This window comes from Psittacula echo (genome assembly GCF_963264785.1).
Source record: "Psittacula echo genome assembly, chromosome: 1".
Taxonomy (NCBI): domain Eukaryota; kingdom Metazoa; phylum Chordata; class Aves; order Psittaciformes; family Psittacidae; genus Psittacula; species Psittacula echo.
In genome coordinates, this window is record NC_137735.1 from 90487410 (window position 1) to 90609305 (window position 121896).

Here is a 121896-nt window from a genome sequence, read left to right on the forward strand (position 1 = left end):
GATAAAATGATGGAAATCAGTATCATCAGGTCCTCAATGCCTGTTTCTTTTATATGCACACACTGTCTCTCCTATGATGAACTTTGGAAGGACAAATCTCCCTCCTTCCTTTGGTTTCTTTGTTCCAGCTTATTTTTTGTGTGTTGTTTCAAATTAAGAATGTCAAGAAAAGGTGAAGTTTTCTAGCAAGCTCTGGCTAGGGAATTGTCAGAGTGCTTCTGAGGTCCAAGCGGGAATTTTCCCACCCTGCCACTCTGTCACTTGGCAGGGAATCAAAACCTTGCAGTGTACAGATGGAAGCCCTGGGTAGAAGAAGTGAAGGTGGCCGCCTGGAGCAAACTGTGGTGCTGCAGCTGCAGACAAACAAGCAAGGGTGTGCAGGGAAAGCACAAGAAATGGACAGCCTGAGAGACAGCCAGCCAGATGCACAACAGATTTAACCTTGGTCATCTGACAGTGATTTTGCCACTGCTGGGACAAGGCTAGCTTTGCTCAGGATGGCTTGACATCTTTCAAAGACCTCCACTTTGCCTCCTTCAAAGGATGCCTGCAGGGGCTCTAGTGAAAAATACCTACTTCTACTGAGGACCAAGAGTCCTCCAAAGGTCTCAAAGAGCTCACTTGGGAGGGAAGTCTAAAGCACAGAACAGCTCAGCTTTGGCCTGAGAAATAGGTAGCTATGAAAGGGAAGGGAGAAGGGTTTCTGCTCTTCCCAGAATAGTTCTCTCATTTCAGGCAACACTTTAAGAGAAAATCAGGTTGAACAAAAGAAAAGGGTTTCCATATGAAGCATAAAAGAGTAACTCAAAAGTAGGGAAACTCCACTCCCTGCTGGACAAAAAACACTTTAAGAAAGGACAGGAGTCTGGATGGACACAAAGTTTGGAGTGCTTTGGCATATTTCAAATCTCTTTCAGATGGTACAGAACTTGTATTTCACAGTTTGCTCCCTGCTTATCCACCTCATCTGTCTCCATTACTCAGTTGTTCAAATAAAACTTTCAAGGTTTTGCTCTGCAAAATGAAGAATTGGTTTGCAAGATCCCAAAAGACAAGAAATGTGCATTAATAGCATTTCTTTTAAATGGTATTATCACTCTTTTAGCAAAGTTTAAGGCAATTAACTCCCTAAGAGCCTCAGGTGGCTGATTTCCTGATTACTCAGCCAGAGGGAATGTCATTGCAACTGCAGCAATTAATTAATTAACTCACACCAATTGATTGGACTCGTCACTCCATTATAAAGCCCTTGTTTCAGTCTCTTATCACTTTTCTGGTACTGCTGGGAGTATTTTTTAAGGATTTCCTGAGGTTTTGTTTCAGCCCAAAGGCACACTCCTTTTAACAGTTATAGTTGAAGCAATATATCAGCTTTTTCCTTGCCCAAGGATGAAAAAGGCCTGGGCATATCGCTAAGTATGCTCAGATAATGTTACTAAGCACTTAGAAATCAGGAAAAGCCAACTGTAGGGCCGCAAGTCCACCCGGGATTGATCATACATGTGATTTCTCAACATCACATAGCAGCACAGGGAGCAAAGTGATGGCATTACTGTCAAAATCAGTCCTGCTCCTGGAGTCATTGCTTCCTGCAGCCACTGATTTTGTCTTAGACAGCAGGGTGGAGAGACAGAGCTCCCCATCCGCTGCTGGGGAAGTTTGGAAGGCATGGGGAGGCAAGCTAGTCAGACGTGCCAGTCTGGGTGATGAAGACATCAGTTTTCCCTCAGGGATCAGTAGGAGGATGGGGCCCTTTGTCTCCAACCTCCTTGCTCCTCTCCACTGAGTTCTGATAGTGCTTACTTTCTCTGGGAAGTTGTCTGAGACACACAGGCGCTCATCTCCTGCCAAGAAATAGCTGTGTCAGGACTGCATGCCATAATTTCTCTCTTTGTTCCTTTCCCACGCTGATGACGGATTTAAACTTTTTGGGCTCTTCTCCAGCTTCTTTGTTTTTTAAACAGATTTCTGTTTAAATTAATCTGTTTTAAACAGATTTCTGTTTAAAAGGACAAGGACAGCACAGGGAATATGGGCAGCAAGGGTCTCCAGTCCCAACAAAAGCGTGGTCCCAGGGAGATTACCAAGATGGAATATGTCCAGGTTGGAGAAGAACTATGGGAGACACAAATACCGCGCACTATCACTGGCTTTGGTTTTGAGTTATTTCTTTTATTATTTTTAATGTTTCCCTCTAAATTTTCCACAGATAGGTGTATTTATACATGGGTGGCATGACTGGAGAACCCATGCAGTCCTGCAGCACCTTCCTCCTCATCTGGCAGCTGGAACCTGTCCCAGGGTCAGGCAGCACCGCAGGCAACCTGCACATCACTGCTCACTACCTCCACTCCTCCTGTCATAGCCTCAGACTTTGCTTAAACCCCCACACCCTCCTGCTGACAGTGAAAGACACGAGCAGGGTTGATCACGCTCTGGTCGAGGCTATATTCTCCTGCAGTCACCAAGTCCTCTGCAGTGACCTCAGCGATGAGAAGATCCCACAAGCTGCCCCAATGTTGTGCCTGGGGCTGAGGCAGAGCGGGATGCAGTTGCAATGCTGACAGTAGCGGTGATGCTGAGGACTGCTCGCTCTCCTTCACAGACCATGTAGCCCAAACCAGGCAGCCCTAACGGTGCTTGTTACTGACCTCTGCGCCTGCTCTCTTCTTTCATTTCTCTAGCCATGAAATGCTGATGGTGGGTAGCAGATTATTGCAAGGCTGGCCAAGGGGGTTTGGCTGTCTATCAAACAAGCACCAAGGAATTTCCTTCAGGTCTCTCTACAGCTTACAGGCCAGAGGTGATAGCATTCAGACTGGAAAAGGCTTGTCCAGTGCTTCATGAGGTCCTGTCTGGTTAGTGTTTCTCCTCACAACCTCAGCTGCTCATCTCCGTCCCTTCACTACCATCCCTGGTGATTTTGGCAGGAGGCCCATTCTCCAGGGTGTTAATCTTCCTTAAACACTCTGGAAGGTCACACTGAGAAGGGTCCCTAAAACTCCTGGAAATCACGGTGCTGCTGTTTCAGGAAAATGACAAAACCTGTCCTCCTTAAGGCAAGGGAGGGTGACAAAGTTGGCCCAGACACCAGAGTAGCAGCTCTGTGTGAGTTCTCTTGGCACAGCTGTGTGTTCCTAGTATGTCTTTGGGGAATCCTCCAAGGTCACATTCAGATATGGGGGTGAGTGCCCTTCCTTAGAGCTATGGCCCTGCAGGAATCCAGTCTGGAGACCTACGGCTTCTTTCCTGTTCAGGGCTCCCCACCACTGGGAACCAGCTGCAGTGGGGAGGCTGTGTGTGTATTTAGGGTCTCACCCCAAACTACAGGCAGGAGCTGGGAACCACTTCTACACCTCAAAGCACAGGCAGAGCCACAACCTACTTCTGCTGCAGTTTTCTGTCCATAAACTATGCACCTTTCTTCTTCCCTCTCTGCTGGACCAAAAAGACGTGCATGAATATGAAAGACTAAGCCAGTCACAAGGGGGATGCCTCAAGTAGATGCCTAATGATGTCAGCCCCAGACTGCATGCGGAGTATTTGTGATCAGTCCTATATGATGATGCAGCTGTGGCAGTAATTATTCACAGCAGGGCTCAATCCAGGCTGCTTCATTGCCATCCTGTGAATCTGCATTAAGCTACTTGCAGCTTAAGTTTCTTCTTGTAGGCAATACCAGAGACTAATTAGTCTTTTAAAATGTAAGATGTCAGTGAGTGCTGAGCTCCTTACTCATAACTGAATAGGTCCTGAGAGATGCATGGAAGTCTCTCCCACAAAAGCATCATCAGGGTTGCACCCAAGGTTGCACTGACTATTGCTGGTGATGGCCCCCGCTCCACAAGCCAGTTCAAGCTTCCCCAACTCCCTCCTTTCTCAGTTGCCTGCATAATGACCTAGTCTCCAGATTGCCCAGTCTGAATTTTCATGCCTGCTCCTAATGAAAACACCAAGCCTGTATGAATGAAGGTGACCTGCAGTACAAGAACAGCACATGAGCAATTGTCATGCGAAGGCAGTGACATGAATGACTTGAAATAACATCAGCCTGGGAATCCCCATCTCTGGCAGCAACCTGTTGTATGTCCTTTGATAGATGTGTCTCCGGTTCCCTTGACAGCAAGTTCTTCAGAGGTCCATCTCCAGCTTTAGGCTTGTAAAGCTTTTAATGCAACTTGATCTTGTCCAAAGCCTCCAAGCACTCTAATCTAAGTAATAATCCATTCACAGAGCTGAATAAATATTAATCTTTTTTGTCTGTCTTTTACAGAAGAGGAGGGTTACACTGCCCACTTCGGAGCAGGGTTATATCTCAGGATGTTATCACTATACTTAATTGGTCCTTTTTTCAGCACCCCAATAGATGATGTCCCTGCTCTTTTAATCTAACCCACTGTATTTGCCATACTTGCAAACCCTGTTTCCTGCACTGTCAAAGGCTACATTTAATTTTTATCTTTCTGTATCATAACAGCACTTCAGAACATTCATTACAGAGCAGAACTTCTGTGCTGTTGCACGAGCACAGAAAAAAAAGGCAGTCTTTGCCCCAGAGAGAGATATAAATGGTTATAAAACCAGCGATAATTCATTCTTCTAACACTTTTGTGAAGTAAGCAAATATGATTATCAAACTCATTTTACAGATGGGGAAGTATGTCACAGAAAGGTTAAGTGATTTATCTAGTACCATGTAGCATGTCAGTGACAAGGAAAGACTAGAACTCTTGATCCCGGAATCAGACGCAGTTCTCTAAGGCAGGGCTTTGGCAGCAAAAACAGAAATAGGGACTGGATTTTCTGAAGCAACTATTAAAATAATGCCCACCTATTTTTTACAGAAAACTGTAAATTCATTTCCCAAGATTATTTTAATCTTTTGTCAACTATTCAAGTCCTTGAGTTGAGAAATCTTGGATTTCCAAAAGCTGTTCTCAGACAAATAAACCACTGTCCCTCAGTGTGCCGCTTCTCTTTCTTTTCTCAGTTTCCCTCATTTCAAACATCATGTCTAAAAATATTTACCTAAAGTAGCAAACACCGACACACACACACACACACCCCCCATATATTTGCTTCTTATTTTTCCTGGTAAAATCCAAGGAGCCACATTTCTGAGATGTGTTCCTAGATGCATGCCCCGGGGCAAGCCAGCCCCATTCACATGTGTGGTGGGGTGTCCTATATGAAGGGAGAAGACCCTTTCTCACTGTGACCACAGGTAGCCTGGGAGAGGGGCTTAGCTCTGCACCACCACCACTTTGGTGGGACATCCTGAGGGTGCTGTTTGAGGTTTAGGACCTGTGTGCAGTCAGCTCCAGAGCAGCATTCCACATGTGTGCAGGCATCCATGTCTTCTGCAGCATGGTGCTGCCCTGCCCCTGCAGACAGGTTGTGCATCCTCAGCCCTAGGTGTGCCACCAGCACCCAGGAGGCTTATTTGTGCCTCCTTTGTCTTTGCAGCTGGCAGCATGGCTGCAGACCCTCTCCTACAGCTTCAGGCCACAGAGAAAAGTTTGTCTGTTTTCTGAAACAGGATTAATATTTAACTTGCCCAAACTAACATTCCACTTCAGCTGGCAGATGTGAACCCTCAGAGTGTCTGTGGCAAGGCACCCCATCCAGCCTTCCTGAAGTGCCAGCGTGTCTTCCCTGCACGTTCACAACTCCAATTCCAGCTGGAAAAGTTTCTCTGGGAAACGGAGTCCAGAAAGGTCTCCTCTGCCACGTCCCCCAAAGGGCATCATCATTTATTCCCTCTTTACCTTTTCACCTCTGCTTGCCCTGTTGGTAATGTGGAGTTTATGATGTAATTATATCTCACACAGCTGAAATTGTCCCCTTATCACCAGACTGATTACACTTAACAAGGCATAAACTCCCTCTCTCGTTCTCTGCCAGGAGTCCAATTTTAAGCTCTAATTGTTTTATAGGCGTTTTGCACTCAGGAGAAGAAAAAAACCCAAGAAAAATTGGTTGCCATTTACATATGTTGTGTAAGGCACATTTCTCACCCTCCCATCCACACAAATGCCTCTTGGGGACTGCCCAAATGACCAACAACCCAACAGCTTATATGCCTCAGTGCTTTCCTAATGATTGCCAGAAGCCTCCGCTTTTCTCCATCTCAAGTACAAACTATTTGTTCGAGGTGAGCAGCAAAGGCCCCTTCCCAGGGCAAGAGTGTGCCTGCTCAGGGTCACCAGCAGCTGCCTGACGGCACACGGGACTGGCAGCAAGCCACAGAGCACCAAGCAATGCTCAGACCTCTGTGTGCAAGGGCTCAGCAAGGGCACTTTGGAGCTGAGGGAAGACATGCAGGGAGTTACTCTGGCTCAGCTAGGACTACATGAATGATTGACACATCTCTAGGAGAGCGGGCGTGGGATTTCACAAACAGCAGCTAGGTTTATGCACCAGGCAGCCCTGACATCTCCATGTTTTCCGTTTGCTTTGCTTTTCTGATTCCCACTTTCCTCCCCAGAATAGGAGGACACAAAGAGATAGTCATAGACACAAGTCGTGCTTATTACCATCTTCCTCTGTGCTAGCTAAACTTAAAAGAATAAACGAAGTCTGGCCAGCCCTTTGGAAACACCTTGATTAAGGGTGATGACAAATCATGGAAGAGTGCCATTGCTGTGCAGCCTTGCCTTCCAGAAGTGTTAAAATACCCTGACTGTTTTCCACTTGCTTATTCAGTTTGGGGTTTGCTTAATTATGGCTTACATGTATTCTGGCTGCACGTATGAGCCAGTTGAAAAGTGAGTTGTTCTCTTGGTAGCTGCTATGCAAACCCAAAGTAGCAGATAATTCATGCTGCACATGGTTCACACCAAGCCTCCGAAGGTACTGCTTCTGCCTACAGATCCCATCAGAGCAGGCAGGTGAGGGACAGGGCTAATCAGGAGGAACACACACACATAGGCGGGAAGCAAGCTAGTTGCAGCAGATTCCAGGTTGGCATTATAGTAGTATCTTTACTGTACCATTCTGAGCAATAAATCCCAGCCAATTTGCTGTTTTCAGGAGGACATTCATTAAAAGAAAAAGGGCAACATGAAAAGGTGGGACCTGAGGAAGGGAGAGAAACAGGTAGAGGAAAGAGTCCAGAGAGGCAATCTTCCCAGCATTTAAGGGCTATTATAGCGGCTTATCAAGCTGCCCATGCTCTGTTTTGTTAGTAGTGTTCTGCTTTCAGCCTGCATCCAGCTGTGGCAGGTGGTGTGCAGGTTTCTATGAAGTTTCAGGTCTTTGTGCATGTAGAGGACCATGCACAGCAAGAGTCTTACTACCTGAGCAGAGATACTTTGGTAATACAAGCCAACTGATACTAAGGAAAAGACCTTGTGTAAGGACTAGGTGGGCCATCACCATAAGGAGCAGATCGACATCTGCAGAGAGGACACTAGTTGGCATTGTCAAAGTACTGAAGTCCATGCTGATGGTTTTCTGTCTTATCTGGCCCTCTTCCAGGTCCTTTGGCTGCTAGAGCTGGCTTCTTCTGCAGTTTCTGGTTTTTTTCTCCTTCATTCCCAAGCTCATTGGCCCTAGGGATGTTTAGTGCCCTATTTGTAGTCCAGGCAAATGGCCTTTCATAAAATCCAAGCCATATGCCCAGCTGGTGAACAAATCACATAGCTCAATTGATTTCTGTGGCACTACGACAATTTATAGCAGCTGAGGCTCTGGTCCTGTAAACTGCAGTGAGCTTGGAGGGGAACCTGGAAGGGCTGCATACACCACAGGTTAAGGATGCATATTGGTGCATGTGGAATTGATAAACATTTTGGAGATAAATGCTGTGAAGCAAAGCTGAGGAGCACAAGCAAAGCAGGTGGGCTGCCAAGTGAGGAGTATGAAGGAGCACCTCGCATTCACACACACAAAGGAGTGATGGGAAATGATTAAGCACATCATGGCACACTGGCTTGCTTTTCTGACACACTCACTGGAATTATGATGATGAAGAAATGCACCAGAAGCAGTTCTTTGCCCCTGGTAAAGAGGGCATTTTGTAGAGCAACTTGTGGCTTCTTACAGTGGCAAAACAAATTCATAAGGGCACACAGATGTGGACATGATAGAGTGTGAATGTGGCAGCAGGCCATCACTGGTAGTATGTGCACAGTAAGGAGAGTGTCAGGAAGGGTGTTGCAGTGAGCCTCTTATTGCTCCACTATTTATTCTGTTTCATTAATGTCTTCATTAAAGATCTGGAACACTTTGGAGGAATGAGCAGAGAGGATGTGAGAACCTTCTTTCAAAGGCAGCTAAGGAGGAGAAATAAAATCTGGGAGCAATTGAAGCAACAGAAAGAAATTACCCAAAGCAAAACATTAAGCTTGGAAAACAAAAATGTATCTGAGGCGATCAAGGAGGGAGAAGGAAAATAACCCAAACCACAGGTGTTTAATGGGAAAGACAGAGCTAAAACACCAGAAGAATAAGGTTTCTAATAAAGGGCAAACTGCACGTCTTCAGCAAGGCAATGAAACACCCTTGTCTGGGCACAGAAGTCCTATATATATTATGCAGCAGCAAGCCCTGCTCTTCTTTCTCTATAGATTACCAGAATAGAGACATCTAGTTACAAGGAAAGGTGGAAAAAGCAAAGTTGGTATCTGCTCACTAAGCAATGGCTAAAAATAAATAGGGTAATTGCTGACAAGTAGGCAGATATAAAAGAGGGATGGCGAAATTACTGGAAGGAAGAGAAGCATAACAAGTGATAGAGAAATAAATTAATTTGTGAAGTCTCAGGAAACTTTACCAGGCAATGATAGTGTGTTATTCTGTGTAACAGGTTTCCCCAAGGGAAGGCGGTGCATCTTTGTGACCTGTGATATTGAAAGGTGCCACAAATCACTGAAAGTGTTTTGTGGGGACCAGGAAATAGGGAAATTGACAGTTGCTTTTCCTAAGTTTTCCTTATGTTTTACAGACATTTCACTAGGCTTGCGGGTTTTTTACTTGATGTAGACCATCCACACTTCAAATGCTTCTCAGAAGGAGGAATGAGCTTATTCGTGTCAGCCATGCTCCATGCTGCAAAGTGGCCTCTTCCAAACCTGCCAGGCCTGCCTCTTCACCATCAGCCTTGTACCTGCTGAGCTGCTCTTTTTTTCAGCAGCATTACAGTTTCTCAGCCCATGAATTAGAGTGGAAGGACATCCCATTTTACTCTCAGTTACACAAGACAGCAGAGGGTTAATCTGAAAGTGGAGCTAATGAGAGCAGAAGCTGGCTTTATTCTTCATACTTCCTGCTCTCCTCATCATTTTGCCATTACAGAAGGCCAGAAGGACAGAAAATCCTATATATTTCTTCCACTTCAGTTGATATGATCTGCCCCCAAGGGATTCCTCCCTTTTGTATTGTAATTCCCAGGCCCTTCTTCCTCTGAGCTCTCCTTTTCCATTATTCCTCAATTATTGTGTCTGACAAAAAAAAAATCAATTATTCCATTCAGTCTTCCCCAGACAGCTCCGGTTCTGAAAGGATAGGACATGACTAACCTGCTACCAACCTGTGCTAAGCACTGCTGCTAAAGAGAAATCTCTTAAACCTACTCAGGAACCTGAAGCCACACGGCTTCCCTGCCATTTCACAGGAGGCTGCACATTTTCATAGTGGGTAGATTTATTTTTCCATATACAGTGATTTGAGCTGTCCTGCAGTAAACATGAGCTATGTTTCCTTTTCTCTTGATCTTTTCTTTTTTCCCTCTCCCTTTTATTTTTCATCTTTGTCTGGAAATTCAGTGGCAACAGGGTGCTCTATCACAGGCAGAGGGGGATTTCAGCATTTACTTAGCATTAAATCCGGCACTCTTAAGGTAGCCCTGATTTGCTGCAAAGAGAAACAAATTCAGACCTGTTCTGCTAATAGGACTATGGGCACAACACATGATCTAATACACAAAAGCATTATCAGATAAATGGGAGGACCACCTCAACAATGTGCCTGTGCTTTGGTGGCTGGGTCCCATCTTTGATGCTGTCTTTGAAGAATACCTGGGACAATAGCAAACATCCACTGCCAGCATTGCAAATAAGTAGCAAATAATTAGTGTAGGCCTGCAAAATACAAAATGTACCCCCATCTTGACTCTTTACGTATTGCTTTGATTAAATCTAAAAGGCTCATTTCACCTTTTAAAAAATGCACAGAAAAGTTGGGGCACCAGAAGCTGTAACATATGCCATCGTGCACAGGCTTTGCAGCCCAGATCTATCTTCCCACAAAGCCTACCCTGTACTCCATCGCTCACCAAGGCAAGCAACTTACATGACACAAATCCTTAAGATCACAGAAGAGTATCAGGTCATCCAAGTTTTCCAGACACCTCTTTGCTGTATCATGAAATAGAGGGACAGAGACCTCTACTTTCCAAGAACAAACTGATAGGTCAGCCTGCCTCACATGTGAGCATGCATCATCATTTTGCGCATGTGTAATTTTGCATGAGCATTTACATTGTCAGTGAAGGCCTGTCAAGGGACTGGGAGTCCTGTAAAAGGACACTAGTTAAAAGATAAACAACCTCACTGTACTTCACAGTCATACTTCACCGTTCTCTGGTCTATGCAGCTCAGTCCTGTGTATGACACATGACAGCTGCTGTGACAGCCAATAAGCGCTCTTCCTGCTTTCCCCACTATACCACTGTATTTAGGCACTGTTCATCTTTTATTTCAATGCCCTGCTGACCGTGGCACTGTTTGCAGAGGTGGCTGTATCGTCCCCTCTCCTCAGGACAGCCACTCTCTGCGTCTCAGGCATGGTGTCACCTGCCTAGCAGTGCAATCGAAACCCTGTCAGGCAGCAGGCATGGTGTTTCTCAGGTTGGGAGACCTCGGGACCAGGAGGCACTGGAGTGGTTGCTGGTGTCAGCAGGAATGCAGCTGGAATGCAGCATTAGAAGCTTAGCAGATGGCTCAGGGACAAACATTTGGAGTACAAAATGAATAGCTTCAAGTTGCCAGGGAGAAAGATTTGAAAGAGCCCCACCACTTTTTATCAGGGGCGTGAGTTTCACAAACCAGCAGTCATTTGCAGCCATAACCTGCAGGGAATATTTCCTTGAGATACAGCCATCCATAAAGCTTTTGGATTAAGAGACAGGGATATTAGCAAATCCCACCTTGTTTTGAAAGCTGTCAAAACATTAGTGGCAGACGCATTTAGTCAGAAAATTTTCTAAGCTTTCAAACAACTGCCCAGCATCTCCATCTTCTGCAGCTTGATTTTTCTATAGATATGGTTCGAACTGTGCAGCTGTAGGCCTGACCTTGTAGAATGCTGTAGGCCTGTAGAAAGGCTCGCAACAGCCTTTAACTAGAAACATTTATTTTATGAAGAAAAACATTTCACAGAGCTTAAACAGACAAGCTACAGCTGAGCAGCCCCACAGAAAGAGACATCATTACAATTACATCATCAACAGACCGTGACGGTACCTCAGGAGCGAAGGCTGTGCACTGTACTAATGCTGCCTGTTGTACAACAAAGCCAACCTTTAAGTTTCATTACTTTGTCTGTGTCTTACTGCTGTCCTGGGTATTCTCCCTTGCTTATTTATGCCTCTGCCCTTTAGGCCCTTTAGGCTGCTGAAAGTAGCAGACACACAGGAGAAAGAAGAAAGTCCAGCAGACCTGGAGAGACTGTGATGTGGAATGAAAAAGAAATCAGTTCCCTCTTAGATGAAAATAGAAGGGAAATGGGGGGGGTTAGGCTAAGCAAGCTGGCCATGAAACATGACATGACAAAAAGCTGGGGATGCTGTGCCCCTGCAGACAGGTCACTGCTGTTGCAAAGGCAACAAGTGGCTGCTAGCAAATGTGGGCTCATCCTCTCCTCCTCCTGCCTCCGTCACTAGCGCAGGCAGTGAGACGGGGCTGAGCACTGGACAAGTGTGGTGAAACCCTTGTGCAGCAGCAGTGGGCAAGGAAGCTTTGCTCTGTCCGTGGCAGCCTGCCTCAGCTGGTTAAAGGAGACCTCTTAGGATGAAGGCTCTGGCTAGCCCAGGAGGAAGAAGGCTACTGCCTGGTTTGCAGCAGCCGGAGCTGAGAAGCAGCAGTTTGCAGCTCCAGCAGCACTTTCTTCCTGTCCCCGAGGTGCTGCAGGAGGTAAATAGCCCTTTCCAGCTGGGCAACACCCAGAGCTGAAGGGTTATATTCTACTTTCAGCATCTAACAGTCAGAAACATGTGCCTGAAGTGAGCAGAGTTCAGAGGAGAGCAGTAAAACATGATGAAAGGGGCAGAGGATTTGATTTACAAGGGAAAAATAAAACAGCACATGTTTAGCTTGGCTCAGGAGTGACTCTGAGGAGATTAGCAGATAACTGAAAAAGGTTGGATGGATGTAGTCAACAAAGAGGGATCTGGCGGGTGGAGAAGAAGGTTTGTGGGGAGGAGAAGGGGCACCACTGCTTGACAAAAAGGCTTTCATTAGTAGTAGCAAGCTGAGAATCACCCCGACTGAGGATCTCAGTCAGAGATGTCTACAGAGCCAGAGAATGCAACCACTGGTCCTGTCTGACATAGATGTGCTGCTATCATTCCCATCAGATGTGGGCAGGCTGCCATGCTTCCCTGCCCGCACAGCCTCTAAACAAGGGTGCAACTTCCCAGCAGAGGAAAAGGGTCATTACTCCTCTGAATTGACATTATGGGAATTGCAATGAAGCCACTGGCTTCACCAGAACAGGGATTCAGCCTGCATGACAAAGGCAGCGACATAAAGTAGCAGCAGTAAAATGCATCCCTCCTCTGACTGTGCCAGTACTAGTAACCTTCCAGTTTTCATCCCACTGCAGAAATGGCTTGTTGAGACACCTGGACTCCAGCGAAAATTGCCCGGAACATGTTTCAGGAGGAGCTTGTGGCATCCTGGGTTAGAGAGCCCCAGTGCAAGGTGCTACAGCTGATGCTGTGTGTCTATGAACCTGCCCTTAGCATATGATAGTTTGCCAAGGTGTAAGAACAACGATGCAAAAGCTGTTCCATGGATTTACATACCCTGCTGCATATCCAACTGTTGTATATGCCAGAGGACATGGAGATGTATTGCATTTTTTCCTCAATTGCTGGGCCTGCTTACTAGCAATGAGCTGCTCATTCCAGCTTGCTGCTAGTTGGCAAGAGGAGGCAGGCAAATGCATGCTGGATGCCACTTCCCACAGGTGCTTCTCTATGAGCTGAGGCACAGTGGGGTGTGGAAACCACTTCTGTGACATCTCTACCCTTCTCTGCTTGATAATTCTCCCAGGTTTCGGTCCAACTGAACAGCAAACAAGAACCTAACAGCAGGAGAGGGCTGTGATATTCACTTCCTACATGCTTTCCAGTCACATCACAGCTCTCACGGAACAACAGTGACATTTGTGATTTTGCCCATTGAGTTTTATATATCCTCTCTCCTTTTGAAAGAGCGCATGGTTGGTTGAGAACACTGAGATGGAAACAGAGGATTATGGATACTAGGGCCAATATATAGCAGATAGAGCCTGACTTATCCCTCACCCGCAGCGGGCACCCAGCACACTGCTCTTGTTTCTGCTGCTGCGGACACCTAGCTCTGAATGAGGAAGGACCTTTTGGCCTATCCCTCCTGTTGCACACAGAGCTGTCTCTAGGCTGCTGTAGCTGCCTTTCCCAGCCCAAGCACTGTGGCACAATTCACAGCCACGGGAAGCAGAGAAGTTAACCAGAGCAATGTCTGTGAATAGACATGACTTTGGAAGCCATCCAGGAGGCCATAAGAGGCAAGAGCTGATGTTTCACTGAAATTATTGGATCTATCTGTCTATCCAAAGGGCTATAAGAAGCAAGAACACCTTCACAGGAAATACAGCATATGTACAGTACAAAGCGTGTAATGTATAAGACACTAGCAGCTAGTCCTATACTCAGGAAAAGTATTAGTGCTTATTCATTGAACAGAGGGCACACAGGGAGAAAGAATGAGCATCAAAAGATCAGACAAGTTTTTTTCACATATCGCCCAAACACCATACATCAAAACACTTGGCAGACTATCTCGTTTCTGAATATGACTGACTCATTCCTCCAGAGCACAACACAAGATCGAGAGGATGTGTACTTCCGTGAAAGACAAGAGCATCTCTTCACAAAACCTATAGTATGTATCCAGCTCAAGTACAATCCAAAAGTATTAATTAAGCATATCACTTCATATGCCCTACATGACAGGCCATGGTACATATCCAGAAGATATACGGGACTGGTCAGAAGTCCTTCAACACCCTGAGACCAAGTGTTCCTCAGGGTCTGAGAAATACCTCGTTCTTTATCCATGTCTGTATTCCTGGAGCGAATCCGTTGTTCTGTCTATCTCTGGACACATCCCCTATCTTAGTGTACCCTGTATTGATGACAGCAGGCAAAGTTACATCGCACTTCCTACTCTTTCTCTCACCTGTGGGATCCCAACATAAAAACTTGTTCTTGCACCTCCGTTTAGAAGGGTGGATGGGCCAGGGGGAAGCCGGATCCAAATGGGCTTGGTGCAATGGTGCTGTAAAACAGACCCATAACCAGATCAGATCACAGCGGCCAGCAAAAGCCACTCACAGCTCCAAACCCAGCTCACACAGCTCCCTACCACCCAGCAGCACTGAGCAAATAGGGTTATGTTTTAGTCTGGTTTGGGGGTAAGGAAGAGTGATGGAGAGGAAACCCTCAGCCGGTGCCTCACTGGTGATTTGAGAGGTCTGTGTTGCACTGCTGGGAGCAGCTCTGTGTGGAGCAGTAAGGAGGGGCAAAGGTTGCCAGTAGAGCACCATGAGGAGCAGTGCTTTCCCTATTGCACAACAGGGATCTCGCAGTACCCGAGGCAAAGCCACCAAGGGGCCCCACAGTCTTCGCCCTTCAGTGTCTGCATCAAGTTACACATCCCCAAGTATGAGAAATCTCAGCAGCATCTGAGTCCCAGGGGAATCAAAAGGTGAGCAAGCCTTCGTGAGCTCCCCTTCTCCACCAGCCCAGGATCTCCCCAGGGAAGAGCTAAGCCATGTTTCCAGTGAGCTTGTATTTCCTTTCTGTACTGCACCTACTCACTGGGAACATGAAAAGGTCAAAAAAAGGAAAAAGAAGAATCTCTCCCAGGAAGAGAGACAGGAGGGGGAGAGCTGCTCCCTAAAGCCAGGCAGAAGCAAGGGGATTTGCTCTTTCATTCTTAGCAGAAGAGGAGCAGCTGTCTTCCCACCTGTTCCTCTGAAGCATAACTCCTGATTTCAGTTTCTGAGGCTGTGAGCCTGCATTCCCATTGCAACTGCACAAAACACCATAAGTCAGCACTGGTGTAAGGGAGTCATCTTTGCTGGATTAATTTATACCTGGAAGGAAAGCAGTCGGCTTCTAAAACACACATTTATTTGGAAGCAAGGCTTTGATAACAGGGGAAATTAAACTGATGCAAACACCTGGAGATTGCTGCACTGAGGGGTCAGATCAGTTGTCACCACTTGTGAATCTGGCACATCAGGTTCTTTTTTCATCAATTTTTTCCATAATTATTCCTGTATTTGCCAATTACCGGTAAAACAGCATCATGTGTTCAAACAAACTCACGTCTTCCCAGCCTGTCTTTGCATCTTATTAGATCCAGCAGTGAAGTCACTGTGCTAAATTTGTGCCTTCCTGTTTATTTCCACTACACCAGATTGCAAGGAGCTGTAGACTGTGTGTTCCTTATAAATAATGATAGCGCTTTGCATTTATATAACCTTCCATCTGTGGATCAAAGAACTCTGCAAAACAAGGCTTGATGTTCACATTTTATTATCATCTTCACTTCTAGCACGGGGAGAGAGGAAGCACAGAGTGAAAGGCTCCTATTTACAAGCTAGCTTCACTGCCTAGGGAAGCCTCGATTTTAAGTCCTCTACAGCCACACCTGAAATGAAGGGAAAGCTCTAGGTACCGAGGACCCTCTTGAATCCTGGCTTACCCAAAGCCCAACACGTTGCTGTCTATGTGGGTTATCCTACCTGGAGAAGATGAGGAATACTCTACGTAACTTCTGTCAGCAGACACTGGGTCATCTCCAGCAAAGCAGGAGCAAAGTAACTGTGCTAGGCAGGATGCTGGGCTCAGCAGACACGCTGCCTTTCAGAGGGGCTTGGTGAAGTGGGTAACTGCTCAGTTTTAGTCCATTCAGGGTGTGAACCCAGTGAGACATTTTCTGAGGGAAAGGAGCAAAGCAGCCAGGGCAGAAGGTCATTAAACGGCTTTAATCCAGGAAGATTTTCAGTTAGACTGAGCAGTCTGTGAAGACTATAGAATCAGATGCTTGAAGCCAAATACCAAGATGAACAGGCAGACTTAGCAAAAACACCCTTCTCCAGGCCTGGAGTGACCACTCAGCCAAGTCTGTGTAGCATTTCTGGCTGTCACCTCTGTCACTGCACGCACAAAATCTTTTCTGAGTCAGCAGACTCAGAATTCCTATTCCAGTGCTTTTCATCACTGCCTTGTTGTTTCCTCCCTTCACTACACACAGCTTAAAGTCACTGTGTCAGGATACAGCACCTCAAGTGCCTGGAAACTGCTCAAGGTGCTATTTTTTTTGTGACAGTTTAATGCTTACATGGCCTAATGCACAAAGGAGGGCCAAGGCAGGACAGAAGGGGAATAGAGATGTCCTGCAAAATATCAGTTGCAACTCCTAAGACTCTGAATAGAACTTCAAGGAGAAAAGAGCAAACCAGTTGGCAGGGGAAAATGCTTTTAGACTAAGTTCTTGCTTTTGTGCTGGTTTCTGTAAGTCGCCTTGAAAGAAATCTTGCATTGCTCTTTCTCCCTGCACTTTTAGACATCGCTTTTCCCTTTGAAAATGTGTAACACAGTGATTTTGAGCAGTTCTTCCTTTAGCTTCAGGGTGGAGATACATGCCAAATAATTACCCTGTATCCCTGATGTGTTCTTATCCATCAAAGAACAAGCATGGCTTTAGGCAGCATGAAACTGATATTGCATTTTGCATTATTTCCTCCTTCTCCCCCTTTTACCACCTGGACCCTGAGTAACCCCACTCTTGTACACAAACATATTGAGGCACAAACTTTGCCTTCATGGCAAGGAGTCACCTCATAAGAGTCAGAGTTTAAGTATGGCTGAGAGAAATGCAGAGATAGATAAAGAGCTTGCAGGCAGCTAATCTGTGCATGGAATCTCAGTGCAATACCCGTAAGTAGGAAGAACAGCACTTCTGGGCAATGGCTGTGTTAAGTCAGGAGTACACTTTAAATTAACTTTCCCAGAATATGTAAAACCACCAGATATGTTACATATGTGCCAGCATACTGATCCATATTGTCTCCATATGACCCAGTATCCTATACTCCACAGGTGGGACACCAAATCCCGTATGTTCCTACACCAGTCAATCCTTATCGAGGGTTTCAAGGGACATGCCCAGTTATTAATTTTGCAGAAAACTTTGGTCCAGACGTTTTGAATTATTTATGTTTGGTTGGTTGCTTTTTTTAAAAATCAAATATTATTGCTGTTTAATAAAAAATAGTCATTAATCCTCTTTTACCCAACTAAGACAAAATGCATTTGTGACTGTGTTCTAGTATTCTCCACTTGATAAACACTCATCTGGTTCTGGGCAACCTGATCTAGTTGAAGATGTCCCTGCTCATTTCATGCGGTTGGGTGAGATGACCTTTGAGGGTCCCTTCCAACCCAAGCTATTCTATGATTCTATGATTATTAAGGTTCAGCATCAGACACAAATGTGGGGCTCTTCTCTCTCTAGCATTGCACAGCTTTCACCTTTCTGACACTTCTCACAGCAGCCATTTCCTAAAGCACCCTGATGCTGAGCACATTGGCCTCAGCAGGCCGGAAAGGAGATGAGGGCACCGTGTTAGCACAGGGTAAGCTTCTTCCCTCTCCTCTCCTCCAAGCATTTCCCCAAAATTCTTCAATTCTTTCTGGAAGACGTGCAAAAAATAACCCACCAGTGACGGAGCACATCCTGCATTTTTTGGCATCACAAATCCTTCTTATTACCCATTATTTTTGTTACAGATTTTGTTCTTGTGAACTAAAACCTTGTCTGGGAAATGCAGGTATTAGGTACCATAATGAAAACCACAAGAGGTACCCTGAAGGCTGTATCTACACCACTCTTCAAGAGTGCTCATGGGACTGGCCAGAAGCCACCTACTCAGGAGGACCTCATAAGCAGCACCAGATGGCTATGCAGGATGCCCTTCCTTCCCCCTCCATGCACTCCCATCAGTCCCAGGAATATTCCCTCTGCTTGGAAAACCCCCCTTTCCTTATCCAAGGCAGCAGATGGGAGAAAATGCAGTGCCAATGGTGATGAAGGCTGGGTGCCTACACACTACTATACACTCTACTACAGGCCAGCCAAGCCCTGCCTGCAGCATGAGGCAGCAGCACATCACACCCCAGGCAGCTCAGCCCCAGGTCCCCAGGGTCTTGCCAGGTACAGCACAAGGAAGGCAACAAAACAATTACGAAGAACAACAAAGGAAAGGCACACACACAGAGGAAGAAGGAGGGAGGAGAGCTGGCAAGCAGCTCTCCGAAGACAATGTGTTTCTGTAAGTCTCAACAACACCAATCAAGCACCGCAGATTTTAATCTTCACTGTAATTAACTTTATCCAAAGGAGCAGCAGGCTGACTGGCTTTGTTTGGGAGTCTTCTGGCAATTTAATGTGTCTTTAAAATGACTTGGCACTCCTAGAGGAAGAGGAGAGGGAGAAGATTGATGCAGTGCCAAGCATTTACTTCCACTAATGAACAGGGATTGCTAAGGCTGTTTGATCATATATTGTACCCTATTCACTAGGTGCTACTCAAATGGGAGCATTATCGTAACCACAGCATTCCCAAAACTGCCAGCAAAATAACCTGCTTTCCAACACCTTGTAGCCTGTAGTACAAAGTAAATGGCACAGGTATTTAAAATTAAATCTGCAGCGTGTAAAAAGGTAATGTGACAGAAAATCAGACTCACTCAGACTGAAGAAATGGAAATTACAGTCCCTGCATTTCTGAACAGGCTCTGGCTCTGAGATTTGCATGATGCCTTGATAAACCATGTGTTGACGCACATGTGCAAGGGAAGCCTCTCTGTTCATTCGGCCTTTTGCTTGAGAAGATGTGTTGCATCCCATGCTAAATGACTGCCTTGGCCATCTCCGAGTTTGGGGTGGATCTGAGAGCTCTGGGATAGGGTGTGAACTGGTGGCTAGAAGATACCTTATGGCAACACTTGGCTATAGGCAGATGGCTTAAACGGTACATACTTCCCTGCAGTTAGCCCTTCACATTGGCTCAGAGTATGGTCTCACTCCACACCTTATTTAAGCCCACAGAATGATTTCGTAGGTGTCTTCAGAAGTGCCTAACTCTACCCTGTGAGATGCATAGGAGCTGTGCTGAAATTTAGACCACCCAAATGTGATCAGTTTTCTGCAGCTATTTACTGCTTTTCTTTCTGCACGTTTCTTTTCTTTGCTACCCTAGTGGACTTGTGTTCCTTAGGCAAAAGAGATGATGAATACCTGTGGACAGCCATGTTTATTTATGCTAGGAGCTCTACATGGGACCAGCAGGCCAGGATACTACCAGCATGGTTTCATGAGGTTGTACATCTCAACAATGACATGGATGGAGCACGACTAGAAGTTCAGGAAGGACAAGCATAGGGTGGCCAAGAAGAAGTAAGCAGCAGTACCTCGGTGAGCAATATCAACCTTTCAGCACAGTTAAGTTTTAACACCCTTCCCAGCCTGTTGCAGCACTTACGGCTGATGGATCATATAGTCCATTACTGTCTGATGCATCCCTTCCCTGGAGACACCACAGTGTGGCTTGATGTCATAAAGGGGGCTATGTAATGGAAGATTCTGACTTTCAGAAGGGATTTAGTGTCCATAAGATCAGGTTCTTTACAAAGATCCTGCAATACCTTCTTCTAGTTTCAACACCTCATCCCCAGTATAATGACTATGCTTCAGCTGCCTGGACAGCTCTTGCTGTTTCTGTTGAGCCTGGTATTAACTCTTCCCTGATTCTGGTGTTCAGGTCAACCTTCATGGCACCTGAGCCCAGGCAAGCCCAGTGTAACCGCATGACCTGACTACAGCAAGACATGGCCTCAGGGTCAAGTACTGTGTTGGAAACATAAGTGGCTCTTTTTTCAGCGCTGGAATGGAACTTTCCACAAACATGGTTCTTTCCTACAACTGTCCAAACAGAAGGGAGATGGGGTGACTGGAAAAGTGAAGGGGTCACTTCTGGTATTAGCAAATCAGGGTTTGGGAATATCCCTATGCCAAGCACCACAGAGCAGCCAGGCTCTGTCTGCATCCAGAGCAGGGTGGCCATACGCAGACTGCCTCTTGGGAATGGTCTGTGAAACATTGACATAGAAGGTGACACCCCCTCCTCATCTCCCCTTGCTGGCCTTCCTAAGGATCCTGTATCCAACACTCCAGTCATAGGAGCCATCCTGCCATATCTCAGTGATGCCAATAAAACTATAGCCCTGCAGGCATGTGCACATCTGTAGCTCCCCATGCTACATGCATTTGCATAGAGATATTTAAGTTGGCTCCCCGATAAAGCCAACTTACTGGCTGCAGTGGCTGGAATTTCTTTGTGCTGCTCTTCAGGTGCTCTCCTACTGACCTGTGATCCCTCTACAGACTGTGAGCATCTATTGCTGGTGCTGGCATCAAATTGGCAGGAGTGGGATGGATGGAGGCTCCTCTTCCCAGCAAATTCAGCTTAAAGTCCTCTTTATCAGCTTGCAAGCCTATGACCAGAGAAGCTCTTCCCTTTCTCTGACAGATAAACCCCATCAGCCCCAGTAGACCAGGTTTCTCAAAGTGAAAGCCATGGTCTAACTAGCTGAAGAACTGGCTGTGGCAACAATCCTGTAACCATTTCTTGATTCATCAGATTCATCTGGCCCTTTCAAACCCCTTCCCTTTGACTGGAAGGACTGCTGAAAAAATTACCTGCACGCCACAGTCCTCTACCACTGCTAGCAGGGTTCTGTAATCTGTAATCCTTCTTGATTAAACACACAAGAAAAGCCAGAAGTGAGGAGGAGACCAAAGCTACCAGCATGTTAAACCCACCATGTACTAGGTATTGCTGCATCAGCCATGATATGGTTGGGTAGGGGGTGCAGCATTCCCATGTTTCAAAGCAAATCGCCCAATAGCACACGTGATGCTGAGCACTAGCGGGGAGAAGCAGTCTCAGTCCCCCTGAAGTCAGTGGCAAACTTCTCTGCGTACATTGCATCAAGTGTCTCTGCATGCCCCTGGCTCCTTCTTTCCAGCCAGCTGCCTATAATAAGACTCAGCACCTGCACTGGGCTGCTTCAGCCTGAAATGTTTAGCCCTAGACTAATGATCTTTGAAGTTAGTGGGATCCTGAGGGCTCCAGGTTTAAAAGAGGAGTGATTCTTTGGACAGACCAGCATAGTACTCACTCTCCCTAAATCCACATTCGTCATTCTCTAATATGAGTGGCCAAGGGACATATATGCTCATCTGCATCGAAAGCTTCATGGTGTGAAGTCAGGCCTCTTTATTGCTCAATAACATCTTATTTAGCAGCAAGCTCTTCTGAGTTCAGGGGCTTTTTCCCAGGGTAAATCACTACTTAAAAACAACATGAATATAGGGAAATCTAGCCCATTGCTCCACTCCATTTTACAGTTTATTAACTTAGCTTTGTTTTGTAGTCAAATCTAAGGATTAATTCTTTTTGGTTTTCTGCTTTGGGCTTTTTTTCTTTGTTTAAAAATACAGCATTTATTGAGAAATCATTGACTGAACATAGCCTTGTGCTCCCTGTGAGAATCTGATAACAAGATGAATGCCTAGACTGCTTTGAAATGGACAGATCAATATTACCATATGAAAGTGAGAAAATGATTTAGGATTAGAGGTGACATGCTTGGTTCTGATCTTGCACAGGACATAAATCACGTATTATACCACTGGAGTCAATGCCAGTGCCCAGAGGTAAATCTATTAACACAATCCTGAATCAAACCAAATAATTTTCAGGGTTGTAGAAAGTGAGGAATGATGGCTAAGTGAGACAAAATAGCAAATGAAATAATATATGGGTCTATTATAGACTGTTGAAAGAAAAAGTCCAGCTTCCACTTGCTTAAAATGGAGATGCTCTGAATTTCTGCTGTGGGGATTGGAGAGAGTGATGGAACAGATTTGTTCATTTATTCCTGAAATGAGCTGACCTGCATCACCACATAAATGTGTGTAACACAGCCAAAGATCCATGGGTCAAAAAATACAAGTTCTGTTTCAACAGAAGTCGTCCAATTCACCCCCGCAGATTTCAAAGCATAGTTAGCCTAAAGAAGTACTTTTGATGCAGCCTATCTTTGGCCTGAGGAGCTGGTAGCACCTTCTGTTGTCTTTAAATACCTCTCACCATAACAGCCTTAATTGTCCCTTCCAGAAGGAAAAGGTTGATGACCCCTCAACATTACCCAGGCCTGCAATTGCTATGAGCCATTGAGCTTGTCCACTGTAGCATCAGTAACAAGCTCCCTGATTTCCAAAGCACTTGTCCAGTCCATCTTACTTAGAGTATGACTTATTTTTTAGCTCCTCTACAGCAGATTTTTACCCAGCATCACTGACCTCCCTTGCTTTATTATCTTTTTACCCTCTATCATGCACCGTGCGCTTCAGTGCCGCAGCATCTGGAAGGCTGTCTTGTAAAGACAATCCCCTTTCTTCTGTAGACAAGCAACAGCCGTGCCAGGATTAAACTGTTCATTTAAGAGCAATCAAGTTTACATGTGTTGTGTTTTCTTTTATTTTACTAAAGGAAACACATGAGTGAGTGATTAAAGCAGACACTTGGGTCACTGCAATTCATTGAGATTGCTGTAGTTTGCTTTGATGAGATTCCAGTCCGCAGCAAATTTCCTCCCCATGATTCGCCTGGTGTGGAATACACAATGCTCGCTCCTCTGGAATAAGACCTGGGGAGATCACAGGCAGCATGTTTATGCACTGATGTGCTTGATTATTTATTGCGGTATCATCTCAGTGGGATAGCACAGGTTAACAGAGGCGTTGCAGCTAATCCATGCCGGAGCTACTATCATGTCCTTTATTAGGCATTGCAGCATGATCCTGAGTGGAAAAACAATGCTGGTCTTAACCAAACTGATGGCCCCTCTGCACCTCACAAGCAGCCTGTGGTAATTTTTAACCGTATTTGATAGCCACAAATAGTCACCAGAAAAAAACTAGAAGGGTTTAACTGTGATAATATGTGGCTTCCCACTGTGCTTCTCTCCCTCAGCCAGGGTTTCTTCTCTGCTGTCCTAGTTTCATAACCATGCAGAGCTTTCTGGGGGGAAGGAAGAGGGACCCAGGAAGAAAACCCATAGCCCATGTGAAATAGAGGACATAAACCTCCTCTTTGTGTCCCTGAACCTGAGGACTTGGGTGATATCTCTTGCCTCTTCAAGCATTATTTCCCCATTATCTCAGGGCAACAACAGAAACTCACCTGCTGACAAGAGATAAAACATGAATGGTTGTGCTTGTGCTGCAGCATTAGGGATGGACTCATATAGTCTTAAATGCAGCAAGTTCGTGACTTGCGTGCCTTCTGCTTGTGCCATGGACTACTTATCCATCTGGTGCTCCAGCTGTGTCTACAGAACATCTGGAGGACCACCTCCAGGTCACCGTTGCATGTGGATTCTCACTGCTGACACGCAGCATGCAAGCATAGCCCCATGCGTAGCTAGAGGATGCCTGAGCTCAGACACACTCCCTGCCATACTGTGCAACACTGTGGGTTAATACTAAGCCACACAATGTCAGCACAGTGCCTGGAGGCACATGTGAGGTGGGCAGGAGACCAGAGCTAGACCAGCAGAGCAGCATAGCAGCAAGGCTGTGTATGGAAAGGGGTGAGCACAGATCCCTGATGATGGGCTGGATGGCATCGAGCCCAGATCGACCCTTGTCTGGACTGATGAGGCAGCAGTGTGAGCTCAGGGTCTGCTGTGGGACCAAGCGCCCTCAGTTCTCCTCTCAGTGGCTCCCACCTGGTCCCAGATGAACAGTCCAAGTAATCAATGTGGCCAGTGGCTTTCATCGCCTCGTTTACAGGCTGTGAAAAAGGTGCTCAAAGCAGCACTAGTCATGCCAAATGAATCCCTCGTGCTGACAATGTCCTCTACAGGGCTTGCAGCAGCTCCTGGTCTGTCCATCAGTCCCTAGGAAGAAGGAATAGAAATGCCCTGATGGCATTCCCCCAGCTCACTGTGTGCCAGGGACAATGTCTGATGTGCCTGACAGGGCCGAGGCAGAAACACAGCCCAGCAATAATGAGGCAATCCCAGCCAGCCCTGGAGGCTGCAGGAACAACTATCAGAGCAGCCCTGTCAGCCGGGTCCGGAAGAGAGGGACGCTATCCCAGTTACAGCACTGTGGTCCAGTGAGGCTTTAAACCGGCAGAAAGAGACCTTACAGTTTCTATTGCCTCCTGGCCAGCTGAACCCTGCCTAAAGGATGTCTGCTGGCCTCTACCTGAGAGAAGCATACAGAGCAAAGCCACCATGATTCATGGTGACAGTCCCTTCTGTGCAGTCCTCTTATACCAGTAGCAAGACCCCAGCATGGACACAGACTAAAAGAAGCAAAGTGGGGGACAGAGCAGCCCCTGCACAAAGGGCAGAGAGCTACTATGCAGTTGGCAGCTGTGGTGGCATCACAGGATCCATTTATACCTCCTGGGAGACCATGAATGAAACCAAAGTTGCTTAAAGCTCCCTTTGCCAACTGGAAGCCAGTCCTTCAGAAAGAGAAGCCTGAGAAATTAGAGGAGAAAAAGGCACATAGAAGCCGGTCTAGCGAATTACTAGCCAGCACCAGCTCCTCTTTGCTCTTCATGCTTTTCTCCAACTATTATCCTTTCAGGAGAGGTATGGGTGACTCTGAGTGTGACCCAGCCTTTTAAACCCTCCTGCGTAACCAGCTGGATCTGTCCAGGTTTGCTGTATTCCTTAGGGGTGCCACACTTTGCCTGATGGAGCAGCTCAGCGGTCACTTGCCCAGAGCAAGGTATTTTATGATTTATGCATATAATCTGTTCCAAAAAGCCAGGACAGGAATTCACCTGAACTCACAGGGCTCTCCCTGGCAGCCTCAGTCAGTTTCATCTCTGCTGTCACCTTTGCTGCAGAGTGGTCACTTGGTGAGAGGCACCCACTGTCCCTAGTGACTGCACCGCCTCCTATAAAGCAATAGGAGCAACTTCAGGTAAGGTGTGAGAGGCTTGCATCTGGCTAACAGGTATCACAAAAGCCAACTCAAATATTAATGGACATAACTCAAATGTTAATGGTTAAAGGAAAATCATTTAAAAAGAAAAAGAAAAAGAAAAAGAAAAGCCCACAGAAAAAGCCCTGCCAGGAATAGCAAAAGCTTTGCCAGCACTAATCCACTGAAGAACAGGCATGCTAAAATGCTGAGTGTTTTATGGACTTCATTCCTAGATAGAGGGAGAAGAATTTTGATTCAGCCTGTTGGATAGTACTGCCAGGCAACTTCAACCCTTTCTACACCAGGAACACTGCCACTGTGTCTTCACTGAGGAAGAAACACAGCAGGAAGCCTAACCAATGCTAAGGCACATGGGGATAGGCAAGCCCTGAATGGGGATTTGTCTGCTCCTAGCAGCAGGGCAGCTGCACTATCATTAGCTCCTTACTGACCTACTCACACTCTTTCCCTGGAGGTGACACTGGGATGCAGCTGGATCACTTCCAGTTTTAGACCAGACCCACTGGGCACTGTCCCCTGCTGCCTGCACCAGCCATGGCTGGAGGGCTCCAGGGACCAAGACTGACCACACTCACCACAGCTGTCTGCACATCCTGCGGAGCCAAGCTGAAGAAATCCATTCAGGGCTTGTCTGCCTGCTTCTCCTGCTTGCTACTTGTCGCCTGTTTCTCAGTGAAATCTCAGACTGGGTTTTGCATGAGCAAACGTTTGGGTCAGTTCCTCACCACTTTGTTGCTTCTACTCCTATTTGATGACCCCATCAACCTCTTTATCTTCCATACTGAAGCTTTTCCTATAGCAACATCCTTGTTATATATGGAAATAGTCTTGTTGTCCTTCTACAAGCACCTGTGTCCTTCTTTCACCTTTGTGGCTAACATTGCCTATCTGATTTACTGCTGCACATTTTTGCCCACTACAGAACATCTGCCAACAGAGAGTCAAGGGTCACTAAAAGCACTGCCAAGTCACACCACCCCTCAGCATCCTGGAAACGCCTGCCTCTCCTGGGAGCACTGGATGTTTGAAGCGTGGCAGAGCAGCTTTCTGCCTATCCACATGATGGTCTGGAGCCAGGTACTCCCTTCCTTGCATCCTGTGCTGAGCAGAACTTGGCCCCACTGGCCCTGTGGGACTGCTTTACTTGCAAGGAGCCCCCCAGTTCTGCTGCCCTGGTGAAATGAGCTTGCAGCCCATCCCCATATTTCAAACTCAGTTCATCTCAGAGCAAATATCCTGCCCTGGCAACAGCAGTTTGGCCTCACCTGCTCTGTGCCAACAGAGCAATCCTTGTGTCCCAAGAGGAGCTTCAGAAGAGCTTTGCTTCTAGCAAACAAGGCAGGAGAGATAAGGGAGGAAGCCATTCCCTTTGGAAAGTAAGTTTCACATAAACAACCCCTCAGAGTCAAAAGTCTTTGTTATGACAGCACGTAACACAGAGGAGGCTGTGATCACACAGGGTGATCCCATGTTTCAGTAACAGTCCTTACTTTCCTTTCACGCACCATCTCTGCTCCCTGTCTCACAGCTTCTTTGCCACCCCAGCCTGGGGAGCAGCAGGCAGGAGGGTGTCTGCAAACACACGCTGCTGCCACCACCTTGGGCGGGTGAGTGCCCTGCTCCACTCTTTCCTGTATGAAACCCCAAGCATTCAGCCTTCCAGGGCTGCTGTCAGGCCAGGCAGGGCAGCAGCCACAGGGCCAGGTCCTGCGGATGTGTGTACTCCGTGGGGAGTCCTGAAGGGAGGGCAGTGGGCTGTCTGATACATAGCAATGTGAACAGGGAACCAAGAAGTCTGTATGCTGGGATGGATCTGTGCTCTCCTTGGTATTAGTCAGCAAACACACTGACGGAACAGGGTTCGGAGTACCCTTTGCTGTCTGCATTTAGTTTTGGTTCCTTCAGAAAGCAATGGGAGACTCAGGGCTCAAACTGGTCTTTACATTTCAGGCACATGAGAAAATGCAAGTATTGAAAAAACCCTCCCAAAGAAACAACCATCAAAGGGTTTGGGACCTGCTCATCTTCCAAACTCATTTTCTCCCAAGACCTCAAATAAATGTACTGAATTCTTCAGTCATCTTAGGCATAAGGAAGGGGGAAAAAAGAAACCATAAAACTGTCAATCGTTCTCCCTCTCAGTTCTATCATTTAATTTATTTGGCTATTTTTTCCTATCTTTGTAATTACAATATTGTACAAAGTGCAAGATAACATTCAATTACTCTAAAATAAGATTTAATTATGTCATGATGAGATTCATTAGTTAATATTTGTATAGCACACTGAACATGTAAAGTGGTTAGCAAGTGCTAAGTATTAATCTTGCTGTTTCAGAAAACAAGGGAATTTGCTTTGGTGGAGCAGAAAAAGCATACTAAGCACATGCATTTGGGGTGGATCTTCCGCTGGAATAAATCGGTGCTAGCTCCTTGGCTGGGCCAACTTTCCATCTTTTGCAGGAATCTTGCCCTCCTCTTCGACCACAGTTACATCCACAAGGCTTTGTGATAAGGCTCTGATGAAGCCACTATAGGAGCAAGACCTTTTTCCTACCGTAATGGTCTGCTGTATTATTTAGTATGTCCAGTGTTGGGATACCTTAGCCTCTGTACCTTCCAGATTCCAGGATCTCAGTGGCTCCAAAGACATCATGTGAATATATGGTCTCAGACCCTAACTGATGCTTGCAGTAGCAGGAATCACATTTTCTCTGTGGAGGTCTGGGGCATCACAAGCCAAGTTTGGGTGACTGGACCCAGGGCTTATGTGCAAATAACAGCACATAAGCTTGCAAATCTTTCACTAGCACTCTTCACATTGTGGCATATTTGTCAAGACAGAGCATTTCTCAACAGAACAAAGGAAAGATGGCAGATCTGAGAGTTGATGGTCTTTCATTGTGCTCTGAAGCTGTAATGAATGTGTTGTAAAATCCACCAAGGACCAAGCTATGAAAACGCAAAGGGCATGGGGAAAAACGTATTTTTGGAAAGGGGTATATTAGTACGAAATAATGAGTGTCCTCTAATGCTCCTAATGGGTACACTGAAGGGACTAAGCTAAGGTTGCACTGCTTTGACTTACAGAAGCATGTAGAAGAAGGAGCACTAATCCAAAATGCTACATGGCTGTGTCACTATTAGCTGGCAGCAGCATCCCAACCCATCACTTCTCTGTTGTATGAAACAGCACAATTCATCTGCTCTGAGAAGCAGCCCAAAGGCTGCAGTCTCCTAAAACTGGCTGCTGTGATCTCCTGGCTTAGCTACAGTGCCTGGGAGGCTGGGGCATCACAGTGACAGGGCCAGCCAATCCCCTGAAAAGCTCTCTTGAAAGTGCTACTCGAAAGACAGCAACCCTTAAGGCAATGAAAGCAGTGGGGCTGTCCCTGCCGGCCACAGGGGAACCCAGTAAGTTCCTAATTGTATGAGTCCTGTTAAGTTGTATATGACTGAGTCTAAATAGTTTGCCCCTGTTCTTCCTTACAGCTCCAAGAAGAGCGCTATTAAAAGGCATTCACATTTTTTCACCATCCCCACCTTCTCTCAAGCGTGCAATGAGGTGCTTTTGCCAGAAAGCCAGTGTTTAACACTCAGCATCCCATCCTCCACCTTTGCTAGGTTGCACAGTATTCATACATGGGTACACTGAGATGTGCCACGTTCTCCAAATTAATCCTCCATCCTTTCGATTCGCCTATGCCCCCTTTAGGTACAAGCTCACCAGGCTCAGGCAGACTAAAAAGGCAGTCAAGAGAAGCAGTGGGTATGGCAAGTGCCATGCAGCCACCACAGAGCACAGAAACACAGCAGCCCTGTGAGCCCCGCTCTGTAAGGCAGCTAATGAGCGAGACTGCGCGCCGAAGTATTTATTGTTGCAGGAGCGCTTTAATTAAGTGGGAACTGTTGTGAGAGTAAATACAGAAGTAAAGCAGCAGCTTCCCACACAGAAACACCTCCCTCCACTGGTAAACCTGGCTGCAAAGAAACTCCCGCTGCTCCCCTCCTTCATGTTTTGAGAGCAGCAAGAAGCCTCAATCATCCTGCAGGAAGAAATCTTCATGGCACGTAGGTTTAACAGCACTCTTCAGTGTCTGAGGGTGGAGCAGCCAAGCTGCCCCACTGCCTATGAGTCCCTGTCTCTGCATGCAACAAGCCCCCATCACTCATGGTGCTCAGTCTCTCTGTTGTGATCACCTTCCTCCCACTGCTGAAGGCAGCATGGACCCCCAGGTCACCCCCTTCATCTCAGCAGGGCTGGGGGCCCAGGGAGGCACCTCTGCAGCTCTTCTGATCACAGTGCCAGCTCTTCTCCATTCAAAACTGTCTGATCATCAGGCAAAAAGCTTGTTTTACCCAGAATTTTTGACTTAAAGCAAAATAGGGCATAAGGAGGTACCAGGACAATATGGCAGGTCAGGAATGTCCCAGGCTGGTCCCTAAAGCCAAGGGGGTTATGATGCTTGTTATTATATTTTTAAGGCACTTGAATGAACAGCCATATTTGTCTTGTTGGGGTCAGCAGGAATTCTGCAGTTGGCAGTGTTTCTGGAATCGGTTAGGTGTTTCCCACCTCAATTTCAGTTGTAATTTCTCTATGTTTTTGAATCAACAGCAACTCAAAAAACAGTGCACCAGCAAAATGACAGCGCACCTTCTTCAATGGTTCCTTCCTCGAACAAGCTGAGTCTGAGTCCAGGCTGCCAGCACAGATGTTCCTAAAGGGAAAGCAAGCCAGGAACCTGGGACTTTCTCCTCTCATACTTAGCTTGTCCTCTCCTGAGCTTGTTCAGCCAACACTTCCACCTAGTGGCCTGCTCCACTCATGCTGGGATGATGGACGTCCTTGAGTGAAACAGGATCAGAACCTTTTAGAGTAAAAACTAGAATCTTACAGAATCACCAGATTATTTCTCACTGGATTGTGTTGGGCCACTTAGCTTTTCCCTCTGAAGTGCAGGGCTGATTATCATGCAGTGCTGTGCAGCTACATATGCCTAGCATGCACATTGTAAGAGTAATCAGTAGTAAATTACTTCTGAGACAACACTCCGTTGCGTGTAAATTATTACTTTGGGTAGTCATTTGGAATAGATGAGTTTTGCAAAGTAAGTTTAAGCAATCCTAGTGGGGACTCTGCTCTCCTTAGGCGGACAAACTGGGCTGCCAAGCAGTCAGCTCAGAGGAGTTAATGCACACAGGTCTATCTGAGCCCTGATCCCACTTTGCTTCTGACCCATGTACTTTCTGGGATAAATTGCTTGAGCTTTTTGCCTCACCTTCCCTACCTGAACCATGCAGATGACATTTTGGAGGGAGTCTGAAGGCTAACTACCATGTTACTGGTTTAGATACCAGCTCAGAATTCCCTCAAGGACAACCTTTGTGTTTGATCTCCAATGCCTCACCTGGATCTTGGCATTACAGGACTTGAAGAGAATAGCGAAGGAGAAGGCTGCTGTCAGATACTTGTGTCCCTTGGGGCATACCCTGAGCAGGTCTGAGACCACAGCTAAGACACATTGATTTTTTACCTTTAGAGCTAAGGTTTTATTTTTATGACAGCATTGGAACATTGCCTTAGAGACTGGTGACAGCCAGCACCACCTGAAAAATGACTAGAAAACTCCCACAATGCAGTTACATCTGTTTCCCAGACCCTCTCCCAGTAGAAACAATGCTCCCTACATTACTGCATGTATTTCGACAGCAGCTAACTTTCCCCATATGACACCAATCCCCTGGACCACTGTCTCCTCTGCAGAGTAAGAAGCAAGGAAATTAAAGCCTCAAAATAAAGCACACACCAGGGAAATACATCTTGTTCTGCATCACAGTTAGCAATGAGGGAGTAGGGGTGACAATGGACACCCAAGGAATAATCAAGAACAGAAGTGAATCTCCTGAAGTCTCTATCCAATACCTTATTTGTTAGGTTATTCTTTCTCCTTGAAACATCTTGCTGTGGGAGAAAGCCTCCAGACAGCTACAAGACAAAGGTTTACTATTACTCTTTCTTTCAGGGCAGAACAGCTCTGCCTAATACATTTTTAAAGGCTATATTCATCTAGGAAGACTATCAATAATTAAGAGAAGAAAATAATATTATTATGGAAATAAAGACACTTCTGGGTCTGTAAGAACACGGTATTTCCTGATGAATCATTGGCATCCCTTCCAGCTCTAGGACAAACAGCATGGAGAACAAGAGACACTTGTTCCCCAGAAGGAGCACCCTGCTCAGTCCAGGTCAATACATAGGGCTGATGCCCTGTAATTAAAGACAAGCTGTGAAAGGATTTTCACAGTTTTCTAGTTTTACTTTGCTGTTTGCATTAGGGTGGTGAGAAATCCTTCCCCTCTCCTTGCCCCTTCATCCCCATGTCACTAAAGGGGTTTTGGCTGTGATGGACCAGCAGGAATCACTCCTGCTCTCCCTCAGTGGGGCAGCAAGACCTGCCAGGGCTCTGCACACTCCAACACACAGGGCTACATTGCCAAAAGCGGTGATAAAAGTGAATATCCTGGTGGACTTCATGTTTTCAACACACTCCACAAGTGTAAAATGGCTTGTGCTGGATCTGAGAAAAAGACGACTTGCCCTTGTCTGTGCATTTTACAAGAACCACTCATACAACTAGGGTCACACACAGTCATGTATGCAAACACTGCAGCATATGTCAGTATTATTCCAATGGGAGTTAACCCTGACATAAAATTGCCACAGGCAAGATGGGCCCTATCCTTCTGGAGATGTCTGTGCTGCAGGTACCACTGCCTAGCAGACAGACTTCAGCTATTTTGGACACCAGTAGCTGTGTAGCCTTGGCAACATATGAGTTTCCTGGAGCCTGCCTGGAGTGTGCTTATATCCAACTTCACTTTCATTGAGGGCCAAAGTAGTCCCTGGATATGCTGGAATGTGTTAGTGACAGAAAAATGTCATTGCTGCTTTGATGTCCGTAAGTGAAGGTTTAATATAAGGTACCTCCTGCCACAGGAGGAAATGGCTTCTCCAAATTTCTTACAATCAGATAATTTTCTTTGGACTGAGAATCGTCATCTAATTAGAGGAGAAAGATGCTGCTCCCTCTCCCAGTGAAAATCCACCAACAAGCCAGCACCCTACTGCCCACAGGGATTGCAGGCACCAAGAAATGCTTCTTATTCCCTTCTTTCTTTCACACGTCCTGATTCCCTCTCCTCTAAAGCAGTGCTGGGACGATCACTACTATATCTGCAGCACCTCTGTGACAGAGTGGCCACCAGAAATGGAAGTGCCATTCATGGCCCAAGTTGCCGTAACTGACTGAGCTCAGGTGCTCCTGGCTCAGTCCAGAAAGGAAATAAAATGTCTTGTTTGAGGTGACCTCCATAAATCCAGTGGACACACTTGTCTGTGCCTCTAGAGTCTGCACAGATGAAGAACTCCAGACTTTTCATACCAGCTCTGCACCTACAGGAACTTTTCCTGGAGCCTGCTCTACAGTGGGAGCTACAAATAAGCTCAGCAAGTGTTTGGTAGAGTTTTAAATGTGGCTTCTTCCTCTCTAAGCAATGCTGGCAAAGACGTGTGTTAGGTCTTAGACACTGCTGCCTTCCAGTGTCTCCAGCAAACACTAGTGCCCTCAGCTCAGACTGGGAGTTAAGTTACTAAGCGACTCCAGTTTCAGGTCAAGGTTGTTTTCCAGCAGGCAAGCAAGAGTTAATACTACAATAACACCTTCCCCCAGGCTGCATTGCACCATTATCCCAATGCTCTTGGCTGTATGCTATGGTGGGTGCTCTATGGTCGATGAGTGGCTTCAGTGCTACTCTCAGTGCCGCTTCATTTATTTGCTATCAGAAAGACAGAGAAACAAATTGTGTGTCAGTGCACATTTATTCTTTAGGGTTCACCCCAGAGAAGGAAATCAATGACTCAGCCTCTTCCTGAAGCATCTATGTTAAAGTATGGGGAGTGAAGTCTGACGTTTTGTGTGTGTGTGAGGTTCAGAATTGCCATTCATCTTCACTCTCCAAATCAACAATTATCTGGATTCCCCCAGGAGGGAAATGTGCTCCTTTCATAAGGTTGGAGTAATGACTAGGAAGCAGTGGTGTGTAACAGGATCCCCAGTGCTAGGCTTTGCCTGATAACCAGATACACTAATAAAATAACCCTGAGTTGGTTCCAGTCCTTAATGTTTCCTTATTACTATTCTATGGGGCTTGTGTTGGGAAGAGAAACATCACTTGCCTGCAAACTAATATCCAAACAGAAGCCGTGCTTAGCATCTTACATTGGTCCTCATAAATTTGAGTGAGTTCTCTATGTCTCTTCCATCTCATTGCCCTGACAGGATGATCGCTCCCTGCTACTGCACTGGCTGTGTCCCTTGCCAATAGCCCATGAGGAAAAATTCTACATTGACATATATCTGTCCTAATTTCTTCATCTATAACTTTATTTTTAACCCTTTCTCCCTGCCTAACTCAGAGCACTTTTGGAAGCAAAGAGACTTTTTCTTCAAGCACGAGACCTTTTTTTTCTCAGAAGGCTAGAGAAAAAGTTGAATGAGGTCAGCATAAGGGGTCCATTGAGCTCCTTTCAACAAAAAATTTATTGGTTTTGGGATGAGATGGTGCAGTCCACCCAAAGGCATAGATCAGAAGAAGATGCTGAAGTACATACCTAAAAAAGAATCAGATAACTGATAAACAGTACTAAACTATGGGTTACATCTAACCTGGCTTGACACTCCTTTTCGGTACCTTTATGCTCTGTGTGTATGTGCTGACCTTGTTTGTGCTTACATGAAGGGGGAAAGCAGGAGCTTGTGTATTTGCTCTAGATATTATTGATAACGAACTCTTTCCTGTATGTAAGTCTGCTTGCCTCTTTACATAAGTTATAACTATTCATGCCGATTTTCAGTTACCTATTAAAAGATGTCTGTCTCTTACCCGAGGGACCTTGGCATCAGTTAAAAGTGCAGCCCGCACATACAAGCACAACTCCAGAGCATGAAAGCCACAGCACTCATCTTGTGGTACGACACACTGTGGATTCTTGTGCCTACATGCACAGGCATTTGTTTTAGTCAGACCCTGCCTGGGTCTGATAACAGCAGCAGAAGCCCAGACAAAGACAAGGATTAAGAAGCAGGCAGAAGCAGAGGAAAGATTGTGGAGAAGGGGAGCAGGGGGTGGGGAGAAGGAATAACAAAAAGAGAAAAAGAAGAAAATATTAACATTTACCTCCTCTCATGCACAAACCACAAAGCTCCCTGCCAAGAAACAGCCACCCCAATTTGACCTGCCAGGAGTCTCAGCATCGCAAGGGGAAACACTTGTTCAGGGCTGTTCCTCAGGCAAGAGGCAGAGCTGCCAGGCATCCCACCACCTCCTGGGTCCCAGCAGCCCAGTGCTCCAGCAACCCAGCTTCCACAATTGAGAAGTCCTTAGCTTCTTCCATCTGCAACCGGGATGCTCTACCCAGGGGGTATGGCCCCAAAAACCCACACTGTGGAAGTCAAGACCATGGTATGGGGCATAAGAAAGTCATTGCGTAGTGGTGCTGGGAGGAAAGGGTGACCTAGGCTCGATGAAACAGGGCAAGTAGCCAAACTCCAACTTTCCTGAGTATGTGTAATGATACCAGGGAGGCTGGGGGACAACTTCTGAGTACAGCAGGTGACAGCGAGTGAGAGAAGACAGCCTTGTCCTGCCCTATGCTGCTTTGTCTACAGGTCTCTGTACCATGAAGGCTAATTTTCCACAACGCATGGAGCAGCAGGGAATTTCCACAGGACTGACAGGAAGCTTGTGTTGAGCTAATATTTTAAAAGGGTAAAGGAGACAACCCAGGTAATTATAGGCCTGTCAGGCTGACATCGATCCCAGGTAAAATAATGGAGCAGCTAATAGGAGGAATACAATTCATGCCCATCAGGAGGGGTTTATGGAAAACAGACCCTGTCAAATGAACTTAATATCTTTCTTTGCCTTGATTGCAAGTTTAGCTGATGAAGTCAATGGTGTTGATGAAAAAAACACTTAAGATTTTCCAAAGCATTCAGCTTGGTACCACACATCAGCTGGGTTTAAATCCTAGAACAATACAAAGCCAACAGAGTATGTACCAAATGGATTAAAGTGACTGATGACTGAAAATACAATTGAACACAGAAAGCTGTCATCCTGCAGTTGTGGGGTTGGACTCCACAAGGTGAGGTGGGTGGCATGATGATATTTTACAGTCATACCTGTGATCTACTAAAATCTTTTACTAAAATCTGTCATGCTAACTAACATTGGAAGGGTGGAAAATTGTAAGGAGAGGTCACTGATGCAACAACTTTGCAATTTCTTGGTGAACTTGGCAGAAACAAGTATGTCAGAATTATATGTGTTTCAGTTCAGTCCTATGTGAAGTAAACATCTAGGAACGGAACATATAGGTGGCATCTACAGGACAGGGAACAGCCGAGCACAAATATTGAGTATGATACTGCCACCAAAACATCTGATAAAACACCTGATTGGGCCACCCCTCAGGGCAACAAAGAGATAACTTCATCATTTCTTTGAAATTGGCGCAAACACATCAGGAACCCAGACTGCGCAGCTCAAGATGATGAGTTGGAGATGCTCCAGAGAAGATCCAAGGACAACAGTCCTGGGATTTGTAAACCTGCCTTCTAAGGCAGGACTCCAACAGCAAAACTGCTTGGTTTACCAAAGTGCTGGCTGCAGGGGTGATCTGACCACCAGCTTTTGGCATCCAACAGAGAGAAAGACATCAGTAGCAAAAGTACCATTGATTTCAGTGAAGTAGCTACTTGTTGCGTGATACTTGCCTCTGAAGCTGGTCCTTGATGCACAACTCTACTCCCAGCATTTATCTCCTGCGTCTGTTGGAAAGGAACATTACTCGTCCACTGTGTCTGGACATTGGAACAACAACTAAGATAACAGCTGAAAAGTGCTGCCTCGTGTGTACTCACTATATGGTTGCATACTTAATTCTTGTGTCCTTTCATCAAAGAGCAGACTGCAAAATTTCCCTTTTGCCCCAAATGGCTTCTTTTGCCTCAAAGGCTCTCACAAAACCTTCCTGCTTGAACATGCACCATGCACTGCTTAAGTGCATACCCTTTACCGTGTTTTAAATCGCCATACGAAGTTGAACTAGCACAGATGGCTGTACATTATTAATTGCTTGCAAATAGTAGTAAATGGCTCCATAGAATGGACTTGTAATCTTATAAATAAAGTCCCTGCATCTGCATTGATGGTAGGCAGCATGTGGAAATGTTCTGGAGAGAGGTGAGCTCCCAGCCCCTGTGGAATGCAAGCTTAGCATCTTAGCAGATCAACTATTTATTTTGTATTTCAATTAGCAAAGAACTCATTGGATCCTTCGGGGAGGAATAAAAAAAAGACTGACCTCTAAGCCCACTTGGGGGCTGGATTTTCTTATTTGCTTAACATTTCCCACCTTCTGAAATAGATAGGATGGGTGACTAATAGACTTAAGATCTTTGAGGTGAGATGATGCTAGTGACTGAAGAATATGCATTAGCTGGCATCAGCACAGCCAGAAAAAGGAGAAATCCACTTAGAGCTGCTTCTCCTGTAAGATAAGCCCCAGGTTTGCAGAGTGAGATGCCTCCTCCCTGCTGCAGCAATGAATTAAGTTTGTCATTTGTTATTGTGTCTTCCCAGCGCACAAAAGAGCAGCCCTGGGCTGTAATCTCCACTCATCTGAGTCTGCACAGTAATTGCTGGCAGCCATGGAAACCAAACTTCCCACAGTCATTTATAAACTTGACCCTCCTTGCTTCCTTATTGCTGTAGTCAGCCGAGCCCTTGATGGGGGCAAGTGAAGAGAGAGAAAATTGTAAACTTCCCTTGCAAACTAACGTTTGGCAGCAGAGCACAGAGAACTGGCCAGAAGCCCATTGCATGCGTAGCAGCCTTTCCAACAGCACCACTAGGCTTTGCAAGCTCCTGGTGAAGAAGGTGCAGCAGTGCCATCAGCTGCAATAACCTCCAGTTGATGACCAATGGACCTTTATCTGCATTGCATGGGACATGAGTATGGCCTTCTCACCTCTAAATCCCATCACTGGCTTCCTGGGGACCCTTGGATGTTGCACCTGACTTGCCTTCTGCCTGAGATCTCCCAGTTATAAACTGGGGACAGCCTATTTTGCAGCACCATCATGAAGGTGAAACTATAAAGGTCTGCAAGTAGAGGAAGATTTGGGCCGTAGAAGGCCAAGGAACCCATGTTGTTATTTTCCTCCAGGGTACAATAAAAATTCCAAACATATTTCTAGCCCAAGTGACGGTGGAGGTAAGAATGGATCTTTTCATCCCCATCTGGTTGCAGTCCACTAGGACTGCACAAGACTGATGCAGGACTTTGCAGGCAGTTAAGGCAGCACAGGTAACTTCCAATCTTGCTTGCTGCCATCTTAGGAGGATCTGCAACCAAACCTTGACACAGGACACCCCGAATTCATTTCTCCTCCAAGCCTTCATTGCTCCACTGTGGACACCTGGCCGCTATTGTGGTTTGGACTGAGACTGCCAACCTGTTCTATATCAACCACCAAATACTCACCACATGCACAGCCTTTAGAGGGCTAAAGTCAGGTAAGACCTCTGGCATGACTCTTAATTCCACAACTTCGTGGCCATCCAAACCCTGATCATTTTATAATCACTATGAAATCCCTATTGCACCAACAAACAGCAAAGAATTACTTGTGTGGTATTTTGAAAGTTGCTAGATTTTGTCTAATTTAATTATTCAAGTGTCCTAACCTCTCACACTTCAGGAACAGCAATAACTGAAGACTGACAGGAGTTTCACCACTACTGGAAAACACAACATCATTGACCACTGGGATCATCACATTATACCACCTGAGAAATAGCTGATGTAATACATCTAATTCCTATAATCCACTTGTAAGGGTTTCTTCCCCTGCCCCCCTCCTTCCCCCTTCCCCTTATTTTTTCTATATCAGTAATATTGGTTCTAAAGCCCAGTCCAAAAAGGATGACTATTTCTTCTTAACATGCCACACCAGGTTATTATATCCTGTCAGGATGCATCATGCCAGGCTGAGTTAGGGTAAAAATTACCAAGTGTTACAGGTCAGGCATTCAAAGACGGCCCTTTCTGGAAAGGTGAATTAAGCAGTACACCATCTCGTTCAATCTTTTCCTTTGGGATGGAAGCTAATTAAGATATGCTAAGGTTGGGCAATTTTTCTCAAAGACAGACCTCCATAATTATCTGGACCTTATTTAAAAGGAGAAGAATATGCTTTGGTATCATTATTTACTCAAGAGCTGTGTGCTAGCCATAAATTTTGACTCTAGTGGCTAAACTTCCTTGTGTTCAGATTTGTTTTGAGACAAGGCTTTCAGCTTGAGCCTAATGCAAAGTGCTATACCTCTGGGAAGGATTTAGTCTCTTTCTTCTGCTTTAGGTACTGCCTCATGCAACAGGCTACTCCTGGTCAAAGGAAAGAAGAGCAGCTGCTTGACACTCCCTTTTCCTTCCCCATATCCATGTAGCCATTTCATCTGCATCTCCCCACAGCACCCTTATTGAAATTTCCCATCTCTCTCCACTGTTAAAAGGCCACAGACTGGGAATGTTGCAGGAGGGGAGTTCAAGCAGCAGCATCTGCTGCATCCAGCTGAATCTGCTCAGATTTGGCCTCTTAAAGCCAGTTTAATATCAACCTTTCCCATCTATGTTTTCCTCTGCAGAACTCACTAGCAGCTGGTTACTAAATTTAGTCATGAGAAATGATGCATGGGGGCATCTGAAAAAAATAGCATGTGATCACGTAATCAGTGAGTGCACCATAATGAACTGGAACGAAGGGTTGGGATTAAGCTTGGAGACAGATCTTTAATTCTTATATTTTTAACATTTGGGGTGTTTGGCTTAACATGCTGAATGTATACTTGGTGTGCTGTTTTTTATAGAGGGGCAGAGATCTTATTAGGCCAGTCCACCATCCCTGAAGCTCTTGGTAGTCTAAAGTCTGTGCATGAGCTAATCTGCTTTAAAGCTGCACACATGCAAATGAAACACATGCACCAGAAGTACTTGAATATCTAGTAGTCTTAGGGGAGGCTAAAGGGACAGCATATGAGCAAGCACATGAAACATACAAATAGTACCTTTCTCACACCCACCCAAATCCACCTGCAAGCTAAAGGATGTAACAGGTCAGCAGCGAGGTCCTGTCTGTCCCTGGAGTCAGCTCCACTTCAGGTGATCACCAGCTCCTTATCTGCAGCACTGCCCATTGCCTGGATAGGCACCAACATCGGAGATTTGCCCTAACAAATTTACCTGGTCTTCAGGTGCAACACTGAACATAACAGAGTAAACCTGCGGCTTTCTCAGTACCTACTTAATTCAGTTGCTGTGATTTCTGTGTATTGATTTGACCTAAATTATTTAACAAGGCAAGTTTATTAGAAGCAGCAGCACATACACTTGCTCTGTTCTTATTCTACCTGCTTATAGCCAAGGTTTGTTGAGGGGAGGGCGAGGGAAAGCTGCTGCCTTTTGTTTGGGGCTTTTTTTCCAGGCAAACTCATTTGCTGCTGAGTACAGAAGACACTTAATGGGTGAGGTAGAAAACGACACACCAAAATGGGTCATTGGCTGCAGGGCCAGCCAGCAGGATGTGGGACCTAGGCAGGCAGGACTGACCCCACTCTTCACTCTTTCCCAGATAGGATCATGAAGGTACTGTCTTGCTGGCCATGCCAGGAGCACAGGATGAGTGGTACCATGGCATGGGGAACAAGGGCTACACTTGTGCTCTGTGGCATAGTGGGAAGGGGCTTCTAGGATGGAAGAGCAGCAACATCTCTAGACAGGATGAGGGGAGCTGGTGGTCAGCATCAATGTCATAGGGCCTCAGCCCCACAGCATTAGGCACAGACCCTCACAACCATAGGAAGCCAGAACGAGATATGGAATCTTGACTTTTTCTCCCCAGACCTCTTCCAGTGGTCTGTCCACCCATCCCAAACCACCACTCCCTTTCCACAGAGTGCTAGCCATGGCAGAATCCTTGTCCACTGTGCTTAGCGTAGCCTTTGATAGCTTTACTGAAACTCTCTTTGGAGATGAAAGATTTTGCAGCCAGTCGTCAGGCTGTCAGCTGCTCTATCTAAAAGCACTTTGACATTTAAAAGCTTCTTTCTGGGGGCACACAGTGCTCTGGTGGCAATGCCTCTATAAGGGTTTGCACATGGGCTGCTTCTGAAGTCTGCCTGTTCCCCTCAGCACAGCACGGTTGGGATGAGCTCTACTGCTGTTCACCCAAAAGGATCAAATGAAACAAGGGAAGATGTGATGACTTGTCTGGACCTGTTCTTCAGCAGGAGGTAGGAAAGATCCAAGTAGGAAACTGCTAGGTATGCTTCCTCCAAAATCTAACTGCACATGGGAAAATTGGCAGGCAGAGTATGGATTGTTATGTCCTGTAGGACTAACAGGACTAACATCCCTGATGCTAATCAAACGCACTACAGATTATAGAAAATAGAGCTGCAAGGGCACAAGCAACATCTTGTTCATCCCACTTCCACAAGGCGCCATTTACTGCCTGCCTAGTAAGTTCTTCAAACCCTTCTGCAATGGAGATGTCACTGCCTTCCCAGGCAACCTCCTCCAACTGCTTTATCTGCTGTTCCTATCAGGAAGCTCTGTCCTAATGCCAAACCTAAAACTCTCTTTCTACAACTTAAAGGCAGTACTTCTTTCCCTGACCACAGCAGGCAGAAAGTATTCCTGTACTTACTGTGACTTTTTGTGTGTTTAGAGATCGCTGCTGTGTCTGCCTTCGGTCACTTCTTCTCTTGGTCAAGGCCAATTCTTTTGCTCTTGCCTCACCTGGCATGTTTTCCATCCTCTCTATTCTCAGTTTGACTGTCACTAGTTGGCTCAGACTTGTCTTGAAGTGTCATGATACCATGTCCAAAAGAGGACCTAGCAGTCTTCCAACTGGTGGCTGTCCTTCTTGAACCACATGCTATTTTCCAGGGTCACCTTTCCCATCAACCATTTCAAATCCTGCTTTCTAGATGTGTGTAGAGCCCCTTATCTGCAGATTTAATAATTCCCTAGCCCATCCACATTGCTGGTAATGAAAACAAGGTATTATAAGAGACCCAGATTACCCACTCAATAAACATTTCCAGTCTGATAGCAAATCGCTGCAAACTTATCTTTGTATATGTTTATAGACAGAGTTTCTGCTAGACTATTTTCTAGTTTGTGTAGCCTGATGGCCATAATAGACAGACATCCTACTGTTGCCACAGTTTGTACAGTCGAAGCACCAGCAGCGGAGGAGCATGAGAGTAACCTTTGCAAGGGGTTTACTCTGGGAGCAGCCTTCAAAGAGGTGGATTTTTCCCTTCCAGGAGCTCTCAGCACAGGAACACGGCTATAGATAGCTGAGCTCCCCCTCTGGTAACCGCAGTTAATGAGAGATCAGACTCACAGTGTATTTAAGAAGGTGAAGCTTTCTGAAGCCATTAAGTTACTAATGTCCGTGTATGCAGACCTGAAAGAGAGGTGCTGAATTGATGGATGTACTTGTCATATTTATGGTTTGTAGCAGAGTGATGAATGTGCTTTGTGGTTTATAATGTGATGCTCATTTAAGTCTCCTTTTTAAGATCAGGGTGATTTATAGAAGCCAGCATTACTTTTGTATTTCACTGGGGTAACAGGGATAATATTATAGCACAGAGGTTTGTCAATTAGTCTTGCATGACAAAGCCAGGCACCAAATGGAGGCCTTTGATTGGGAAGATTTAACCCTGGCAAAAATTATTCCTTCTAAAGACATGCCCGGTGCTGGACTGACACACTGTTTTACATTCTTACCCAGCCTTTTGTGGAAGCCCTAATTTATGGGGCTGGAACTTCTGGATTGTCTCTTTGAGTCAATTCACAAAGGTCTGCTTCAGCATACAGCACATCTTTGGCTGTTGCTGACTGGTGTAACAGATGTCAGGTATCGCAACCCAGCTGTAAACATCACATCCCTGCCCTATTTTTCCAATCATGGTGAATGGTTTGGAGTATATTTGGTTTTATTACCCATGGAGAAGCACTTGATTTGCTGAAGTCACGGATTCAGCATGCACCAGAAAGGCAGGGATGCAAAATCTGTCATCACATAAGTCAGTGCAGGCATATAATACTAATGAGAGCTTTGATTTACCAGACTTATCACCCATCAGCATCTGCGGCTTCAACCTCTGCTCAGCCATGAACTCTCTTCTGACTCTTTTTGCAAGTCTCTTTCTCCATCAGCTTCATCTTTCTCCCCTTATTTAAGCTAACAGAAGTCAGTAATTACCTCACACAAACAATTAGCACTTGGACAGCACTCTAAAACCACCAGGCACGTATATGTCTTAAGCATTTTCACCCCAGCAGAGAAAATGGTAGAAAAATAAGCCTACATGTAACATGCAACACAAACTAACCTCATACTATTTCTGGTAGGATCTTCCATGTTCATTTAGCTGAAAATGCTTTTCAAGGTTACTGGAAATGCAGTTATCAAGTTAAATATAGCAAAACATCAGAGGTGGAGGTAAGAAAGTTAGAAAAGTGAAAATGTGTGTAGACAGAGAAGTCAAAATGGCCCATTTAAATCAGCCAGCATAGCTAGTTATTCTTCGTTTTGCTTTCTTGGACTCTGGACTATGTTTACTGCTGCAGCTTTTACAGTGGCTTCCCTTGGGAGCCCATTACACACTCAATATAGTCCCTGGGACATAGACATTTTAAGTGGCTGGATGGCGTGATAAACAAAAAGCTGGGCACACAGTACCCAGTGCTGGACAGACACCTGGGGATCAGGCTGCAGGAGCAAAAAGTGGCGACAGCTTTATTTCAGGAGAGGAGATCTGGACACAGATGTTGTCAGCGATGGAGGCAGAGAGGTACCAGCTGATGGAGGGGTCCTAAGGGCAGAGCTGGTATGGGGCTGGTGTTATAAAGAAGTGGTTGGGTTTGTGGAGGAAGCTCACCTGTTGGCTCAGGCAAAACCAAACCCTCACGGTTTGGAATGGTTTCGAAGGCTGGTGAGAGCACCCCAGCTCCAGCACCTCCTGAGATAGCCCTGGTAAAATGCCTCCCTGCAAGTGGAAAATGCTCATGATAACCATCTGTTATCAGTGATGTGGCAGTCAGGCTCTGTGACAAGAAAAGCCACAGACAGCCTATATATTGCTCTGATGTGGGTCTCCTGATGGTTAGTTCTTGCTATTTTTAGGCTGAGGCACTTTATGCCTTCGACTCTCCCCCCTCCCCCCTTTTTTCTTTTCTACCATCCGATGGCCATAACTCTCTCACAGCCAGAAGAAATTTGTATCCTTCGGCAGTAATAGATCCATCAAGAATAGGCGGAGGTAACTGCATGCAGAAATGCATATTTTAGATGCTGTTCATTTTAATAAGCTACACTGCATGAATGGAATAGATATTGAACACATACTGGCATGAAATAATTCTTACTAAGTGGTGTCTGGAGTCAGTTTTCAATCTAATTTCACCTTTGTAGACTTTGTTATGAACAGATTTCATAAAGATCAGCAAATTCTATTCTTTTTTAGCATGTAGCAGGTTTTCCCTGTGACGAAGAGAACAGTCCAGTTAAGCATCCACTTGTACACTTAAGGGACTGAGACTGTTGGCTCCAATAAGCTGAAACTCATCTGAATGCACCTCATCTGAGAAAAAAAAATGAACTTTTCAAAACCCAGTAGGTTTTTGGAAATCTAAGGCTTGTATGAAGGTCTATTAGGAAATAACTTTGGAACAGCTCCAAGGTAGCTAGCCTGACAAGGAAGAAAGAGTCATCATGCTGGCCCTCGCCCAGACCTGCCAAGGCTCTGTGGGATGATGCTGCCATGCAGTGGGGAAGGCTCCTTCACATGCTCTGGGGAGAAATGGTGGGAGGGATGCCTCTGCTAAGGTGAAAGGCAGCTCTCCACAGCAACCCTTCTCAACACTTCTGCCCTTTCTCCCCACTGCACCCTTCAAAATGTGGCTCCAGCAGGAGGATAAGAACTCCATACAGACACAACTGACACAGTTTTTTTCTTCAGATATTATTATTATTATTGTTATTATTATTATTGTTGTCGTTATTAACATTATTCAAGCCATGAAGTGAACAGTTACAAAGCCAAAAGGAACATCATGATTATCCAGCATGCCTGCAACAGGCAGTTGCAACATAGGTGGTGGTCTTCCTCACCACCAGCCTTCAGGGAGGACAGCCTGTGCGCAGGTAAACGTTTGGCGGGTATTTCCTCTTTAAACAAGCAGTGGGAGGACAATGTAATGTGTCACAGTCATTAAAAAGAGAAAGATGTTGATTTCCCCAAAGGTTTTACTACAATACTTAAACCCAAACTAGATGACACCATACGCCACATGGTCATTATCGGTCATTTCACCCACCACCTCCTGCTCCTCTCCCTGCTTCGTCTAGAGGTCATGGGACTTTGAGCATGCCTAACATTTCAGTCAAGGCATAGCCTTGAGAGGGCTGAGCAGACCTGAGTGGAAAAAGGACTCTCCACTGCTCCAAATTCCTGCAGCTCCAAACCAACCACATAACTGTGGTGAGTAGCAGAGGCCAAGCTGCAGGCATGTCATCAAATAACTGCTGCACAGACTGTTTATTGTCCACTTGATGCCAGCCCTTGTCAGCATCTATATCCCAATTCCTCTTGCTAGAAACAAAGGTTAAGTGAGTCCAATTACTCTAGTAAGGTAATATCAATAATGCTACTAATTACAGCAATTGCATTATGGATCATTAGCTAGTGATTATGGCTTTGTCAAGTACTTGGCAATTTTATGCAAGAATCACTCACAATGTGTCATGGAAAACAAATATCTTCTTGGCATTGCTAGTTTCCGGTCCATATAAATGAGCTTAAAAGTTCAGGTGAAGGCTGACAGAAGCTTCTTAGGAGGAGAGATGTCAGCCTAGTATTTGCAGGTCCACAACACAAAACAGCAAGAGGGGGATGGCAAGAAAGGGGTGGAGGGCTCCTACTATATGCAAATGGAAATTCATTACATCCTGAAGAGTTTAAGAAAACAGGATCCCATAACAATAAAATGGCCCCAGCTTGTGTGAGCTATTGACACGCTTTTCTACTAAGAGGCATTATTACCCTTACAGCCTCTCTGGAGAGACTTGGCATGTCTTATTTTATTTGAATAAATAATTAATTTAGTTTAATTAGGATCATCCAACAGCCTGGAGACAGGTTTTGCTAATTCAAGATTCATGGGGAGGATATGTAGATGGTAACCGCAGAGACTGATTTTTTCCTTAAATTAAATTGGAGGTGGCTTAAAGCTCTCTGTCTTGTAGATTTTCCTCTGTCTGTAGTTCTTCTGTCAGAGCAGTGATGACCAAAGACACCACATTCCAGAGCACAAGCAGTGAGAAACCTCTCTGTGGCCCCTTCTTTGGTCACAAACAAGTGAGATCCAAGTGTCTGAATCATATCTGAGGATATATTTGCTGATTTAACAGCTTTTCCAAAGACCCTCTCACAGTATCACAGTATCACAGTATGCTAGAGATTGGAAGGGACCTCAAAAGATCATCTAGTCCAATCCCCCTGCCGGAGCAGGAACACCTAGATAAGGTTACACAGGAATGTGTCCAGGCGGGTTTTGAATGTCTCCAGAGAAGGAGACTCCACAACCTCCCTGGGCAGCCTGTTCCAGTGTTCTGTCACCCTCACTGAGAAGAAGTTTCTTCTCAAGTTTAAGTGGAACCTCTTGTGTTCCAGTTTATACCCATTACCCCTTGTCCTATCCTTGTTTGCCACTGAGAAGAGCCTGGCTCCATCCTCGTGACACTCCCCCTTTATATATTTATATACACTAATAAGGTCCACCTGATCATAAGCCACATTTTCAACCCCTTGCTTAGGTGAGTACTAAAATCATTGCAACCCAACTTTCATCAAAAATAAAAGGAAAATTGAATTTAAAGCCAGAAAAGAGACCATTGAGATTCACTAATCTCACTCATGCACATGAGAGACCATAAATTTCACCCTCTACTTCTTTCAGCAATATGCAATAGGATTAAAATGCCTCTTCTAGAAAAGGTCCTTGTCTGGAAGATGATGAGCTTCCTCAGCTCATCATCCCACTAACAACTTCAAGGACTCTTTAGAAATTTGAAGAACCTTATGAAAGGCCTGGAAACCTTATGAAGCCAGAGAAAACAGACGGAAGCTAGATTTATTCACAGGCAACCTCTGGGTGCTGGAATATCCCTAGAACATATTTTCAGAAAAGAGGAAAAATCTTTCTTGCATACTCCAGCCGTAACAGTTAAATCTGTGCGTAAATATTTGCTAAGCTCCATGGCTAGACAAGTGGTTCAAAAAGTAAGTAAAATCCAGGGACCTAAAAAAGCGTGAGATGGTAAATCTGAGATGAATATAACTGTAGAAAAGTGGTACCCAGAAAATTCAACATCCCAGACCACTTTCTGCAACTTTCTGTCAAAATGAATCTGAATAGACACTGAATAGCATTCTGTTGGCCATGAAGCTGTAATACAAGCAATGCTATATTTGCACTGCTTCAGTCAGGGTTAGAGCAAGCCAAAGGAGTAGGTGGAAAATTCAGCTCCTCACATGTGATGAAAACTGAGAAGACAAGGGCTTAACCTCATTTACCACCCCATAACCCCTCAGACTTAAGAAGATGGCTCAGGCAAAGCTGAAAGCAATACTCAGTCCATAATCACATGACATATTTAACAGACAAAGCAGATGCTTAGTAAGATTTTAAATGACTCATTGGAGGAAACCTTAAGCAAGAGACAACTTACAAAGCACATTACCCAGGACAACATCATGGCTTTTCGTATTCCCTTTTTAATATACAGGCAAGCAAACAAAGGCGGGGGGGGGGGGAGGGGTGGAAATCCCTAAGCTATTCTAATAATGCAGCTTCTGTCCAAATCATAGGAATACCAGCTGGAAAAAGACAGATAATTCACTTTCATTTTCATTTGACAAGATCAGATGAATTGTGATGGTGTGCAGCTTTGGGTCACAAGAGTAAAATCTGCACTGTTTGTTCTCCGCAGTCAGCATTGATTTACCCTCACTTGAGCTGAGAGGTTATTTAAGCAGTAATTTCAGCTTCCTGCAACTGAGAAGCAATAAATGGATTCTCTTGTGCATTTGAGACATTTTTACTAAGCACATTCATGGTAAGACAACTGTTGATTATACTCCAAAGGCATCTGAAATACTAATTATGATTAAAAAAATGTCACAATAAAAGCATGTCTTCTAATAACTTTCTAGCATACTTGTTTCTCTTTTATCTCCTTGACATACTCATAAATATCCACCTTCCTCCTCTTCCTTCTTAGGACTCCAAGAAAAGAGGTGGCTGGGTGGGGAGAAGGGACAGAGGTGCAGACATCAAGGTTGACTGACATCCCTGTTGACTGGGGTAACTGGCCCTTGTCATTGATTAGTATGTGTTAAGCAGCTTCATGGTAATGGAAAGTGCTGTGGTACAGAAGCACTCAGAGTTCATTCCCCATGGGACCATTTGGCCTGTCCCGAAGACCCTGCATCTAGTACATTGCTTGGTTGTGCTATACGTAGGACAAGAAGCCCAGTTCAGACTTGCAGTTGCTGTTTTCTCCTGCCTTCAAGGGTACAGCGGGGACCACAGCCTAGTCCTGTGTGTCAATGTACCCATGTCCATGACAGATGGCTCGAGACCATTGTTACCTTGCCAGTTGCTTTATGCAACCTGACTTCCACAAGTCCCAGTGTCTGGAGACATGGGAGGGCCCATCTACATGGTCCATGACAATGCACCAAGGAGACATCATCCCCAGAAAATTCCCATTCAAGCAATAGGAACATGGTTTAGTGGTGGACTTGGTAGTGTTAAGTTATCATCAAGTTGGACTTGATTATCTCAAGGGTCTTTCCTAACCTAAGTCAATCTATGATTCTATAATGCAGCCTGAGGCACAAAGGAGCAGCCCTTATGCAGGCAGGCACAGACCCTTGCTAAGCTGGGCTACACTGCTTCCATGACCTAAACCCATGGAGACACTTTGTGCTACATGGATGTAGGGAGCTCAAATAAATATTGGCTCTGAGAGAAGAAAAGAGGCTCTCTTGACTCTACTGCACACTGTATGCACACTGCATGCACACTGCATGCACACTGCATTACCAACTTCAGGCACAAGACAACGGTGTCTGAGCACTGCACAAGTGTAGGAACCCTTTCCACCTACTCCTTCTAGTTCAAAAATTACGTCTTTTACCAGGAAAGTAAAAATGTGCCTCATGTAGTGGAGAGTTTCTTCAGTGCATCCATCCCTAAGCAAAACATTCCTTCTCATACTGTGCTAGAACTAGTTCCCTGGCTGAATATAACACCGCAGGCTGCAGAGCTGTCATTTTGGCACTGCTCATCAGCACTAAACTCAATTCTGAAAAGGAGCAAACAAAAGGGAAGAACATATCTGTTGGTTCTTGGCATTAATCAGTGAAAATTACTTCACTTCAGTGGCGCCAAATGAATGTAAAGGTAATTGAAATGCAATGGCCAGCAGGCTGACCACCTCTAAATCAGCAGCAGTATAGTCTTTGTGCCAATTTAAGAATTATTTGGATTTTTCTCAGGGGTTTTTTATACGTATAATTACATTTGCATATAGGACCCTCATAATATGCCAAGTCAATAGCTCTGAAGACTGCAGTCCTCTGTTTTTAAACAGAACAGATTCAATCCAGGGAACAGAAGCTGCCCTCTTAGGGAGTCTCATCCTGTCCATCAGAGAGATGCAGCTACATTAGATTGTTGCATAGTTACTGACCAGCACTGGTACAGGTGCTAGAGTAGTTCAAGCAAAGACATTTATCCCCATGCCTGTATTTTACCACAAGGACCAAAGGGCTGACCTGCTTGACAACCAACACAACAGTCTCATTTCATAAAAACTTACAAATGAGTGTGACTGGTACTGAATCACCTTCAGTCTCCTCTGAGTGTGAGCCATGACAGTATTTTTGATTTCATTCTCAATTCCCCAAACCCAACCTATCTTGCAGTGAGTCGGCTTTTGAGGTTTCTTGTTTGGCAGAATAAGAAAACTGGCTTGTTAAAGTGTCCATACAGGGAGGGCTAACTGCACTGAGCATCTCCTGTATCTGTGATGCAGACAGAGAACAGAGGGTGCAACCACAGTGCATGGCAGAGCACACTGATTATTCTGTCAGGAACAACTTAAGCTGGCAAATTTTAGGCTCTTACTTCTGATCATGAAATGCCTGCAAGCACATCAAGATTTTAGCACCTGCACTCATTATTCAGAATCATCTGATGAGCGTTTTGTGCAAACATGTTTTACTGCACATGGATCATCCACAAATCATTCGGTGTGACCTTCATTCAGGAGTTCAAAATTCACAGACTGCCAAGTGACCTGTCAACCACACTGCTCTTTTCAGCCTTCATTTCTTTGGGCTGAAAAAGGGGAACAGTTCCCTGGAACAAGGATCAGAGGAGAAGACAAGTGTAAAAGATCATGGGACATTTTGCTTTTCCATGAGATTAAGTATGGCCTCAGACTGTGAAGGCAAAGTTCAAATTCAGAAATATTTTCATCCCTTCCTGACAAAAGGATTGGGAAAGGCATACATCTGATTGATGGGCTGATTGGAAAACTTTGCCTTTCATATTCTCCTTATGGTCTCAAAAAGTAATCGCACTTGCATACATGAGGGTGATCCTCTTTGCAGTTGAGTATCTCTCTTCCTGCCTTTCACATCTACTAATTGCTTTCAGATTGGGGGTCTGGCTACAGCTATTAAACGGCTTGCAGTGGCCTGCAGTCCGCTTTGTAACACAGCTCCCACACATTCACCCGCTCTCCTCCTCTCCATTCGCCTGTTTTAATTTTGCTCTCTTTCTCCTGGAGCCAGAAAATGAGGAAAGAGACAACTGTGACAGACACCAGTGATACTGCCTGATAAAAGGCGCTCCTACGCCATAGTGATGGGTGAGAGGAACCTAGAGAAAATCAAATGTGACTGACAGCATCAGTGCTGGATCTCTTGCATGGGGTACTGGCATTACAGTGCTAAAGGTCCCATCTCTAACACAATAATATTTCATATACCTGCCAAGCACACTGATTTGAATGTATTCATCTCCCACTTTCTGTCACCACCTATCATGGTTCATCACAGTCACTGCTGCATTATTAATAATCCTTCCTCTGTGTGTATGTGTATGTTTGTAGCCCAGATGGAAAACAGCTCCACCTGATCATCAGCAATCTCAGTGGAGGGCATTGTCTGGAGAGCTGGGGAAAATTCACAAGAAGTCTGCCCTGCTACGTCAGTTTGAGGAACAGTCCACCGCTACTTGAAGCATCCTCTGCAGCTGGCCATGCACAATACAGCTGAATGATGAGATGACAGGGAAGAGAATGGCTTACACATTTAAATGGCACTTATCAGGAAGTTATATTGTTAAGATCAGTATATGAAGAGCGTGCAGTTGAATGCGGATTTTACCCCAAAACTGTGCAGGAAACCAGACAGGTAAGAGCTTTGCCCAGCCAAAGTGGTCACTGGGAGGACACCACGCAACATTTTGGTGAGCTGACAGCATTGCCAAGAGGATGACATTATCCCATGATTCCTGACTGGTGAGGTGGGAAAACCTATGTCTGGTGGCAGAACACAGCAATAAAGAACCTCAGCTATTAGTCATGGCTGCTGTTGGAAAAAAAATCCTAGCCAGATGGCCACTGTCATGAAAAGAAGTGTTAGGGGCACTGACATGTAATCCCCACTTCAGAAAATACTGGGAAAGAGCACCAAGAACCCTCTGTTTCCCTTAACACTGGTAATGGCTGATGGCTCTCCAGGACACAGAGATGTGACCGCTGATGTTTCCAGTGAGAACTCCAGTGATAATAAACTTCTCCAACCTGTGTTTTGCCAGAGAACAAGCTCTCTTTCAAACAACCACACGTTGCACGACCATTTTCCTTTGAAGACAAAATTGCAAGCAAAACTGAATCCCAGCCCCCAAAAGTGAAAGCCCAGATCACATTTTACTCTGTGTGAGGTATCTATAGCACATTAGAAAGCTGTAATTTTATCTTTAGGGTACAGCTGTTGAAATGGTGATTTCTTCATCCTTGGCAGAATTGCCCTGGGACTCATGTCACAGCTGATTTGCAGCTTTACCTGTCCTCCGTGCACTGTTTTCCCAAGCAGATGGAGTGTCATGGGCAATGAATAATGAAACCATCTCTTTCCAAAGAACAAAACATGATGCACCCACCCTTCCACCCTGACCCCCTGGCTGCACAAATCCCACTCCACTGCCTCTACAGCCATCTTCTGCTCTGGCAGCATGAGGCTGGCAGTGGTGGAACTGAGCACTGGTGTCCCCAATGTTGTTGCAACACCCTGCACCAGAAGACAGGCAAGGGAAGAGTCACTGGATAAATAATAGTGCTCAAGATAACTCTAACAAATAAGCTCTGCCTGACGGAGTTGTATCAGGTTAAAGAAGGGCTTTCCTTTGCCACCCTCTATTGGAACTTACACACGGTGCACCAGTTTATGGCTTAGGGCAGCTGTGAAGGTAAGGTTTTGTTAAGATCCCCTCCCAGGCATGAGAGAAGCTGAGTTGAAGCTCATGATCCCTTCAAATGCTCCACAGACAAGGCAGAAATCCCTCGCAAAGAGTGGTGTGCATGAGTGGGAATGTTTAAACTCACTCCAGATGCCCAGAGGATGGACATCATGCCATGCTCTGACAAGATGTCCATCCTGCCTTAGGAGCAGGGTTTTGCCCCAAAGCATGTGACTCAATACCTGCCCTTTTTGCCTTGCCTCAGGTAGTCACAAATGTTGCAAAGGGTTGTGAAATTAGTTCACCTCTTTAAAATCCAGCCACAGCCTTTGCCTCCATGACCTCAGGGGGAGTGACAATTAAATTCCACAGGTAAACTACATGCAGCATTTTTAAAAGAAAAGAGATTTCTTTTTATCAGTTCTAAAGCTGCTGCCCTTTAATTTTAGCGAGTGACCCCTTGTTCCCATGTTGCAGGACAGAGCCTGAAAAAAAATAAAAAAGGAAAGAAAGGAAGGAACAATCAATTCCACTTTCCATCTTTAATCATTGTGAATGTCTCAGACAAGTCATCCTCTAACTAGTCATCATTTCTGCCTAAAGAGTCCCTGTGATCTCTCATCTATAAATTCAATGACACTTCTGTCTTCACTGACCTTCTCTGGACCTTTCCATATCACCTACATTTTTCTTCACCTGACAAACAATGATTTCTGACCCACCATCAGATCCATCCTTCCTGTCCTACTCTGGAAGGGAGCCTGCTGCATTATTCAGCCAATGCCTGACTATTGCTTCCTTTATTCAAAAGTAGATACTCAAGTCCCTGCTTTTCAAAGCAAAGTCCTTTAGGCAGATTGCCAGTGCAGAACAAGTTGATAAAATCTCAACATAAACCCCAGAAGGAAGCTTTCAAAGTGAGTTATCCCCTCATTCCTGGTACTAACACACATGCAGAGCTGGAACCTGAAACTGCGGTTGACAAGCCTGGAGAGAACAACAGGAGCAGTTTTCATTGCTATGGCATCAACCTGCTTTGGAAGCTGCTTCTGGTGTAGCTCTTTTTGAGCTTTCTTGCTCTTAAAGGAAGCTGTGGGGTTTGGGTCAGGCACAATATGGGTCATAGAAAACACAGTATCTGCTGCTAGCAGAAGTTGTGAGCACGTTGCTCTGTGTATTCTCATGCCTCATTGTCCCTTTCTATAACAGTCAATGATGCTGTTGCCCTGCTTTGAAAAGAAATACTGACGACTGCTAATGAAGACCTCTGAGAAAGAGCTGGCTGTCATCTCACCAGCTTTCCCTTAGCTTTGGACTAAGGGGCACACAGAGGAGCCACACCTCCCCATCCTTATGTGACACACAAAGCAAGGACATGGTTTTCCCCAACCCCACCCTCCGCAGCCTTATAGCATATAGCACAAAGCATGGCCCAGGCCGCTGGTCTGAGAAGAACAGACAAACCTTTGTAAAGTCTGCCTTCTCCTGCTTCTTCACAGGCTTTGTTCAGCAACAAAACATTTCATGTGGAAGACACTGAAAGTGTCATCGCTGTTTGTGGAGACGGCGACTACTGAAACAAATCCACATCATTTGTACACCACAGCTGCTTTTGCAGGCTGTCTGCAAACTTGCTCAGTGCTGCAACACCAGACTTGTCCTTTCCATTGAAACCTGCTGCAGACCGCTGGCAGCGAGGCGCTTACTTTTTCCCATAAACCCTGAGATGCTGAAAGGCAGCTAGAGGCTTCTGCTAATCCTTCCATCTCCTGCTAAAGCTTCCTGCTTCCCACAGTACTACTGCATTAATGCTCAAACTACCCCAGCTTAACTAGCTTCTGCTGCCAGCCCTCCACAGGACAGGTCTCTGCTAGTGCGAGGATGGGATAAGAAGAGAAAGTCTCTTTGCTATCCCTGACACTTGGAAAAGTGGCTGAAAGCAATGATTATCAGATCTTGTGCTAGCAAAAGCCAGGAAGAGTGACCTCCTGGAAATCCAATGCCATATCCTTTTCATTCTGTGAACCACTGACCTTGAGTAGAAAATAATCGGCTATCAAGCAACATTACGATGGAGTGTATGCAACGTGGGCACCTCTGCTGATACTTGCCTGTCTTTGTTTTACTATTTATATCTGTAATCGTCCTGGAGAGAGAAATTAATTACAGCCTGTCTCCCTATCCAGAGATTCTGTTCATATTACAAACCTCTGAAAGCGCAACTCAAGCAGTTTCTGATTATCAGAGAAAGCCTCAAACTGAAATACAAGCTTCTTAATTAATCTCTCCCTCTCTGCCTCTTTTCAAGTGATGATTTCATGTTGTTTATGAAAAAAAAGAGAGAAGTAGAAAGCAGCAGTGAGAGATGGAGAGCAGCAAACAATTTCCTTCCATTTAAAAGGTAATTGCAGGGGAGAAGCAGGAAGTAGATGCTGGGTGGAGATTTCAAGACATCATGTGTGGCATTTCTCCTTCTCTAGAACAATGACAGAAGTTGGACAATAAAAACTGAGCATCCCATTTGCAAGGCCCTTCACTTCCCCGAGGCTCTCAGGATGTTTTAGTCCACTTTCCACTTGCTGAAAAATCAGACATTTGATCCAGATTTTCTAAGGAAATGGGATTCACACAACTATGCTGTTTGTGCAGAGGTGTTAATGCATGTGCGTCTGTCCGTTCAGTTGTCTGCCTTTCTCTCCTTCAGTCTTTCGAGCCCACTGTGTAATTTTAGCTGAAATTCACTGGCCTAACACGCATAAATGAAAGGTTTTCATAAAAAAAAGGAGGATGTCTGGGTAGAAGACAGAATCCCTGTGTCCCAAATGATGGAAAGTCTGCAGCTGAACTCACAGCTTATTAGGCTCAAGACAGCCCACACGGACAAGAAGCCTTATATATGCCCCAACTACAGGAAAAGATTCAATTGGACTGACAATCGACCGTGAGACAAAAAAATACTGAAACCAGGCCTCATTAGCTCCACTCATCATTGACCACTCACATCTTTCCTCCTGTGTCTCTTACAAACTTCCAGCAGGTTTTCACCACCCATTGTCCTCTCTGAGCTCTGACTCCCCTCCCTCTTTTCTGTCCGTAACAAGGAATGGGGATGGGGAAGAAGAGAATTGCCGCCACTACATCCGCTTGCCCCTGTGGCTGCTCAGGCAGAGCAGGGGCTCTGTTTTCTCTGCTTCTCTTGTAATGAGATAAAATGAGAAAACTATTCTTTGCTCCCACCTTCCTCTAAACTGCCCGTAAGGGAGAGAATTTTCTTCGTGACTATTACCTCACAGGTTACTTCTCTTTTACAAGGTTACTACAAATCTGCTAATCCACTGCCACTCACAAGGATGAGACCTTGTCAAAGCCCAAGTGCAGCAAAGGAGATCATCAAGGGCCATTAATGGACTGAACAGCCAGCACAGAGGTAGGGGAGCATAACCACCAAAACTCGAGCACACACAGTCGGGCATGCTAGCAAAGGCAGCAGTCCTTGAACCCCACCTGACCATCAAGGTTGTGGATATGAGGCAACACAGCAAAGACAGGGGAACCTGCTTAAGGCTGCTGGAGTGGCTAAGCAGGTTAGTTTAAGCTGTATCACTGCCTCTTGCTGGAGGGTCCACCACTTGACTACTTGCTTTAGAGGGGAAGCATGTGATGGAGTATCTCCTAAGGAGTTCCTGTACAAAGCCCCTGCTCAGCACTCAGATAAGCAGCTTGTATCTGAAGGCAGTGTTCATTTCTGAGTTAAGTTCTTCCCTTAGAGGTTATAGAGGGATTTGAGAGTTCATTCTCAGCAAAAAGCAAGGAAGACTCTCCCCACGGTGATACATGTGGGAACCCTGAAGGAGGCTGACTGCTTCCTATCATGCACCTCTCTGATCTTTAAGTCAGCAAGAGCTATGCAGCTACAGCTAAGGGAAATTCAACCTGCAGTTTTGAAAGGGAGGGCCAAGCTCACTGTTAATTAAAGCAGGAAGTGTAATTGTTTCTGTTAAGATAAGACCCCACATGAGGTCATGGCCTCTCTGCAAGGTGGATTAGGAAGAAAACAAACAAGCATGCTGGGGAGAAACTTGGGAAAAGCAAGATTGCTCACCATTAGCATTTCCTAGCAGACTGCCTACAGAGCAGACCAAGAGACCCAGGCCAGAAGAAACCAGACACACCAGTATTATAAACCTTATCCTTATAAATCCTTATATAAGCCTTACCCTTATATCTCATTAGTTGGTGGAAAACTCATTGGATCTGCACTTGTTACCTTGCTTTCCCATGGAAACAAGGCTAATATAAAAGGCTAATAAAGCCATCAAGTTCCAGTCCCCCTGTCTTCACACAAGTGACTTCTGAAAAGGCTGACTGTGATACCAGCCAGGTTAGATAAAGAGGGTCAGAGACTGCTCTGTCCTGACAAGTCAGTGAACAAAAGCTGTCTGAGTAGTGGAGAGAGACTCTTGAATAGCACAGCTGAAAAACAGCTTTCAAGAGTGAGCACAGAGGTGAGAGGATCCATAAGGAAGAGATACCTGAGTACACCACATTCATAAGACATTGAAGTGGAACTTATTACCCCACGAAGCACAAACCCCAAGGACACTGTGCTGTGTTGGTGGTCACATCTCCTGGTGCTTTTCCTCCTGCCCAGTCCCTTCTGTCCACTACCTCCTGGAACCCCTCTTTTGAGACCAGAGCCAAAGTCTCAGCATATGTTGATCCATGACCCACTGCCAAACCAAGAGGAAAACTAGATGAGACTCAGAAGGCCCAGTTGGCAACTACTGAAAAGGAACGCGCATTGCCTCACATCGCAGTGAAACTGTACTCAGCTTTTCTCACCAGACGTTACTGACAGATGCGTTCAATACCCCGTGTCTCACTTCATTTGGCTCCCCTCTCATCTGTTAGCAAGGGATTTTGATTTATGCAAGCATGAGCAGGTGTGCACCCTTTGGTGTCTGACAGTGCTTTTCACCCAGCCCCAGGAGTCTGAGGCTGGACAGACGTTTGAGAACAGACATCAAAAGAAGGAGGCCATACCACAGCTTCTTAGCCGACCAACTGATCCGCAAGCTGCCTTACCTTGAAACACAGCTTACAGCTCTGCAGCCATTCCAGGACTAATTGTCTTAACCTAAATGACACTGGGCAGGGAAGGCAGAGCTGGCTTCTATAAAAAGCAAATACTGAGGTGGATGCTCCAGCAGCAGTGTTACGAGGTGAGACAACCAGGGCTGCCCAAGCACAGTGGAAAACATAATGGGATGAAATCATTCATATATCACTTATCCTCTGAACTGACATGGAAGAACAATTCATCTTTATTCTCTGATCCCACGCTGAGCTGGCAAATAGAAGGAATAAAGCATCTTCTTTTAAGCAGTGTGATCTGATAAGGACTAGAGCAAGGCAATAAACATGGAGCCACACAGTGAGCTTTTCAGAGCCTGCTTTTCAGAGCAGAACCGTACTTGAAGGCAAACCTCATGGAGTTCTGCGAACCTGACAATGCAGCTATTCAAATGCAATGTGTGATGTTGTTTACAACCTGCATGGTGGCTGCCTGTGTGTTGTGTTTGAATGCATTACATTGCACTGCTAATTGATTCTAAACTTCTCTTTGATGGGTGGTCAAATACAGTAAAATCCAGCTTTATATACGATTACTATGAAAAATGCTGTCATGAGCTATTCTTTATATTAAGAAAGTGCGGTTGAAGTGGACATATATCAGCCCTATGATCAAAGCTTTTACAGTTCAAAACTTTATTAACCGTGTTTCCTAGCAAGCCCTTGCTTCCACATCGATAATAAACTGTTATACTGAGGCCCTCAAGGAGCAGCAATTAGGCTTGAAATCATAGAGAAGGATTTTTTTCTTTTTGGTACATACTGTACACTGAGAAGTCTTCAACTTGCCATGCATGTTGCTCCTTCACATCTCAACACTCACTGCTCCAGCATCACTCCTCACCCCCTGTCTAGTTCCTTGTTCCCACAGCCAACCTGGCGTCCTGCTTCGTAAGTCACTGTGGCTGAGACCTGTCATCTCTTACCACACACACTGAGATTTCCCTTCCTTCCCGTAACACTGTTGCATATGCCAGTGTTGTCTGCTTGACTGTATGAATTTGGAAAGATAATTCATCTATGCTCTCTTACCCTATCAGGAGATTTGAAATGATATGCAAGATGGCAGATCCTCAAAGTCATTAATCCTCTGATACCCACCAAAATGGGTGGTATTTAAGCAGCTAAAAACTAATAAGGAGCAGAAACACTATCCTTTTACACTCCTTAAATGCCTTTTGTATGCTTACTCATGATGTGGGCTACCAGACTCTCACATATTATAAATCAATGCCTTGCTTGTTTGCACAACTGAAGACCTGAGCCAAGGAATCAACAACTTATTTTTCTTAATCTAAACTCTCACTTAGAATGACCTCAGCAATTTCCACACCCACAGGTGGTGAGGATGTGGTGCCAACATGCAGCTAGCTGCTCAGGGGAAAGCACAGTAGAGGCCTCCAAGTGGTGGGAGGCATAGGCAAAGCTGAGCTAAGAAACACGGGAGTCCTCAGTTCTGAAACAACAGTCAGCATGAGGGCAACCTCATCTGTTAACCCTGGAAACACTGGGGATGCCACTGAGTCAGTGGGACAAGTGTGGTGCAAAATGTGATAGAGACTTTTTTTTTGCTCATGGCATTGTCATGAGATGTGAGATTCTTCTGGACCAGCACTCTCTGGGTCCAGAAAGCTGGCAAACCGGTATCAAGCAATAGTCTCGTACCTCTCTCCACCCAGAGTCATTATCAGATATGCCAGACTTTGCTGTTTCTGTGTTACACTTCTCCTGTTGTGGCTTGGTTGATGCAACTCAGTTCTCAGCTACCTCATCCCCTGTTTTATTCAAACCTGGTGATATCTGCATAGCAGTGACAGTACTCCTTATTTTGAGCAAATCCTGAGCAAAGATTGCCACAACGTGTTGCCAGTCCTCTCCTCCCTTTCCTTCCCCCTGCAGAAACAGGTTATGTTGCAACAGGAAAATGCTCCACCTCAATTTGAAGATCAACTTCTTGTCATAAAAGGAATAACTGTGATCACAAGGCAGCTTCCAAGGTCCGGGTCCAGGAGTCTGTCTCTGATCAGCAAAGCATTTAAGCACGTTTACCTGGAGGCTGATGATTATATTCCTTAGACTTTCCAGAGCAGTGCTTTTCTGCCTCTGGTTTATGGATACCTAGAGGCTCATGAACCACTTCTAAGGGGGCCTGAAAGGTACTTAAGAAGAGCAAGCTTCTCACCAAGAGGCTTGTTTTGCTATGAAGAAGGTCCAGACTCCTGCTGAGGAAATGAAGAGATCGAGGACCACTGCCTGAAAGCAGAACAGGTATGACTGAGCCAGGCCATGGGCTTTAACAAGCTGGGATGCAACCTCACTCAAAGGACTGAGATCCCAACATCTCTAGGTATGTCTTTGTGGTATCTTGCAAACTGATCATAACTGGTTCTGGAGCCAATCTAATGGGATGCAATCAGCTCCAGAACCAACGTGGAGCAGTGGTGGTGAGCACAGGGCTGAGTTCAAGCTAAGACACCATGCTGAGGGATGGGCATGAGCACAAGCCTCCAGTTTATGGCTTGTGTCAGCTGGTTTGGAGCAAAAGCAGAACATACTGATGTATGCCTGCAAAATATTTTACAGACTCCTTCTTTGACTGAAAGCTGTGGAAAGCTTTGGTGTTTCTTATCTTCTTGGCCATCTGGACAGAACCGACATGAGCTGCTCATTTTTGCCAGGACAAAGCTGTATCAGATCCCTTTTTCACAATACTGATTATGAAAAGGCATCTGATTACAGCCCTGAGGGCACTGTGCCTACTTCTTCTCTCACCTCCTCCTTCCACGTAATCCCAGCAAAATAAAGAAGCTTGCGAGTGGTAAGCTAACCTGGTCCCATCCAGTCTTACTAAGCAAATGTCCCATGTCTGCCCTTTGTCGATCCATCTACAAATGTGCAATGAAAGTAGGCAATTCGTGCTGAGATTTACTAAAAATATGTCTAACTCACCTTGCATTTTAACTGGCCATTCAAATCACTTCCAGAAATCTATCATGTGCATTATCATTTTTATTTTCAGCTCAAAGGGATTTTTTTTTCTCATGCAGTCAAGTTCTTGTCTACTTTTATAGAAGAAATTGCTATAAATTAAGTTAGCAGCAGTATAAACAGAGGTAATAGATCCCTGTCTCTGTAGTGGCAGCTGACAGCATTATGGAAATGTAAAATGTCTATTTCTGAGTTTATTCTAATGCTGATGAGTTTGCACTGATGTTCGTCTCTCTCATTTCTCATTTTATCACCTCTAATGCTGTGATTTCTGCCTCTCCCCCCTCCCAAGCTTCTCCTTCCTGAGGTTTGATTTAGTCAAGTAAATCCTAAAGGCTATTTTAAAAATGAGCTACAGGAAAATGCTTAGAGTTGTCATAGTGGGTAACACCCTTTTGTTTGAATAACAGAACTTTGTTTTGAAATAATGGAAGTTTCTGTAATTGAATGCATTCAGTCCAATAAAACTATAATCCATTTTACCCTTGAAATATGCTCATAATAGAGTATGCATTTTTGCTTTAAGTCCATTTCAAACTTCCAACCCCTGCTGGCGGACAGCACAGAGAATGTTAAGTAGGAGGGAGAAAGAAGAAATGAAAGTTTGCAGCCCTAAATGCATGAGTGTCTGGATGTGCAAATACATAAACCAGTCTCTTTTTCTTTCGTGCTGCCTTTCCAGAACCTCAGCTGTATAAGAAAGGCTTTAAAAATGGGTGGAACAGCACCACTTTGCAGAATCTCTTCCACCATAGGGACACTTGTGGGAATAAGAATTAAGTCCTTAATCTTGTGAAAATTTCCAGATACACCAACACCCAGGTAGCAACTAAAAAAAAATGATAAATAAAATTCAGTAATTTTACAGGCTGCGTAAGAGGTAACCTTGGAAGAATGTCTATCCAGGCACATGTTTGATGACCCTGAGTTTAGAAGCCTTCACCTCTTTTTGCTGAGCACATCAACATCTTTCGATTTTGCAAGAGTTTGGTAAAGGTGGTTTTGAAATCAAATGACAAAAGCATGTCTTTTGCAGTAGGTTTGAATACAGGTGCCCCTTGATCCATTTCCAGACCTAAAACTCCACTGAAAGGAGCTCTTGTTGGAAGAATAAAAACGTGTGTTGATTTTGTTGGGGTTTTTTTCTGTTAGAAGAAGCAATCCATAAGAATCATAATAACCTTTCCCTCCTTTCCCTGTCCCAGAGCTCAACTTGTCATTGAAGCAGGCAGGGAAGGAACTATTGGACCCACAGAGACCAGATCCTGACTGCCTGACTACTTACTACTATGGAGCCTCAGTGTCTAATGGTTGTGTCTGGGAAATACTCCTTTTTATGTGAAATTCCAGAACCGGGAAACTTAAGGATTGTTCCAGGCCAAAATTAGTCTGAATTTTGTAATCCTTTGGGGTATTTGTCTCCTCTCAGCATTTTGCTTTTAGCATGTTATTGAGCAAAACCGACCACAACAGTGGAACAGCAGAGCCATTAACAAGATTCCTATTAGCCAGTTTCCTCCCTGAGCCAAGAAGTCAACCTCTGCTAGTTCCAGAGACAGTCTCTGCTCTTAGCCAAAGTTAAGTTAGTTACCTTGCATTACCTTTGCAGCACATACCATAAGAACGCAGCCACTATCGTGTATATACCAGGATCTGTAAGCTACAAAGTGGGGCAATTCTGGACAAAACCAAGGAATCTGGAGAAAAATCTGAAGAAATCATCCCTTAAAACCCGGCCTTCGTGGAGGCACCAAATGGAGAACATAAAACCTTTGCTAACGAAGAGATAAGTACTTTCTCAGTCGGTACAGCTGCCTTTGCATACCCTGCAAAACTGGGAACTGGGGTTACGAGGAGCACACCAGAGCCAGCAGTTGTGACCAGTTCAGGGCAAGAGGAGACCAGAAATGACTCTGCTGCCACCTGGTGATTTTTGTAGTCATTTGAGCTTAAGGAGAGATGCTGCAAATCCTGGCAGGTAGCATGAGCTTAGCAGCACAGGATAATACTTACATAAACTGCAAACTTAGCCGTGGTAAAGACAGGAATATGGTGAAAAATTCAGTGCTGCATGTCTTCAGAAAATAATGAACATAATGTTGTGTAGGTCCACATTCAGCCCAAAAGATACCGCTGAAACCTTACTCCTGGCAATTCCTGGAGCAGGAACATTTAAGAAATGCTGCAGTTGACATTTATGTGATCATTTTTCTCCCAGGAGCATTTCTTGACAAATTCTCAGAATCCAAATCTGACTTACGTTCTGGAATATGGCAGGGCTCTGCTTTCCAGAATGGCAGTGTTGAAATAAAAATGCATTTGCAACTACAGTAATTACACTGGAGTTAACATGGAAATTTCCACCCTTGTTTAGAGCTGGACTAAACTCCTGCACTCCAAGAAACACAAAAGCATCCATATGGAAGAAAGCTTCCTTTTACCTGTCTTTCCTCACTACTAAACTCTCCCTTCTTCTTGTTTTATAAAAAAACAGAGATTAATCTGCTCCAGCACTGCACCTTATATGACATGTATGTTTCCCATCCCTTCCCTTCTTCACCTTGCCGTGATTTAAGCCCAGGCCGTAAACCAGAACCACGCAGTCTACTTCCCCCCCACACGCACACCCTTTCTTCCACCCATTCCTGGAGGGACGGGGAGGAGAATCAAAAGAATGCAACTCCCATGGATTGAGATAAGAACAGTTTAGTAACCAAGGCATAACACAAATCACTACTGCTACCACCAATAATAATAATGATAAAGGAAATAACAAGGGAAGAGAATACAACACCTCACCACCTGCTGACCGATAATTCACCCCCACCCAGCAGTGAACTAACTCTTCCAAGTAACCCTCAGTTACCTCCTGGGCATGACGTGCTGTGGTATGGAATACCTTTTTGGCTAGTTTGGGTCAGGTGCCCTGTCCCTGCTTCCTCCCGGCTTCCCCTCCTCCCTGGCAGAGCATGAGACTCACAAAGTCCTTGGTCAGGCTAAACATTTGAGCAGTAACTAAAAACATCGGTGTTATCAGCTCTGTTCCCTGGCCTAAAGTCAAAAACACAGTGCTGCACCAGCTACTAAGAAGGAGAAAAAACAACTGCTACTGCTGAACCCAGGACACACCTCTTCACTAATGTTACAACCTTTCTTTATAGGGGAGTTTTTCCATGCACAGAGACATGCTGGTGGTCTGATTCAGCTGCCGTCTCCTCCTCCTTTGGAGGTGATCTAAACTGAACTGAAAACTCTTGCTGGAGGCATAACATCGATTTGTATAATAGCACTGCAATATCCCACATCCCATACTCGGTGCATTCTGCTTCTCTTTAACCTCTAATTTTGTCCATCCAGAGAAACTATTCATTTGCTGAATGTGCTGAAAATATGCAAAAACACTTAATAGAAAAGGAAGAATGTCTATTGCTTTTCTCCGTGTTTGAACTTCGATGCTATCATCCTCCTCCCACCTATCAGAGCTTATAACATACCACTGCTATTTCCAGGACAAATGCATCTAAAGAGTCCTAAATTTCAGCTCAGTAATAGGATTGCTAAATCCAAATATAGAATGACTCAAACAAATATATAGAGGTTTTAGCCCAGCCTCACTCATTTTACTAGAACACTTCTGTGGGGGTGTTTTGAGCTGTGCTAATTTGCAAATTTCTTGGTAATAATCATCTTTTCTTCAGGTTACTTCAACTGGAAACTAATGCATTTGAAGGAGGAAAATGTGAAGAAAACAGCAACAACTGAAAGTCTCAGTAGGGGAGGTTTTCAGATTTGCTTTTCATTTGGCCATTTATTTCTTCAGAAAGAAGCAAGCAGCTCAACTAAATAAAAAATAAAACTCCTTGCTTATGAAATCTAGCAGACAATACAATGATCTCTCAAGTGGTGTGGTAAAAGCTTCCATTACTTGAGACATTCAACCATGAATCGAATTTAGGACCATAAAACATCCCATTCTTTCTGTGCTCCAAGTGCAGCACCAATATTCAATAGCCTTACTGAGCTGGTACTGTTGAAAAGAGAAATGAGTTATGACTGCGATGTACGCTGATACAATCTCTCTGCCTCTCTCTAGGTAAGTATGACTAAGGGTTGTATCTTTCATAGAAATTAACAGCTTTTTTTCCTTGGTTGGGACTCTCCCAGTCTGAAACCTTAAATACATCAAATTATTCCATAGGTTTCTCACCCAAATAAATGTGTGGCACACAAACCTGTGTGCCTTATTTGGGACCAGAACATCTTGGGAGAACAATTTATTTTCCCTTGTATAGTGTACAAGTGATGAGTACACAGCCCGTCCACATGCAAGGATTTGAGATTCACTGGGAGGCTGGTCAGACTGTAACAGCTTCAGCATCCCCAGACAATGCTGAAAACTCCCAATTCCCATCTGGACAGCACAGAGGAAGAAAAGAAATTTCAAAATACAGTTGCACAGTTGCAGTGACCTATGAGCTGAAGGAGCTTCCACTCTGACTCATCTCGGAGCACCTCAGCTTCTTCTGTAGGTTTGTGATGCGGGTAGCACAGAAAATGTCCTCATTGTAAGTGTAGCCCATGTTTTTACTTACACTTCAGACCAATACTGTCTTCACATGAAAAAAAACCAATAAGCTCAGCTTTATGACTCCTTTGTCTTTTTGGTGTAAAATATAGTTAAAATTCATTTTATAGAGGCCTTCCCTCCTATGTCTTTCCAGGATTAGCTCACTCGTGGCCCAGATTGCAGACTTTCCAGTTAGACAGTTCTCTTGTGCGATGTCACAATGCCACAGGCCCTTATTTTTAGGTTCTGCTGTAACCCAAAAGAGTGACCTTGAGTTAATATATATTTCAGTTTGTGGCACAGTGAGAGGTGAGGCTTTTTTAAGCAAGTTTGCTGACAAACACTATTAGGACCACACAAAAATAAAGTCACTGTATCCCTGACCAGCTATATTTACCCCAAGGCCAAGGACAAGTTGCTTTTAGATAGCTGGTGAAAGGTTAGTTTATGGCTCCATGTGGTACAGTTTCTCTTTCCTTTGAGTAATTGTCGTGGTTTAAGCCCAGGCCATAAATTAGAACCACGCAGTCTACTTCCCCCTCCACTCTTTCTTACCCCCGCTCCTGGAGGGACTGGGAGGAGAATCGAAAGAATGCAACTCCCACGGGTTGAGATAAGAGCAGTCCAGTAACTAAGATATAACACAAATCACTACTGCTACCACCACTAATAATAATGATAAAGGAAATAACAAGGGAAGAGAATACAACACCTCACCACCTGCCGACCGATAACTCCCCCACCCAGCAGCGATCTAGCCCTTCCGGGTACTCTCAGTTCTACATCCTGGGCATGACGTGCTGTGGTATGGAATACCTCTTTGGCTAGTTTGGGTCAGGTGTCCTGTCTCTGCTTCCTCCCGGCTTCTCCTCCTCCCTGGCAGAGCATGAGGCTCAGAAAGTCCTTGGTCAGGGTAAACATTCTGACCAGCAACTGAAAACATCGGCTTTAGCAGTATTATCCCCAGGCCGAAAGTCAAAACACAGCGCTGCACCAGCTACTAAGAAGGAGAAAAAATGACTGCTACTGCTAAACCAGGACAGTAATGATTCCCAAAATGTCTCAGCACTCCAAGGTCTTTTCGCCATGATGTGTGTCCCTGTACACATAAGCCAAATGACCAGGATAAATGTCCTCTCTCTAATAAATGTTAGAAGAAAGATGGCACAGCCCTGCAGTAGCTAGGGCATGTTGGAGAACCAAAGCAAGATGAAGTCAGCTCCAGGCCTCACATGATCAGCACCCCAAAGCTGGGTGGTGCTCCATCCTGCAAGGAAATATCACAGAGCGCTACCCACCTAAGACAACAGTCCCTCCTCCACATTGCACGTGCTGCAGTCGCAGAGGAAGCCTAGAACTGAGCAGGCTCTGTCCTCATCCCCATCACAGTCATAACTCCCCAAAGGGCATCACCTACACATGGCGACCTCTGGAACAGTGCCACCAACGTAGCAATCCACCTTTCCTTTGCCACCTAAAAATCCATCTGCACGCTGCGCTTAGGGCAGCGCTGCCAGGCAGCCCACAAACCACCTCGCATAGTGCAAACGTCCAGCCCCTGCTCCTAAACCTAAGCACCTAGGACAGAAACCTGGTGACGGGCATCACCCACACAAGGTGACCTCTGAAACAGTGCCGCCAGCATGGCAATCCACCCTTTCATAGCCACCTAAAACTCCATCTGTGCACTGGCACACGCCTCTCGCTCCTTAACCGGAGTCTTTTTCAAGCCAGGACTGAGCAGCAAAAAGCTGAGTCCCTCATGCTGAGAAACGCAATGGCTGATGGGGTGCAAGCAGGCTTTGCTTGAGCGTAGCTGAGCAAACCCCACCCACCCGCAGCAGAGCAGGAGTTAAGCGGCTGCAGGCTGACACTGCCCTGCCTCAGGGCGTCGGTCTCTTCTCCCAGGTAATAAGAGACAATCAAGCCCCGAGGGAGAGACAGTGCCTGAGTAAGCCGGGTGGCCTGGAACGGCCCCGGGCCGGCCGTAGAGTTGAATGCAGCAAGCGGGCGGCCTCCCCTAGTGCGTCCCGGCCCTGACGCGGCGAGCCCGCTTCTGCACCTCGAGTCTTTACCGGGCCTCCCCCGACGAAAGGGGGCTCCCACCAGGGGGCGCCGGAAGCCAACAGCTCAGCAGGAAGTTTGATCGTCGGCGGCTCCCGTCCGCTGCGCGTTTCGGCGTGACCCTCGGCGGCCGCCGTCAGTTCGTGCTTCGGCGCGGTGGTGGCGGCGGTGCTGACGGAGAGCAGTCGGCAGGAGCGGTGCCGCCATGAGCCGCAGTTACAACGATGAGCTGCAGTACCTGGACAAGATCGACAAGAACTGCTGGCGGATCAAGAAGGGCTTCGTGCCCAACATGCATGTGCGTGGGGGTGGGGGGACTCAGCCCTAGGGGGACTGGGATGGTTGGGTTGTCCCGGCCTGGTGCCGGTCTCCATCCCTGACAGCTCTCCCCGCAGGTGGAGGGTGTTTTCTACGTGAACGACCCGCTGGAGAAGCTGATGTTCGAGGAGCTGCGCAATGCCTGCCGCGGAGGAGGTGAGCGTGGAAGGGGGAGAGAGCGCGGGGCCTCTGCCCCGGGACTGCGCTCACACGCTCCTTGCTGTGGCCTGTCTGAGCGCCTGGGATCGCATCGAGCTGCCCGTGGGTCCTGAGGGGGCCAGAGTGTAGCAGGGGCAACGGGGCGGGCCCCGTGTATGTCCCGGCTGGCACGTGTGGAGGGACAGCAAACAGGGATGAGTTCTCACACTTTGACAGCCACTGCGTGCCAGGCATGTCGCCTACAGCTGTGGCATGTCTTGTGCCCAGATCAAATGTGTAGATGTGTAGGCACTGACTTGGTGGTTGCCCTCTGTGGTCCAGAGCATTCCTGAATGCCTGCTGTCAGAATTTGCTTTAGTGGGGGCTATAACTTGGGCTTGTCTGCTGTGTGGGGCTGAAGCGCAGGGCTGGATCCAGATGTGACAGCTGGCATGGCACTAACAGTGTGTGGCAGGTAGCACTCTTCTGTTGTGAGCATGGATCGGTCTGCAGTGGTTCTAACACAGCAGGAGAACATTAGCGTAATGCCTCATTTAATTAAGCTGCAGATCGTGCATAATGGTAGGTGCTTTATGCCAGATTGCAATACTTGCTGGTGGCTGACTTCTGACTTGCCAGTGTTTTGAGCATCTTGTTTATGATTGTGATTATTGCAGTAAATTATCAGATTACTTACCTTTTGTTTTTTCGTGTTCTTCAGGTGCAGGTGGCTTTTTGCCTGCTATGAAACAGATTGGGAATGTGGCTGCATTACCCGGCATTGTTCATGTGAGTAACTGCTCTTAAAATCGGTTCTTTCTTCGGTTTCTGTTTGCCAGGGATTTATTTCTGAGCCAAGAGATTTCTTGGTGATGGCAAGAATAGGCAGAAGAAGCACATATCCCACTGAAAACTACTGTACGGTGACTGTTTAATACACATTGAAAAGTTCCAATTTCTGACAGGTTTCTGTGTATTTGGGGCTTTATGTTTGTTTGCTCAAATAAATTGTGGAATGCTGTTTGTGGCATCCTAATCTAGCCTGGCAAGTTTAGATATCCTTTGGTCTTGTGTAGAAACATATTCTTACTTTCTCTAATTAGTAATAATATGAAAAGGTTCATCCTGAAAAGGATGACTTTTTCCTGCCTATAGGGTGCAGTCTTTGGTTGTTGTTCAGTGACAGATAGGAAGAGAAAATGCTGACTGTTTTATGATTCCATTCCATAGCATTGAACTCGTCCCTTGTTACATTTGCAGTATTTAAATATTGCATATGTCTCTAGATGAAACTTAGTAAAGATTAACTCATCCTCACTTTTATGTCTCTGCTTTATGCTACCAGTAAGCTATTGCCTGCATAAATTTTGAATGCAAGGACTCTTCAGCCCAAGAAAAAGCTAGATTAGAATTCATCTTGAGATCACAATTCCTACATTTAAGTGCTTAAGTTCCCCTTAGGTTTTCTTGATATCTGGTCAGCAGAGCCAAGAGGGCTTCTCAGATGACTGGCCACGGGATGTTTGCTTCAGAGTGAGATCTGTACTCTGCTTTATTTGACTGTCCTGTAACTGCTGAAGTTTAGATACTTACTTCACCTGAACCAGTGTGTTTATTTCATCCACATCTGAACATCCATCGTCTTTTTGGTATATTTGTTTACTAATGTGACAACCAGTGCCACAAGGCAAAACATAACCAAGATGACGCTGTGCAGGGTCGAAATTCATACGACTTCACAATTCCCTTCATTCTCTTTCAGAGATCTATAGGTCTTCCAGATGTCCACTCTGGCTATGGGTTTGCCATTGGCAACATGGCTGCCTTCGATATGAATGATCCTGAAGCAGTGGTTTCACCAGGTAAGGATGACTGACTTCATCTGCACTGAGAAATACCTGGGATGGCACAAAACCACTTTATGAAATGACAGGTCTTTACTTCATGTACAGAACCAAAGCAAAAAAAAAAAAAAATAAAAAAAAATAGGGAGTTAAAAGATGCCTAGTTCTTGCATTCAGAATCTTTATGGAGCAGGTGATTACACTGAAAACATCTAAAAAGTATAGAGAGAATGGCCCTTGTGTTTGTGGCTTGGGCTCATGATATCCCACCGTTTTGAATGGAGAGACAAGGCTTTCAACTTGGGCTTCACCAGGTTGATAAAAAAACTGATTATTTCCTTTGAGCAATGTTTAAAAACTTCTACTGAGAATATTTCTACTCTTGATTAAAAATGTGACTTTAAAATATGTCCGTCTTTTTAATCAACACCTGGGTCTTTACGTCCTGCTGGTCGGGAGATGCTTTTGTGGTTGTCATGCAATATGGTATTCATGTTTCAGGTTTGCTTCAGTCAGTTTCAATGTTTCTGATTGGCTCAAACCCAGGATCTCTTAGTCTGGTATCCCCTCTTCTGACACTAGTTAATACCAGAACCTTCATACTAAAGGTGGTATGAGTGATCTTTCACATTAGGCCTTGCCCTGCAGTATTTATTTTTATTAAATAGTAAAAGTTAAGCAAAAGCACTAAGCACTGAAGTTTAGTATTTCTTGTAAGTATTTATCACTTATTATAACTAGTTATTATTATTCCAGTGAAGATTCAAAAAGGACTTGCTTTTGAGAACATCTTACAGCAGGGAGCCATGCTAGGATCTGTCACTTCTGACCTTAGGCAGAAGAACAGGAACATCCTCTCTACTTTCTGTGGGCAGCATGTTTTATAATTGTGTCTACTTTGTCAACTTGCTGGAGCAACTTGGTAGATGCAGAGCTCTGTAGGTAAATGTACAGCTGTGTCTGCAGAGCATATGCTCGAGACTCAAAACCTGGGGGGTTTTTAAGAGTTTTCAAGTCTACATTTTTGGCTGTCTTGAAATCTGGGGCTCCCTGTAATTCTATTAAGATGATACTTACTGCAGTTCTGCTTTTTTTCCCCAGTATTGTGTCAGAAAGCAGGTGTAAGATCAGTGTTTAGTGCTGCTCCCTGTCAGAGGGACACTGATTTAAGATGAATATTCAGCAAGTGCTCACCATCAGCGTGCTTTCTTTATTAACCTCATGGCTTTTTCCACACTTCTAGGTGGTGTCGGATTTGACATTAACTGTGGTGTCCGCTTACTGCGTACAAATTTGGATGAAAGTGATGTGCAGCCTGTGAAAGAGCAGCTTGCTCAGGCTATGTTTGACCATATTCCTGTTGGTGTTGGCTCCAAAGGTGTCATCCCCATGAATGCCAAGTAAGAAACTGACTTTGTGCACATGTTACTGGCGGGGACATCTCTGGTGTTTATTTTGATGAAAGATTCATCAGTGGGAGACTTTAAGAAAGAAAAAGTAATTCTCCTTCCAGTCTTTCTGCTTATGTGCTTCACCAGGAGGACTGGCATAATCATCAGTGCACAAAGCCAGGTGTTTATTCCATCATTTAAAACCCTGTAACAACTAAAAGGTCTTCAAAGGTTCTTATTTCTTCTGACAGAAAACCTCCATGAACCTTTTTTGAAAGGGATGAGAGAGAAAATAGGCTATTCCCCACACAACAAAGAGGAGAAAGGAATGACCCATCTGAAGTTAATATATTTGTAGAGCTTTTTCATGAAGTATTAAGATGTTGAACTTCTTGCTAGAAGTTAGGGGCTCATCATCAAATCATAGAATTACTTAGTTTGGATGGGATCTCTTGAGGTCATCTCTTCCAACTCCTTGCATGAAGGAGAGCTAACTCTGAAGGTAGGTCTAACAACAAAGTTACATCAGGTTGATCAGGGCCATATCCAGTGGCATTCTGAGTATATCCAAGGATAACCACCTTATGTGGGTGTTTTGATAATTGCAGGGATTTGGAAGAGGCACTAGAGATGGGTGTGGACTGGTCTCTCCGGGAGGGCTATGCCTGGGCAGAGGACAAGGAGCACTGTGAGGAATATGGAAGGATGCTGCAGGCTGATCCCAACAAGGTCTCCTCAAGAGCAAAGAAGAGGGGCCTGCCTCAGGTAATACTGTGTTTCTGGAGGGCTGTAAGGACTCCCAGGGTTCAGTTATAAAGGTTAGCAAGTAATTCTCTAATTTTGTGTCTTTTCTTGAAATTCTGCGTAGCATTTCTGGGTAGGGAGAAAGGTGAGATGGTGCAGCCCTTTCTGCATAATTCTTGACAGAACTTTAACATAGGGAAATGATACTGGACGTACCCAAGGTCCCTGAGGCCATCTTTCATCAGTTAAAACCTGGGACTGGAATTCATGTTCAGTGGCATTTCCCCATCCAGATGGAGTTTTGTTTTTAAGAAGTGGGCAAGTTACTCTGCAACTTTTCTTCTTGTTTGCTCAGCGAGTTAATAGCATGCCAAAGAAGGGTATAATAATAAATAGAACTAGCTCGTAACTTTCAATTGCAGTTCAAGGGCAGGATTTCATTTCTATACATAGTATCTCGTTGCTCTGTGTGCGACACTTTTGAGATGGCTATAATCATGCTACATTTGTAAAGCTTGCTTTTATATGACGACTTTTATGAACTGTGGTACTCCAAGATTATAGCATTCTAACCTGACAGTAATCTTCCGTCCTCAGTTTTCACATTTGCCTTGCAAGTAAATGATCATCTGTTACGGAGTTGAAAAAATTTGGTCTTGGAGATTGAATATCTTGCTTTAATCTACTGAAAGGTTCAAAGTACGTAATTAACAGGATGTTGTACCTTACTTGGTTACAGCTCCACAATGATAAGACTATATGTCTGCCTTGCCTATACAAATGGATGATCAATTCCCAATACTCTGTACTATTCCCATCTTTCAACTAAGCCTGAGTAAGTTGGAAAAAAGTGGTGGCAGAGGCTGTAGATCCTGGTCCTTCTGTTTAATCGCAGTCTTGTTCCTAACAGTAAAAGTAGTTATAAATTTGAACAAAGAGAACAGTGATGATGCTGCTGTGTTCTACTTCCTTTCAGTTTATATGGAGATTTGGGGGGTTTTTTCCTAGAAAAGCTTCTAAAATCAAAAGCTTGCTGTAGAAATTTGCCCTACTGCCCATATTCCCGTAGCTCACGCCTTTGCTCCCAGAGGCTGCTTTACTAGCACTTCTAATCAATGTGTTGTGGTTGACAGCTGGGGACCCTGGGAGCTGGAAATCATTACGCCGAGATCCAAGTTGTGGATGACATTTACAATGAATATGCTGCCAGGAAGATGGGCATTGACCACAAAGGGCAGGTGTGCGTGATGATCCACAGTGGCAGCAGAGGTCTGGGCCACCAAGTTGCTACAGGTATGGTCTGACTGGCATAGGTAACTGGAGTGAAGCAAACTCTTCAGCATGATCTTGTCCTTGACAGTAAACTCCAGCAGCAAAAAGCATTTCTCAGAGTGCAATTGCTGAGTCTACTCTGAATTGCCTTGACAGAGGTTGTCTGTTTGCAAACAATTGATAAGGTTCTGCCACAGATTTGCTTTTGCATTTGAGAAGACACCATAGGTTTGAGCCTTGGGCAGATGAGCTCAGTTTTAGAATATAAATTATAGACATCCATCTCAACAGATTGAAACCAAATTAGGAAGTCGCTTTGTCTTACTGTGTTTATTTCCCAGATGCATTGGTGGCTATGGAAAAAGCTATGAAACGGGACAAAATCATAGTGAATGATCGCCAGCTGGCATGTGCCAGGATTTCTTCTGCAGAGGGGCAGGATTACTTGAAGGGAATGGCAGCTGCTGGAAACTATGCCTGGGTCAACCGCTCTTCTATGACTTTTCTAACAAGACAGGTAGGACCAGAGTTGTCTCTGATGCAGAGATTTTGATATGCATCTCCTGCTTTATCCCAGGCATACGGAACACAGAGAAGCTGCTGTGTTTAATGTGATTTTATGCTTCTTATTTTATTTATTTATTTATTTATTTATGCTTTTTATTTTATGCTTCTTAAACTGTGTTTTCTGGAGAGACTTACACAAAGCTCCAGTCATTACAATCTGTCTAAATCCTCTCAACATCACTGGATTGTACTTGCAGAAGCCCCTTAAGCAGTATTTTTTAAAATGCCTTGAACTGGAAGAAAAGGATACAAGAAAATTGTTTTTACACTGCTAAAGCCATCTTTTCAGAGCTGCAAGAATTTATCTTGTCAGTATCTGGCTGAATTCCAGCATTAGAGCTGCCAATGGGCAGATGAACAATCTAGATAGTCCAGTTCTGTCACACACACATTTGTTGTATCAAATGCCATTCTGGCTGGATTCAACTGATGTTTTTTACCTGCCATGCCAAGTGTTCAGGTCACTGACTTACCATATGAAACACTTTCAAGCAGATTTCTTCCTTTTAATTCTAAACAGATTGTAACTCTTCCACATATACATAGCAGTTATCTTTTTGTAGTTAACATCCTGGTTTGGTCTCTTTTTTAGGCCTTTGCCAAAGTCTTCAACACAACCCCAGATGACCTTGATATGCATGTTATCTATGATGTGTCTCACAACATTGCCAAAGTAGAGCAACATGTAGTGGATGGAAAGGAGCGGACTCTGCTGGTGCACAGAAAGGGATCAACCAGGGCCTTTCCTCCTCACCATCCTCTTATTGCTGTTGATTATCAAGTAAGTTTAACTGTGGGAGAAGTAAATTAGGAAGACAGTTCTGGATGGATTGGACAATTCATCTCTGTCCCTAACAGAGATCTAATGCCGTGAGTTCCTTTTTTGAGCTAACAGCACTGGAACCCTAGTGGGATGGCAATATACTGCTTGTCTGAGTGTTAGATCTTCGGGGCACTGAGCTCTCTCTTCTGCTCCACACCCACAAAGGCTGGAATATCATGAAGAGAAAGAAGTGTTTCATACCTAGGGCAGGCTTCAGTGATTTGCCTTGTCTTTGTGTTGGACACAAGTCTTTTGATCTGCTGGTCTGCATTAGTTCTCCAGAATCCTTGATACCAAGCACCCAAGGCAAGCAGGGATGCTCTGGGGGAATGTGAATCTGACTTCCTTTTCTGGAGATACGGTTCCTTTCAGGCTTTTATTAGGAATGAGTTTAAGGCTTTTTCTTGTGACTTAAAACTTTGCATCCACAGCTGACTGGACAGCCTGTTTTGATCGGCGGGACTATGGGCACCTGTAGCTATGTTCTTACTGGCACAGAGCAAGGCATGACTGAGACCTTTGGAACTACTTGCCATGGAGCTGTAAGTCAAAAAGTGATAGGAAGGGACTGGAATGGGACTATCATTCAGAGAACAGGGTTGTTCAAGGGTCATCCAATGTGTGATTCATCCTTTGGTCATACCACTAGAGAGTAGCCTTGCCATAGTAATCCCAGCCCAGGAGGACTGCAGGCTAGAAGTCCTTTATGTTACTGAGTAGTTTTCACTACTCCTGCAGAAAATCTAGGGGGCAAGGCAAATGGTAGGGTGAAGATGTGGAGAATGAACTCCTTTTACCAAATTCTGGTATCTGTGAGCTAACAAGAAAGATTAACTGTGCTGAGGCTGTCCTTATAAAACTCCTCAGTAGTTAGAATAAGGTATTTCCTTTCCTACAGTTTACAGTGTGAGAGGATGATTGAGGAAGAGAAATAGCTTCGAGTAAGATTTTGACTTCTGAACACTGTCTGACAAGTGGTGTAGGTAGAAAGACACTTGCAGACTAGTATGTTATACACATGGAGCTTTCCTAGCCATCATACCAGATGCGTGATTCTGCAGGAGCCCATCACCTAAAGTCTAAATTAATTTCTTGGTTTGTGGCTTACTGTGGTCTATGCTCTCAGCCATTCTGTGTTTATAATGTAATCATGTTCTTCTTTAATAAGAAAGAGTTCTGGTTTTGCAAACCACTAAAAACAATTGTAACTAACAAAACTGCTGTCTAGGGTCGTGCGCTGTCTCGAGCCAAATCTCGCCGTAACTTGGACTTCCAGGATGTATTGGACAAGCTGGCTGACATGGGCATTGCCATCCGTGTGGCTTCTCCCAAACTGGTCATGGAGGAAGTGAGTTTAATACTTCATTATATGAGAGGAAAAAGGGGGTCTTGCTCTTTAGCTAAATGCCCATCCCTTACTCGTTTTTTAGCAGGGCTATGTGATTGCTAGTACCCTAAATATAGAGCTTGAGCTGTTTAACTTTTTGAAAAGTGCATTCCGTGCTGAAAGGGGAGATGCCTGTTTGACAGGTTTTTGGGGGTATGGCTTTTTCCTCTTCCCCCTGGCAATAGGGATAATTACTAATTGACCTTGAGAAATCTTTGTGTGAGCATCATGAAAATAGTTATAAGAGATCTGCCTCTTTTAAGATGAATTTCTATATTTGATCAAGAAGAAGAGAACTCTAAATGCTAGATACTTTGACTATTATGACTTCCAGTTCTTCTACAGAGTGTCTTTTCTGTTCACAACCTCATTCATAGAAGCGCATTAATCATTTGGAAGTATGCTGTTAGTGCTGTTGGTGTTAAAATCTCTATTTAAGAGCAGCTTCCCTGTCAGAGTGCTGGAGGGGAAACCCTGATTCCTGTCACTAAGGGACAGTGAGGATAAATCTTAAAGGCTGTCTGTAAGGAGGAAGTTGGAATCAGTTCCTGCCAGATAATGAGGCCTGACATTCTCACATGCTAGTGGGCTGGATTATCTGAGCATATAGGGAAAGCTGAACCAGCATAGCTAGTATTTTATTTGAAATATGGTGAAAGCTTATTTGGAAACCTAAGTGTCTCACAGATTTCTCAGATATGTAAGGCGGCCAGATTCTCAATCTGTTCACCTCAATACATATGACTCTATTTTTGTGAAGAGAGGCTATCAAAAGCCTACGTCTAGCTTCCTGTGACTTTGGGTTGTTTATAGTTTTGTCTTTTGTTTCATTCCCTTCTCTCTTCCTCCTCCAGGCACCAGAGTCTTATAAGAATGTGACAGATGTGGTTAACACCTGCCACGCAGCTGGCATCAGCAAAAAAGCCATTAAACTGAGACCTATTGCTGTTATAAAAGGTTAGGAACTGTCAAGGCAGCAGAAACTCACCGACATCTCCAGGCCTTACAAAACTGACTGGAACTGTCGTCTTCCCACACCTCTTGGACTCTGTAGGACACTCAGATATCACAGCCCTGTTCTGGAAACACAGCAGTTGAGGATAACCCCTATTTTTAACCACTCCTAGGCATAATTAATGGCCCCCTCCTTGTACAGTGTTCTTTTCTTGTGAGGAAAGGGCAAAGAATTAAGTAAGTCTTGATTTTTATATGCAGTTCCTCCTCCATTTGCCTCATGATTCCATAGGCAGGACTTCAAGCTTGCCTGAGTTGTCACTAATTGCTGCAAGACCACCTCCATCAGTGAAGAACCAGACCTGCTTTCTCCACACCTGAGTGCCTGAAGCTCTTTCAGCGTATGGAAATACTCTGTTAGGCAGAGTATAGCACTCCTGGGGAGGGAGAGGTTGCTCTGTTTGCAGATATCTTTATGCATTGTCTCTATTGTTACATGCTTTGTGGCAAATGGGTAAGAAATCTGGAGTTGGGAGTGGTCTTCTGCTTGGGTTGAGAGGGACTAGCTAGGCTTCAGGCACAGTCCTTCCCTCTGCCTGCACCCTCTCCCATTTAACGGAGCACCTGGTGTACTTGGCTCAGTACAAGAAGGTGTTCCATGGTCTTTCTGGAAATGACAGTAGGACTGAGTATGTTGCTTTGAGAAGTTTTGTTTGCCCAGTAAAAGTTGTGACTTCACAATTGTAGATGTGCTAATCCAACATTTTGCAAATTTGCATGTAAAAGTTGGGTTGGGTATCATCCAACTGCTCACTGTGTCCTAAAGTCCAATTGCAGGTTCACGCACAGTATGATGTAACTTCTGATGTTTCTTTTGCTTTCATTAAGCAAGACTCAAGGGGAAGCTGACGATTCCCACTGGATCATTTTGGAATTTACAAATAAAATGGGAAGATGGACACAGCAGCGTTTCTTTGTCATATTTGTTCTGTGGCTAAAATGTTTGTTTTCCACTTTTAAGTACATGCATGAGCTTGAAACCCATCATTTTGTGACTTCAGCTGATGGATCTTGCAAAGAAATGTGCAGATGGCATAACTGCTTGCAGGCTATAAAAGAAGGGCAGCACAGTGCTGTTTTCTCAGCTTGGTTATGACAAGAGTATGATGGCTATTATTTGTCTTCCTTGGGGCCTGCTGGGTCCACCTCACTGGAGAGGGGATGGGGCTTGCCTGTAAGTCTGTATGCAGACGCAAGAGGGCGGCTGGAGGAAAACCTGAAAGCAGGAGTGGAGCCTTGCCAGGGACTCTTGTAAAAAGGAGCAGATAGTGATTGATGGGACTCGAATACCTTTTGATAAAACATCCCTTTAAGTTTAGGATCTTAGCTGAAAACTGTTGATCTCAGGGAGGCATAATGGCATTTTACTGCTTAATTGCTTTGTGCTTATTGGTTTCTTAAGTTCAAATACCATATTTGCTGCAGGTTCAGAAGCAGCATGTGCAGTTATAGTCACTGCTGTGAGTCCATGGGGGTCAAACACAGTTCTCCTTTCAGCCTTTACCTACCATTGCCATCAAGAGAAATATTTCCATTTCTTACAGGCAGAAATCACATGTACCATGGAGGTGGTCTCATATGTATGCCTGAAGTCTGATCATCAGTATTTATGCATTAGCAGTCAAGAGCACAAGAAGTAGTGCCAGTTTCGGTTTCCTGTTGCAAACCTAGTACTTGTTTTGGTTATATGTTGTGCTGTATGGAGAAGAGTGCTGGTTTCCTAACCACCTAAATAAGAAGGAAAATGTTGTCTCCCAGTGCTTTGTTTAAACCTGCATGTTTCTCTCATTCAAGTCTGGCTTTTTTTCTCCAAATCAGGCTGTCCACTAGTTTGGGGTTTTTTTAATCTGCATTTTAAAAGTGAATTTTAAAAATTGGAAAGTAGGGAAGGCACACAATATTAAAATTCACGTGCTGCAATACAGGTGGATCTGCGGAAGCATTTTGCCAGCACCAAAGAGAATGCAGTTATTGAACCCTCTCTGCTTCCATGGAAGGAAATACCTGTTAACGGATGATGTGCTTCCCTCCCTCCCTCAACAGGCCAACAAAGCTTTGGTGAATGATCGTTAGAGTCTTTTTTCTTCTGTTTTTCGGTGGGAAACTGCAGGTAGAGCTGTGGGTACACCACACCCCCGGAGCTGTTGCACACCTCTGTCGGCCACAGACACTCCTCTGTTCCCCACCTAAGTGTGGTTAATTCACTCGTGACTTGTGGCAGAGGTTTTCTGGCCCTGGGGCTTGCACAGGGTGTCTGCATAAAGTCTGCCTTCAGCCGGTGCAATAAAACCAGTCCTTGAACGCAGGCTTCTTTTTGGTGAGAACAAATAGCTCACTGCATTTATCTTGCTCTCTGCTTGCCAACAGGGTCGTTTAACTTATAGATTGGACCTGTCGAAACAGAGCTAATGCCTCTGGGAAGTAGAAGGTATCATCGCTGGTGGCAGCTTGAGTGGGACCTTCCTTCTCTGTGCTCACAGAGCTTGCTGCAGGCACTGGTGCTGTGCAAAGACAGTGAGCACAGGCAAGTGCTTCCTCTCTTGCTGGGAACTGACTGTTAGCAGTGCACTTGGGCTTGTGCAGGTAATGTTCCCATCACAGCATTAACACCAAATAGAGAAGCACTTGGGTTTTTTGCTGCTGGTGAGTGACTCTTCCATAAACTCCTTCTCCTTGACTTGGTTAAACTTCGTGTACTCAGTCTTCCCTAAGGGACGCCAGGACCTAGCAAGGTACACGCTTGCGGTGCTATCTGCTGTGGTATATTTGTGCTGTATCGCACACCCCACTGATAGGTAACCGGATGTCTAACCTGTGTCTTGGTTATCACCATCCTAAGTCCCCTGGGAGTTTTCTTTCTCCTCTGCTTTAACTTTCCTCTCCCTGCTTTAAACACTGCTCCGCACACACCGCTTCCTCGCTCCTCCGCTGGTGGTCCCAGGCTGGTGTTCTGACCCAGGAGGAACAAGTGATCTCTGACACATCTCTGGCTGCAGGCACCCCCTACTCTCTCCTCCGCTCTCCTTTGTTCCTCTCAAACATAAACACACTTAACTGGCCTCTTCTCCCTCCACCCCCAGTCTTCAAAGCGATCAGACACAGCAATATTCCTCCTGCGGCATGTGCTAACATGCTCCCTTGCTTGCAGAGGAAGGCTTCAATTAAACAGCGGGCCCTGCCTGTACCTTACATTCACTTTGCTCTCTTTAGCCCTGTCCTAGCGAGGGGTTTTGATCACCAGCACCTCTGGTTCTGCCTGGAGAGGTGGCAGCGGGAGGTGTATGGCAGAGAAGCAGGAGCTCCACAGCCAGGTCCCTGCACTGTGGGAGGGAGAGGAGATGGCACGCACAGAACACCAATAATGATGTGGTTTCTGCTGGGGGCTTTGGTTTTTAATTCCAATACGTAACAGAAGGATGGGGGTCATTCCCTGCAGTGCAGAGCAGTGTGTGAGTGAGGTGGGAGAGCAGAGGGCACAGAAAAGCCTCTGGTCTCCTCTAGACACATGGGCAACTCGGCTTCCTCAGGCACCAACCAAGCAATTCCCCGCCTGAGCTGCTGCGTCTGGCTTTCCTGGTGCTGAGCACATCCCCGTTGTGCTGCACCCTCACTCCTCAAACCCAGGAGACCGCCTTCAGGTCATGTTGTATATAAAGTTCAGAAACCAAAATAATCACTAGGCTTAATTGCAGAGATTAGGACCAGGAAAGGGAAGCTGAGACATCTGCCAGCACTTAATCTAACATTTACTAGCTTAGCAAAAGACATGAAGGGTCTGGGCTGCCCCCATACTGAGGGGTTTGAGTCAGCCTTGTGATGGAGCCTGTTCCCAAACAGAGGTGCCAGGGACTGCCTGAGTTGTTTCCCCCCATTCTCCCACCCCATCTGAGCTACAGCCAGCACCTGGCTCTCTGCTTAAGGCTCAGCTTTGCCCCACAGGTTATTGCAAGGGACAGAAAATGCTTTCCTCCCTTCTCCCCTCCCTCAGTGCCTGAGAAACCTGAGGCACCAACTCCTTTTTCCCCTCTGCACAAGCATCAGGAAGGCGAAGTGGGAGCCCAGGCTCTTCCCCTCTCTGTTGTCAGCCCCATGGGGTACGAAGTCGGGTAGGTCAGTGTTTCTGCTGTTCCCTGTGAATCGGAAACCTGGCAAACCTGTTCCCTTGCCATGTGTCAGGAAAGGAGGAAGAAATAGATGGGGAGGGCGGCCCTGCAGGCACCCAAGGGGAGGGAAGGGTGCATCTCCCTCAGGGGAAGATGTGGCAGCGGTGGGTGTGTGTGCGATAAGGTCTAAGCCCTGATGCATTAGAGCAGCAGCTTATTACCTGAGTCAATTAAGTGGAAGGAGATCATCACACCTGGGCACTCTCATAGGGAAGAGCCGCCCAGGGAGAATAGCAACCTGCCAGTGGTTGTGAATATACTCACCTGAGAGCAAGGCATGAGGGGTTTAAGACTAAATTTAAGGGGGAAAGGAGGGAGAGGAAAAGCAAGCAAACATAGTAGTTGAAATGAAATTCCATAACTTTCTGTTACCCTTTGCGCAGTTCCAGGCAGAAGGAAGCAGGGAAGGTTTCCCTGCTGGAGGAATGCCTCGCTGGTAAATCGTCTGGTTACCCAGCTCTTGGCTTTTAAGAATTGTAAGCTGTTTGTGCTTTTAATCTTATAACAAAAAAAAGGCAAGCTGGTTGTTTTATTTTTAAATAAAGCTTAATATTGTTGGGCTATAAATTGGCGGCATTCACAGACAAGTTATCACGTTTTAATATCACAGCTAGGCTGATCAGTTCCTTCACTGTTTCCCTGCCAAATCCTTAACCACCTCTTGGATGAGGAAGAAAAAGGTATCACTGTAAATTATTATTCTTTTCCCCCTGGAGGGTATTTGTACCATAGGTGCTGCCAAAGGGATTTTCTCCATTCACTTCTCATAGGAGTGTTTTTTGTCAGGCAGATACAGAAAGGTCCATGACAAGCACTTTCTTCTCCATTTTGCGTATTCTGGAAATCTGTATTTTGAGTCTAGCCCCCAGAGGACTTTGTCTCATTCCAGACAAAAGCTTGTGTGTGTCTGTAGGGCTGGAGCCTGAGCCTGGCAGTGGAGGGGGAACCTCTCCACTCATGAAAAGCTCTTTGCCCAGCCCAAGACATTGTGCTGTGCTGGCAAGAGGGTGCCTTTGAGTGCGGGCAGTGTTGGGCTGGGTGCTGTCAAGCCCCAGTGGGCACCTCCATAGCACAGAATCTTCCCCAGGGAAGGAGATGGCAGTGCTTGTAGGGCACTTGGAGCGGTGAGCAGGGAGGGAGACCCTTGCTCACAGGCACCTGCCATGCCAGGAGCTGTGCACTGCTCCGGAGAGGTTCTGTCTCTCCTGTCTCCTCCATCGTTCCCTGCCTGAGGTCCAGGCAACCTGAGCAAAGCCTCCACAAATCCCATTAGTTCATGAGACACACAGGCTTCTGGCTGCTCTTCCTGCCAGACCCCACAAGCTCTTCCATTAATGGTCAGTGAATGAGGCAGAAGTTTTATCTGGATTGAGAAACACGAAGCCTTGTTTGTGAGACAAGTATTCGTTTCCTTGTCTCTCAGGCAGAAGCTTGATGATTATCAACAGCAGCCAACAGCACCATTGCTGTCTCCTTTCCTCCCTGCTCCTCTGGCACAATGTGAATCTTCCTTCACAGACTGGTTCCTGGAGCGAAAAGTCTGGCATACGGCATTTGGGTACATCTCTAGAGAACAGCTTTCTGTGCTCTTATCCACCACAGACTCGTCCAGCCTCTACCAAGTCACTTCATCTTCCTATGTCTCGGTGCCCTGTCTGCAAATCGGGATAAAAATCACTTCCTTTACTTTCACTTTTTATCTGTTTGGGGTTTTTGTAACATATGTATAATTATCCTATTTAAATACCAAGCTCCAATTCACGGACTGTCTCCTTCTGCACCTATGAGTGCTGCTGAACAATGCAGTACCTTTCCATGGAGCGCAACCCCTGCTGTTGCCTGTGGCTTCCAGCAGACTTATTTTTGCTGATAAAGCCTATTTGACTCATCTAGACTTCACATCAAATTCATCAGTGGGTTTACTTGGGATGGAGGGAAAGGAAGGTGGACCAGGGAAAGGGACGGCATTTGGCTTACACTTTCAGCAGGAAACATCTCAGCAATGCCTGTCAGCATGGGGGTAATGTTTCACTTCACTTTCTGAAGGACTTCAAAAATCTGGAGATCAAACCAAAACACCGCACTTTGGAGAAGAAAACACTTAAGGGAGGCCTTTGGTTCCAGTGGGAAAACAAAACCAAACCAAAACCCTTGTGGATCAACCAGAAATGATTTTCTTCTTCAGCTACTCATGTTTGCCAAGGAAACAAGCAATTAATATCGTGCCATAAGGACTGAAGAGTCCCGAGGCCTCCCCAGCCCTGAGTCAGCCCTGAGGACAAGAAGCCACCTCCACAGCACACAGGGATGACACCCTCGTGATGGTGTCCCCTTAGCTCTGCCCTTGTCACTCGCTGCCTGCGTCTGCCTTCTCCCTGGTGCAGCAGAGGATGAAAGGCTGGATTCAGTGTGGTTTGGGTTCAACTCACCTTCCACAGCGCCCGGCGGACCTGCCTCCCTCCTCCCCATCTTTGGTGACTCGGCCAAAGAATTTTAATCTCCATGGTCTGTCTGTAGTTGTAAAATATAATACCGATGGAGCTGGGCTGGTTTATCCCGGAGCCATGAAGCTGTTGTCAGAAGAAATTGATACACACACTACTGAGGGGGAAAGAAGTGCTGCTGCTGGGAAGGATTTGACTCGAGACGGCACTTCAAATGGAAATACCCCTGTTTGAAGTGGATATGTTTTTCATCTCTACACCTTTCATTTCTTCTACACTCTGTGAGTGAGGACTCGGAGGGTCTGTTTGCAGCAGGAGGATTAGCTCCTGCTTCGGCCCTTGTCTGCTGAAGTTTCCCACCACCAGGATATAGATACACTTATTGTTCGTGGAAGCCCTGGAGAAATGGTGGCTTGGGATGAAGGGATGCTGAGCACCTCAGCCCCAGCCCTCCCGCCCCATGTCTGCAAGCCAGGAGTGCTCCACATCCAACCTGCACTGGGCACGGGGTATCTGTCCACGTACACACTGAGCGTATCCTACGCACTGCAGATCAAATCACAGGGTCTTCCCCTTCCTTCAAAGACATCTGAAGACTAACAGAAGCAGATCAAACATGTAAATTTGAACTGAGATTAATTATACATTTACAACTGGAGGGAAAAGAAGGGGGGAAAAAAAGCTATTAAAGTTTGTCTGCATTAACTATGCCTGTGGGGGTGTTTCTTTGTCTTTGCATGTGATGATACTTCATGAGATACCAGGTCTGGTTCCACCAGATCTCTGGAAAAGCCTTAGAGGCTTCAGGAAACTCTGCAAATGTGTTTCAGCAGGAGAAGGGAAGTGTCGGCACCGCTTCCTCGGAGCACTGGAGGAGCCTTTGTTGAGTGGCTGGAGGCTACTCCTCAGCTCCTAGATTTCAAACAGGTGTAATTATCACTTGGATAGCGTTCAGGACTTGGAGGGAGCTGCCAGATCTTTCATGAGGGGGTGAGTTTGTCCCACTGAAACTAGGGTTAAAAAAAAGAGAAGGGATACGATTTAACCATATAGATGTTGTCTCACCTATATGTCTCACGTCCATAACATGCCAGGTAGAATATACTCCAGTGCTGTCTGATAACCTGGTTTATACACGCTTAACCTTCGGAGCATCTGTGTTGTAATACTTCTATCTATCTAACCTGGCTGAAACAAAGAGGTACTGGAGATTTCTCTACAAAACCTATTCTCCAAAGAGTCCATCCCAAGGAGTCCCATAAAAATATAGCATCTGATCTTTCAGGGGTCACACTGACTCACCAAAGCTTTAGAGCTTTTTTACTCTACCCTACAAACTGCCTTTCCTTACATCTCTCCAAGTAAATTCTAAGTCCATTGGATTTCCATTCACACCTTTCATAGTGTGAGTGCCTACAACCTTCATATCTGCCAAGCCACTTCCCTAATCATGATCAAGTCACTGTCAATATTTAATCATAAGCTTGTGGGCTTTGTTCTCCATATTAAAAGTTGGGGCTAGCTGAAGAGAGAAGTGCTTTCACAAAAAAGTAAAACCAACACTGCCTCTGTTTTGCAGGCATGGTTCAATATAAATAGATTCTTACAGTATTTTCAACTGTATCTTGCAAACAAAAAATGGCCTTCAGAATGAACATTCTCTTATCTGTAAAACTTATTTCAGGTATCAAATAAAACACATAACGTGATGATTCCTGGACACACAGGTTGCTGCTGCTGTAGTCACACCTGAGCAACTTGCTCACTTGGCTGCTGGACTTAGTTACCAAACTCTTTCTCTCTTGCAATTAAGAACTGTGAAGAAAACTCAGCAGTGAGTTTTCCTAGAGGTGCTTTTCCTACTCCGTCCTTCAGCCATGGGAAGTCTGGCCTGAGACCTCACTTCAGACTTCCTCCTTGGAAGCAAATAAAACAACCCTGAGACTGTGAATGTGCTTAGTGTCACCTTCTCAGTAGGCCCATGCGGATGATACGTTAGGATCCTATCCAAACACGTCAAGAGGCATCTCCTTTAACTCTTTTTTTCCAGCCTTTCCTGTCCAGCCGCTCTCTGCAAATGCCTACTCCACACAACGCCACATTGGCCGTGTTGCTGTCACCTACTCCTCACTCTGCATGACCATCTTCTGCCCAGCCACAGCTTCTGATACCCATCACTCCACATACACAATAACTGTATTAGGTTTTGTGGTGATTACGAGATGATGAAATGACCTAAACTGTGACCTCAGTAAAATTCCAGTGAAGTTTGCAGAAAATAACAAAAAAAGGTTTTATCAAAAATGTTTGAACACAATATTTTTTTCTTCAATCACCAAGCCAACACATTCATCTCTGAAAACACTGACCACTCCTACTACAGAGTAATTCAGCCATTGCATGGTGATGGCATTGCAGTTGTTTTTCTTGTCCTTCCAGCACAAGCTCCCCCAACAAAGCTACAACTTGGCACTCTCATGAAAGTCACTTTAGTAAAAATTGAGCCAGCTGGTAACTAAATGAGCTTCACAGACAGCGTACTATAAACACCATTTAATAACGCTACGCTTTATGGGCTTGTTAACGTAAATGGAACTTTTGAAGCTTTCATAGCACTGCAAAATGCAAAGCTACGGAGCACTCTGCATATAAACAGAGGTAAATGCCTTGCATTTGTCAGCATGACATGCTGCAGGTGCTCAGCTTTGATCTAACAGGCCTCTCCAGATGTGCCACCACTGCTTGCACGGGGCATCGCCCCTGTGAACCAGAAGTGCAGCATTATCCAGCTGTGTTGGGAGCATATTGCTGGGGCCAGGGCACTGAGGGATGTGATAGTAGAACTGGGCAGGGCTTTTCATGGCTTTTTGCCTGGCTTTGGCAATTTTTTGCATCAGTCAGCGATGAGGGTGCTCACAGCAAGGAGAATGCTGGTGGCATCACTGGCATGACAGACTGGCAGAGAGACTTCATCCCTGCCACTTTCACTATAACTGTAATATACATGAACAGAATAGATCATAATGGAATGGAATGGAATGGAATGGAATGGAATGGAATGGAATGGAATAGAGTAGAGGGTAAAGTAGAGTACAGCTGATTAGAGTAGAGTAGAACAGAACAGATGCAGATGCAGATGCCAGCTCTGCAATACCAGGTGTGGGTAATGTGCAAGGGCAGATTTATTTATGAGATTCCACTCTCACAGGGAACAAACAGCCCAGTTAGCTCCTGGCAGAGCCATCGCTTCAACCAGCTCCTGGTAAAGTGTTACAGGGACAGCCTGGTGATATTTTCCAGTGAGATGGAGCAGGATCTACTGGCGCTCCCAGCACAGAGGCAGGTGGCAAGAGGGCCACACTGTTATTGAAGCAGAGGGAAAATCCAGGGCTGAAGTAACCTGGGTTAATCACTCAGCCCTGATGGCAGGTGGGCTGAGCTCCCCACCTAGAGCACAGCCTGCTCACAACTGCTAAGCACTTTGATAAGAAATACGCTTGGAGGTATTTTGCAATGATGAACAAGAAAAGATGAATGAGAAGCGATGGTAGGCAGATAAACGTGGTGTGTCTGAGGTGCAGGCAGACAGACTCATCCTCATGCAAATGCTGCGGTTTCAGCCATTTTTGCACAGTGGCTGGTGGTAAAATCATATCGCTGCTGCTTTTCTGATAGGGGTTGACATTTTATTTCCATTTAAATTTTGCTTATTAAGAAGCTCCCTGCCCAGCTGCTGCAAGGCTTGTCCATCTTCATCAAGGGCTGCACATAGTGTGATCAGCAGAGAGGCGTTAGCAAGAAGGGATGCTAAAATCAGGCTGCTGTATGAGAAGAACACAAAATACACAGCTAGGGCATGCTTCTATACCCTTGCCTCTATAGCAGGAGCCACAGCTACAGGGGCTGGGAGAGTAGGAAAAAAATAGGGATTGATGTTGAATAGCAAAATGTAAAGAAAGTGGGCATTATCACCATGATGTAAACCTATGTCCACCCTCTAAAATAAAACAGTAACAGCAGTGAACAGCCCTTGCTACAGTCCTCAGCTTCGTGAGGCTTCTAATCATGACCAGCAGAGCATGCCTAGCCTACAGCTATCTGATTCCTCTTCCTAAAGGATGTGTTACTGCACTGGGTTGGACATTCACAGTACAGACTTTGCCCCTGTCCCCTCACCCCCATTCATGGAGCCCATGCTCTCCTTTTCCCCTGAGATGCCCACGACAATGTCCCCATGGTTTCCAGCATCACTCCTGACTCGCAGCCTGGGGCACAGAGGAGGAGGAAGACAGAGCAGTTCCACTAGTGCAACAGCTCCTTTCGAAGAGACACCTCCTGTGCTTGGCTTTTGTTCATGCTCCAGACTCCTCATCATGGTGCTTGGCTTCTCTTGCTCTCCCCACTATTCCGTTTTGCTCCTTCAGGATTATGGCCCACCCTGTAGTAAAGCCCCAGCCTGCTCCACCTCTCATTTTCAGCCTCGTGGCAGAGACAGCAGATGCAGCTGATCTGGCCAACCTCGTGAGGGATGCCTCAAGTGAGCAAAGCCTCGAGAGGCAAAGCTGATTCCTCTCTAAACTCATGGCTCCCCAGGGCTAAAAATGCCCAGAGGGCAGAAGCATTCCTCCCTTCCAGTGGAGGAGAGTAAGTATGCCATGGGAAGGAGGAAAACACTTCAAATGGTGGAAAACATCCACACTGGGCCAATGGTCATGGCAGGGAAGGAGTCATATCTCTCTCCAGTCCTGTCTATGGCTCCCTGTAAGTCCTGGTCCATGAGAGTCACTGCTTTGCTTGCTCTCATTAGCATTTCTGCTATTCAAATGTCACAGCCTTTTTATTATCTGCACAGTGTTTGCCTGAAAATATATTATCTTTAAGTATTTTTATTTTTCGTACGGATTTAATCCTCCCCAAAAGTATCTTATCTACTTGGTTGCTATTTCCCTTGTCTCAGCCACACAGCTGGTTTGTTATCAAGCAGTGTGCCATACTTCAATACCACTCTCTTTTCTCCCTCCTCTCTGCCACCCTTCCTCTTTTTCCCATGCACAGACACCACAACACACACTCCTGTGTTTATACATCTGGCTTTTTTCATTTATACATCACCCTGTTTATTATCAGTTCAATTCATTAAGCACCACTGAGCTTTAACACCTCTGGGTGTGTGGATGCACACATCACCTCCTCGTGAGTGTTCCCCTGGGATAAACCCTCTGCAGCTGAGCCTGAGACTTCTTCGATGCTTCTTAACTTCAAAAAGCTACATGTAGAAAGCAGCCTAATATAGCATAATTCTGGCAATAAAGCAAATACATTAAAAGATGTGCAAATTCCATTTATTTGTAACTTCTTGTTCTCTTTGTAATCTCACTGCAGATGGAAGAGATTGGTTTGGGTTCAGCACTGATGGCTGACAGCCCTGGAACACAAAAATCTGCTGTATATGCCCAGAACCACAACACATCCAAATAAAATCATGGGGACAAGTAAGGCGCTTTATGAGTAGCACAGCAAATGCAGCTTGGCTTGGATTGGTATTGTATGCTCCCAGGACTCTAATTTGGCATGTATTTCTACTCTGATGCCACCAGTGTTCATGGACCGTGTAGCAATTTCATGTCTTTGAAACCCTTATCACCAGTCATATCTGAAGTGAGCTACGGGGTGTCCAAAATTCGCATGCGGTAGACTAGCAGAGAGATGTATGGATTTCTTTAAGCTTGGTTAAAAAATATGATCCATACCAATATATCTTTTAATTCCTTGCAGCTGCAAAAATGTAAAAAACTGATAAACTGAGGACCAGGTTAACAAACTTCACTCTTGGTGCTTTAGCAAATGCAAAACCATTCCTCAAAGACAGTGAGTCCCATGAGTCTGGCTTCAAAGCTTTTGAAAAAGACTGAGGGAACTCATAGTGAGATATAGGCTTGCTGTCTGCTTCCCATCCCTGTAACCCACAGTTCTGGGGGTATTTGCCCCTTGAGGCATATCTAAAGACAGTGGTGTAATCAGAGTCTTCAGCTGCTCAGCATCACAGATGGGTGTTTTAACCTTGACAAATCCCCTCAGTTTACATGAATATATCAAGTTATGACTGGAGGTGGCTGAAAAGCAAATGAATTGCCTGTTTTCTGTGTCTGGCCCAGGGGTTGTGGCCTCCAGCAGTTGAGCATCACAGGATGACCCAGCATGAAGCACCACAGCTCATCACCATAAGCACTAAGCTGAGCTCCCCACCTCTGCCCAGCCCCTCTTTTGGGGGTGGGGGGAAGAAATTTGATTTGCATTTTGAGAAGTTCTCCCCATTGGGTTTGGCTGAAAATCAGTCAGAGTTTCAGAAGTTTTTGGAGACGGGATGTCTCACATGAGATTTGCTTTCATTGGAAAGCAGACAAAAACCTGCTAATGGGATTTGTCTTGGGTTTGTAAGGTGTGAGACTGCATGAAGTTCCTGTTCTTCCCAGGAAAAGCAAAAAGCACAGTGGCAGAGTGCTGCTCCAGAGCTGGGTCATGGGTACCCCAGCTTTTACAGCTTGTACACATGCAGCTACTGTGTTGTTTAGGGAAGAATGGTTCTTGTGTAAGCCATGACAAATAAAGAGAAACCAATTAAACCAACCTTTTCTTGTGCTTTTCCTCTGAAGTATATCCAAGAAACCCAATTTTCAACTTGAAAAAAAAATTTCAACTCGATTCGCAACCAGGCAATGGTTCTGTCTTCCAAGGCTGCACCTCACTGCCAGGCTAGAGCTTAGCTCCAGCCTGGTAGAAGCAGATATCCACACCCTTCGTATACTCAAGTACCTGCCATGGTGCTGGTTGTACCTTGCTTGTGTTCATGCTGCATGTTCAGGTCATGGAGAACAAGTTCTAATAAGGGTGATAACCCAGATCAGGTGTGACACCAGGAGACTTTCACACAGGGCTTTATCCAGTGGGAAAAGCTCATTTCATTTCAGTGACAGACCTACTCCTTTGAAGCTCCCCTGTCTTTTTCCAGGCCTGCCTTTTGACTTGGCTTTTTAAATAAGAATCTTTTGAGTGGTACAATAGGTAAAGGCCACTGAAGTGTAGTACTGCTACTACAGGGCCTGTTGATTCCTGCTCTTAGGGAGCAGTAGCTCCCACCTCACTCCCCATCTCCTTCTCAGAGTAGCAACAGCCCTTCTCGCACTCATTCTGCCATTACCTGCCTCTCCAGAACCCCAGTACTATACCCTGAGGGTTACTTGTGAGGAGCACCTGCTGAAGTTGTATTTGCTTGGATTCTGTTCTGGAGAGACTTACTAAGACCTTGCTCAGCTATAGTGATTGACCTCAGCTAACTTCAGCAGGTCTCTCCTGTTGGTACAACCTGCAAGTTTCTCCTCAAAATGTTTTGGATCTTGTTTTGTCTCCTTTGTAAGTATGCTGGTGTCAAATGTTTTCAAAGTCTTTCTTTTCTGTGTGGACGTTCCCTTTTCATTTATTGCAGTGAGATAAACTGGCCATGATTGCTTTACTGTCTGAACATGACTTTTCTGTAGTGCCTCTGGTTTTCTTTGGCCATGTTATTGACACTGGGTAATATAACATGAAAGGAGTGTGGATGGGCTTTTACAAAGAAATCAGCTAAATAGTTATTAGGGGATTAAAAGCAATTCCATGGCCAGGATTACACATCTTTAAAATGCTGATACAATCAAGGAGCAAATGGACTTGTAATTTAATGGCAGAAGAGGGAAGACTTCAGATGTGTGGGGTTTCTTTCACATTTGATACAAAGATTAAAGTGTCTGCATTTAGTGTGCAGAAGTTCGATAAAGCTGTAGCATGGTTGCCTACAGATAGCAGTGTTCACCTTTCTTGTGAACAGTAATTGTGCCACATGGAGAGAATTCCCTGGTCAACATTTTTATTGAAACTTTAAATCCCATGGTGACAAGTTGGATCATTGTCTGCTTTCAAAGTCTGATAATGATACACTTTAGAAGCTTTGAAGAAAACCTTTGTCTAGACTGATGCAGCTTAAGAAAGCTTTTGAAACGTAGCATTCACTTTAAACCTTTGTTGATGCCTGTAGGAAGCATTGATCCATCTTTGGGAGATCTTGAGCTGTTCTCTACTTCCTTGTGCTAAAAATGTGCAAGAGATTTGCATGACAACAGGAACTGTGAGAAATAGAAAGGTACAACTTTCCTAAGGAGAGTACTTCAACCTGTGACAGTCTTTCCCACACAGAATTTCCTTTGCATCCAGAAATTAGTTTTCCTTTAAAATTAAATTAAGCTACACGTGACATTCTAGCTTTTACATCTTCAGTATTAAGGTCAAATTGGGGGTATTTTAGGGACATCTCCAGAGATGTGTAATACATACATAAAAGTAGCTACGGTTTTATTCAATGTAGATTTTAACCAGTCTCCTTGACTTGAAGTCTAGAGGCATTTTCCAGAATATTATTTCACAAAGTCCAGGTTTGGTTCTGACTGCAGAATATTTAGGATCTGCAACAAATAAACCAGTCCTATGTAGATGTGCAGCTGATCAGCCTGCATTTCACAGGGCAAGAGACAACCTACAGCAGTGACAGCCAAGCACAGGCACAGGCTGTGATGCTTGTCACTCAGTTAGACTCCCCTTGAGGAACATCCCATCTGAGAGGAAGCTGAAAGGGGGCAGAGCCACAACCTAGTTCACTTCTCTGGATGGCCTAACTAGCTCTAGCATTTGAAATCAGAGGATTGTGGCTCCTACATATATCTCTGTGAGGCCAAGCCTCCGTGATAACCATCTGACCTAAAAAACTATTTGGAGTGTTATCTGATGTGCCCTGCTCAGGAAGTAATGGTCATTCTGGTAATTTTTATGTTGATTCAGATTGATTTGGCTATGAATTGTCACTATGTGCACATTAACCACTTTTCATCTTCAGAGTGCTTTACAAACAACTATGTTTCACAGAACTTGTCTCAGGTACTCTGAGGGAGTATGTGGTTTTCACAGATAACAAAGATTTAATCTCTGCTTACTGACAGGGCTACCAGCAGCACCACCATATTCCCAGAAATCAAAAAACTGAGGCAGAGAGATGTTGAATTTCTGTCAGTGTCCACAAAGGAAAGAAAAAAAAACAAGAGATAATGGATCCCAACCAGACATTCAGACCACTACCTTGCTCCCCTCCCCTTTCTTGGACAACAAACACAACATGCACCCAGAAATGAGTGCTTTGGCTCTGGATCTGAATTGTCCAGGTAACTGGACCTCTACTCTTTGGGTCTGGGAAACAGACCCTGCAAAAGTAACAGCCCTTAGAAAAACAAAACAGACATTAGAAAAGGAAGCCGTTTACCATATAAAGAATAAAGAATGAAGCCTGTGGATGCAATGGACACAATAAGTAAAAATACAAATGTTCCAAATAATCTGCTAGAAATCAGCAGTTTTGATATCGAGTAATTTTTATTAGATGCCCACAGCACAAACCTGCTCCTTATCTAGATTTAAAAATCTAAATTAAAATGTTGTTTAATAGGTAGCAGTTCCTATTTACTTCTTATCTAGTTTCTTTCTTCTTTCCTGAAAATTCATTACTCCTGCAAACAGTGCTGTCCCATTTGTTAGCAATTGAAAGTGAAAAAGAACACAGCCAGGATTAATTCAATTTTTTATTGAAATGAAATTTATAGACACATTTTGAGGTATTTCATCAGTATTTGTTCTTATTTATACACGAGTATTTTTTCAGGTGTCGAGTCAGCATGACATGAAGGAAAGACAAAAAGATACAAATCCGTTTCACCAACATAGGGCAAAAAAGCAGGATTTTGAAAAGTCTGTTTGAAAGTGTATGGGTAAGAAGGCGTCTACCCCATATTCAGCATGGGATTTAAGACATAGCTAAATGTTATTTGAATCTGGCCTTGGAGAAAGGAAGATTTTAGAGCAATTTGGAGACAAATTCTCATTTTAAGTAGACATGGTCCAAATTAAAGGTAGTCCATAGATTTTGAGATACTAATTTTTAAAGGTGTATTCTTAGAAAAAGTATTACAATATTCTAAACAAAAGGAGAAATACCTAGATTTTCGTGCAGATGTAAACTGATATATTCAATGTTACCCTTTTTGTACACACTGGTATCTAATCATTACAGGAACATACTTCTAAGCATATTTCTATCAGACCTGCCAAAAAGACACAGACAAGACTATTTTGTCCACAAACTCAATTTTCAGAAAAGAAGGAAAAAGACTGGCAACATTTTTTTCAGTATAATGAGCGGAGCTTTGCTTTTGAAGGTGCAGCTTTACACAACTTTGTTTTCTCTTTTTCGCATTGATTAAAATGAAAGTGTCAGATTTTCTTTTCCTGAAAATTGTCCTTCAAATAATCACCAGATAGCCAGTGTCCAATGTATGAGTTGCTTCTTTCACTTTCGAAGATGCCATAAGTTAAATTATTTCCCAAATACAGCCTTATTTATATTTTTTTAATTGTGTTTTCAGAAACATTTGTGAGTTTCCTAAAAATTTTAGGGAAAGACATTTTATCTAAATCTTACCTTTCCCAGTCCATGTTTCTGCAAGCCAGTGCATCTCAGGTTAGCAGTCAGGAAAACCAGCCAATAAAACTTACAGGAGGAAACAGGAGAAAGGGAAGGCGAATTTCCTTAAATGCATTCATCTCGTTTTGCTGTCTCACCAAGTGAAAGGCAACAGAAAATAGATGAATAGAATAAAAGCTGAATGAAAAATAGAATGCAAACATTGCTTCAGTTTTAACAGTCCAAAGGAAGTTTAGGAACACAGCTGAAGCAACCTGAGATATATCTGTTTGCTTACAAATCATCTTTAGGTTTTGTACAGACAACAGTTAGTCCTTTGGCAAATCGAAAATACCTTTTCTGTTTTTCCCTAGCTGCTTTTCCTTTTCCTGGTATTCATTTTCATCTGTAGAAAAATCCCCAGGGTTTTAGATTTGGTTCTCAGCTTTCTGTCCCCAGAGAGGCTGTTATCTAGCTGCCCGTCTCCTCAAATTCACTGTAGGGGGATGAAGCTGACGAGGTTTTGGACTCTCCATCACTGTTGCACTCCCGCGGGGGACCAGGACTGGGAGCTTCTGGGAGCTCCTTGGCAGAGAGCGTTTCTTTACTGTTTGACCCTAAGGGATGACAGTCCAGCAAGCTCTGTAGGTGTTTGATGTAGCTTATTGCAGCTCTCAGAGTCTCCACTTTGCTGAGGCGCTTGTCAGCAAATTCCTTGGGAAGGTGCTCTCTCAGGCGTGTGTAGCCCTCGTTCACGCAGCGCACCCGCTGCCTTTCCCTCTCGTTCCTCTTTCGAATGAAGGCAGGCTCAAAGGAATAGTCATAGATGCCCACGTAGCCAGGGAATGGGATGTAGGAGATGTGACCTGTGTGCCTGCCATAGGCTTGCTCCCAGTAAGATGGGTCCAGATGGAAGGGAACCTCAAAGGGCTCTCTTAGGGGGACCCCCTGGGGATGCACATAGCTGTTAGCCAGGGACATAGCTCCTGGAAATGCAATCCTGTTCAGTAGTCCATCATCATCTTTACTGCTGTCCATGCTTCTTTTTTTATTCTCCACCGGTGGAATGTCAGTTCCTGAATTTGGCTTCCAAATCTTGTATCAGTCCGAGCAAGGAGGAAACATTTGTCTAGGTATTCTGCCCCACAGGCTGCAATTTCCTCCTGCGGTGTATGAAAACTCAGATCTCAAAGCACTGCTAACAACTCATGAGGTCCACTCTGCCTGGAAATCAGCTCTAAGCCTTGTTGTTTTTATAGATGTTGGATACCAGCTAATTTACAGACAGGTTTTGAGGACCATCACTCCACGCTTTAAACCCTTCTTTTCCTCTGATCTTCATATTTCAAAAGATAATAAGAGGGTTCCTGTGTATTCCTTTTCTCTCTGCTTGAAATTATGACCATAAGGGCTAATGCCAAACATAAATAATCTTCCAGGCTCTAAACACTTCTCATGTATTGTAATCCACGATATCGTTTGATATAATTGTCTCCAAAAGATGGGTAATTTGCAAAGTTTACAGGGATCTTCAAAGTTTAGGCAGAACTCCTCCCTCTCAGGAACCAAGGATCTTCTGACATCTGAAAACTACCCAAAGGCTTTTTCAGAACGAAATCCAAAAAACAACTGCAAGCTTTGTTGTTTCCGCTGCTCTGGTCTAACTGAAACAGCTTACAAGCAGTTTGCAAACTTATATGGCATGTCTCTAGCTTTCTGGGGAAGCTGAGAAATCTTCAAAGGAAAGAGTGCTCTCTCGTGGTTGCAAGTCATGTCAGATCAAGAATGCACACGTGCAAGCGTAAGAGAAAACCTGCTTTCTTCACCCAAAGAGGCTTTTTCAAGACATGTGAGTTTCACAAATTGAACATGAGGATTTTCAAAAAATCTTCACCATTTTGCATGTTTCTTCTTATTGCAGGGAAGCTCTGGTCACCACTAATGAGCACTTGCCTCAGATAAACAAAAACAAAGGTGATGCCCTGATTGCCTGCTGTGTAGCTATTACTAGATGTTTACATGGGCATTGGCTTACCTGATGGACCATACACACTGCTTTAACTGGGGAGACGAAAATCGTTCTTGACTGTGCCAGATCTGTGCTGCATCCTCCAGTTTGCCAGCAGCTTTGATGAGGAGAAGAGGTGGACAAAAGACAAGGACTTTTGGCAGTTTATAAGGGCATAATGTCCTTGTCTGTGTGTTTCCTCTAACCTAACCTGGTTGTGTTGGGATCTCCTGCAGCAACTGAAGGGTCTTTGACTTTTCCCACGTTGTTGTTCAAGAGCTCCATAGTTATATTTTTTTTTCTGAAAACACATCTTCACAGTTAATTGAATTTCTTTTTTTTTTTGCCACCATCAGTTTGGGGAGTTGAACGTTTGGTCTGGGAGAGCTGTGGGAAGGGACAGACATGAAAAGGTACAAGCACGTAGACTCCATTAGAACCGTTCTTTTGCTCAAAGTGAAAGTTTCCACCCAGTTCAGCCTTTCATGCCAAACTACTTCAGAAGCGTAACTGAAACAACATTCTTCACTCCGAGAAACACATCTATGTCTCTGCTGAGTCAGAAACCAGCAGCATTGACGTCAGCGTTCATTTTCAAGTCAGCCTTTGTATCTTTGCTGGCTTATCCTGCAGCTTCAAAAAACAACTATAATCTTCAAAGTATGAAGAACATACACGCAGTCATTCTAGACAGACATGACTGAGAACAACCCTGGTCTAGTTTATGCCAGGGGCAGGATCAGCATCAAAATCAGGGGCAGGATCAGCATCAGGGCAACTGCCCATCTACTTTTGCCTCCAGCACCAACATAGCCTAGCAAGAGCTGGTGTTTGAAGCTGGAGGTTTTGTAGCATTACCTAAGAGGTAGCTAATGCATTCCATGAGGGGTTGTGATCTTTTCCAGTCACAAACAAATGTATTTCTAAAATATGTGCCATAGCTCAGATGGAAGCTATGAGTGTGAGGGAAGAATTACTGGGGAACACCCCATGGTATGCACAACTCATTTCAGATCAAATGATCATGAGAGCTTTTCTCCCTTTTAAAAAAACATTGCAAACAGTTGATCAGTCCAGGCTTTTCACTTGCACTATAAACTCTGTTGTCCAGTAGAAATGTTTTCAGAAATGAATGCTTATCCATTAAATGCTTAGAAATGAAAATAGCTCATTCGCTGTAGCACTAAGGGAGACCAGGACTTAGTCTTCTTAAAACAAAGAGGATGTCAGCCTCTAGCCAGATACCTGAAGTAGGAAAACGACATCTAATTTGTGTCATCATTACACTTAAAATGCTGCTCTCTAGCAGAATTCCTGTGAGGAAATGGAAGCATGCCTCTCAGGGTCTCAGATGCCAGATCATTTCACAGATCTCCATGACCTTGCCCGAAGACTAGCCGTGTTCAAAAGGCAGGGTTACATTTCAGTTCTGTTGTGCAAATGCACTATTCCCTGCCACCACACCTCTTTTCTATGTTTACTGTAAATGCAGGTCACTGGCACTTCCCAGAGTGTCAGAATTGCACCTGTACTAAACAGACATCTGCTCTTCCTACAGGAAAATCCACACTGTTAAACTTTTAGAGAAATACATGAAGAAAAACTACAGGTAAATGTTACTTATGAATCTCAATGATTGAAGCTGATCTCATATCAAATGTACCCTGTAGTCTGGTTTTGTCTGTGTGCAAGAGAAATAAGAATATATGCCACAGGCTTTTGTTGTATCGTTGTTGACACTCTAGTGCCACTTGCTCAGAACGGGATTTGCCCTTTGGCAGGGAGCCAGCACAAGGCCAATGCACCTTACAACCCCCTGAAGGTCCTTGTTGAGAGCGCAAGCAAGATTAAAGCAATGTGTCATTCCCATACCGACTTCTGCACAAAGCAGACCCTTCTCAACGTGCCTGCACATGCAGGCTCAGTGAAAGTAGCAGGACTGGCCCACCAAAGGGACAGGCTAATACGCATTCCTTTTAATTTTAAGAGTAGGTTAAGACTCTTGCCTCTTCTAAGACAAACCTTTGATCTTCTTTCTTACACTGTTTCTCCAATAAACTCCTCTTCACACCTCTGCCTGGATGATGCTTTTACTCCAGAATGCAATATCCTTCATGCTGATACAAAGCAGATGGCTTGGTTTGCTTTCCAGGTGGTACAAACCAGGTGTCATTCACCGTTCTGCAATGGTAGAAGTTGCACTGTTTCTATATACATTGTATGTTTTGCTTTGCTTTTGTTTTGTTTTTGTTTGTTTGGGAGCTTTTTTTTTTTGCTTTGTTTGCTTTTTTTTGAATACAAAGTTTAAATGGTGATGCTGGAAGACTCTACATACGCCACTGACTGTGGCATTCAAAGAGGTTCCCTTCCTTCTTTCCTTCCCTTTACTTCACCTAATTACACAGCCAAAATGAATAGAAAATGTTTCTGACATACCTAAAAACAAAACATCGAGGCATCTTCCTTCCAGATCTAACTTAGTTGTGGTTTTAACTGCATATATCCTAACACAGTATCTACAAGAAGGTAATCTTCGCACAAAAGAACCCTCAACTCATTCACACTCCCACAAGAATCATGAATAACACTACTGACATTACACAGTGATTGCTTTGAATTACTTCGAATTACTCAAAGCAACAGATTCTCCTTGACACCGTGTCCCTCTGTGTCTGAAAAGAAAGTCATCCATGGGAATACTGTAGTAGAAACACAACAGTCAGCTGAGTCCACCTATTTCCCAATAGATGATGTCTCAACTATTTTACCTGTGAACACATTACTGAGACAGAAAAAGAAATTACATCAGGAGTTTAAAAAGAAATCCTCACAACATTGTTCATCACTGTGACCAGAAGGTTGGGGGAAGTGATTATCCCCCTCTATTCCACTCTGGTGAGACCCCACCTGCAGTACTGCAGTACCTGCATTCAGCTCTTGGGCCCTCAACACAAGAGGGATGTGGACCTGCTTGAGCGAGTCCAGAGGAGGCCAAAAAGACGCTCAGAGGGCTGGAGCACCTCTGCCATGGAGACACGCTGAGAGAGTTGGGCTTGTTCAGCCTGGAAAAGTCTCCAAGGAGACATTATAGCAGCCTTCCAGTACCTAAAAGGGGGCCTACAAGAAAGATGGAGAGGGACTTCTTTCAAGGGTATGTAGTGATAGGACAAGGCAGGATGGATTTAAACTGAAAGAGGGTAGATTTAGACTAGATATTAGGAAGAAGTTCTTTACTGTGAGGGTTCTGAGTCACTGGAACAAGTTGTCCAGAGAAGCTGTGGGTGCCCCATCCCTGACAGTTCTCAAGGCCAGGTTGGAAGGGGCTTTAAGCAACCTGGTCTAGTGGAAGGTGTCCCTGCCCATGGCAGGGAGTTGGAACTGGATGAGCTTTAAGGTCCTTTCCAACCGAAACCATTCTATGATTTGTTATATTTTACTGTGCTATAATTACACCAAATTCTAGTACTTACAATACATATTACAGTTAATCTGGGCTGCTGCAATTCATTAACAGATAAGAAATTGTGAAATTAGCAGTTTCTCTTGTTAACTGCATACCACAGAATTAGAGTAATAACTGCAATTTAGACTGAGATCCAGGAACACAGGATCGAGTAGTTCTGTGCCTCTCTAATCCTGTTTTATCCTTAAGCATAAGCCATCCCTTTCCAGCTCTATAGCTAGCAGTGAGAGCTGCACCTAAACTATTCAGCTTTCATGCTGTGACTATCACCAAAATACACGCCTACAAAGCACTGACTAGCCAATAAAAGGTGGTGAGAAATTTGGATTTTTGATGTTAAAATGGTTGGCTTCAATCTTGGCTTTTTGCATAATCTTTGTTCAGAGTAATTCTGCTCTCCCTGAGAACGAACCCAACAGCAGGTTCGCGACAGTAGAAGAGAACTAATTGTATCGAGATGTGGGCATGGTCCAGCAGCGACCTCAGCTCACACTACAGAGGAGGACTGAAGCGTGCTTACTGCATCTCTTTCCCCTGTGGTTTCATAAGTCTCCCTTATCTTTCAGTACATCTCCAGGATCTGAAGACTACTTGAAAAATAGCTCTGCAATTTGTTCCTCACACAGCAAGTACTGCTATAAATGTCAATAAACTAAGCTTTCAGGGGACATAGTGCAGTTGTCTTATCAAAACACTTCACATACAATAAAAGTGTTTGGTATATAAAAAAAATATCTTCCCTTGCAGAAAAAAAACAGTTCTAAAATGTGTTTTATCACAATACCTTGGGCGTGCAGCATACATCTCTGTAGACACAGATTAATTTCTCATTCACTGACACTTTATATTATCACTGGCTTCCTTTGATACTTCTGCTTTAGACTGGTAGTTAAGATATCACTCGTTCAAGGGAGTAAAGTGACTACAGAAAAAGCTGGAATCTCGGAGGACTCATGTTTGACAGTAAGAAAACACACTCTTATCTGCGTACGATAATATCCAATCTGTCTCATAGGCTCAAAGTATTGCTTTCAGATGAGACAGTTGAAATAGCATCAGGATTTCAGCACCAGGGCAGTTCTGCACTAGAACTATCACAATTGGTATTAAGGAAAGCTGAAAGATTGGGATAACCTAGCATTTCGGGACAGAATTGGGATGTACTGAGTATAACTGTAAAGTTGAAAGGATGACAACTGAAAATGGAAGGTCTCTAGTCATCTTCTACGTACTGGGGAATGCAATGTGAAGAGAGAGATTTTTAGGCTTGTAATCATTTGCTGGAGTTTCTAAGATATGAAGCATTAGCACCAACCATGTGAATATGTGGTACTAGACACATAAAAATGAAGCACGGATTAACCCTCCCATCACAAACTTAGCAGTCCCTAAAAACCTGAGGACTTGATGAGTTCTTTCCTGACTTGATGAAATATGTTTGTGAGCCAAGTCAGATACACTCAGTCATGGTTAGAGGAAGGATTACCTGGCTTAGTGGAGGAGATGTTACAGGGTATGTGGTAAACTAAATAAGGTCATTGTTTTGGTCATGAATGGCAGGGACCTGTATTTACTTTGCCTAAACGTAGTTCTCTATAAGTGATAGGCTAAACTAAATATGCCAGTCCCAGTTACAGGCCATAGCCACAGAGAAGTAGCTCCAGATTCTTCTCACCCATCTAAGACATCTAGCTCAGGGTGGGATGAAGCACTCTAAGCAGAAGCCTATTTCTCTCCTTCACCTACTGAAACAGCCTGAAGACCTAGCGTATACAAGGTGTCTTACTTCCTGACAGCTAAAGCCAAATGAGGAGAGCATATTTCCACCCTTAGAAGAACCAATGGGTTTGTACTGAACTGGAATGACCCTTCCAGATCTTACATTTAAGTTCTTTAGATCAAAAGGTAGCGGGCAGAAAAATAACTAAAGTTTCCTCCTGTGCTGACATCCTATCAAGAGATGTCTCATTTAATAAGGCATCGTAAGTGTCAGGCACGATCAAAATACAGAACCACATTATGGTGGAAACAGCTGTCCACCCTGGCACTTAGGGAACTTGTAGATTGATTTGGGCAGTGTATGTGATGAATATCCTTGTGTCACAGGTGAGAAAGTGAGCTACAAAACCACTTGCACATATCAAGACATCCCTTTGCAATGTAGCCTTAGCAGGAATTGTACCAACCATAAATCCTAGATAATTGAACAATGGTTGATGTGCAGAAGGCAGCTGGGGACGTACAGGCTTATGGTACCAGAGGATATGAACCACAACCCTCTAATGACAGCAGACATGAGGGCGTAATGAGAAAGCAGTGAGACAGCTGCGACTATTGTGTGGAAAACAAGTTAGCATCGCACCCTTCTGAAAGAGGTAGTGCGTGCAGCAAGGGCAAGGGGTTTTGGTCAGCCGAGCAGGCCGAGGATAACGCTTTATTCCTTGGGCAGTGCCAACCGAGCTGCTCCTCCGGAAAGGGAGAACTACCGTGTACCTGGGTGGCTCCCGCCCCAGGGCTGGGAACAATCTGGAGATAAGGCGGTGGAAGGGGCCGAAGTGCTGCTGAGGTACACCGAAGGCAGGCCGGCCCGGCCTCCAGCACTGTGGCTGGTGCCGAGCCCTGCGGCGGCTGCCAGGGAGTCGGCATGGGCAGCGGTGAGCCGGTGGCTGTCAGGGATGACACGGAGCCGGGCGGGCCCCGCAGGCACCCTTTCCGCACCCGTGACCGAGCCCCGCCGGCGGCGGCGGCGGCCCGCGAAAGCACCCGAACTCCGGGGCGGTGGCGCCGTTTCCTGGATGTGGCGCTCGGCGGCGGAAGCTGCCACCGTCCCCCTCCCGCTGCCTCCGCCATCACCGCCTCCCTCTCCCGCCGCCTCCGCCACGCTCCCCCCTCACCGGCAGCCGGGCCCGCGCCACTCGGGGCCCCGCCCCTGAGGCGGCGACGGCGGTGGCGGTGGTTGCGGCCGGGCCGGGGGCAGGCGCCTGCCCGAGGGGTGGCGGCGGGCCGGGGCTGAGTGCCCTGATGCGGCTGCGGCTGCTCCGCCGCCGGGAGAGGTGCCGGGCCCCATGCACCCCAGGTGAGCGTCCGCTGGGGAGCCGGGGGAGGTGGGCCGGGCGGGTACCGGGCACCTCGGGCCTTGCGGCAGCAGCGCGCACCCCGGCCGAGGGGCTAGGAGGGAAGGGGATCCGTAAAGCGTTCAGCCCTCCCGCAGGCCCCGAGGCTTGGTCCCGGGTCTTTCCCGCGGGTATCACCACCCTCAGCAGCCGTTTGGGCCAGGGGTGGGCGTATGTGCCTGCCCCACGGGATAGCCGGACCCCTCGGCGACGTCCTTGTAAAGCTGTCCTGGATAGAGTGGGGCGGTTGACAAGGGCCGGCTTTGCGATGCGAAAACTGGGCAGAAGCGACGTGAAAGTCGGTGACTCCGTTTGTGCATCTCAGACCTTTGGGTTAACTTGTGTGAGTTTGGTGTATTTGGCTGTTTCTCAGGGTGAGCGGTACCTTTCCTTGCCCGAGTGGCAACCCAAGTTCCACCTCTCTGTCGGTACTGCATAGTTTGGGCCTGCTGCTTGCAAGGGGCATGTGAGAGCCGGCTCAGTCAGTGTGGGGTTTTGCTGCTGGGGTTGTGACCGCAGTGGGGGCAGCCAGCCTTTCTGCCACAAGGAAATGCTGATGAGAGCTGGTGTGTGGGCAGGAGCGTATGGGTGAGCAGAGCTAAGGCCAGGCAGAGCTTGCTGAGCTTTGACAGGTGAGAGGTGACCGTGTCTCCTCAGTGTCCTCATCCTCATGAACTGGTTCAGGCCGCATGTGCAGCTTGACACCCCAGGGGACAGATGTGCCCTGAGCCGGCGTGGTTTCTGCCAAGGCTGGGGATTTGGGCTATTGGGCAGCCTGGAATTTTCTGCATCATTAGAGCCATGCATGTGGTGTATGCCCACTTGAGTAGCTTAAGAGGTTGCAGGCACTCAAGAATGACTGGTTGGTCGCTCTGAAATACAGTGTCATCCATGGTGCCAATTTTTGATGTGGTAGGAGCATGCGATATGTCTGCAGAACCAGACTGAGGCAGCCTGTTAAAACTCTGCAGTGGTGACTCTTGTCACTACTGGCCTGGTTTGAACTGATGGTTCAAATTAGAGGTTTTGTGTCTATTACATATGTTAAGTGATCTTTCCCCCTCCTTTCCCCTAAGGTTTGTTTTTTGAGCATGAATGTGGTGTCCAGAAGTCATGAAATATAAATCAGATGCCTTTGTCCAAGTAATTGTGATGTTTAGCTTGCAAATAGATCTGTGTTCACAATACTTCAGTCACAGTAGCTTTGACTACTAGGAGTGAGACTTTCTGGATGTCAAGGAAAAAGTTATGGTCTGATCTGATCTGTCTTCTTGAACTGGCTTTTCAATCCTGGTTATTGCTATCTGATACGATCAATATGTATTGATTATGATGTGATCACAGTGTGTGTGGCTGATGTACTTTATGCTTAGCTTTCTAAGGCAGAGTTTTTAACTTGTCAGTATCTGATTTTTAGTTTGTTTACTCAGCCCTTCCTCAGCACAGTACAGTCAGTAACCAGGAATGCTCTTGCTTCTCTTTCTCTTTTTCCCCTCCCCTCTCTGTTCCCTGCCCTCAGAATGAACGAAATGAACTTGAGTACTGTAGGGATGGACCAGCTGACCTCATCCTCTGTGAGCAATGCCCTGCCGGTCTCGGGGAGTCACTTGGGGTTGGCAGCGTCACCCACTCACAACACCATACCAGCACCAGGTAATGGGGAAAGCTCCCACAGAGGATATTGCAGCTCATGCTCAGTGTTTGACTGTCACACAAGTGTTCATAACTAGGTAGCAATGCCTGCTCTGATAGCAAGTCATGCCTTTATGGCAGGAAATGAGGTGATATGGAAAAGGGTAGACCATAAAACATTGGTGGGCAAAGCAAAAGGGATGTGCCTTAATATGATGATATTATATGACTTATGCCTTAATAGGAGTTTCATTTTGTTCTAATGGGGTGGTTTGCACTCTATGTGGGTAGTAGTATAATCCTTTGAAATATAGACTGCCCCCATCTAGATCTGTTTTCAGTCAGGTGAAAATAATGATTTTTTTCACTGTAAAGCAGAACTGCTTTCCTAGCTCTTTTCTTCAGGGGGCTACAGAGACAAAAGTCCATTACAGCTATGAAGTAGAAGCAGGCCCTACATAACGTATCAAAAAAAGATCTAGCTACATTCAGGCACAACATGAGGCATGCCCCTCGGTGTTGTGATAACTGTGATCCTTTCTTTGAAGCTTGCCACCTTACTTTGACAGTACCATACTGTACATCCATAGGGAGCTCCTGAGGAATTAGTAACCATTTTGTTAGCTTGTGTGTTCATAAATTCAAGTACTTCCACTGAATATAAATGGGCATTTTCTTTTGCAGGCTTGCCTGTTGCAATTCCAAACTTGGGCCCCTCCTTGAGTTCCTTGCCCTCTGCTCTGTCTCTGATGCTCCCAATGGGTATTGGGGATCGAGGAGTGATGTGTGGTATACCAGAGAGAAACTACACCCTACCTCCACCACCATACCCTCACCTGGAGAGCAGCTATTTCAGACACATTCTACCTGGTAAGTAGTGTGATGCTGATGGGTGGGAAGAGCAATATAAATTTAATTGAAAGCTACCTGTTTCTGTCCTGAAGCAGGTGAGACTGATTATTTTGCAGAGCTGTAAATTCCCTGAGTTTGTCTGGAGTCTGTTGTGTCATTTACACACCTCTGTTGCTATACATGTGTATGAATTGTAGGCAGTCTACTTAAACCTGACCTCTTATCACTCCTCCTGCTGCTTTGTTTTGAAGATTAACAAAAACCAAAGCGTGCCTGTTTTGTACCACAGATGGCTTGTAGTTTGAAAGCTGTTTCTTTTTCTTTTTTTTTTTTTCTCCTGTAGTCTGAAGCCATACTTAATCTGTGCATAATAGTAGGTTGCAGTAGTTCAGAGGTCAAAAAGAGCAAGCCATCAGCTGAGGAGTTAGAGCGTTTTCCCTCCCATTTAGCCTATGACATAGTTCTCTTTATTTTTGGTCAAGGTTGATTTTCAAAGGCCTAACACACTGATTTCTATCTGGAGTCCTGTCTCACATGTGCTTTAGAGTATAAATGTAGAATTTTATTTCTGTGAAGACACAAATCTGAGCTTTAAATGTAGTCCTTATTTTGTTTTGTGGCTAAGATTGACACGGTGGAAGGGAGTAGATAAACCTCTTCAAGGTCACCCAGTGGGTGTTGTTAGTTCAGCCTAGGTTAGGAAAAGAAATATAGCAGCCCAGATCTCATCCAACTAGTGTTAACTAGTGGCTGAACTGAGCAGCTGCTTAGGGGTAACCTTTACTACTGCATTACACGCCTGCCCATTTCGTGGGCAAAGCGTAGAAGAGGTGAGAGTGCATTTAGGGACCAAAGGTATTTGCCATTCTTCTGAGCTGGAATAAATTATGCAGAAATGTGTTTTGGGCTTTTCTGCCAGTCATCTTACTGCTGTCAAAGATCCTGTTGTTCAAGCCACAAGGCAGCATTGCAGGCAGAAATACTTCATGCAGCTGGTTAAATGAAACTGTCCATTTCTTGGCTTAGCCACCTTTAATGGGATGATGCTGTAGAAGGAGTATCCATGCTTGCTTGCATCCTTGTAATAAGGGACGTGTTTGAATGGAAAACTTTTACATAACAAATAGCTGCTAGGGTTCAAGGCCAAAAAGAAATGTGCTGACTCAGATCTTGCAGAATCTGCAAAATCATCTCTGCCACTGCTGTTTACTTGAATGTGCTGATGTATTTCTTCCAAAGTTGGTTTTTTTTTCAGCTTTATCCAACAAGATAAATTGATAGCATGTAAATACAGCTTAGTGTTTCTTTGTATCTTAGGTTCTAAGGTTGGTTGATGTTGAGAAAAGATGTCAGGGTTTCTGATTTAAATTTAACTGGTCTATTGTTTCAGAAGAAATAGCATACTTTTCACATATGGAAATAGAGCAGATGACTCACAATACCTTTGAGAGACCTTATCTTGGTCCTTCAGAATGGCAATTAACAATCTCTGAGGTGGACAGTTGTGTCACTTTAGTCTTAGAGGAAGGAAATAGTTATTGTTAAGTACCTAAGCAAAAAAGGATGCATCATGGAGAACTGTTTTCTATTTCTAGCAAAGATGAACCAGAGATTATCAAATACTAGATTCCTGTAGCAGTCCTTCATCCTTCGTGAGCTCTTTCTTAAGAATGAAAAATTATGCCTAAAAAGTGAACAACTTCTTTCTAATTCAGTCTTTGTACTGAAAAGCCTGGGTTAAATGCTGCCAGAAGCTTGGCTTTTCAGGGTTTGACAAATAACTAGAGACTTGCCGTGTTGCATGGAAGCTCTGTATTTGTTTCAAATGATACTTTGAGAAGAGTGTTGGGTTGGCATATGTTTGTGAGCCATGTTTTAGAATTAGTGGTTTTTAATTGGGCACAATGTAAAGAACATGTCTTAAAGGAGCTAGTTCTTAAAATAGTATGCTGTGATGGTGGGATATTTTTGTTCAAGATTTGAAAACCGATGTTATCTCACTCTCTTCTCTTTCCCCCTCTCATTCTGTCAGGTATTTTATCTTACTTGGCTGACAGACCTCCGCCTCAGTACATCCATCCCAACACTATAAATGTGGATAGCAATCCAGCGCTGTCAGTCCCCAGCAATCCCTCAGCCCTAGATCCCTACCAGCCCAGTGGAACTGTGGGACTGGAACCAGGGATTGTCTCCATGGACTCCCGCACAGTGAACACCCATGGTGCTCAAAATCTGCACCCTAGTGACAGCCATGAGGTAGCTCTGGATACTACAATCACTATGGAGAGCGTATCGAGGGTCACTAGCCCCATCTCTACAGATGGGATGGCAGAGGAACTTACCATGGATGACGTAGCTGGGGACCATTCACAGATCCCAAACGGCTCCCGAAGCCACGAACCTTTAACCGTAGACACGGTGGGGAGTAACTTGACGTCGGACCCTGTGGGACATGGCGGTGTCATTCCCATTCACGGTAGCACTTTGGAACTCCCTGTTGTCATGGAGCCCGATCACATGGCTGGGCGGGTGGCAGGAATACCGGACAGCACACTAAATGACTCCATTCATACTGTGGCCATGAGCACCAACTCTGTGAGTGTGGCGCTCTCTACCTCACACAACCTAGCTTCTCTGGACTCAGTAGCCTTGCACGAAGTGGGCCTCAGCCTTGAGCCGGTGGCGGTCTCTTCCATGAATCAGGAAGTAGCCATGGGCCCAAGTCACGTGGATGTGTCTGCAGACAATCTTGCCTTCGTACCATCCTCTCTGCAAATGGAAGACTCCAATTCGAACAAGGAGAACATGGCAACCTTGTTTACCATATGTGAGTGGGCATTTGCTGCTTTCTTGGGGTGGGGTTTGTTATGTAGCTGTTGTCTGGTGGGATGACATGACTCTTGTTGCTAGTCTGGTTTTTGAGTTGGAGTTGTTCTGGTTGGAGAAATTTAATTATTTAGCAAGTCCCCAAAACTTGGAACATCTGCAGTGGCAGATTAACCATGCTGAGATGACAGTATTTGGAAGTGGACATAATAGGATGTTTTAGTGTCATTCTTTCTGTATACATCACCCATATTGCCTTGAGGTTGGAAGCTGAGGTTTTTATGAGCCTCTAGCCTTTTGTGGTATGCTGATATTACCCTTTGCAATAAGACTTTTGTTTTTCAAAGTCACATCACAAGTGACTCTTCTTGCTCCATTGAAAAAACGTAGTAAAAGCCACCAAAGCCACACATTTCATCAAGTTGGTATAGTTGTTGAGTATGATGTTATTATTAAACTATGAACAATCATCATGAAAATGATGTTGTCAACAGGACCTGCTGGGAAAAATTGCAGAGAGGGAGGGAAGTTTAATATTTCTAGTTATTCTTATGAAAAGACTTCAGTCCAGAGGTTAGTTGATCTCTTAAGAAGAGAGGAACACTGGACATTACACTCGCTCAGTCCTGACATCATTCAAAGAGTGGTGTTGGAGAACTGCAGAGTTCTCATTTGGTGGAACAGAGATTTGTACTTCCACCCATGGCGTGTCTGGCTTCCTGCCACTGAATCATAGAATCAGCTAGGTTGGAAAAGACCTTTAAGATCATCAAGTCCAACCTTTACCCCAGCACTGCCAAGGCCACCACTAAACCATGTCACTGAGGGCCTCATCTACACCGTTTTTGAACACTTCCCAGGAACAGTGATTCTGCTACTGCCCTGGGCAGCGTGTTCCAATGCTTGATGACTCTCTTGGTGAAGAAATGTGTCCTAGTATCCAGTCTGAACCTCCCCTGGCCCAGCTTGAGGTCATTACCTCTTGTCCTATTGCTTGTCACTTTAGAGAAGAGACTGCATAAGGCCAGCTTTTATATTCAGTTTTGTTAGTTGTGGTGGCATTGCTGAACGCTGAGCCTTGTGACAAACTTTGCTTGCAGAACATTTTTTACGGAATGGAAAGAAATAGTGCCTTGGTTAGCAATGGGTGAAGTGCAGTTTAGCGCAAAGTGAATTTGAATTAAAACTTGTATTCTGTGGGATTCCTAGAGAAAGAGTTTTACAGTTGATGCCCTCCAAAATTCTTACATACATCTGTTGCATGTTGAACAAATAATGGTCAAGATACTATGATATCCAACATGCTCATGATGAAATCACTTCTCTTTTTTACCTAAGTGAGATTTGATGTGCCAGCCTGTTGTCACTATGCTTAGAACAGTCCTGTTTCCCAGATGATGGTCCCCATTGGAAGGATGTAATAGCAGCTGTTGCATGTCTGCTGCTTTCATGTGGTTTTCAAAATAGGTCTTTGACTTGGAAAGGTTTAAATTTTAACTTTTTGTTGTTGGTTTTAAACTTCTCCTGAATAAAACATGAATTTGTGTCCAGACAAGTGACAACAAGGAGGGGGAGGAGTTGTTTTAGAGCCTTTTGGTGGCTTTTCTTTATTAAGAAGGCAGGAGTCATGGCCCTTTTCAGAAAACATTTTACACTGTTCCCAAGCAGGAAGGAAACAGTGTGCCTTTGCTGCAGTCCTAAATGTTTCTGAAACTTTTAAGTAGCTTTTTCTTTGATCTTTGCTTAGAGTTGTGCGTACCCAAATCAGAGAAGTAATCACTGATTTTATTTTTTTTTTTAATTTATTTTTATTTACTATTTGGCAAGGGCAGACATGGAAAGGAAATGGTGTGTTTTGCTTCCTGTAAAATGTAGGATTTTTTCTTTTTCAACTTCTTAAAAATATATGAATCCTTAAATCTTTCTGTCAGGAGGGGTCAGATGCCTGGGACTTGCTTTACTGCCTTATTGCCTGTCCCTGGGGCTAGACCTCTCCACAGAGCTGTAGGTGGTGTGTGCTAGGCAGTGCTTAAAAACAATGGGTCCAAGTAGTGTTTCTCATTAGTTAGGTCTGGCTGTTGTTGCTGTAATGCTACATGTCATCTATGCACATGAAGCAATGCTTGTGTAAGCCCTACCTAATAATTTTCTGAGTACTTTCCTATCTCTAACTGTGTAGTTGCTCAAACTGCATTGTATGGGGACAGACTCTGGTACTCTGATGTATGAAGGGATTGTCCCAAAAAGCTCTTTGAACAAATAATAATGGAGCGGCTGTTTCTGCTCGCTGAAGGCTACTTCTGTGATAGGTCTTTTATACTGAAGTTGGACGATCAAGAGGCCAAAGAAGGTCTTTGTGGAGATCTTGCTTAATTAGCTGAGCATCTTTCCTCAGAAGAAAAATGATTTATCAGGAGGGTGTTTGCTGAATAGGTGTGGGTTGCTCCATTCATAGAGAATTAAAATGGCATAGTTTTTATAGATGAGAGCATTTTATGCTGTGCTTTTTCCTGAATTTATTAGATTTATTAGAAGACTTTCAGAGGTTTATTTTTCAGCAGTACTTATTGCTGAGTGATAGATTGGGAAAGTGATGTTTCTTGGACTTTTATTTTTGTTCTATTCAGTGGCATCCCTCAGAGGTATATACTGTATGAGTTTAGTGCAGTGAGTCCTTCAAAAGCAGCACTGAGATCAGTTTTTTCTGCCATGAAGATTTGCACTTTGTCTGAATTTAAATGAAGAGGATTTGTACATTCAAATTAGACAAAATTTAGGAGTAAGACTTTACTGTCCCTTTGCATGAATATCCTTGAGGTTCTACATGCAAGAAAACTTGTGTTTTCCTGGTAAATTCCAAAACCACAACCAGATAGAAAGTGTTCGGCTTGGATTCTTTTGCCAATAAAGGTCATTTCACTTGTGATCAGAAAGTGGCTCTTTCATCAGCAGCATTACTGCCAACTCTTGGGAGACTACCATCCGCTTTGCCGTAGTTTTTATGAAGTTTGGACTCTGTCCCATTGCTAGATTGCCCCAGGTAGGGGTAACTGAGAATAGAGGTGATTAATCTGCCATTGGGAAAGTCAGTGGAGATCCTCACATTTGATCTGAATTGGATAGGAATGGTGACATGAGTGACACGTATGTCAGTGCCCGTCAGTAATAGTATGTTTTGTATTCTTCTGAGTAAAAGCTAGTTTGTCCTGGTTTACTGGTTTTACACTAGTAGAGCTGACAAGTTAAACCAAATGGAAGCAGCCTTTGGCAGGAGTGCAGCTGAAGATTCCGATGAGCTGAATGGGAGGAACCTGACTGCACTGTGGGGGTTGTTGTATCTTTTTAATCCCTGTTGTCCCTTCCCCTCTCTGCAGGGTGCACACTGTGTGACAAGGCATATCCATCAGACTGCCCAGATCATGGGCCCGTCACCTTTGTCCCTGACACCCCAATAGAGAGCCGAGCCAGGCTTTCTCTCCCTAAGCAGCTCATCCTACGGCAGTCCATCATGGGAGCTGAAGCGGGTAAGAATCACATTACTCTGTATTTCTATGCAGCAGTTTAAAATACACTCACTGCCTGAAATCCAAAACCGCAGGGATTTTAATGTAGGAAAGAAATACTGCAATAGAGAGGTGGTTCCCTCTTCTCTAATCACCCTTACTTACATTGTGCAAGAGCTTCTTGTCCTCTGGCTACTGCTTGGACTTCAGCTAGACTCTAGGGGTGCTACCACAGAGTGTTACTGAAATACTTCGTAAGGTCAAGCACAAGCAAGGTACAGTGTTTATTTTTATCACACTAAGCAGGCTGGGCACAGTTTTGATGAGCAAATGTTACAGCAGTTGCAGTTTGGGGGAAGATATCAGTTATAAATAATGGAGGAGATTTCTGTCTGCTTGTTCATAAGCCTGAATTGCTACCTGGGGGTCTTCTGGATGCTCTCATTGTAGTATTGATCACAAGTGCCTCTTTTTTGTTTGTTTGTTTTCTTTTTCTCCCCTCATTTACATTTGGCATGTAGACTGTGACCTTGTCATTGGATGTGGACCTTGTTACTGTATTTCACACCATTATCACCTGGAAATCGAAGAGTACAGAGCAATACCCTAAGGATCTGAAGCTTAGAGGAGAATGTGATTATTGGCTTGCTTAGTGATTGATGCTGCTTGTTGAGAGCAGATTACATCTTTTCAAGCTGCACTAGTTTCCAGTTTATTCCTAAAAGCTATTCAGTGTATTCATGTAGATCTATATATATATAAATGTTTAATAATAAATAATATACACGCAGGAATCCCTCTGCCCATGACAGAAATACAGCTGCCTCTGGGGAGAAATGCAGAAGCTGCTTAACAATGTCCAGCAACAATTCTGGAAATTCCTGGGGATTAGGTAGGCGAAATGTAGTTACTGAAACTAGTATTTTCTGCTTCTGCAGAAAGTGCCATGAAAACTTGAGTTGGTACCAGTGGCTAGGATCTTAGTTTTATAGCTTACTGAAAAGTAAATTACTTGCTTTTGACAAACAAAATAAACATTTGTAGTTAGAACAAAGCGGCTCCCAATAGTGTCATGTGGTGGTGGTGGTTCTTGTCTCTGCCTTAGGTGTGTTTTACATGTGAAGTAGAAGCTTTGATGATCTTACGCCTAGATATTACCCCTGGAGCATTATCTCATAAACCTCCTACCTCCTTGTTATGCATGATTAGTTGTTTAAATAATTGATTTCTGCAGATTTTGGTCTTCTACTGATAGGTGTGTGGACGCGAGAAACCATTCCTGTAAGGACTTGTTTTGGACCTTTGATCGGGCAGCAGAGCCATTCTCTGGAGGTGGCAGACTGGACAGACAAAGCAGCTTGTCACATCTGGAAGGTCAGCAGATGTTACATCTCATAGAGCCTGCAGGCGTGCCTTTATCTTGTGAAAGTCACCACATGACACATCAGATTTAACATTATCTTCCTTGTCAAGAATCAAAATTAATGCAGTTTCATTGTTTAATACTTAGCATCAGCATAGCAGAGTTGTATACTGTGTAATACACTGGTAGTCAATTCTGAAGGACAACAAACAGCTTTTCTTTTAAAAGGCTGTGTGTGGTTTCCAGTATTTGTGTGCAGTTGCAGTAGAGATTGTGTATGAATTACTAGGTAGCATTTGTTTGTTTTGTATCCTTGTTTATTGAAAGTTCCCCCAGGTGATGAATGATTTGTTTTAGGAAAGCTGCTTTAAAGCTTTTCTTTCCCCCACCATTTCATGTTCAGAAAGTAAAATTGATCTATATAAATAAAACATGTACTGTTTGCTCAAATACTATTACTCACAAGACTTCGTTTGTAAGAAAAGCAGCCAAATGCATTTCTGCTGGGAGCTAAAGGTGGTGTGTAGGAAGGATGCTGATAAACAGTTTTTCTAACCTCCTGGGTAGCAGAGAGATCAAGATTCCCGTGGGAAGGGAAAGTGAGAACAGGGCTGTGGTCTTTGCAATGGCAATGGAGACCTCTTGGCTTGTTCTAGATAAACATATCCTCTCTTAAAGAAAGAAACTGGCTTTCACTGCTTTTCTTGCTGTGTTTTGTCCTAAGATTGCATTTGTTTTTCCCTGGCAGATCTACCACAATGGTGTCCTGGAGTTCTGCATCATTACAACTGATGAAAATGAATGTAACTGGATGATGTTTGTACGCAAAGCCAGGTGAGAACCACCTGTACTGTGCTGAGTACCTTTGAGTCTGAGCTGTGGGCTCATAGGATGGTGTGCTGGAGAATGTACACTGGTGTACTGACTGCCCGGAAGGGTAATGAGCTCAAGACCACGGGACCTTCCCTTCAGGATCTGTATAGGCATCTTGGACTAGTGGGGAGAATGAAACAGAGAACCCAGTGGAGAATGTTACAGGGGAGCCAGTACACATGCTGTAGTAAAACAGCCCCATACCTGTCCACAAACTTTTGTTCTCTTGTTCTAAAGCTTTAAACCAGCTTCTTTTTATACTGGCTTACTGTGTATTAGCTTGTTTACTGCCTTCCCTCTGTCCCATTCCTTTTGGATACATCTGTGAAATTGATATTGATTGTATTTTTGATTTTAATAATTTATCAACAAAGTGTTCCTGGGTTCTTTTGGCCAAGTTCCAGGCTCTTACAGCTCACAAGAGCTGTCCTTTTCAGTCTTCCTGGAGCCTGCAGTGAGAACTATCCAGCATTGCTCCATACATAGTCCACGGGAAGGCTTTCCTCTTGCTCTGTGACACGAGGTTTTCCCTGCAATTCATTTCATTGCTCCTGTATGTAGGAGTCAAGAACTTAATGCTTGATCTCCTGTTGCAGTGGGGCACAGCTTTGCTGGTTTCAGGTACTGGGAACAAATGTGCGCAAAAAAGAGCTTCAGAAGATGAGTTACCACATCTTGGAAATGCTTCTCAAGAGTTACTTTTGAAGATAATTTTGCTTTAAGACTTCAGTGATATTTATTTCTCCCTCATGTGTTATCTGTTTCTTAAGGGGGTTAATGTTTTCTATATATATATTTTTGTAGTTCCTTAAGAGATCATAAACTCTCCTCTCTCAACCCACTCCAGTGTGTATTAATAATTTTCTCAGCAAGATGCCACAGTGCTGTGAAAAATACATCATTTAATGAAGCAGATTGGCTCTCAAGGTCCAGTTTTCTTTTACTTTCCTTTAATAAGCAAGGACAGAAGTGACAGACATGAAGGGGTTTATGTCCTGACAAGCACTGAGGTTCTCTTAGTACCTATTTGTAGGAATTTCCTTCTTTTTTTTTTTGACTCTGCAGGTCATTTTTTCTGGAGGGTTTTTTTTCTCATAACACTCATTATTGCCACAGGAACCGGGAAGAGCAGAATCTCGTAGCTTATCCTCATGACGGAAAGATTTACTTCTGCACCTCTCGGGACATCCCACCTGAACACGAGCTTCTCTTTTATTACAGTCGGGACTATGCACGACAGCTGGGTAAGTAAGCAGTCATCTTTGTTGGCTTTGCAGGGAGTACTTGGCTTGAGTTCCCTTTTTGTGCCATTTCTGGGCACCGTGACTTGGGAGTACCTTATGTTCCTTCTCAGTTCCTAGTGATGGACATCATAGTTTCCTTTTATATTCTGTGACTACAGGAGTACCATTATTTGAAAGAAACATTTCAGTATCTAATTCCACTGATTAGGAGTAAAAGACTGCCGTTTCAAAGAAAAAGGGTTGTTTTTCTTCTGTTCATCCATCTGGTGCTAAGGGAGTTTTGCTAGCTGAAGATTTTCCCATCCTCCCCTATCTGTGCTTATGATAATTTAGGTTTGGTGGAGCTGTGCTCAAAACCATTCCAAAGTTTGGACCCCCAGAACATTAGAAATGGCCTACCTAATAGTGCAGAAAAGCAAGCATCAGAGCTGAGAGGAGCAGGGCTGAAAATCTCTGCAGCTGGTTTTGTTACCACAGGTTAAGTGTTAACATGGATCACGCTCTGTTAGGCCTTGCTGTGCCTCATTAACAGTGATGCTTTTGTGCCCAAAGGTGTACCTGAGCATCCAGACGTGCACATCTGCCACTGTGGAAAGGAATGCGCCTCCTATGCGGACTTCAAGGCCCATTTGAACAGCCATATTCACAGTCACCTCCCCAGTCAGGGGCACAGCAGCAGCCATGGAGCAGGCCATGGCAAGGAAAGGAAGTGGAAGTGCTCCATGTGTCCCCAGGCTTTCATCTCCCCGTCCAAGCTCCATGTCCATTTCATGGGGCACATGGGCATGAAGCCACACAAGTGTGATTTCTGTAGCAAAGCTTTCAGTGATCCTAGCAACTTAAGGACACACCTCAAGATACACACAGGTAAGGGCTGGGGACTTTAAATAGAGATGCCTCTGCTAGTAAAACACTGGGGCAGGATGTGTTCTCTCTGCTCCCTTGGCCAGTTGTCAGGGCATAGCTCGTGCCCATAAATCTAAGCTCTAAGAAACACAAAATTATAGAATATTTTGGGTTGGAAGAGACCTTTAAAAATCATCTAGTCCAACTCTCCTGTTATAGGCAGACACCTTCCACTAGACCAGGTTGCTCCAAGCCCCGTCCAGCCTGGCCTTGAACACTGCCAGGGATGGGGCAGCGACAGCTTCTCTGGGCAACCTGTGCCAGTGTCTCATAACCCTCACTGAAAAAAAGTCTTGTTTATGTCAAATCTAAATTTCTCTTCTTTGTTTAAAACCGTTGCCCCTTGTCCTGTCATTATAGGCCTTGGTAAAAAGTCTGAGATCTTTCCTCTCTTTCCTACCTGAATTGTTTTTCATCTTAAGGTAATGGCACAAGACTGAAATTGGTGACTGTGGGGTGAGACTGATGTGGATAAGGGTCAGTCAGTCACTCATTAAAACTGAAGTTGGAACATGCTGTTGACTTTTGTGGGCATTTGGGTATCACTAGAGCCTTTGGGGATAAAGGGAGAGTTGCCAGCAGATCAGTGAATGAGCATTAAAAGAGCTTAAAAAAAAAGTGAAAGATTTTTCATCTGTGTAAGAACAGAAGAAATACAAAAAGCATGGATATAGCACAGTGTGAGGATAGGGAGAAGGTGAAGGTCAAGTACAGGCTAGCAATAGTGTGGAACTTTTTGCCTCCTTTTTTCAGTGAGGTTGGAACAGCTATTGGGAATCACAGAATGCAAATCACAAAGCTGGAAACAAAACTGGGAGTTCAGTGCACTTGTGTCAAGCACAGGAAGCTGTGGGCACAGCAGTGAGGAGTTATAATAAACTGATCAAGTACAAATGTGCAACCACACAATACTCAGTGGGAGAGAGAGTCCAGTGGTATTCAAACAGTCTGAATTCAGTGGCTTGCAGGGGTTTTGAACTATTTCTGGCAAAGAATAATGGAAGAACTACAGGTAAGTGGGAAAATGGGATATAACATAGAAGTTACCAGAGAGCCAGTGAGCTTTGTACCTGTGTTTGTTACATAAGAGAACTTGTTTTTCTAGACAAAGGCAGTGCAGCGCATCAAATGTTGTTGGACTCCAGTAAGGCATTAGATACTGTTCCAGTGGGAAGTCAGTGGAGATAGGGATGTACTACTGTACAGTAACTAGATGGCTACCATGGCTACTATTAAAAGGGAGGCTACCATTGTTTTTCCTCAAGAATTCATCTTGCATAAGCCTGGTCTTTTTAAGTGCTTGCCTCAGTCTCTTTGCTGGTAAAATTACAAACTTACTGGTGATGTTTTGGTATGCAGAACATGCCTCAGGGAGGCACAGGTGGTGTAGACAAGAATCAGAAAGTCTGTCTTATGGAAAAGGCTGGCTGACCACATGCACTGGAGGAATCGGTGTTTAGAAGGACCAATAAGGATGCATAACTGTGCATCACATGAAGGTCTCAGTGGTTTGAAACAGTAGCATCAAGTGGGGCTTTTGGCTTGGGGGCATGGGCTGTGGAATGAAAAGCTTTGGGAATGATGAAGTCAGATGCACTGGACACTGACAGATAATGGGAACAGGTTGCTCAGAGAAGCTGTGGCTGCCCCATCCCTGGCAGCCCCATGGCCAGGTTGGATGGGGCTTGGAGCAACCTGGTCTAGTGGAAGGTGTCCCTGCTTGTGGCAGAGGCTTGGAACTAAATGAGTTTGAAAGTCCCTTCCAAACTAAACCATGATTCTGTGTCTGGGTTTTGCATAGCTAAATCTACACTGTATGGTGAGTCTAAAGGAACTGCAGGAAGAAAGAGGTCCTGTTCACAATGAAACTGCCTTTTTTCAGGGTGAAATATATTTCTGGGAAGTGGTCAGGCTTGTTTGCTTACTGTATTTCTTGGGACACTGACTCAGTTTGTGGGTGTACCTGTGCAATCCTAGGGCAGAAGAATTACCGCTGTACCCTCTGTGACAAGTCATTCACCCAGAAGGCTCACCTGGAATCGCACATGGTCATCCACACCGGGGAGAAGAACCTCAAGTGCGATTACTGTGAAAAGCTGTTCATGCGGAGGCAGGACCTCAAGCAGCATGTACTCACTCACACGCAGTAAGTGATCCCACAGGATGCGTTGGACTGGCTAGTGCAATATATAATGAAGCTGGACAGTCTGAGAGAGAATCTCAAGTTTGCATATAGTTTGGCCTATGGAGTATAGGCTCATCCTCTGAAATGACAGAGAAGTCAAGATGGACAAATTCCTTGTTACTGGCTGAAGTTGTTCTAGTCTTCACAGTATTTTAATGACACAGTAAATTCCAGGCATGCACCTTGTCCTGTGAAATGGCATTTTGGAGTGTTCATCATTTTGGAGAGAGAGGGGGTTAGCTGATTTATATTTAGTTCTCTGCTGAGAACATGACCACAATCATAGATCATATAAATCAAAATCGTAAAACTCCTCAGTGTTATCCTGAGTAACTGGTTAGTGAAGCCTTCCTCTCTGTTTGCACCTGGGGTGGGGTGCAGCCATTCCCAGCTTTTAACTCCCCCCAGGTCTCATACATGCACCCGATCTCCTCCTCCTCCTGCAGGCAGATGTCCATGGTCAGGGCAGATCTCTACCCCCAGCTCCTCCTACTCCAGACCTACAGGTCTTCCCCTGCCCCTCAGCTTTCTGCCAGGCCAGATCTTTTGCTGTGAGATTTCTCCATTCTGCTTCGTTACTCCCAAGACAAGGTCTTCCCTTAACGGCTGTTCACCCAAAGCCATTCATTTCGCTTACTTTGTTTTCAGCATCTGTTTGTTGTACTCACTTGGAATTGATTGTTGCTTCTGTCATGCTGCCTAGGAGACAGGATAGCACAGCTAGCATGAGTAAGAGGCAGACAGACAGTCTTGCTTGGCTGCTTGTTCTTATGCCCAGAGCACTACTGCTGGGAGGTGTTTTGCAGAGTCGTCTTCAGAATTTGACTGCTGCAATCTGGTAAGCCTCTGTTTGGCATTTACAGACCGAGGCACTCAGCAGCTTTGTTTGCTTCATTGTTCTTTCCCTGCCCCCCTGCACCCACGTATGCAGGGTGGGAGGGTAGGAAGGCCGGAGACCAGCCTTTCCACTATGGCAACATTACTTCCCCTGCCAAAACATGGGAGCTGTCGTGGTTTAAGCCCAGGCCATAAATTAGAACCACGCAGTCTACTTTCCCCCCCACCCTTTCTTCCCCCCGCTCCTGGAGGGATGGGGAGGAGAATCAAAAGAATGTAACTCCCACGGGTTGAGACAAGAACAGTCCAGTAACTAAGGTATAACACAAATCACTACTGCTACCACCAATAATGATAAAGGAAATAACAAGGGAAGAGAATACAACACCTCATCACCCGCCGACTGATAACTCTCCCCACCCAGCAGAGATCCAGCCCTTCTGGGGAACTCCTAGTTACATCCCCAGGCATGATGTGCTGTGGTATGGAATACCTCTTTGGCTAGTTTGGGTCAGGTGTCCTGTCCCTGCTTCCTCCCGGCTTCCCCTCCTCCCTGGCAGAGCATGAGACTCACAAAGTCCTTGGTGAGGGTAAACATTCTGACCAGCAACTGAAAACATCGGCTTTAGCAGTATTATTGCCAGGCCGAAAGTCAAAACCACAGCACTGCACCAGCTAACTAAGAAGGAGAAAAAGTGACTGCTGCTGCTGAACCCAGGGCAAGAGCTCAACCAGAGTTGTGTCTTACTCAAGAAACAAACCCCTTGTAGAATTCCTTCTTCTTCAGTTCATCATTGGGAAAGAACAATTGGTCCCAAGCTAGCAGTTAACCTAAAAAGCCAGACTTTTGCCTCAGGGAAGATGGTTGTGTGTGTACTGTGTGAGAAAACTGAGCAGTATTTACACTAGCAGCACTGTTATTTCTGGTCTGCTCCTCCTTCAGGTACATTAAAAGTAAGATTTAGGAGTCAGAGTGACCCTTTCACCCTTCCTGTCACCACCCACCCCACTATTTAATACAGGAACAGCTGCCTTGTAGCAGGAGCAGACTGTAACTAACTTTATCATGTCTTACAGAGAACGGCAGATCAAGTGCCCCAAGTGTTACAAGCTGTTTCTGAGGACAAATCACCTGAAGAAGCATCTCAATTCACATGAAGGAAAGAGGGACTATGTCTGTGAAAAATGCTCCAAGGCTTATTTAACCAAATATCACCTCACTCGCCACTTAAAAATATGTAAAGGTCCCGCATCTAGCCTGTCAGCCCCAGAGGAGGAAGAGGACGACGATTCAGAGGAGGAATTAATAGACTCTGTGAGGACTGAAGACTGTAGGATTAACAATGGGGTCTATTCAACTGGTGATGCCCTCTCTGGACACAAATGAAGAAAAGCGAGAGGGAAATTTCCTTGGATATTGTAACTTGAGAAGGAAAAACACCCTTTTCTTTGTTTTCCCAGTCAACAGCGTATGTTGAATGAGGATTTTTCCTTCTGTTTTTGTCTCCACACTACCACCGCTTATTAAACTGTAGCCAGAACACTGAATGAGAATGGATCATGCACATACAAGTCAAGAGTTGCTAAGAAGGAAATGTGAGGCAAGCAGACTTTTTCACACACACTGTGCATACTTCCTTTTCCAAATCACTCAGATTAATCCATCCAGTGCCAGGATACATGACACACCTTGCACAGCCCTTTGAGTAAAGAGCCACAAACCAGAAGAAATGTAGTTGAGTGATTGCAGTGACCTGTAAGCCAACTGTCCTTAGCTGCCAAAGCCATGATAATGAGAGAAATGAACAAAAAATAATGGTGGCATGTGAGGTATTTTGCTTTTTAATACTTTTTAACTGAAAGATGTGGTTTGGTACAAAGCAAAGACTTAGCAATGCTCAGGTTTCCTTCTTAAAAAAACCCTCAAACAAACAACTTTGGTTAAAGGAAAAAAAAGCCCATGAAATCAGCAAAATCAGCATTTGCAGACAAAGCAATTACCCCACTACAGAAAATCGGACCTTGGCTTTCGGAGAACAGTTACTGCCTCTTCTTGCTCTGGTTCACGAGAACATGGCAGCAGGTGAAGACATAAAGACTGTACAGACTCAGTAAGGAGGAGGCTTACAGATGCTCAGATGGTGTTTACAGTATATATTACTTCTCATGCTGTAAACCTTGTACCACCTAGAATGATGGGAGGGTTTGCTGCTAACATTATTTATGGAATTAAGATGTATTTTCACTTGGTTGTTTTCCTCTGAAAAAATTAAAAATGTGGCTCTTTTCTAATGGTTTGGGGTTGTGGTTTTTTTTTAATATTTACACATTCTTAAGAAAAAGGATCCCGTTTCTGATAGTGATACTAAGAGAAATAACACCACTTTTTCATCACCTGTACACTGTATTTCCTAGGGAGATCCCAAAGAATCCCATGATAAATGCATGTTGCTTGCCCTCCAAGATCAGGATGTGAATATAAAGCTCCAGAAAGACAGGTTGAGGGATTTTGTCTAGTCAAGGGAAAGATGTGTTGCTTGCAGTAACAATTTCTTCCCAAAACAAAAACCAACATCTTGTTACAGTGCAAATTAATACCATTGGTACAGGTAACAGAAACAACTACCCTCCAAGAGCTTAACACAAAGCATTTATTTCGAAGGAAAGCTTTGAAAAACTTGCAGATTTTCAGTGGAGAGCACTTGAACAGAGGTGGTTTTGATGCTTTCACCTTCTTCAGCTTCACAAAAGTGGTGGTTCATTTACTGTCCACATCACGTCCTTCACTACTGCTTGGACTGCAGCAGGAATCCCAACACATCCAAAGTATTCTTGGTTCCTGCACAGCTATGCTAGGTACCTGCCACCAGACTAGAAGCAACTAAATTTGACTTAGAAGCAGCCATTTAACTTAAAGGGGTGGGAAGGAAACTGCCAGCCCTGCCTTTTCCCCATCTGCAGTTTGTACTGATACACTCGATCTGCCTCACTTCACCAGGAGGAATTACAGTGAGCTGGGATGGGAAGTGGCGGTAAGATCCCATCAACAACAGGTCCCAACACTATGGCTGCTCTGATACCCAGGGCCTTCTTGCAGCAGCACCACCTTAACAAACACACATACCTTCCACTATGAAGACAGGGAAGCACATCCCAAGAGGACAGAAGAATCATTGGCCTGTGGTGAGGCACTTGGGTGTTTTAAGTCCCATTCCCATGGCAGGGGGGTTGGAACTAGATGACTTTAAGGTCCTTTCCACCCTAACCTATGATTAAAGTCAGCAGTTAGGCTGATGATACTCAAAATGTTCCTTTGTGCCTTCAAGTTTCAGGCAGAAATGCCTGGGAAGAGTTAGGAACATGAGTATGCAACATGGTCAGCTTTCACCAGTGACAGTGACCAGCTGAGATCCCCACCCTTGCTTTGTGTCCTGACAGCCTCTGGCCCTCTTCTAAATAGTAACCCCTTACTTCAGTTCAAATTGTCTTTATATATATATAACATTTGGAGCTTGAAGAAAAACCCAATGTACATGCAACATTAATAAGCTTCAGCTGCTGTGGAACCAC

The 121896-nt window shown here is 44.8% G+C and overlaps 3 protein-coding genes across 3 annotated transcripts; 2 read left to right on the top strand and 1 right to left on the bottom strand.

The window, feature by feature from the left end:
- Window positions 1–67027: 67027 nt before the first annotated feature.
- RTCB (RNA 2',3'-cyclic phosphate and 5'-OH ligase) lies at window positions 67028–77248 on the top strand. Its single transcript, XM_080635089.1, has 12 exons — window positions 67028–67177; window positions 67275–67353; window positions 68057–68124; window positions 69098–69197; window positions 70423–70579; window positions 71179–71335; window positions 72448–72607; window positions 72928–73103; window positions 73746–73934; window positions 74408–74518; window positions 75205–75324; window positions 76218–77248. Exons 1-12 carry the CDS (start codon window positions 67085–67087, stop codon window positions 76323–76325), a joined length of 1518 nt encoding a protein of 505 aa, XP_080491215.1. The 5' UTR covers window positions 67028–67084; the 3' UTR covers window positions 76326–77248.
- Window positions 77249–93992: 16744 nt separating this feature from the next.
- On the bottom strand, window positions 93993–94559 carry ASCL4 (achaete-scute family bHLH transcription factor 4; the record flags this gene model as incomplete). Its single annotated transcript, XM_080631683.1, has 1 exon — window positions 93993–94559. The coding sequence occupies one exon, from the start codon at window positions 94557–94559 to the stop codon at window positions 93993–93995; it is 567 nt and encodes a 188-aa protein (XP_080487809.1).
- A 7471-nt stretch (window positions 94560–102030) lies between these two features.
- On the top strand, window positions 102031–119713 carry PRDM4 (PR/SET domain 4; the record flags this gene model as incomplete). Its single annotated transcript, XM_080636637.1, has 11 exons — window positions 102031–102068; window positions 103625–103758; window positions 104422–104607; window positions 106622–107416; window positions 110790–110939; window positions 112174–112292; window positions 113030–113115; window positions 114271–114398; window positions 114951–115265; window positions 117282–117450; window positions 119404–119713. Exons 1-11 carry the CDS (start codon window positions 102058–102060, stop codon window positions 119711–119713), a joined length of 2403 nt encoding a protein of 800 aa, XP_080492763.1. The 5' UTR covers window positions 102031–102057.
- Window positions 119714–121896: the final 2183 nt, after the last annotated feature.

Bases quoted from the DNA above. Each gene is read 5' to 3' on its own strand.
- RTCB (XM_080635089.1), top strand. From the start codon at position 67,085: ATGAGCCGCAGTTACAACGATGAGCTGCAGTACCTGGACAAGATCGAC. The intron at 67,178-67,274 runs GTGCGTGGGGGT...CTCTCCCCGCAG, and splicing joins GCTTCGTGCCCAACATGCAT to GTGGAGGGTGTTTTCTACGT. The intron at 71,336-72,447 runs GTAATACTGTGT...TGTGGTTGACAG, and splicing joins AGAAGAGGGGCCTGCCTCAG to CTGGGGACCCTGGGAGCTGG.